Source organism: Podarcis pityusensis (genome assembly GCF_964106645.2).
Source record: "Podarcis pityusensis genome assembly, chromosome: 12".
Classification (NCBI taxonomy): domain Eukaryota; kingdom Metazoa; phylum Chordata; class Lepidosauria; order Squamata; family Lacertidae; genus Podarcis; species Podarcis pityusensis.
The window spans coordinates 463,326-602,615 of NC_138037.1; the positions used below are offsets into that span (position 1 = coordinate 463,326).

A 139,290-nucleotide genomic window follows, 5' to 3' on the forward strand; every position below is an offset into this window, starting at 1 on the left:
AGGGGCCTCCCCCCGACCTTGGCCTTCGAGCTCCGGGGACGCCGCTTCCTCGACTTGCTTCGGAGCCCGGACAGCGCCTCGTGGGGAGCCCGCCTTCCTCCCGGGCACCGCTCGGGCTGGGACTCGGTCGGGGGACCCCCACCCAGGGACTCCGGTTGGGGGACGCCCCCTCTCAAGCGCAGAAGCACCTCCTTGAAGGGGGGGGGTCTCCGAGGGAGCGGCACTCCCAGGACGCGCTGTCCGCTCCACGCCGATCTCTGCGCCCTCGCCCGCCTCCCCGCGTCTCCACGTTCCCGATAGGTTCCGGGGCTGCGCGCCCGCAGGAGCTGCTCCCGCGCAGCCCCGCTTCCCCCTCTCCCCCAGCCGCCTCTCTCTCTCCACCCTCCCCGGTCCGTCCGTCCGTCGCGGCGCTGGGCGCCTCCATTGGCTGCGCGGCGCGCTCTGGCTCCGCCTCGGCCGGGCTCTCCCTCCGCCGCCGCCGAGCCGCCGCGCATCTCTCGCCCGGCCTCGCCGCCGCCGCCGCCGCCGCCGCCGCGCTCGGAGCCTCGCCTGCGCGGACCAGAAGGCGGAGACGCGCCCCCGGGGCCACGCAGCAAGCCAGCCCGAGAGACCAGCGGGCGCCCGCCGCCCCCCCCCCTCGCCTGCCGTCCCTCCTCCGGTCCCTCCCGCCGCTGCCTTCGCCTTTGCCTAAATAAGGGCGCTCCTGCTGCTGCTGCCTCCGCCGCCGCCGCCGAGCGAAGCCGGGCCCGTCCCGTCGAGCAGGAGAGGCGCGCGGGGCGCCGGGCCGGACGGCGGCTTCCCTCGGCCCCGGCGGGGCTCCCGGGCCAGCCGCTGTCGGGGCGCCCCATGGGGCTGGGCGCCGCCCGGAGACGCCCCCTGCCCGCCGCCTCCGCCGCCTAAGCCCCGACACCTGCGGGAGAGCAGCGCCCGGCCGCGCCGACGCCGCCCCGGAGCCGGACTGCGCGTCGGCAGCGCGGAAGGGCCCACGTCGCCCCAGCGCGCCCCTTCGAGCCCCGGGCGCGGCTTGGGGGGCAGCAGAGGCCGGAGAGCGCCCTCCCCTCCCCGCCGGGCGGCTGGCGGCTTGACGGGCCCCAGCGCTGGGCCGCCCCTCGCACTCCGCGGACGGCCCCGGCTGCGCGTGGGGCGGGGGAGGCCGGGCACCCCCATGGGCTGACAGCATGCCTGTCCGGCGCGGGCACGTGGCCCCCCAGAACACCTTCCTCGACACCATCATCCGCAAGTTCGAGGGGCAGAGTAAGTAGGGGTGGAGGGGGTCTTGTCCCGGAGCGGAACTGGGGGCTGCTCGGTTGGGCGGGGGTGAAGAGAGGCCTGGGGTGGTCAAGGGGGAGGTCAGTGCTCCCGCATTATGGGGGTCATGTGGGGCGCTCCAGGCAGGTCTGTGGCGGCCCTGTGTGTTGGGTGCTCTGGAGTCAGAAGTGGGTCGTACACTTGTTTACTGTTGCATTTATTTATTTTGCACGTCTGTCCCACTGTCCCCCACTCTGTGTTCTCCACACAACAACCCTGCGAGGTGGGCCAGGCTGACGGGAGGGGGCTGGTGGGAGGGGGCTGGTGGTGCGCATCACTGTGAAGGGGTGCTTGCAGGTGCAGGCTGGGCCCCCGCTCCCTTGTGCCCCCAAACTGCCCAGGGAATGGGGTCCTTGCGACTGGGGGTGTCCACCTGCCCTGGGGACGTGGGCAGCTCCATGTTTGCAGCAGGACGCTTGCCAGCTGGGGGACTGGGGGGCCTCTGCTTGGCCACCTGGACTGGCGAGGGACCGGTCGCCCCTCTTGGAGTGGGGCCTGCCTGCCTTGCAGTCGCTCCTGGGCTCAGGCCTAGTGGTCTGCTCTCCTTCCCAGGACCCCCTCCCTTCTGGGGTGGTGGGTGCATGTCCCTGGGCCCCAGGGCAGGAGGAGGAAGAGGCAGCTTCCCACTGTGGGGACCCACCAAGAGCGCACCCTATTGGGGAGCAAGTGCCGGCCTCCAGAGCGCCACTGCAGGCGCCCAGATTTCCATCTCTGGCCACGGGGATTTTGCACAGCAGCAGCGTGGAGCATATGGCAGAGTGTGGGCGTTTGTGTAGTGTTCGGGTGCCTGGATGTGTGCATGCCTCATGGTGTTTGTGTATCTGGAAAGGGGTTGTGTGCACGTGCAGGCGCACACACGCAGTTGTGCAGTGTTGATAACCTGGTGTGTGTCTTTGTGTCTGCTGGTGGGGAGCCGCTGGGCTGATGCCAAGGGAGTGGAAGGGGGCCACTGAGCGGCCAAACCCTTTCCCCTGCCTTCCCTCTGCTGGCTCTCTTAAGGAGGACAGAGCTTGGGGGGGGGGGCGGTAAAAGATGGAGGTGATCCTGTGACCTCTCAGAATGCTCTGTCTCTCTCTGTGTGGCTATTTTCATGGTGTTCTGAAACCTTGAGCCGTCTGGCTTGTGAAGAATCACCAACACTTTCTGGTCCTCCCCAGAGTTAAGGCAACTCGGAACATTTCAGGGTGAAGAAAACTATGTGAGACTCGCCTCTCCTTTTGCACCCATCATCCTGAGCTGAGCAGGGTGAAAGAGACCAGTGGCCTGGGCTGGAGGGGCCTGCATTGGGGGTAGGCTCAGAGGTGCTTTTTTCCTTGGGGGAGGAAGAAGAAGAAAGCAATTCCATTGTGCAAGCAAAACCCCTTGTACTGACGGAGTTGGATCCTACCCGCCCATCCACATTTTGCTCGGTGCTTGTTTTTCTATTTGTGCCCAACAATAAAATAGCACCTAGATCTGCCATTCCCTTAAGAAATGAGAGAGAGTCTCCTCCTGGGCCTGGGAGGGTCTTCCTCCCCTCCCCCCACCTGTGCCCAGGGCAGGACTTCCCCACATCTCAACCCTCCTGGCAGATGCCTGGCTGCCTGCTCTTTGCAAACCTCCAGAGGAGGTTCTTTGGCTTCCCTGGACAGCCTTGCTTCCCTCCCTCTCCCCTGGTAATTTAACCTCCGTGTGGCATCTCTGCAAAGGCTGCTGCAGTCTGTTTTCTTTCTTGGGGGCCAGCTGCCGCCACTGCCGCCGCTGTTGCTGCCGTCCTCCTCTTCGTCTTCCTTACAAGCGGTGGTGGCAGCGGAGGGCGGCCTGCCCTCCTCCTCCGCTTAGGCCTCAGCTGCCTTTCAAGGCCAAGGCAGACAAATTGGAGAGGATTCAGGGAGGGAGAGATAAGGCGCTGGAAAGCACGTTGCGTGAGGGGAGGTTAAAAGTTGGGGCACTGGGGCCTTGAGCAACCAGGAGCCTGATAACCATCTCCGAATACTTTGGGTTGTGGAAAAGCTGGATAAACATCGCAATGTGGAAGGCAAAAGCTGGCCTGGGACATCAAAGGGGGGATTTTGAGATTTGCAGGCGGGGGAGGCAGATTAACTTGGCTGCACTGAATGAAAATGGCAAAGGGCAGATGGAAATTAAAGCTAGCAAATTTTGGGGTTCAAGGGTTGTGGCTACTCCCTTCCTCAAGTCGGGCTGGAGTTCCACGGGGTCTCAGGCATATAGCCTGTTTTCAGCCCTAGAGCATGTGAAGAAGAGGGATCTCTCGAACATTTGCAGAGTATCCTTCTGCAAGGAGCTTGCCCCTCTTTCTTGCAAAACCCTGGGCTGGAGAGGAATGTCTTCCCAGCTGGAGCTGCTAAGCAGCCTGGGCTTTGGCTGAGCTCTGAGGCTTGATCCCTGGGTTCTGCGGAGAGAGAGACAGGGCCACGGCCAGCTTGCACAGGATCTAGGACCGAGCCACCAGGGCCACCTGGATCCTTTTGGGAAGGCTCAGCCTCGCAGCAGAAGGAGATGCTCAGGAAGCCTGTCTCTCCTGCCCAGTGGGCTCTGCTGGGTGGCAGATGGTCTGGGAGAGCCAGAATCGTGCTTCAGCTTGGAGGCTGTGGCAAGTTTCCCACACCTGTTTCTCTGCAGACAAGATGGCTATGATTCTGGCCTGCCTCCGCTCTCTCCAGGGCAGCCACCTGCGCCTGGAGCGCTGCCCGTCCCGGCTGCCAGTTGGGAGAGGCGGCTCCTTTGCTGGCGGAGCTGGGCTTGTTAATGCCCCATTTAGGGAGGGCTGGCTGCCAGGTGGCCTGCGATCTGTGGTCACTTGGCCTGCAGTCAAGCAGGCTAACCTGGAGCAGAGATGGGTTTGCAGCTGGCCGGCTACCACCTGTCCTCTTTCATCATTACTCAAGAATATAACATGAGCTGCAAGAGTCTGGCTTCTTTGCAACGGTATATTTGAATTATGCAAACAGGATTTCCTGCGCTAACTTACTAACTTGGGGCCAGAAGCTTTGGTGTACCAGAGTGGGCTTCCCCTGGAACAAAGATGCCGGGAGGCTGCCCCCAGGGAGGAGGAGGAGGAGGAGGAGGAGGAGGAGGAGACAAACCCTTCGAGAAACAAGACACAAAAAAGCAGGACAGTCAGGAGCCATGCTGTATTTCTGCAGCTACAAAAACAATTCCACACCCTCACCTCGGACACTGTTTTTCATCCAGAGAGCAAACACAGTGGTTGCAGACTTCAGAACGTACTGAGGCGGCAGTGGAAGGGACAGTGTACAGAACAATTCCTGCCACTCCCCAGAGAAGGAAGAGATGTGTAGTGGTGATAGGTGACTATTTACTGAGGGGGACAGAGGCAGCAGCGTGCAGAGGAATGACTCGTGGTTTCAGTTGTCTCTACACGAATGCACAGAGTATAGGAAACAAGCAAGACGAACTGGAGCTTTTAGTATAGGATGGCACATATGACCTGTTAGGCATTACTGAAACCTGATGGGATGAGACTCATGACTGGGATGTAGAAACTGAGGGGTTATGACCTGTGCAAAATGAATAGACCAAACAGGAAGGGGGGAGTAGCAGCATTATATGTAAAGGATGTATGTATACATTTGTGAAGAAATCCATGACCTGGAGCATGGAAAGCAGAATGAGAGTATAAGGGTTAAAATTGTAGGAGAGAGAAGCAACAGTGACCTTACTGTGAGGGTCTCCTATAGATCTCCAAGCCAGACTGAAGACTTGGATGATGCTTTCCAAGAGCAGATTAGCACACATTCGAAAAGGAGATATATAGTCGTGGTGGGAGACTTCAACTTCTCTGATATCTGTTGGAACTCAAACTCTGCCAAGAATGTAAGGCCTGACAAATTCCTCCATTGCCTCGCTGACAGTTTCATTTCCCAGAAGGTGGAAGAAGTAACAAGGGGATCATCTGTCTTGGACCTGGTCCTCACCAACAGGGAGGAACTGATAGATGAAGTGGAAGGACAGGGAAACTTGGGAGGAAGTGATCATGTCCTCCTGGGTTTCAGAATACAGAGGAAAGAAAGATTGATCAAGTGGTAAGTCCTCTGGAGAAGATGGGTGACAGAAGGCAGAATTATTCAACTCCTACTTTGCCTCTATCTTCACTCAAAAGGAAACCAATGCCCAACCTGGTGATAACAGAATAAACAATGCAAGGAGGGAATTGCAACCCAAGATAGGAAAAGGGGTGGTAAGGGAACAACTAGCTACTTTAAATGAATTCATATCTCCACAGCCTGATGAGCCAAGGGTACTAAAGGAGCTTGTGGGTGTAATCTCAGAGCCCTTGTCTATTATCTTTGAGAATTATTGGAGAGGTCCCTACAGATTGGAGGCGGGCAAATGTTGTCCCCATCCGGTAAACATTGACCGTGAGCTTGACATTGGTACCAGGAAAGATCCTAGAACAGATAATTCAACAGTCAGTCTGTGAGTACTTAGAAAAGGATGCTGTGATTCCTAAGACCCAGCATGGGCTTCTCAAAAGTATGTCATGACAAGACAAGCCTCATTTTTTAATGGAGTTACAAGCTTGATGGATCAGGGGAATGCTGTGGACAGAGTGTATCTTGAATTCAGTAAGGCTTTTGTCAAAGTCCCCCATGATATTCTCATGAGGAAGCTGGTAAAATGTGAGTTGAATGAAGTAAGGTAACTGTTAGGTGGATTTGTAGCAGGTTGACTGATTGAACCCAAAGAGGACTCATGAATGGTTCTTTGTCATCCTGGAAAATAGTGACAAGTGGGTTGCCGCAGATTCTGTCCTGGGCAAGTGGTTGTTTAACATTCTTATAAACGACTTGGATGAAGGAATTGAGGGGATGCTGAACAAATTTGCAGAAGACACCAAACTGGTAGGAGTAGGTAATGCTGCAGAAGACAGAATCAGAATTCAAAATGACTGTCACAGACTGGAGAACTGGGCACAAGCTAACAAAATGAATTTCAATAGGGACAAATGTAAGGTTCTGTCTTTAGGCAGGAAGAACCACATGCAGAAATATAGGATGAGGGAAACCTGGCTTACTAGCAGTACATGTGAAAGTCCCCAGTGCCATGGGCATAGCGGGGGGCGGGTAGCTGCCCCCCCCCAGATCAAGTAAAACAATAGAAATACTTAATTAACTGACCAGTCGTGTCGTTCTGTCCCCCCTAACAAAAATCCTGGCCAAGCCCATGCAAATGCTTCGCCCCTTCTTCATAAGGGAGTCCCTCCCCCCCCCCCCGGTCATTTCAGTGGCCTTTTCTGAAACTTTTCCAACTCTACAAACATCCTTCTGGAGGTGAGGCCACCAGAACTGTCCACAGTATTTCAAATGTGGTTGCACCGTAGATTTTTTATAAGGGCATTATGATAGTGGCTGTTATATTTTCTATTTATTTCCTAACATTCCCTAGCATGGAGGTTGCCCTTCTTGTGGCTGCCACATGATGGGTCCCTTTAAAAGGTGACAATGACCTTTCTCTGCCTGGAGGGATTGTTTTGGGAGAGATCTGGGCTGGATTTCTTTTGGGATTGTTTTGCTGGTTTTGTTGTTTGCGAGTTTGCTTGTGTCCGTGAGGATAGCTCTTAATTTGTGCAGGTGAGGTTGGGGGTGTCAGGAAGCAGGTGGGAGCAAACGGAGGGGGGCCCTTTGTGGATGAGTGCCAGTGATCTAAGAGCTGCCACATGGAAGGTGAAGCAAGCTTGTCTTCTGTTCCAAGGGGAGGACCCGAAAGAGCGGATTCGAGTTGCAAGAAAGGAGCTTCCAATTAAACGTTAATTTAAGGTGGTGGAGTCTCCTCTGCTGGAGGTTGGATCTGTCAGGAATGCTTTAGCTGCAACTCCTGCAGGGGGTGGGACTAGATGGCACCTTGGGAAGAGGGCACACAGTTGTGCCAATGGGGGAGGAGCAGCCTTGGCAGTGGGCGAAGAGGAGGCTGCAGTCTGTGGAAGGGACGACTTCCATTTCAGATAATAGCGGGCGCCTTAGGAGAAGGTGTCTGTCGTGTGTGCAAAGAATACGGAGCATTGCATGGCACAGATTAGTCATCCCTGAACTCATTTTTAATTGGCCTTTTCTCGAGTCAGGCAGCCTGGGTCATCAGCCTGCCAGCTGAGCGGATCTGGGGTGCTTTTTGTTGTATGTGCAGTGGGCCGAACACAGGAGATGAGAGCCAGTGTGAGAGCCAGGGAGTGCAGCATAGTGGTTACAGCGCCAAGGTAATCCCCTGCTCCCTTGGGGCCCTGCCTCTCAGCCTGACCTACCCTGCAGGGCTGTTGTTGTGGAGATTAGAAGAGAAGAGGGAGAACCATGTGCACGACCCTGAGCTCCTTGGAGAAAAAAGGGGGTGTAAATAATAATAATAATAATAATAATAATAATAATAAATTTTATTTATACCCCGCCCTCCCCAGTCAAGACCGGGCTCAGGGCGGCTAACACCAAATATAAAACAAATTGATTGAAATACAACTTAAAAACAAGATTAAAATACACTGAAACATTAAAATGCAGCCTTATTTCAGCAGAAACTCAAAAACGTGTTTGGGGATAAATGTAATAAACACATAAATAGCTTGTCCAGTGTGATTTGAAATAAGAGGCCATACTCCTCTGTTTGGACCTTGAGTGTAAGTGGTGCCCAGTGTGCCCCCTCTGCCCCCCCCCCCGGCTACGCTGCTGCTGGGAGCCCTTGCTGCAAGTTGCTGTGTAGACCGTGGCTGAGCCAAGGGGGCCCAGAAGGGCTGTGGTGGAGAGGGGGCGGCTTCCTGGGAGTGCTTCATGCCCCCCCCCCGTGGAGTCTGTTCCTCCTCTCCTTGTTGGCATAGCGGGGGGGGGGGGGGGGCTTCCCTCCCTCAGAAGCATTAGCTGCAGCAAAATGGAAGGCCCCATTCTGAAAAGGTTAGGGGGCTGTTCCAGGTGCAGTTCCTGCCGTTAGAGATGATGGTCTCAGGGTCTGGGGCCCTTCATTTGGGAAAAGGCGGTCCTTGAGGTATTGCGGTCCTGAGCCAGAATTAGGCCCAGAAACTAAGGGGCCCAGGCAGGATCAGTGTAATTGGTGCTATTGGGCCAAGATCGGTGTAATATGCTCAAACTGTCTTGTCCCATTGAACAACCTGGCCACTGAATTCTGCACCAGCTGAAGTTTCTGGACCGCCTTCAAAGGCAGCCCCACATATAAGGTGTTGCAGTATTCTAACCTAGAAGTTACCAGAGCATAGACAACAGTAGGATGGATGGCAGCTAACAGATTGAGGTTGAATCCTGACAAGACAGAAGTACTGTTTTCGGGGGACAGGCGGGCGGGTGTGGAGGACTCCCTGGTCCTGAATGGGGCAACTGTGCCCCTGAAGGACCAGGTGCGCAGCCTGGGAGTCATTTTGGACTCACAGCTGTCCATGGAGGCGCAGGTCAATTCTGTGTCCAGGGCAGCTCCATCTGGTACACAGGATGAGACCCTCCCTGCCTGCAGACTGTCTCTCCAGAGTGGTGCATGCTCTGGTTACCTCTCGCTTGGACTACTGCAATGCACTCTCTGTGGGGCTCCCTTTGAAGGTGACCTGGAAACTACAACTAATCCAGAATGTGGCAGCTAGACTGGGGACTGGGAGCGGAGGCCGAGACCACATAACACTGGTCTTGAAAGACCTACATTGGCTCCCAGTATGTTTCCACGCACAGTATGTTTCCACGTTGACCTTTAAAGACCTAAACAGCCTCGGTCCAGTATACCTGAAGGAGCGTCTCCACCCCCATCGTTCAGCCTGGACATTGAGGTCCAGCTCCAAGGGCCTTCTGGCGGTTCCCTCCCTGTGAGAAGTGAAGTTATAGGGAACCAGGTAGAGGGCCTTCTCGGTGGTGGCACCCGCCCTGTGGAACACCCTCCCACTAGATGTCAAAGAGAAAAACAACTACCAGACTTTTAGAAGACAACTGAAGGCAGCCCTGTTTAGGGAAGCTTTTAATGTTTGACTGACTATTGTATTTTAATATTTTGTTGGAAGCCGCCCAGAGTGGCTGGGGATACCCAGCCAGATGGGTGGGGTATGTATGTATGTATGTATGTATAAATAAAAAAAAATTATTATTTTTTATTATTTATAGTTAGTCTGTCCCTGTCCAGAGAGGGGCGCAGCTGGGCCACCAGCCGAAGCTGATTCCTTGTCTCTTTTCCCCCCTGCAGGCCGCAAATTCATCATCGCCAATGCCCGGGTGGAGAACTGCGCCATCATCTATTGCAACGATGGCTTCTGCGACCTTTGCGGCTACACTCGCGCCGAGGTCATGCAGAAGCCCTGCACCTGCGACTTCCTCTATGGGCCGCGCACGCAGAAGACCTCAGTGGCGCAGATTGCGCAGGCCCTCCTGGGCTCCGAAGAGCGCAAGGTGGAGATCTGCTTCTACCGGAAAGACGGTAGGGACCCTGCTTGGGGGGGGGGGGAGAGGGGGCCGAGGGGTGAATCTGTTCCCCCCCACAGCCCTCCGCCGCCACCTGTGCCTCCTTAACGTGCCCACTTCCTCTTGTCAAGGAACATTAGATTCTGCATTAATGTTTCCCCAGCGCAGAGGAGCCTCGCTTTGCAACCCTGATGAATTATGCAGAAGGACGCTGTGTTTGCTGATTTCTGCATAATGTAGCCTGCCTTGGAAGCCATGGCGGGGGCACGGGGGCTGCATGGGGGCCACGCAAGCGCCTTCTCTTGACCACAGGGCAGTCCTGCCCCGTCACTCTGATTTCGGAGATTCTCCCAAGTGCTTTGCAGCCTTGAAGTCCTCTGTGCAAAACAAGCAAGCTGCAGATCCAGAGAGGCTAATGTTGTGCGGCAGATGCGAATCCTGTGCTTGCTTGGCGTCACGGCAGGTGCATTGAGGGTCCTTGGCCTGGTATATTTCGCAGCCTGTTCCTCACCATGTTTTAGGTGTGTGCATGAAGTCTGTATGCAGTAAACTCGCAACTCATGTGCATCAACATGTGAGATTTCAGCTGGAAAAAGTAAGTGGGGGCAGGCGTCCAGGGGCTCTGTCTGCAATCCCACCGGCCATTGTGCCCACCTTGGGGGAGTATTGCAAGGGGCAGGGAGAGTGTGTTTTGAATATATGTGATTTTGGCTTTACGCGCAACCCCCAGAACACAAGCCCCGCAGAAGTTGAGAGTTGGCCGTACATAAAAGCATTTGTTTTTCTGCCAGGTGCCTTGCTCTGGCTTGGCTAAAATAAAAAAGGGGCATTTTGAAAGGGTGGGGGCAATGGTGTTGCCTTTGGGACTTTGACACTCTTGCCCACCCCCTCTGCCCTGGGCCCTTTTCGTTCAGGTTTTTGTTGAATTATTATTTATTAATTAAATGTGCATACTGCCCCATACCTGTAGATCTCAGGGCAATGTGACAGTACTAAGAAAGCACAATGCATAATAAAAATAAAAGCTAAGGCTAGCCACTGAGTTTGGGGGGGGGGTGGAGACGGGAGAGACTCTGCCTCTCGGCTTCTTGGGCGATTTGTGTGCAGGGAGGCTGGCGGGACTGCAGAGAGGATCTCAGGGCATCAGCAAAGCCTCAGCGCCTTTCCAGAGCCTGCCCTCTGAGGAGTGACAGGAAAAACAGCCAGAGTCTCTGTGGCCCAGTAAATGTGCAAAGGCATTTGCTCGGCAGAGATAGGAGATACAAAATTCCTGGGACTTGGCATGCGACCAGAACTCATCAAGGAGGGAGGCCCTGTCCCTGGTGCCCCGTCAGTCTCCTTCCCAGCTAGGAAAAAATATTTCAAATTCTTCTGTGTCGGCATTTGGGGCAGCTCAGAGCTCAGGCTCCGCGTGCCTGGCTTCCTGGGCGGACTGTGGGGAGGCCGGCTGGGAAGGGCCCCTTATTGCCTGCCTGCCAGGGACCTCAGAGGGGGTGCTCTTCCCTCTTGGAGCAGCCCTGGAGGGCCAGGTGGGCCAAGCGTCTGGCTTGGGACGTCCTGGGGGAATTTAGCATTTGGGAAGCGGAACGGCCTGTTCAGCCTCTGGTCCTGTGGGAGGCTCAGAACATCTAGAACGCAGAATAAATCACGTAGGAAGCCCAATGGCCTGGGATCTTTGTCCGGGTTAATACCAGCCATGGTGGTAAATGGGTTTTCTCCATGTTAGATGCCCAAATGACGCCTGTAGTCAGGGAGTCGCTTGCAAGACAGAGCAGTCGGCTTTGGAGATAATAATAGAGGAGTCGCCTGCAGGATCAGGCCAACGGCCCATCCAGTTCAGCGTATTGTGCTCAGTGGCCAACCTAAAGTTATTAGGGGTGCTAAATTCCAGCGCCCGGTGCTCCCTCACGACAGCTGTGCCCGCCCATCAGTGGGGAAACCCAGCCTGGAAAAGGGATCCCTCGTGTCAAAGCTCCCCCCCCCCATCCTCTGGCTTAATGGAATGGCTTGTTGAATGTTTTGGCAGTCCCCGTGGAGACGCCAGGGGCATCCGCGGCCCCCGCCTAGGCGTCCACAGCCCTCCCAGGAAGCAGGCGGCCGCGAGGTTTATGTCTATTTGTGCCTGTGGGGACGGGGGCATCCATCACAGGCAAGCAGGCTCTTGAGTGGAGAGGCCTGGAGGCGGGGGGGGCACGTCGCTTGGGCAGATCTTGGCCCTCGCCTGGCAGGCGGGCAGCAAACTGGCTGGGGCCTGGAAGCTGCCTTGGCCGGGGTCTCATCCAGAGCAGGTGCTTATGCACCAGAGACGGCTGCCTGTTCTGCCATTGATGCTGCTTGGTGGTGGCTCTCTAGGGTTTCAGCGGGGCTGGGGGGGCTCTTTCCCACCTCCCCTGGAGATGGGAGCCTGAAGGTGCTCTGGCCCTTGGGTGCTGGTGGCCCTGCTGCCCTGAGGAGGGAGTTGCCCACAGGAGGGAAGTGGTTTCCCATAATGAGCATCTGGTTGGCCATCAGGAGAGCAGGATCTTGGACTCGGTGGGCCACTGGTCTGATCCAGCAGCCAGGCTCTTCGGATGCTCTTATGGAGCCTCCAGGCCAAAGGCAGTCTATCTGTGTCCCTAGGTTGCTTGGGGCATTTGGCTGCCGCAAGAACGGAGGCTGGACTAGATAGGCTCTCTTGGGCTGCATCCTGCGTAGCAGTTGCTGGAAGCCACCGGAGGGGAGAGCTGCTCTCGTGTTCAGGTCCCGCTCGTGGTTTCCCACATGTGTCTGGCAGTGTTACAAACTCAGGTGTATAAGCCAAGCGCCAAGTGACTCCTTAAAGCAGGGTTACAGTCACCAAAATGGAATGTCCACTTGCCATTTTGGGGCAAGATGGCTCTGAAGTCTTACTTTTCAACCAATGGGCTGACTGTGATGGATTATCCGTTAAACATCTGGCTAGATCAGAGGACCACCTTGAGCTCAGTTAAGAACTTTGAGAACTTAAAGAAGAAAAGTCCCTTGATCCAAGAACAGTCCACATCTATATCGGCCTGTTCCGACTGTTTTCTGAATGGTGACCATTCATAGTGTAGGGATATTCTTCACAACTGTGAGCAGGGTGGAAGCAAAGACAACAATTAACTATAACATTCTTCACTGCTCCTGCTGCACAGAAAAAACATTTTGGTTCCTGAAATATGATCTGATTGTGCAGATTAAATATAACGGATAGAATTCTACAGGATGTGGTCTTAGTGAGTGAAAACAGTCCAGATACAAGGGTCCTCAGGTGGCAAATATGTTTGGCCCCATCCTGGCACATGGGCATCTTCACTTGGTCGCAAGTGGCCAATAAAGGTAAAGGGGCCCCTGACCATTAGGTCCAGTCGTGGCCGACTCTGGGGTTGCGGCGCTCATCTCACTTTATTGGCTGAGGGAGCCGGTGTACAGCTTCCGAGTCATGTGGCCAGCATGACTAAGCCGCTTCTGGCGAACCAGAGCAGCACATGGAAACGCCGTTTACCTTCCCGCCGGAGTGGTACCTATTTATCTACTTGCACTTTGACGTGCTTTGGAACTGCTAGGTGGGCAGGAGCAGGGACCGAACAACGGGAGCTCACCCCGTCACGGGGATTCGAACCACCAACCTTCTGATCGGCAGGTCCTAGGCTCTGTGGTTTAGACCACAGGACCACCCGCGTCCCTAAGTGGCCAATAGCCAGGTGCAAAATGTCGCTTGTAAAATGTGAACACAGCTGGGGGGCCACTGTGAGAACAGGAGGCTGGATGAGGTCAGACTCTTCTTACATTCCGACGTTCTTCCAGCCTCCGTCCAGCCTGGCCCCCTGCCCTTCAGCACATGCCTGCACACTCTGCGTGTGGCTCCTGCTTCCTGCTTTTCCGCTGCTGCAGCAGTTTCTCCCCCCCCCCACCAAAAAACCAGCCTGGCTCAACTGCTGCTTTTGTTTACATCTTCCCCCAGGGGAGCCACATCTCATCCCAAGCTGCAGCTTCTGCAGTATGGAAGCCAGAGTCCCAGGCAGGGCGGGGGGGGGGGCTGGGCTGTGCATGTGTCCTCAGCATCTCAAACGCCCCAAGACAGATCCAGGCAGGCTCCTCTCCCTGCCTGCTCCCTTTTTCAGCTGACAATCCCCCCCCCCATCCTGGCTTTACCTCTCCCCCCCCTCCGCCATGCACACACTTTGCTCCCCGTATTCAGGCTGTTGCAAAAGCTGTGCAGAAACCAGGCAGCCTCCGCCTCCTCTCCATCCCCTTAGCCCAAACCCTGGTCCTTGCCCTGGGGGCCATTCCTTGCCAGGGCCACGCCCCAAATCATTTTGCTGCCCCCTCTCCCCCCACCAGCCAAGGGGCACCTAATACTCCAAGGCTGGTAAAATTATTTTAACACTTGGTACGGAAAACCCCCCAGTCAAAATGCAGCAGCGAAACGTTTGATAGCCAGCCATGGGCATCCCTTTCATGACACCCCAAATCTGCTGCCTGAGGCAGCTGCCCCCCTCTGCCTGAGGTCAGGGCTGGCCCCATCTCTGGCCGGGACTGCAGCAGCCGGCTCCGGTCTGATCTTCTGGTTCCCCAAGGCCCACGTTCCAAATTCCCCAGGCGCAGTTTGCTGCTGGTGCCGGTCCAACTGTGGCAACATGCAGATTTCTGGACCCCAGGCTGGAGACCATAATTCAAAAACCTCTGCCTTAGTCCATAGTTCATTCCATATCCATCTGTTTTTCCTTCTTGCATGCTGGGAGGTTGAGCAAGCGGCACTCAAGCAATGAGAGTAGAATTGGAGCACTGGAAGGGACCTCGAGGGTCATCTAGTCCAACCCTCTGGCAAACAGATAATCCGCTGCAGCAACAGGGTTTGCAGCAGAGCTTGGGTGGCCACCCATTAGGGATCCTTCCGCTGCAATTCCTGCACTGGAGGGGGCTGGACTTGATGAGCCCTGGGGGTCCCTTCAGACCCTACAGTTCTCTGCTTCTGTGTCCTAAAGGTTCTCCCTCCTTTTCTCCCCCCCCCCCAGCCAAGTGCTGAACTCTGCAAGCCTCTCCGCTTCTGCTGCTGCTCCTCTTTTCCAGAGTAACTTGTCTGGGGAGAGGCTGGGGGGGGGGAGAGGCTGGGGGGGGGGGGACAGCAGCTGTTTTATAGGACTCTAACCGTCATTCTGGTCGGAGACCTGCCTGGTTAATTATTTTGCAAATCGATAAGTGTATTTTTAGGCATAATGGCAATAACAATTTTAGAAAGCGCTATGCGGCGGAAAACGTCTCCAAAGCCTTGTTTGCCTCAGCAGGCGGAGTATCCGCAGCTTCAGAGGGGAGGGGGTGCCCTTCAGGACCCACCCCAAGGTCACTCTTGCCACAGAAAATGAATTTGCCCTGGGGAGGGAGAGGGAAAGGTACTCTGCGTGTGCTCAGAGGCACTCTCCTTCTCTTTGCTGCTCCTCCATCAGGATCCTTCCAGGCTGACCCCAGGCATTGATGGGGGGGGGGGGACAATGGAGCCAATGGAGTCAGTGGGGCACGGGGGGTTGAAGAAAGGGGTCAACCAGTTGGGATCCGGATGGGTGGGATAATTAATAATAATAATAATAATAATAATAATAATAATAATATTCCAGGCAGGTTTGCCTTCTAAACCCTGCAGCTCCTTGGCAGTGCCAGCCGTGTGGGGCTGAGCAGGAGCGCCAGGCGCAGGGAGCGCCCAAGTTCCGCCTGGGCTGCCCCCCCCCCCCCCGGCCCCTGCACCAGGTGTCTCTTCTCTCCCTCCGGCTCACGTCAGCCAGCCCAGTTCCGGCAAGGCGGGTAAACAAAGCCGGAGCCGCCAGCGCTGTCTCCCAGCTGCCTCTCCCTCCGCCCCCCCCTTGCAAGATGGCCTGCGCTGGGGGGGGGGAGATGCTCCCTCTTCCTTCCTCTCGGGCTTTATAAACGACCAGGATGGGGAGGCAGAGCAGAGTTTTCCTGGTGAGGAACTCTCCAAAGCCCTTTTCTCCTCCTCCATGAATGTGTCTCCTCCTCTCTTAAAGCCATCTAGCATGGTGGCCATCCCTGCCTCCTGAGGCAGTGAGTTCCACAGGTTAACTCTGTGCTGCGTGAAGAAGGACTTTCTTCCCTCTGCCCTAAATTTTCCAACAAAGGGAAAGGAAGGATGCCTTGCCTGCTCTGGGGAGAGTCCCCTTCTCTCTCAAGGGAAGGCCATGGCTGTGGGACAGAGTCCCGGGTTCAGTTCCCCCTGTCATCTCCAGGTAGGGGTGGGAGAATCTCCTCTGCCTGGAATCCTGGAGAGCCATTGCTGCCAGGAGACAAGGCTGAGCTGGAGACACTCTCTGTAAGGCGGCTTCCTAAGATCCTGCCCCCCCCAGCCCCCCAGGAATCAGGACGTCCCTTTACGGTCTGCCACAGTGTGTCACAGTGCTGAGCTGGGGAAGAATATCTGGGTTTGTTGGGTTCAAAGATGGGGTGCAGAAGGGGATTTGGGAGGAGCATCTGGGTCCTGTTCTTTGAGCTTTGGGACCAGAGAGAAGGTCCAGCTGTTTGGGGGCAGGAGCAGCAAACTCCTCAAGGAGCCGCAGCCGGGCAATGAACCTGGGCAGGGCGGAGGGGGGGTGGCTGGCTTGGAAGAGAGGCTGCCGGGGCCTCCTCTCCCCCCCCCTTCCTTGAGGGGAACAGAAGGCAGGAGCTCTTCCCTTCTCCCCCAGGAGGCAGGGATGGAAGGAGGGGAGACAAGGCAGGGATAAGGCTAGCAAGAGCTGCTAGTCAGGGTCTCTGCCCCACCCTCCAAAGTCTGGGAGCTGCAGGAGGGGAGAGGACTCTGGTTCAAATCTTCTTGAGGGCTTCCCTTTGGGGCATCTGGGTGGCTGCTGTGAAAGCAGGAGGCTGGACCAGAAGGGCCCCTATGGTAAGGTTGCCAGACGTCCCCGTTTCCTGGATTTACAAATCAGTCCCCTGACAAAATCCTATCATTCCTAATGAAGTTGAAAAATATCCCTGGATTCCTTGGGAAATATCTGGTAACCTTACCCTATGGGCCTGATCCAGCAGGACTCGCCTTATGTTCTGTACTCCTCCCCACCCCTGGCAGGGCCCTGCCCCCCTCTCCTCCTCTCCCCAAAGATGCCAGCCTTTCGTTCTTCTTGATCTGGAGAGCCCTGCCAGGTCGGCCATCAGAAATGTCTACACAACTGGGGGCCGATTTGCGCCAGGAGAGGACCCCATCCCTCTCCCACTTCCCCAGCTCTGCCCCCTTTGACCTCCCCTCCTTCCTGCTTATAGGGACACAGGTGGCGCTGCGGTCTAAACTGGGCTGGCAGATCAGAAGGTTGGCAGTTCGAATCCCCGCGATGTGTTGAGCTCCCGTTGCTCGGTCCCTGCTCCTGCCCACCTGGCAGTTCGGAAGCACCTCAAAGTGCAAGTAGATAAATAGGTACCACTCTGGCGGGAAGGTAAATAGTGTTTCTGTGCATGGCTCTGGTTCTCCAGAAGCGGCTTAGTCCTGCTGGCCACATGACCCGGAAGCTGTACGCCGACTCCCTTGGCCAATAAAGCGAGATGAGCACCGCAGCCCCAGAGTCATCCGCAACCGGACCTAATGGTCAGGGGTCCCTTTACCTTTTTACCTTCCTGCTTTGCTCCTGCTGTGAGTGTCAGAGTGTGTCCACCTCTCCATTGTCTGGCTGGAGCCAGCCTTGCTTATCTCTGCCCTTTTGGTTGGTTAGTTGTTTCTTTAATTTATTACTTTATTGAATTTATATACCGCCCTTTACTTGGAGGTCTCAGGGTGGTTCACAGAATAAAATCAAAATCTAAAACCACAAAATACGCAATCAAAATAAAAACAACAGCCCAATAGCCCCCCCTGAACCCCCCACATTTTAAAGGGGCAGAGGATGTTATCTCTCCCGATGCAATTTCCCCTGCTTGCAGGGTGCCAGACAGATGGATCCCGCGGCCCCAGAGGGACAAGCACCTCCCTCCACTCATTAACTGCATTCATGATTTTAAAGAAGAAAACTTTCCTTGGGAAACAGAAGCTCTCTGGCAACCCACCCAGAATCAAGAGAATTCCCAAACTGGTTCGTGTGCCTTGCAGGGGGTTGGAGCAGCAGAACCCTGGAGGTCCCTTCCAACTCCACAATTCTGTCATTCAATCTGCCCCCCCCCCCAAAAAAAAGATTGAGCATGGGGTGCCCTCACCCCCCCCCCCATATTCAGGCCTCTGTATGAACACGAACACCCCCCATGCTGGAATAAAGAAGGCAGAAGCAGTTTGCATTGATCCAGGAAACTTTGCAAAAGGCTGGCTGGGGGGCCTGTTCTCTTCTCGCCCCCCCCCCCAAGGAGTCTGGCTCTGCTCAGCCAAGTCTCAGCTGCTCATTTATTCATTAGAGGCTGCAAGTGCCAATCTCCGCGGCTGAACGTGCTGCTGCCCCAAAAGCATTCCGGTGCATTAAAGCATTACTTCGAAATCCATTACAACAGATTTTGCATTAAAATGAAAATGGAAGGGGACCTCTGGTCCCTTGGCTAAGAAAGGCGGGGGGGGGGGGGCAGACCCAGCCTCTCCCGTCTTCCAGAAAGTGAGTTTGAGGGGCTTGCAGTGCATTCAAATAGCACCCTCCTCCTCCTCCTCCTCACATCATCTCCCGCTTCGCTTGCTGGCAAAGGGGCTAATTAGGAGTTAATTGCGAGAGGGTGCCAAGCCCGAAATGTCTGACGGTGGCAGCTGTGGTGGTTGGGCTGCAGGAGGAGCAGGATCCTGCCTTGGGGGGGAAGGGGCAGAGAATGGAAAATACTGCTGTCTCTCTCTGGGGATGGGTGCTGTTCTTGGATGTGTGGGGGGGGGCACTTTTGCCCTGGCCTTCTCAGCTAATACAACCGAGGCCCTCAGTGTGCAAAGAATTCTCTTGTGGGAGGGGAGAGACCCCACCAGCCCAGGCACCCTTGCCACCCGTGGCATTTTGCAGCGCTGCGCTACTTTCAAGCCCTTTGAAAAGGGGGGGGGGAGCATTTATCTCCAGGCTATTCCTGGCTACTGATAGCAGGGGTCAAAGGGCAGCTGGTCAGAGCTCTGCCATGTGGGAGGGGGCAAGGAGGGCACAGGAGCCCCTCCCTCAGTGCGGCCATTCTCTTGTGGTCCAGAGCCCCTTCCAGTCGCCTTCTCCAGGAGGAGACCAGCTCTTCCCCTCCGCAGAGGCCAGGACTCGAATTCGGCTCCCTCACATCCAGTTCAAGGTCTGCCGGGGGCATGGCTGGTGGGTTGGCTGCTGCTGGGTGTTTGGGGCGGGAGGGGAGCACTTGGTGCTTCCTTTGGGACTGCTTGTGAGCCCCCCAGACCCGCTTGCCCCCGAGTTCCTTCCAGGCTTGTGCCGGAGCGGCCTTGGCTGAGTGCTCCTCCTCCTCCTCCTCCTTGAAGGGCTTTTGGCAGCCAGGCCCCACTGCTGACAGCTGTGTATGCTTTGTGTCTCCGGAGCAGCCGGCCGCCGCGTCTGGGCTGCGTCAGGGCTGGGGAGGCCGGCAGGAGGAGGGAGGCGGCCTCGCCAGGGCGGGAGGGCGCTGGCAGCTGAGATTTAGCGGGGGCGGAGAGCCACTTTTTGGGGGGTGCCAACAGGCCCAGCTGTTGTGGAAGCACCATAGGCGGCGGCATCTTTGGGGTCTATGTCTACAGCACAAGACTGCCTGCACGGACTGGCAGCCAGGAGCCTCCAGGGCTCAGGAAGGGAGACATGGCCCAGCCGTTGGAGACCGGAACTGAGACCTTCTGCATGCAGCGCAGGTGCTCTGGAGCTGAGCTGCCATGCGCACGCATTCAGGGGTTGCCAGTTTCCAAAGGTGGGGAGCGGAGGCCTCCAGAGGGGTTCCCACCCGGGTTGGGAGGAGAGGGCTATGGATGGCTCCCAGCCAGGACAACTCTGCTCTGCCCCCCCCCCCCCCAGAGGCAGATATGCTTCTGAATCAGTGCTAGAAACTCAGAGAGATCAGCTCTGCCCCAAATGGCCCCTTCAGCCAAGGTTGCAGTCGCCCAGAGAGAATGGAAAGTTGCCATTTTGCGGGCAAGAGGCCTCTGAAGTCTTATTTTTCAAACGATGGACTGACTGGCATTGATTCTCAGTTAAGCATCAAGGATCACCTTGAGCTCAGTTAAGAACGCTGAGAACTTCAAAAAGAAAAATTCTGTGATCAGGAATTAGATATGTTGGTCTCTTCCTGCCCTGCCTATTTTTCTGAATGGTGACACAGACCATTCATAACGTAGGAATATTCTCCACAACTGTGAGCAGGGCAGGGCGGTGCGGGAGGCGAAGATGAGCGTCAGCAATTATCTACAGCATTGTTCTCGGCTCCTGCTCAGGCTGCGCAGAAAAAGCCATTTTGGTTCCAGAAATTCATTCCGATTGTGCAGATAACTGATCGAATACTACAGAATGGAGCTTTGCTGAGTGAAAGCAGCCCAGATCCCGTGATCCTCAGGCAGGCACCTCCAGGTGGTGGAGATGTCAGGCCCCATCCTGGCACCAGGACAGCTTCTCTTGGTTGCAAGGGGCCAATAGCCACTAATTTCAAACACTCTTCTGAATCACAGTTGCTGGAAGCCCTGGGAGGAGAGAGAGCTCAGGGGCTCAGATCTTGCTTGCAGGTTCCCTGTTGGGGCATCTGTATGGCTGCTGTGAGAAGAGGAGGCTGGTCTAGAGGGGCCTCTGGCCTGATCCAGCCAGCTCTTCTTCTGCATAACCTGATAGCTGTGCTGTGCAAATGTTAATGGAGAAATCTGAGGGCTCCCTTGGACAAAAAACAAGGAGACCAGCCAGGAAGACCAGAGCAAAACAGCAGCCAGTAGGCTTGGTCTTTATTGGAGCCTGTCACGACAGGACTCCCACCTGCCACCAGGTGGAACAAGATGGAAGCCTGAACAAAAGAACCCCCAAACTTTTATTAGCTGCTAATCCGCATGTTATGGGACGCGGGTGGCGCTGTGGGTTAAATCACAGAGCCTAGGACTTGCCAATCAGAAGGTCAGCGGTTTGAATCCCCGCGACGGGGTGAGCTCCCATTGCTCGGTCCCTGCTCCTGCCAGCCTAGCAGTTCGAAAGCATGTCAAAGTGCAAGTAGATAAATAGGTACTGCTCCGGCGGGAAGGTAAACGGCGTTTCCGTGCGCTGCTCTGGTTCGCCAGAGTCATGCTGGCCACATGACCCGGAAGCTGCACGCCGGCTCCCACGGCCAGTAAAGCAAGATGAGTGCCGCAACCCCAGAGTCGGCCACGACTGGACCTAATGGTCAGGGGTCCCTTTTCCTTTAATCCCCATGTTACCCCCCCCCCCAAACTACATCACTAATATATCATGGTTACATCATGAAAGGGGAGGTCTGGTGGCAGTAATCTGAGCATCCTGGACCCTGCCCCATGCTTCCCCTTGCCCTCCACCAAACACCCATCAAGTGTAACAAACAAGATATTTACATTTCCCTGTTTCCCAGCCAAGTTAATCCCACCATTTTGTCTTCATCTGGGTTTGTTATTTCTGGAATGGCTACCTGTCTTGACACAAGCTGACACAAGTTTTAATCTTTTAAAATCTATTGCTATCGAAACGTTCTTCCTACTGATAATCTTATAGTGTAATCTTTCTTTTTTGCAAACGGCTTTGAGGCTTTTCTTAAACATTCAAGCAGCGTGTAAATTTAATGAAGTGAAATAATGATTAGCGAAGAGGGTGCTGGGAGGAGCCCTTTGTGCTGGGGACTCAGTTCTGGCATGGGAAACTGCCAACCCTTAAAAGGGACAAGGTCCCCTGTCTGCGAGGGGGGGGAGCTTCAGTGGTGCCTCTTAGCTGAAGAGAGAGGGGCATCTGAGTGTTGGGGTGGGGCAAGGGGTGTGTGTGAAGGAGGTGCTGTGCCAGCGGCTTGTGACCCCCCCCCCCAAGCACAAGGAGGGCCTGGCCGAGGGAGGGGCCTTCTGCACTCAGCACCAGCCTGGAGGACCTGCACTTTGTCAGCCCCCCTCCCTGCCTCACCTTCTGACCTCCCCCCCCCCCAGTCCTCCAGAGCAGCTGGCTCACTTCTCCAACAGGGATATTTATAGTGTCAAGAGGGCCTGTGATAGGGAGGGGGGGCAGCACTCTTTTTCTGGCACCCGGGGGGGGGAGCAGCAGCACTCTGGGGTGTGATGGAGAGGAGCAGGAGCTGGGGGGTTGGCAGCTGGGAGGGGACACAGCCCCTGCCCCCTCCCCTGCCCCATTTTGAGAGGCTCTCTTTGGTCCCCCTCCCCATGCTCCGCTAGCCTGTAGACTTCATGGAATGATAGAAATGTAGAGCTGGGACCCCCAGGGGTCCTCTAGTCCACCCTCCTGCGATGCAGGCATCTCGGCCCAAGCATCCAGGACAGATGGCCAGCCAACCTCTGCTTCAAAACCTCCAAGGATAGAGAGGCTACCACCTTAAGGAGTCCACTTCACCATGGAACGGCTCTTGCCATCAGAAAGTTCTTCCTGATGTTTGGTTGGAATCTCCTTCCTTTAACTTGAAGCCATTGGTTTGAGTCCTATTCTCTGGAGCAGGAGAAAACCAGCTTGCCCCATCTTCCACGTTCAGCCCTTCAGATATTTGAAGATGGCTATTATGTCTTCTGAGGGACACAGGTGGCACTGTGGGTTAAACCACAGAGCCTAGGACTCGCCAATCAGAAGGTCAGCGGTTCGAATCCCCGCAACGGGGTGAGCTCCCGTTGCTCTGTCCCAGCTCCTGCCAACCTAGCAGTTCCAAAGCATGTCAAAGTGCAAGTAGATAAATAGGTGCCGCTCCGGTGGGAAGGTAAACGGCATTTCCATGCGCTGCTCTGGTTCGCCAGAAGCGGCTTAGTCATGCTGGCCACATGACCCGGAAGCTGTACACCGGCTCCCTGGGCCTATAGAGCAAGATGAGTGCTGCAACCCCAGAGTCGGTCACGACTGGATCTAATGGTCAGGGGTCCCTTTACCTTTATTGTGTCTTCTCTCCATCTTCCTTTCTCCAAGTTAAACATCCCCAGCTCCTTCAACCATTCCTCATCAGGCTTGGTTTCCAGACCTTTGATCGTCTTGGTCACCCTCCTCTGCCCACCTTCCAGCTGGTCAACATCCTTCTTCAATTGTGGCACCCAGGACTCCTGGTGTGGCCTGACCAAGGCAGAATAGAGCAGGAATATTACTTTCCTTGATCTGGACACTATATTGCTGTTGATGCAGCCTAGAATAGCGTCTGCTTTTTTTGCTGCTGCATCATACTATGGACTCCTGTTCATCTTGGTCCACTGAGACCCCTAGACCCTCTTCACACGCCCTCCTGGCAAGCCCTGTATGGCAAGACCACCCTGCCCAGGCCCACCCATCGAGTGCCCTCTTCCCCACAGAGGGACCTGCCTGTTGTCTGCTGGGAGGGATGGCTTAGTTGGTAGATCCTGAGACCCTTCATCTCAAGGTCCTGAGCCCCACTGTCACCAAGAGGATTCCTGCTTTGCAGGGAGTTGGACTAGATCAGGCATCTCCAACCTTCAGCCCTCCAGATGTTTTGGACTACAATTCCCATCATCCCTGACCAGTGGTCCTGTTAGCTAGGGATCATGGGAGTTGTAGGCCAAAACATCTGGAGGGCCGCAGGTTGGGGGTGCCTGGACTAGATGACCCTCCGGGTCCCTTCCAACTATACAGTTCTGTGAAGCCCCCTGAACAGGGCCAGAAGGCGCCAGCTCCTTCCCACTGTGGCTTCCTGGGCTTAGCGCCAAGAGTTGCTCAGCCTTCCCATCTTTCTTGCAGAAGGGAATGCAGGAACTTCTTAAGTAGCATATGTTAATTGCTTTCTGGGAGACGGAGCAAAAGACACAAGGAGCTGTGCTGTCTGCAATTGATGCTCCTCAGAAGCCTGGTCACTTGGGGCGCCCCCTGGTGGCACAGGCAGGACTCTTGCAGGGGTGGCCAGTGTGTGTGTCTTGCGCCTCTTCCAGGGGCCTGGGATGCTCAAAGAAGTGACTGCTGGTTTCTACTTATCCACAGCTCACTTCAAAGGTCCACACTTATTGTCTCTCAGATAACAGAAGGCAGCCAGATAAGCTGATATGAGATGGGCAGCAGGGCGGGGAGTGGGGACTGACGACAGACTTGCAGCCTGAATGGAGGCTTGGAGGCTGGAAGAATCGGGGGAAGCTCAGAACTCAAGATGACAAGAAATGTTAAAAAGAATGGAACATGTTTATTATGTATTTGCAAAGGTAAACAGGCTAATACATTGGCAAGATTTTAAGAACACTTGTAATTTTAGAAGTAGCACAGGAAATTTGAGGTGAAATAATAATAATTTGGAGTAGAAATGATATGCAGTTGAAAAGAAAATTTAAGGAAGGCGGGGGGAGTCCCAGGATTTGCAGAATCCCATTTTATTGATTTGATACTGTTTTTGTGTATTTTTTTCTTTTTTGTGGTTGTTGTTTGTTTTTGTTGAAAATTTAATTATTATTTTTTTTAAAAGAAGGTTGGAAGAATCAGGGCAGAATCTAAAGTCCTCCTTTATGCTGCACAGAGTAAAACAATGGATTCGACCAAGGGATGGAGGCGGCGGCTGTGAGGGGCTCCTCTCTGGCCGGAAGAAGCTTTGCTTCCAAATACCAGCTGCTGCTGGAAACCACTGGAGGGGAGAGTTGCTGCCGGACCCCGATCCTGCATGTGGGGCTCCCAAATGGGCATCTGCTTGGGCCCAGGCCTGATTCTGCAGGCTTTCTTGGGGGCTTAATTTGTCACACAATGCATGGTGAAATTATGGATTCAATGACAGGAGAGGAGATTCTGACGCAACATTAGGAAGAATTGTCGGAGAGCAAGAGCTCTTAGACGTGGAACAGATCCCCTTGGGAGGTGGTAGACTCTCCTCTACTGGAGGTTTTTAAATGGAGGTGGGGGAATGGAGGCTGGGCACTCACCTGCCCCTTCCGAGTAGACCTGGTGGCTCGGCTATGGGGGCAAGCACTGATTCTGAATACCTGTTGGTGGCCGTCTCAGGAGGGGATTGTTGCTCTTATGCTCGGATCCTGTTGGTTGGCTCCTGCGAGAAGAGGATGCTGGACCAGATGGGCCTGGGCCTGATCCAGCAGCCAGGCTCTTCTTACGCTCAGGAAGGAAGGTCAACTGAGACTGGCTGGATAACCTACTTGTTTTTCGCTCTTGAGATTGGCTCTGGATTTCTGGCTGCAGCCAAAGCCTTGAGGTGATGGAGGGAGCTCCCTGGTCAGCTACCAGTTCCCAGTGGCCACCAGATAAGCTCAGTCCTAGGGAGGTGGGAGAGTCGCCCAGGGAGGCTGCCTGCCTACCGCTCAGCTGTTGTTTCCACTGCTGGGCTGCGTTTGCAGTTCTCATTCTGACTCCAGGCTGCCCGCTGCTGATGTTTGGAGCTGCTGCTGGGCTCCATGGCAAGGCCAGGAGGGGCAGAAATACTGGCAGGCGAGCAGGACCTTGGAGCGCCCCCCAGGCCCTCCTCACCTGGACTCCCTGCTGTGGCGAAGGCAGCATCCTCCTGTTTTCTCCCTTCCTCTCTCCTCTGGCTTGTTTGTTGTGAGCACTTCTGACATTTTGCCCTGGGTGGCTCTCAGGGGACCCGGCGCTCCTTCCAAGTCCTAAAATACCACCAGCCTCTGCGCCCTTTGAGGTGGAGCAGAGGGACAGAGGGCGGCTTGGAGAGAGAAGCCGGGAGCCTCTGGGCCCAGACTTCAGAGGGGGAGGAGGAGGAGGAGGGAGCCCAGAACCCGGCAGGTTCCAGGTGCTTCCCTGGATGTGAGCCAAGAGGAGACCTGGCGGCAGAGAAAGGCTCCCAGGTGGGAGAGGGATGCAAGCAAGTGTCTCTTCCACCCACCCAGATAGGGGCAAGAAAGGGGGGGGCAGGAAGGAACGCTGCTCCTTCAGCCTCTGCAAGATCCACAATTCAGTGAACGTAGAATGGATTCAATATCACAAAGGGACAGTTTAGACTTAATGCCTATGAATGGAGTACATGTAAAGGTACATGTTGTTGTTGTTGTTGTTGTTGAGTCGTTTAGTCGTGTCCGCCTCTTCGTGACCCCCTGGACCAGAACACGCCAGGCCCTCCTGTCTTCCACTGCCTCCCGCAGTTTGGTCAGACTCATGTTTGTAGCTTCGAGAACACTGTCCAACCATCTGGTCCTCTGTCATCCCCTTCTCCTTGTGCCCTCCATCTTTCCCAACATCAGGGTCTTTTCCAGGGAGTCTTCTCTTCTCATGAGAAGTCTTGGAGCCTCAGCTTCAGGGTCTGTCCTTCCAGGGAGCACTCAGGGCTGATTTCCTTCCGAATGGATCGGTTTGATCTTCTTGCAGTCCATGGGACTCTCAAGGGTCTCCTCCAGCACCAGAATTCAAAAGCATCAATTCTTCGGCGATCAGCCTTCTTTATAGTCCAGCTCTCACTTCCATACATCACTACTGGGGAAACCATAGCTTGAACTATACAGACATTTGTTGGCAAGGTGATGTCTCTGCTTTATCACAAAGCATTTATGGCAAAGTCAACCCATCATTTGAGTCCATCTGCATGAGTGGAGATGCATTCAGAAGCAGGAAGCCCAAGGTGTTGGGGCCCAGATGATGCCCTGGGCAGAGTGGCAGGCTGGCATCCCCAGAGAAGACCAGAGATTGTGGCCCCAGAGGAGGCGGGGGGAGCCTTCCAGGTCATCCGGAACTACAACTCCCATCATCCCTGGCAACTGCCCCCCCCCCCCCCGTTCTACTCTGTGACTGTTGCTGCCCTTGGCAAATTAGAGAAATTCATGGGGGGGGGGCAGCCTTGTAGGCCATTGGAAGAGCAGGCCAAGACTGCCTGTGTTGAGTGAGCGCTGAAGAAGGCTGAGAATGGCTCCTGGCCAGCGTGGCTGCCCTCTGCCTGCACCCTCTGAGGCAGCACTGCTGCTGAATCCCAGTTTCTGGAAACTTCAGGAGAGGAGAGTTGCTCTGGGGCTCCGATCCTGCTTCTGGGTTTCCCATTTGGGCATCTGGTTGGCCAAAGTGAGAACAGGGGGCTGGATCTGGTGGGAGCCCCTTTGGCCTCATCCAGCAGGCTCTTCGGATGCTCTTCAACATCTGGCGGACCAAACCTCCCCACGGCCTGCTTTGTGGGGTACTTTTTGTAAACTCTATGGGGTTGCCTTTTCCTAAAATAAACATTTCTCAAGTCTGCTGCCTGGTTAATGGTGAAGGGGGGAAGAACTTTTCTGATGATTAAAAGTTTTCAGCCAGTTGACCAAACCAATTAGTTGATGAAACTGTGATTAGCTGTGATTTTCTGGACTAGATGACCCTTGAAGTCCCCCCTCTGACTCCCAAATTCAGGGCTGCAGCAATTCTGCTTTTCTCTGCCCTGAGCTCTCAGGGCTGCCAATGGCAACACTAAGGCAGGGGCGCCACCTTGTGGCCATAGTGCAGAACTGCACCACTGCAGTGCAGGACGGGTTTTCTATGCTATCCGTGGCTACCAGTCGGCTCACTCGCGGGATCATCACTACCTAGATTGAGGTTGAACCCTGGCAAGGCAGAAGTACTGTTTTGGGGGGACAGGAGGCGGGCGGGTGTGGGGGACTCCCTGGTCCTGAATGGGGCAACTGTGCCCCTGAAGGACCAGGTGCGCAGCCTGGGAGTCATTTTGGACTCACAGCTGTCCATGGAGGCACAGGTTAAATTCGTGTCCAGGGTGGCTGTCTGCCAGCTCCATCTGGTACGCAGGATGAGACCCTCCCTGCCCCTGGACTGTCTCACCAGAGTGGTGCATGCTCTGGTTATCTCTCGCTTGGACTACTGCCATGCACTCTACGTGGGGCTACCTTTGAAGGTGACCCGGAAACTGCAATTAATCCAGAATGCAGCAGCCAGACTGGTGACTGGGAGCGGTCTCTGGGACCACATAACACCATTCCTGAAAGACCTACATTGGCTCCCAGTATGTTTCCGAGCACAATTCAAAGTGTTGGTGCTGACCTTTAAAGCCCTAAACAGCCTCGGCCCAGGATACCTGAAGGAGCGTCTCCACCCCCATCGTTCAGCCTGGACACTGAGGTCCAGCTCTGAGGGTCTTCTGGCGGTTCCCTCATTGCGAGAAGCCAAGTTACAGGGAACTAGGCAGAAGGCCTTCTCGGTGGTGGCACCCTCCCTGTGGAACGCCCTCCCACCAGATGTCAAGGAAGTAAATAACTATGGTATCTGACTTTTAGAAGACATCTGAAGGCAGCCCTGTTTAGGGAAGTTTTTAATGCCTAATGTTTTATTGTATTTTTAATATTTTGTTGGAAGCCGCCCAGAGTGGCTGGAGAAACCCAGCCAGATAGGCATGGTATAAATAATAAATGATGATGATGATTGTGATGATTGGGCTTGCACGTTCCTATGATCCTTGTGAGCGAAGCTGTGGGGAGTCTCATACTCCCAGCAGGGTCACCCAAGGCGGTAAGGTCAAAGGGGAGGTCAACGACAAAGAATGACCCAAGAAGTCGACTACATGGAACTGGCGGAAATGACTGGCAGAATCCGAGACCAGGGAGAAGAGTCGGTGAAAGAAGACTGGAAGAAATTTAAGGACTATTTACAGAAATATTGCAAAATTAAGGAACTTTAGAAGGATGTTGGATAGAAACTAAGAGGTTTTAGCTGTAATGCTTTAAGAGACATGGAAAAAAAGGTTAACAATTGGGTAAAAGATTAATGGTAAGGATTTGCTGAACCAACAAATTGAATTGGAATACAAAGAAGGGAGGTATGAGGAGGTCCGGGGAAATAAGAGTAAGGAAGATAGGTTATGGAACATTATTGTGTTTTTAACTGTTTTATTTTGTATGTTTTTTTTCTTCTTATTTTTTACTGTTTTTGTTATATCTTAAAACTTTATACTTTTTCTTTATTCTGTACTTTCATGTATCTTTAATAAATATCATTTATAAAAATAAAAAAAAAGAATGACCCAAGAAGTCCTCAGCGGCAGAACAGGCAGATGATAAGAAGTGATATGTTACAACCGCTGTGAAGGTCGTTGTGATACTCATGCCATCAGAACAGAGCCTTACTGCGAAGACTGTGTGTTAGTCAGAGTGCCCTGATCTCCACACATAAAGCAAATTCACGCACAGGCATCTTCCAGAAATCTATTTATTATTTTCATCGCCACAATCCTACACATTGTTGAAGGGAAACTCCCTGCTGGGGTAGAAATCTTAGACTTCAAACTCTGCTGTGGACTTTTCATGTGAAAAGTTACTTTTTAAATATACCAGGAAAGGTTCCCACTTCTCCTTGACAGAGTCTTGATTTGTGTTTCTTTTCGGTGCCCTCAGTTTTGGCCTCTCCGTCTTCCATGATTTCCACCAGCCCTTCTCCCTTTGAGGGGATTCTCTCATCTCTCCCCTTCTGCACAGATTCCCTGCTGCTGTGGTTACATGCATAAATAGAGTGTGCGCTTTCTTTGGGATTTCACTGCCCGGTATCCCCAGCAGGAAGGCTTCTGACCTCTTGGGAAAAGCCACTTAATTTCCCCCCTTCATTTGATTATATATCATGTCCCAATAGGCCATGAGCGATGGCCACCAACTCTGATGCTTTTAAAAGAGCATTGGGCAAACCCATGGAAAAGACGGCTGCACTGCGTTTTTAATATTCTGTTGGGAGATAATATTATTATATTGCCTGGGGTTGGTTTGGATGACCCTTGGGGTCCCTTCCAGCTCTGCACTTCTGACTCTGGGGCTGAGCTGCTCTGCCTGGCCTCCTCCGATCTGCCGTCTCCTTGGGTGGGGAGGGGGGGTTGGGCTCGGAGTGTCTTTAAGCAGATTCCCAGAAGATTGCAAGATTCCAAATCCCTTGAAAATGAGGTCAGTACAACTGTCCTCCCCCCCCCCCGCCTGCCATGCCTGTGGAGGCCTCTGCCCTCCCCTGGGGGGGCAGGATTGAGCCCTGCATTCTCCCACTCCCACAGAAGAAGAACCCCACCTTTCCTTTCCGCTTGGGACCACGTTTTGCGGCAGGAATGTCGCAAGTCTGCTGCCACGTAAGGGGCAGGGGAGGGTATCTGGGCAGCAAGACCTGGGCTTTGAAGAGGGCCTGGCACCCCCTCTGCCCGCTTCCCCCAGCCGCTGGGTGACGAGAGTGTGAGATAATCCCCCTGCAGCCAGCGGAGGAGTGGGGAGGGGGCTCCCTGTGCCCAGAACCTCACGCCTGCCTGCGGGATTAGTGCTGCAGCTGTTAAGAGCTGTGCCTGGATTAGGGCTTGCCCAGCCCACTCGCTGGGTTCCTGGCGCTGCCACCCCGCGGGCACATTCCTCGCGTCTGATGCTGCCAAGTCGGTGGTGGCCCCTCTTCCCCCCGCAGTGAGGTTTGGTGCCAGGAGCGGACGGCATTCCATAGAGTTTGTGGGTATCAGCTTGGAATTGCAGACAGACAGGCCGTCATCCGACCTCTGCTAAAGGACCTCCAGCGAATCACAGAATCACCGGCTTTTAGGGTTGGAAGGGGCCTTCGGGGGTCATCTAGCCCAACCCCCTGAAATGCAGAAATCACAGCAAAAGCTCTCCTTTCTGGTCACTCAGGTCCTCCCCTCCAGAGCAATGCAAAGCAAGTTTTCTCCCTCTTCCTCTACACAAGACATGAGAAGCTGCCAGCATCAGTCAGGGGGATCCAGAAATAAGGATCATCAGTCAGTTATTTCCCTTTAGAAGCAAAATTAAAGAAAATGGACAGACTCCCCTCCTCAAACAGCTCCCTCTTAAACTGGAGATTTAATAATATTCTCTGCAATTAATTTCCAATGTGTTCAAAATAGTTCTTTGTTTTCTGTATTTCCTCTCCCTTATCCTCTAGTAGCTGGCTGCTTTTATTGCTCCTTTAAAAAAAATTTAAAAATGGTTTCATTACATTTCAAGCAATTACTATAAATATTTAAATTTTAATCCTTTTTTTAAAAAAAAATATGACACATGTCTATTTGGGAGGGTGTTTGGATTGTGGCAATTGATTCTTGTTGTTTTAATAGATTTTGTGGGGTTTTGTGGATTCTTAATCACTTGTCAAGCACCCTGTGACAAAGGGCTGATTGCAGATGAATAATCTGGATAAATAGGTAAATTGGAAGAAAGGGGAAAGTTGCATTTAAAGCCCACCCACCCGAGAATTTGGGAACCTGAATTTGTCTAATCCCCTTTTCAAGCCTTCCAGGTTGGTGACCGTTAGGGCTGGGCAATATATCAATATATCATCTAAAACCAGCTTGAAGTCCATATCATGATATCAGTCTCTTAATGGCCTCTCCAAGGCAGTGCTAGAAGCTGAGATATAAAAGCTAGGAGCCAAACGGCACCTTAAACTTGGGTTTCGGTTGCTACAACTGAATGCCCAGGCACCCTGCCAATCAGTTGATTCACCAAGCAGTGCAACACCCATAGATGCGTTTCTTTGGGTGCCATGCTGCCCCCCAAGCCAGCCGACTGGCACGGCGGCATCACCGGCCAGTCAGATGGAGATGGTAGTCGCCAAACGTGGCAAGCAGACATCGCGGCTTCCTCACAAAAGGCTGCTTGCCTGTTGCAAAATCAATGTGACTGGCGCCCAGTTACCGTATTTTTCGCTCCATAAGACGCACCCTTTTCTTCCTAAAAAGTAAGGGGAAATGTCTGTGCATCGTATGGAGCGAATGTGTGGTCCCTGGAGCCGAACTGCTCAGGGGCAAAAAGCAGATTGTGCGCTTTTTGGGGGGAAAGAGGGAAGGGGGTGTTGAAACAAAGCTGCTGATCGTTTGCCGATCGGGGAGAGAGATAAGGGATGCTAGAGATAAAGGAGGCTGCCTGGGAGGGGGCCACAGTGGTGCAAAAATGTGGTTACAGAGCACGGATCCACATGGATCCTTAGGATTTTTGCATTGGGTCACCCCAAATTCACCATCAGATCACATGTCTGTGGCCACAGCATGAACCACAAAAATCATACATCCACTGTTTCATTCAGAGTATTTTTTTTTTCTTGTTTTCCTCCTCTAAAAACTAGGTGCGTCTTATGGTCAGGTGCGTCTTATGGGGCGAAAGATATGAGTAGTTCTGAATGTTGCTCCAGGGACATAAGGGACCGGGGGGGGGGATGCCAAGGATGCCAGGGGGTCCTAAGGATGCCTCTGCTTCTCGTGTCAAGGGAGAGGGAGAAGAGCTGCTCTCTCTTTGCTTTCTCGGTGCTGAGAGCATTTTACAAACTTCCCTCCTCTTGCCTCTTCCTTCCTGAAACCTAACGCCCCCTTTCTCTTCTGCTCCTTTGCCCCCCCCCCCCCAGGGAGCTGCTTCCTGTGCCTGGTGGACGTGGTCCCCGTCAAGAATGAGGATGGCTCCGTCATCATGTTCATCCTCAACTTTGAGGTGGTGATGGAGAGGGACCTTCTGACCAGCCCAGTCAAGAACACCAACCACTGGGTCTCCCCAGCCGCCTGGCTGCCCACAGGTAGGGGGGCCCCTATGTGTGGGTGGGGGTCACCCTCCTGCAACCCCCATCCCACCCCGGAAGGCTCTAAGGCAACCCACACACAGGTGGAACATGGGGTGGCCTCAGGGCCAGACGGAGGTTTGATGAGGCCCTAAGCTACTGAAGGGAATGGGGCCCTTTCTATGTCCACCTGTCCTTTGTCAACAACAAATTGCCGCTGTTTTTTGTGTCGAACATATGCTGTATGGCAGAGATAGGCAACCTAAGGCCTGGGGGCCAGATCTTGCCCAATCGCCTTCTCAATCCAGCCCATGGACAGTCCAGGAATCAGCGTGTTTTTACATGAGTAGAATGTGTCCTTTTATTTAAAATGCATCTCTGGGTTATTTGTGGGGCATAGGAATTCATTCATTCCCCCCCCCCAAAAAAAAATATAGTCCTGCCCACCACATGGTCTGAGGGATGGTGGACTGGCCCACGGCTGAAAAAATTGCTGACCCTTGCTATATGGTAATTTATGGACCTAATAGGTATCTAAAGCCATTTGCACATCAGAAAATATGTATTTTATCAAAGCAATTGTTGAACTGAAATACAATTAAGAAGAAGTATATTAATAGTGAAATACAATTAAGAAGAAGTATATTAATTGTGAAATAATTACCAGTGATATTTTAGGGAGCAGGCTAGCAGGTGTGGCCCCTGACTTACATCGTAGGAGCCCACACAACACAAAGCACGGTTGCTGCATGTAGGTTTTATTTTATTTGTTTTTTATCTTATTTTTTGAAAATGCACATTCAGTGTTTTTTTCCCTTTAATTTTTTTTGGGGGCCCCCAAGAGAGCGGGGCCCTAAGCTAGAGCTTGTGGAGCTTATACGTCAATCCAGCCCTGGGTGGTCTGGAGGAGCCACCCCCCCCCACTGGGGCTCCTGCCCACCCTGGGCTGCCCAATTCCTCCAGGGATGCTGTCTCAACCTGCCTGCCCCCTTCCTCGCCCTCGGCTTCAGAGGGGCTGCCCGCCCTTGGCGGCTTCTGTGCTGGAAAGTGACATTTATTTGGTCAGGTGAAAAAAAAGCAGAGGTGGAGCCAGTGTGGTGTAGTGGTTAAGAGCGGTAGACTCGTAATCTGGGGAACCGGGTTCGCGTCTCCGCTCCTCCACATGCAGCTGCTGGGTGACCCTGGGCTCGTCACACTTCTTTGAAGTCTCTCAGCCCCACTCACCTCACAGAGTGTTCGTTGCGGGGGAGGAAGGGAAAGGAGAATGTCAGCCGCTTTGAGACTCCTTCGGGTAGTGATAAAGTGGGATATCAAATCCAAACTCCTCCTTTTCATCTTCTTCTTCTTCTTCTTCATCTTCTTCTTCTTCTTCTGGGGAGGGGAAGGGTTAGTGACTTCACAGCACCGGCCAATCCGTCCTGTGCCCAGCTGGTTCCTCCTGCAAATGGGCAGAGCTGGTTTCTCTGGAGTTTGGTCCTGGGGAGGTGGCAGTGAGGGGGCTTCTTCCAGAGCAGGCTTTCGCCTTCATGCATCTGAGGATGGGGGGGGGGGCGAGTCCGAGGCACATTCCTACCTGGATGTAAATCAGCAGGGAGCAGAGGTAGCAGGGCAGCAGTTGAAGAAGGAGCCAAAAGGGTTTTCTTGTGTGTGTGTGTTTCTTTGTGGCTGATTAGCTGTTCTCCCTGTGCAAAGGTCAGAGGGGGCAGGGTTTCTGTTGAGGCAGGTGATTAGCTGTGGGAGGAGCTTATCAGAGCTTGCAGGGCAGCAGTTGAAGAAGGAGCCAAAAGGGTTTTCTTGTGTGTGTGTGTTTCTTTGTGGCTGATTAGCGGCGCGCGCAGTTTGATCCATCTTTTAGATTTAGGGGCGCTAGTCTCAAACGTTTGTTGGGGGAGACCTAGGTTTTTTTTGTGGGGGGAGTTATTTGTCCTGTCTTCACGCTTTTTATGATGGAGGACCGCTGTAGCCACCCCAACGATGTTCTCAAGATGGAGGGGGAGGGAACAGCTGCAGTCGCCTGCGGTTCCTGCGCAATGTTTGCCATCTTGCCAAAGGTTGCAGGCAGCTTTACCTGCAGCAATTGCATGTTGATTGCCCTCTTAAAAGACAAAGTCCAGCAACTGGAGGAACGTGTAGCTACTCTCCAAAGAATTAGAGAGCTGGAGCTCTTCTTGGAAGCAACAGAGCACACCGTCTCCACCAAGGAGGAGACAGGGGACTCCCCTGAGAAGGAGGCTAGTTCACCAACACAGGAGCCAGATATATGGAGAAACGTGACTCAAAGAAGTAGGAGGCCCAGGGTTCGTTCTGATAGTTTAGAAATACACAATCGCTTTGAGGTCCTCTCCCCTAGCATGGAAGACGAAGAGCAGACTCCATTTGAGGATCTCTCCCTCATTACAGTCGATCAGGTATATGAAGACGAGCAGCAAAGTCAGTCCTCAGGGAATGTGCAGGCGACCTTGGAACGGACAGCTCATGGAAGAACCCCGACCAAACCTAAGAGGAGGCGTGTAGTGGTGATAGGGGATTCCCTACTGAGGGGAACAGAAGCAGTGATCTGTGGGCCTGACAAGATGTCTCGGGAAGTGTGCTGTCTCCCCGGGGCTAAGATCCAAGATGTAACTGAACGACTGCAAGGAATCATAAAACCCACTGACAAATACCCCTTCCTCTTGGTTCATGTGGGAACCAATGACACTGCAAGCAATAGCCTCCAGAAGATCAAAAGAGACTACGAGGCTCTGGGCAGGAAATTGAAGCAATTAAATGCACAAATTGTCATCTCATCTGTCCTCCCAGTTGAACGACGTGGCCCAGGGAGAGAGGGGAAAATAGTGGAAGTGAACAGCTGGCTTCGCAAATGGTGTAAACAGGAACGGTTTGGATTCTTAGATCATGGACTGCAGTTTCTTGAAGATGGACTTCTGGCAAGCGATGGGCTGCACCTCACAACGGTTGGGAGAAATGTTTTTGCCAAAAATCTCAGCAACCTCATCAGGAGGGCTTTAAACTGACTAATGTGGGGGAGGGAGACAGTGCTCCTGAAGGTAGGAGTCTATCAATTGATGAAGATGATCATCCAAATGTCATAGACCAAATGGAGCAAACAGCACGCAGACCTAGTGGTGGGAGGAAAAAATCCTTAAATAAGAGACATGGGGGAATGATTAATGGACTTCAATGTCTGTACACTAATGTGCAAAGCATGGGAAATAAACAAGATGAGCTTGAGCTCTTGGTACAGCAAACTAAATATGACATAATAGGCATCACTGAAACCTGGTGGGATAAGTCCCACGATTGGAATGTAATAATGGGGGGATACAATCTATTTCGGAGAAACAGACCAGACAAGAAAGGAGGGGGAGTGGCGTTATATGTCAGGGATGTGTATACCTGTGAAGAGATCCAAGATTTAGAACCTCAAAGCCAAAGTGAGAGCATTTGGGTCAAAATTAAGGGAGAGAAGAATAACAGAGACCTCATTGTGGGAGTTTACTATAGATCCCCAAGCCAAACGGAGGACATAGATGATGCCTTCCTGGAACAGATGGCCAAGCATGCAAAAGGAAGGGAGACAGTAGTAATGGGGGACTTCAATTACCCGGATATTTGTTGGATGTCAAACTCAGCCAAGAGCATAAGGTCAAACAGATTCCTCACTGGCCTTGCAGACAACTTCATTGCCCAGAAAGTGGGAGAAGCAACAAGAGGAACAGCCATTTTAGATCTGGTCCTAACCAATGTGGATGAGCTGGTTAGTGGGGTAGAAGTGGAAGGATCATTAGGCGCGAATGATCATGCTCTTCTGAAGTTTACTATACAGCGGAAAGGAGCAGCCAAGCATACTAGGACTCAATTTCTTGACTTTAAGAAAGCTGACTTCATAAAACTTAGGGAAGTGCTGGGTGAGATCCCATGGACAGTAATACTAAAAGGAAAGGGAGTTCATGATGGCTGGGAGTTTGTTAAGAGGGAGATACTAAAAGCACAACGTCAGGCAATACCAATGAGACGGAAACATGGAAGGTGCCTAAAGAAGCCAGGGTGGCTATCTAAAGAACTTTTAACTGAGTTAAGATTAAAAAAGGATGTGTACAAAAAATGGAAAAGGGGGGAAACCACCAAAGAGGAATTCAAACAAATAGCCAGCACGTGTAGACACAAAGTCAGAAAAGCTAAAGCACAGAATGAACTCAGGCTTGCTAGAGAGGTTAAAAGCAACAAAAAAGGCTTTTATGGGTATGTTCGTAGCAAAAGGAAGAACAAAGAAACAGTGGGGTCACTCAGAGGAGAAGATGGTGAAATGCAAACAGGGGACACAGAAAGGGCTGAACTCCTCAATGCCTTCTTTGCCTCAGTCTTCTCCGATAAAGAAAACAATGCCCGACCTGAAGAATTTGGAGCAAATGATTCAGCAAAGGAAACACAGCCCAGAATAACTAAGGAGATAGTACAAGAATACTTGGCTAGTTTAGATGTATTCAAGTCTCCAGGGCCAGATGAACTGCATCCAAGAGTATTAAAAGAACTGGCAGATGTGATCTCAGAACCACTGGCAGTCATCTTTGAGAATTCCTGGAGAACAGGCAAAGTCCCGGCAGACTGGAGGAGGGCAAATGTTGTCCCTATTTTCAAAAAGGGGAAAAGAGAGGACCCAAATAATTACCGCCCAGTCAGTCTGACATCAATACCAGGGAAGATTCTGGAGCAGATCATTAAGAAAACAGTCTGTGAGCACCTAGAAAGGAATGCTGTGATCACCAATAGTCAGCATGGATTTCTGAAAAATAAGTCATGTCAGACTAACCTGATCTCGTTTTTTGACAGAATTACAAGCCTGGTAGATGAAGGGAACTCAGTGGATATAGCCTACCTTGATTTCAGTAAGGCATTTGACAAGGTGCCCCATGATATTCTTGTAAAGAAGCTGGTAAAATGCGGTCTTGACTATGCTACCACTCAGTGGATTTGTAACTGGCTGACTGACCGAACCCAAAGGGTGCTCATCAATGGTTCCTCTTCATCCTGGAGAAGAGTGACTAGTGGGGTGCCACAGGGTTCTGTCTTGGGCCCAGTCTTATTCAACATCTTTATCAACGACTTGGATGATGGACTCAAGGGCATCCTGATCAAATTTGCAGATGACACCAAACTGGGAGGGGTGGCTAACACCCCAGAGGACAGGATCACACTTCAAAACGACCTTGACAGATTAGAGAACTGGGCCAAAACAAACAAGATGAATTTGAACAGGGAGAAATGTAAAGTATTGCACTTGGGCAAAAAAAATGAGAGGCACAAATACAAGATGGGTGACACCTGGCTTGAGAGCAGTACATGTGAAAAGGATCTAGGAGTCTTGGTTGACCACAAACTTGACATGAGCCAACAGTGTGACGCGGCAGCTAAAAAAGCCAATGCAATTCTGGGCTGCATCAATAGGAGTATAGCATCTAGATCAAGGGAAGTAATAGTGCCACTGTATTCTGCTCTGGTCAGACCTCACCTGGAGTACTGTGTCCAGTTCTGGGCACCACAGTTCAAGAAGGACACTGACAAACTGGAACGTGTCCAGAGGAGGGCAACCAAAATGGTCAAAGGCCTGGAAACGATGCCTTATGAGGAACGGCTAAGGGAGCTGGGCATGTTTAGCCTGGAGAAGAGGAGGTTAAGGGGTGATATGATAGCCATGTTCAAATATATAAAAGGATGTCACATAGAGGAGGGAGAAAGGTTGTTTTCTGCTGCTCCAGAGAAGCGGACACGGAGCAATGGATCCAAACTACAAGAAAGAAGATTCCACCTAAACATTAGGAAGAACTTCCTGACAGTAAGAGCTGTTGGACAGTGGAATTTGCTGCCAAGGAGTGTGGTGGAGTCTCCTTCTTTGGAGGTCTTTAAGCAGAGGCTTGACAACCATATGTCAGGAGTGCTCTGATGGTGTTTCCTGCTTGGCAGGGGGTTGGACTCGATGGCCCTTGTGGTCTCTTCCAACTCTATGATTCTATGATTCTATGATTCTATGATCTGAAAAGCAGCCCTGAGAGCTAGAACTGGTTCACAAAGAGCAAATTTCTTTATTTCTTTTTAAAATATTTTTATTCATTTTTATCATTGCACATTTGCACTCAAACAATTTATATAATCATTTCATGAGATTCTCTGAATCTCGTGACTCCCCCTCCCCCCATCCCCTATATGGGTCCTTGTAACAGAAATCTACATGTCCGTATGTTCTCCACAATTTTCATTTCCCAAATTATTCATAATCTTCGTCACTTTACAAGTGCTTCTTAGAGTCCAACTAAACTTTTGATTTGCTTACAATGGTCTCCTAAGTAAATTACACCCCCCCCCCCCATTATTTTCAAGTCCTTCTTGATTCCTGCGTCTCCCGGTCAGTTTTGCCGTTTCGGCCAAGTCCAGCCGCTAGGCTTGCCATTATTTCTTCCTTCCATCTCTGAGCTAGTAGCATCCATGCAGCTGTTGTCGCAGACGTAAACAGTCTTTTCTGGTCTTTTGGAATCTCTGTACCTATAATTCCTAATAGGAAAGCTTCTGGTTTTTAAACAAATGTTTACTTTTTTTACTTTTTTTACATATAAATTTTTATTAGCTTTTTAACATATCATTTTCAACAGTAATTAAACATACTTTTACATCTTATTCAATTTTTTTGAATTCCATCAATCCTATCTGAAAATTTTCCAATCTAGTCTCTTAGTATGCATTTCTTATTTTCCCTGTTACATTTCAAACTCATAACCAATATCTCTATCTTTTCCTACTTTGAAACGTTTCATGTATTTCTCCTTCCAAAACTTCTTGTAGTCCTACTAGCGTAATTTGTGGATTACAGTTGCTCTTCAAATAATTTCGTCTGCCATTCTTCTTTCATCAGAATTTCTTCTTGTTTCCATTTCTGGGCTAGCAATACTCTTGCCGCAGTTGTTGCATATAAAAACAAATTAACATTTTGCCTATTAATGTCCTGACCTATAATACGAAGTAAAAATGCTTCTGGTTTTTTAAAAAATGTATATTTCAACATCTTATTCATCTCATTATATATCATTCCCCAGAAGCTCTTTACTTTTTTACATTCCCACCACATATGATAAAATGTTCTCTTTTTTCTTTACATTTCCAACATTTATTATTTGTCTCATATAATGTTAACTTTCTTTTTTCATTTCATTATATATCATTTCCCAAAATGATTTTGTTACCTTACACGTCCACCACATATGATAGAAATCTCAGAACCCTACAGAGGACAAAGAGCGTTCAGTGGTGAGGACTAGAATCTAGAATGGTTGAGTCGAAGGGACCCCCAGAGAACATCTAGTCCAACCCAGGGCAAGACCTGAATCCCAGCCGAAGTATCTCTTGATGGGGAATTTCTCAGGCGCCCTCTGGGAGGTGTTGCAATGGGGCCTCATCCAGGGTGAGTTGGGAGGGGGCCTCCCTTTCTCCCTGGGAGGGGGCAGCCCCTAACACCTTCCTCCAACTTTTAACCCTTTCCAGGTCGGGGCAAGTCCTTCCGCCTGAAGCTCCCGGCGCTGCTGGCGCTGGCGGGCAGCAAGCAGTCTCTCCCGCAGGATGACCCAGACGAGGCGGTGGTGGTGGTGGACTTCTGCAAGCAGAGCAGCGAGTCGGTGGCACTGGACGAGGTCACCTCCTCGCTGGACAACAACTGCCTGGGGTGCGGGGAGCCAGAGGACCGGCAGGCGCTGATGGAGCGCCAGGGGGGCGGGGCCTCGGAGCCGCCCGTCACCCACTCCTCCCCCCGGGCCGAGAAGACCCGCCTCAACCTGGATGCCTCCTTCTCCAACTGCAGCCTGACTCGCACCCGCTCCCGGGAGAGCTTCTACAGCGTGCGCAGAGCCTCCTCCGTGGACGACATCGAGGCCATGAAGGGCGAGGGGGAGAAGGGCCGCGGGCACAGCCGCCACGCCAGCACAGGTAGGGAGAAGAGGGGCTGGGGGGCTCAGGGTCTTCCCTGCCCTTCGGTCCCACAGCAGAGTCAGGGCGCTCCAGTCTCTCCGACTATGTGGGTCCTTCGGCACACTCGGCATGGAATCTCCCTAGCGCAAATTAAAGCGCTCACAATAGGTTCCACATGCACAATCCACAATCCGGTGCCAAATCCAGGCAGCCCTGGGGGACCCAAAAAAATTGTCGTGGGTGCTCAGCACCCATCTGCGGGGCCTTGGGCATTGCTTCCCGTCCGAGGCCTCGGGGGGCCTTGGAAGCAGCGCCTGAGGCCTCGCAGGGCCCCCACTTCCAGGGGCCACAAGGTCACGTGACATCAGCATCACTGGGCACGCATGATCTGGGGCCCAAGTTGGCGCCCCAACGCAATCAATAGATTTAATTAGATATATATACTTTAATGGACAAGTAGTAGAATCCTAGAGCTGTAGCGTTGGAAAGGACTAAAAGGGTAATCTAATCCCCCCCCCTGCAAGGCAGGAATTTAGATTGATGATGATAATGATAATAATGATAATAATGATAATAATAATAATAATAATTTTATTATTTATATCCCACCCATCTGGCTGGGATTCCCCAGCCACTCTGGGCAGCTCCCAAAAGAACACTAAAAACAGAATACAACTTCAAACATTAAAAACCTCCCTAAACAGGGCTGCCTTCAGATGTCTTCTAAAAGTCAGAGAGTTGTTTATTTCCTTGACATCTGATGGGAGGGTGTTCCACAGGGCGGGTGCCACCACCGAGAAGGCCCCTGCCTGGTTCCCTGTATCCTCACTTCTCGCAGGGAGGGAACTGCCAGAAGGCCCTTGGAGCTGGACCTCAGTGTCCGGGTAGAACAATGGGGGTGGAGACGCCCCTTCAGATTTAATGCACCAACAGTTGTTTGTGCTTTCGCTAGCAGTGCATGGCACAAAAAGTAAATTGCAAAGAGTTGAAGATGTTTTTCTCAAATGTTGCCAAGGGCCAAGAAAGGCATTGTGGGCCAAGGGTTGGAGCACCCCGGCACAGTTAACCCCTGGAACTCCCTGCCACAGGAGCTGGGGTGGCTTTGAAGGAGGGTTGGGCAGAGGAGGAGAGGGCTGCTGGCGGCTCCTGTCCAGGATTGTTAGACCCTGAATGGCAGTTTCTGTAAACTGCAGGAGGGGAGAGTGTCGCTCTTGTGCTCAAATCCTGCTTGTGGGTTTCCCATGGGGGCAACTGAGTGACCCCTCTGAGAGCAGGAGGCTGCACTCGGTGGGTCCCCTTGGGCCTGATCCAGCCCCTTCTAGTCCGTCTCCCTGGAGGCTCAGCTGAGCCTGGGACTCGGATCTGAGGCTCCACTGTGTGTTGGGGGGCAGAGAGGGGTCCCGAGGGACGGAGAAGGAGGCCGGCAAGCTCTCTGGGGGTATCCCACCTGGCCTCTGTGTCCCCGGCAGGCGCCATGAACAACGTCCGCAGCCACCTGCTGAACTCCACCTCCGACTCGGACCTGATCCGCTACCGGGCCATCAGCAAGATCCCCCAGATCACCCTCAACTTTGTGGACTTCAAGGCGGAGGCCTTCCTGACCTCGCCCTCCAACGAGAAGGAGATCATTGCCTCCAGCAAGCTCAAGGATCGCACCCACAACGTCACTGAGAAAGTCACCCAGGTAGGCTGGCCGAGCGGGACCTGGAGGTGGTGGTCAGGTGTGGGCAGAGACACCCAGGGGTGACCTGGCATGGGCTGGCAGAGGTGCCCAGAGGCCCCAGCCGCTGTCTCTGAGAAGGGACAGGGACCCTTCCAGCTATTTATTCCATTTGATTTTGATTTAATAGTTCTGCATTGCAGGCAGTTGGACTTGATGGCCCTTTCGGGGGGTCTCTCTATGATTTTTGATTCTGTAGCTAAGTTAGGGTCCCATAGAGGCTGCGGAGGAAGAGATGAAGGCATCGTTAGTCTTTATTACGTTTTATCTTGATTTAATATTGCTGCACTCCTGGGGGCTGCCCTAGATGACGCTTGGGATCCCTTCCGACTCTGCTAGTCGACGATTCTAGGATTTGTATTCTGCTTTTCCAGCAACAAACGTCGAGCTCGCAATAATCACAACAGCAAAGGGCTGGGGGAATGTAAGCACCGGAATGTCAAAGGCAGTAAAACAAAGCAAACAGCTGCAACAAATTATTAATCAAAACAATTAATGCAGATAAGTAAAATCATAATTCAAAATGAATGCGGGCCCTGCCTGCGCTGAGGTCTCCATGGCACCTCAGTGGATTGGGCCCCTGCGTCCCAAGCGTTGACACTTCCCTCGGGCTCAAAGTAATCCTTGGGGGTCTGGAAGGGAGATGGGAGGCCCTCTGCATATGTTTGTGTATCCTCTATGAGAAAAGGCATTCCAAGCCCTGAAGGGTTTCTCTCCCAGGTTCTGCTCTTCCTTTCTGCCTCTGTGTTAACCTGTGGAACTCCCTGCCACATGAGGCAGCGATGGCCACCAACTGGACGACTTGGAAAAGAGCATTCACTAAATCCATGGGGGGGGGCTATGGGGGGCTCCTACCCAGGAGGGGAGAGTTGCTCTTGTGCGTGAATCCTGCGGCCAGATTCCCGGCGGGAACATCTGGTTGGCCACTGTGAAAACAGGACTAGATGGACCCCCTTTGCCTTCAGCCAGGCTCATTTGATGTTCTTGTGGAACCTCCAGACCCAGAGGCAGTCTATCTCTAGACCATGGATAGGCAAACTAAGGCCCAGGGGACAGATCCGGCCCAATCGCCTTCTAAATATGGCCCATGGACGGTCCGGGAATCAGCGTGTTTTTATATGAGTAGAATGTGTACTTTTATTTAAAATGCATCTCTGGGTTATTTGTGGGGCATAGGAATTCATTCATTTCCCCCCCCCCAAAAAAAAATATAGTCTGGCCCCCCACACGGTCTGAGGGACAGTGGACCGGCCCCCGGCTGAAAAAGTTTGCCAACCCCTGATCTAGACTGAGGTTCTTAGTCTTTTGACCACAGTGAGAACAGGATCCTGGACTGGGTGAGCCACTGGCCTGATCCGGCAGGCTGGGAAATAGGAAGGGGGGACAAAATGCCCCTCTGCTTCTCCCCCCCCCCCCGTTTTTCCTGACTTCTGCAAGCCCACCTGCCCCTCCCTCTGCATCCTTCTCTTCTGCTGCCGTCTTGGGGGTGTCAGAGTTGGCTTGGCTACAGGCGGGGGTGTTGTGTGTGAGTGTGATGAGGGGGTCCTCCCCCCTTCCTGCAGTGGGGGTCTCTGCTCCCCCCCAAAAAAATCTCTGGGTGCCTCTGCTGCCCTTGCAGCTCATGCTCTGGCAGTCTGGATCAGGGACGATGTGGAGAGCAGCTGGGAGACAAAGTCTGGAGAAGAGGAGAGATGAGAGCCACCTTCAAATATCTGGAGGGCGGAGCTCGCCTCTTTTCTGCTGCCCTTTCCAGAGGGCGGGATCTGAACCCATGGCTCCAAGGTGCAAGAAAAGAGATTCCGACTCAACGTCAGGAAGGACTTTCTGACAGCAAGAGCCATTCGACGGAAGAGCAGACTCCCTCAGAAGGGGGCAGACTCTCCTCCATTTGAGATGGCCAGGAAAAGGTCCAGTGGCTAATAATAATAATAGTAATAATAATTTATTTATACCCCCCCCCACTGTGGGCAGCTCCCAACAGATTGAAAACAGAATAAAACATCAGACATTGAAAACTTCCCTAAACAGGGCTGCCTTCAGATGTCTTCTCAAAGTCAGGTAGTTGTTTATTTCTTTGATATCTGATGGGAGGGCGTTCCACAGGGCAGGCACCACCACCGAGAAGGCCCTCTACCTGGTTCTCTGTAACCTCACTTCTCACAGTGAGGGAACCACCAGAAAGCCCTCGGAGCTGGACCTCAGTGTCTGGGCAGAACGATGGGGGTGGAGATGCTCCTTCAGGTCCACTGGGCCAATCTCTCACGGATGCTGTAGTTGGGATTCCTGCCTTGCAGAGGGTTGGACTAGATGACCCTGGGGTTCCCTTCCAACTCTACAGTTCTGTGATTTCCTTCCTGCCTCTCTCTGGTTAAGGGAGCTGGGTGTGGCGGAATTGGGGAGAGCCCGGTGGAGCCCCCACGCCTGCCTCTTCCTTGCGCCACTGCCGTCCACCCCACCCTCCTGCATGAGTTTTTGCAGACCTTCTGCCAGGGGTGAGCTCATCGCACGCTCCTTTTGCCCAGGGGTGAGATGTCTCCTGTCCCAGGTTCAAAGCCAGGGCTCGGCCTGGGTGTCTGCTTCCCGGGCCGAGAACACAGGGGTGTCTCTGGGCCACGTGCAGAGTGCCTCTCTTGCCGCTGCTTTTCCGTGGGATGAGGGAAATTAGAGTGTCCTTCGAGAAAGTGCACTTCTCTCCTTCCAGGAAATTGATGGAGGGAAGATCTGCAGCCAGAGAGGGGGAACCATATTAAAATACTTGGCAGGATTTATAGATGTTTTCTCCCTCCGTCTCGCTTGCAAGAACCTTCCCCGTAAAATATGACCCTCCCTCTCCCCGCACGTCCTTCGCGCGGCTGCCAGGCTCCTCGTGAGAATCTCCAGGCCTCAAGGAGGGCGGAAGGAGGGACAGCAGGTCTTGCTGCTCTTCTGCCATCTTAGTGGAGAGACGGGGAGCTCAATCTGAAATAAAAGGAATCGCTTGAAGCAAGTGACCCAGAGAGCCGGACCGAGCTTTGCTCAAGCTTGTCTGCAGAAGGGGCTCCTCCTCCTCTGGACTGTGAATCGGCGCACGGATCCTGGCTGGATCGGAGGTGCTAGGAAGCAGATGGGGGCAGTTTCTGCTCTGGGGGGGTGGGGTGGGGAATTTAGTCCCATTCAGACTCAAAGTTTCGTTGTTGTTTAGTCATTTAGTCACGTCCGCCTCTTCGTGACCCCCTGGACCAGAGCACGCCAGGCACTCCTGTCTTCCACTGCCTCCCGCAGTTTGGTCAGACTCATGCTGGTAGCTTCAAGAACACTGTCCCACCATCTCGCCCTCTGTCGTCCCCTTCTCCTTGTGCCCTCCATCTTTCCCAACATCAGGGTCTTTTCCAGTGAGTCTTCTCTTCTCATGTGGTGGCCAAAGTATTGGAGCCTCAGCTTCAGGATCTGTCCTTCCAGTGAGGACTCAGGGCTGATTTCCTTCCGAATGAAGAGCTTTGATCTTCTTGCAGTCCATGGGACTCTCCAGAGTCTCCTCCAGCACCAGAATTCAAAAGCATCAATTCTTCGGCGATCAGCCTTCTTTATGGTCCAGCTCTCACTTCCATACATTACTACTGGGAAAACCATAGCTTTAACTATACGGACATTTGTCGGAAGGTGATGTCTCTGCTTTTTAAGATGCTGTCTAGGTTTGGACTCAAAGTTATGATCCTCTTTTCCATTCTTACCTGAAGATGCCGTAATATTAGAGGCTACCGTCCACACACTTACTCTGCGCAGATACTGGTGGTTAGGGAAACTTCTTTCTAAACTAAAAAAAAATAATAAAAAAATGTCCTGTAGCACCTTATAGACCAACTAAGTTCTGGGTATGTGCTTTTGTGTGCATGCACACTTTTTCGGATACACGGAAGCAGAAGTCCCCAGACCCTTATATATAGTGGGAGAGTGGGGGGGGGGTATTACTTAGAAGGGTAGCAGGAGATGGGCAATTGGCTCAATGGGTCTGGTCAACCTGTTAATGACTGCAATTAGTCCTGAATTTAATGAGACAACTGCTTAGCAGAGTTTCTCTTTCTTTCTCTCCTGGAAGTGGTGAAGGTGTTTTAAAGATGGCTCACCAAACTGCAAAGTCTCAGTCAAAAGGTTTTATTCCCAGACCAGCATTAAGGTTGCAAAAGAAATGGGTTGACTGTTAACATGAGCCAAGACTATCAAACAAAAGCCTTATCTCCTCTAGCACATTGTGAATCACAGCAACAGACCTCACAGGCAAGACTCTTCAGACAGACATTTTGCTATGGGGCGTCTGCAAACAGAGTGGTCTTCTTTTTATTAGCACTTCCAGCTGACACCAATTATGGTCACAGTGCCACTCCCAAATGTAAAGGAAAAAACTCTGGAACCTTTCAGAAACTTCAACTTGTTTCTTTGCAGAATGATTCCCTAACACAGGGGTCTGCAACCTGCGGCCCATGGGCCGGATGCGGCCCACAAAGACCGTTTTATTGGCCCCTGAGCTGCCCCCGAACTGAGCCAGCCGATTAGTGAGTCCTCCGCATGCTGCGCTAAACCGGGGCAGCACGGGGACTCGCCGAGCAGGGCCGAAAATCGCGTCTGCCCACACACAGATACCGGAAATCGCTTCTGTGCATGCTCAGACGCCGAAAATCGCTTCCGCACAGGTGCGACTTTCGGCATCTGGGCATGCGCACAAGTGATTTCTGGCGCTGCGGACATGCGCAGACACAATTTCCAGTGTCGTGCCGTGCCGGTCCGGCCCACGGACGATCTCCGTGGGAGTGATCCAGCCCACGGCCGGTAAGCCTTGCCCACCCCTGCCCTAAGACATAAGGAGTCAAACCCAAGATCTTGCATGCAAAGGAGGCGCTCTAACCACTGATCTACGGGCCCCTAGAGCTTATGTTGCCCTCATTCTGCCTGCCATTTGAAACCCTTTTTATTTTTTATTTTTTTTAATAATTTTTATTAAAGTTTTAGACAATAAAAAAAGAGGGGGAAAAACCATGCACAATACATATAACAACAACACACACAAAAAGCAACACAAAATTCAACAATAAAAAACAAAGAAAACATAACAATTAAAAACAAACTCTCTTTTCCATTTCCATTTTTAAATTACTTACTTTCTGGACTTTAATACCTCATACCTCCCTCTTTTGTATTCCAATCCAAATTATTTGTCCAGCAGTTTCTTTTCCACTTTTTAAATCCCAAACTTTAATTTAATAAAATATTAAAATATATAACTTCAACTTCTTTAAACCTAATCCTTGGTCTTAGTATCATATAACATTAAAATTTTCCCTCTTAATATCAAATTTCCATTTCTTTAAACATCTTTAATCTTAATCTTTAATCTTAGTCTATCATTAACTTTAACCTGTACAGCTGGAAACCACTTATTTTCAATCCAACATCACTCTAACATTCTTTAATTTTACAGTGTTTCTGAAGATAGTCTTTGAATTTCTTCCAATCTTCCTCCACCGACTCTTCTCCCTGGTCCCGGATTCTACCAGTCATTTCCGCCAATTCCATATAGTCCATAAGTTTCATCTGCCATTCCTCCAGCATGGGAAGTTCTTGTGTCTTCCAATACTTTGCGATGAGTATTCTTGCTGCTGTTGTTGCATACATAAAGAAAGTTCTATCCTTTTTTAACACCATTTGGCCCACTATGCCCAGGAGAAAGGCCTCTGGTTTCTTGGGGAAGGTATACTTAAATACCTTTTTTAATTCATTATATATCATTTCCCAGAAAGCCTTAATCCATTTGAAACCCTTTTTAATGCTGGAACCTGGCCTGGGACCTAGGGCAGGGAATGAATAAATACAATAATAGTTGTAATTAATCAACAATGAAAACGCTTAGGGGAAAGTTGCTCACCTCACACTCTAATTATTATTATTATTATTATTATTATTATTATTATTATTATTATTATTTTATACCCCACCCATCTGGCTGGATTGCCCCAACCACTTCCACACTGATAAGAGGAGGAAGAAGATGCCCCCCCCCAAAAAAATAGAGCTGTGAGTGAGAGGATGCAAAATCCCATCAGAAGCTCCATCGCCATCTCTCTTCCTCACCCCCCCTTGCTGCCCCCTTCCTCTGGCCCTTCCCAGGGTCCTGGCTCCCTCCCCCCGCAGAACTTGTCCAGACAGAATGAGGCCACTTCCTTGCGCCCTGTGGTGGGGAGGGGCTGTGGTGCGCTTGCCAAAGTGTGTGTCCGCCGCCCCCCCCTCGCGGCAGCCAGCGATGGGTCCATCAAGAGCGGTGTGCACATTGGCCTGATGAGGCTGGCATCCAGCCAGCGCCTGGCGGGCTCAGCTCCCCTGAGTACCTGCCCTCAGGATGGGCAGAGAGAAAGAAACAAGCTGGTAATTAAAGCATCTCCCCTCCGAAGAAAGATTGGCACATCTGGGGAAAGGTGATTAAGGGGGATTTGATGGAGGGGTTTTCAGATTAGGCCTGGCATAGAGGAAGCAGAGAGAAGCGTTTCCCTCCCTCTCTCCAAAGTCCTGAACATCCTGTGAAGCTGAATGCCAGGAGATCCAGGACAGAGGAAAGGAAGACGTACTGTATTTTTTGCTCTATAAGACACACCAGACCACAAGACGCACCTTGTTTTTGGAGGAGGAAAACAAGAAAAAAAATATTCTGAATCCCAGAAGCCAGAACAGCAAGAGGGATCGCTGCGCAGCGAAAGCAGCAATCCCTCTTGCTGTTCTGGCTTCTGGGATAGCTGCACAGCCTGCATTCGCTCCACAAGACACACACACATTTCCCCTTACTTTTTAGGAGGGAAAAAGTGAGTCTTATAGAGCAAAAAATACGGTACTTCATGCAACACAGAGTTAAACCGTGGAACTCCCCCCCCCCCACACACACACAGTTGCTGGAAGCCACAGGAAGGGAGATGATGGTCCTGTGTTCAAATCCTGCTTGAGGGTGGTCCACAATGGGCACCTGCTTGGCATCGGTGACAAGAGAAGGCTGGACTGGGCAGGCCATTGGCCCTCCTTAGGCTCTTATGGAGCCTCCAGGCCCCTGCCCCCGGAGGCACGCCTGGCCCCGAGGCTCTTCCCTGATTCTGAAGGGTCTCCGGCCTGGTTCCGGGTGGGGGGCGGCTGAGATGGGAAAGGCACCATGTCATTCCTTGTGGCTGCAATGCCTGCGCTGCAGGGGGTTGGACTAGATGGCCTTTGGGGTGCCCCTTCTGAGTCTACGGTTCTACAACGAGAAGGTTCACTGGAGGTTTTTAAGCAGAGGTTGGGTGGCCAGAGCTTTGTCAGGAATTATTCATCTGTGGCCCGTGACTCCTGCATTGCAGGGGGCTGGTCTAGATGGCCTTTGGGGTGTCCTATGATTTTGTGCCGCTTCAGGGTGGAGCAGTGGCAATGAGGACAGCAAGTTGTAGGGGAGAGGGAAGGGGAGAGGGGCTTAACAAGCCCCCTCCTGTCTCCCCAGCTCCAGGGCGTCTCTCCAGGCTCCTAATCCCCTCCAGACAGCCTTTGCCTCCCTCTGTCCTTGCTTAATCGAAGTGCATATGGTGGGTGGGTGGGAGCGGGGGGGGGCATCCCGGGGCCTGACATGCAGAAGGTTCCCCCCCCCAAGAGCCCCCACTGGCATCTCCAGACTTCAGGGAAGGCTGGGAAAGTCCAGTTTCTGACTCCCCCTAAGAGCCCCTGAACACCGGCCGAGTTGTTTGAAACAGGAACAAGGAGGGCTGGAACCTTCCTTTATTTCTTTGGCGGCTGCAGAGCCCCTGCTCCGCGGGACGAAGGGGGCAGCTTCAGCCCCCCCCCCGCCCGGCGTCTCCGGAGAGGGTGGAGGCAGAGCGACGCCCGACCCAGGGGAGAACGGCGGGCAGCTGCCGGCCCGTGTGCGGACAATGCAACTTGGTGCTCTGAGGCTGCTTCCTCCGACGGGGCTGCGCTATGGTCCAGCTGGGGCTGAGGCGAGCCTGGCCCCAGATGTGGGGCTGCTGGTGCGCGCCCCCTGGGGATGTGGCGAGGCCGTGCGGATGATGGATGGATGGTCTTCTTCCTGCCTCCCTTTGTCAGGAGAAGACCCCGAAGGGCTGGAGCGAAGCCCCTCTTCCGTGGGGCGGGGGCTGCTTGCGCACGCGCCCTCTCCGACTTTATGGCCCCATAAGTCCCGGCTGGCTGGAGGGCGGGCGGAGAGCGAGCGAGGGAGAGTTGGGGGCTGGGGGGGTCTCCGCCAAGCAGCCGCATCGGAAGCCCGCAGCGCCTCTGTCTCCCGGCGCGCTCCAAGGTGACCCCCGTGCCGCAAGGTGCGCCCCCCCCCGGCCAGGGACTGGACCGCGCAGCGGGAGCGGGGAAGGATCTCGGGGGCCGGAGGTGCCTCTGGAGAATAGGGGAGGGCGGTGTGCTCCTGCCTTGTGCCTCAGTTTCCCCGGCCGCACTCGGGGGAGGAGGAGAACCCCGGGAGCCAGTCAGGGCTGCGGAGCGGACTGATTCAGGAGCCGGGGGATAAAGAGGAGGGATGGGGAGGGTATACATTCAGGAGCCCCCTCCCCAGCACAGATCTCCCCCGTTTGGGGGTGGGGAGTGGGGCTGGGTGCGCGCTCGCTCTCGCTCCGTCTCCCTCTCCAAATGCTCATTGCCGCCAGAGCAGATGGACTCTCCCCTCCTTGGAGCAGAGGTGGGGGTGAGGATGCTCTGAGAGCGAGGAGGAGCCGGGGGCGGGGGGGGGAGGCTGGCAGCGAGTGGGCGGAGGCCAGCCGGGGCCACCCCGTGGGTGGGCCAAGGAGGGAGGGAGGGAGGGAGCGAGAAAGACCCTGGCATCTGTTCCCATCTGCCCAGCCTCCGCTGGTGAGGTGCCTGGCTGCCTCCCTCTCGCCCTCCTCGCCACCCCCCACGGCGGCGGGGGGGCACTGCGCCGGCGGCCAGGGCCCCCCCTGAGCCCCCTGCCCTGAGCCAGGATCGTCGCTGCAGCGGGCATGTCTCAGGGCAGGAAGGACAGCGGCGTCGGGCAGCCGGAGGGCAAGAACGCCCGAGTGCGCCGGGCGGTGCGCATCTCCAGCCTGGTGGCGCAGGAGGTAGGGGGCTGTGGGGGGCGGGCAGCCCGCCAGGGGGCTTTCCAGAGGGGAGGGGCTCTGGTTCTTCCGAGGGTGGGGTAGGGCGGGGAGAGCACTCTGCATGCGCTCAGAGGCTGGGGGGAGGTGTGGGGCTCATGAAGTTCTGTCGAGTTCTGGGTTGGGAGGGAGGGGAGCCCCTTGTGCTGTTCTGTGCCCCAACCCCTGCACTTGGGGGGGGCACCCAGAACTAGGCTCTTCAGGGTACCAGGAGCGAATTCTGCCGGGTCTTCTGCAGACACCCTGGCCCTGGCCTGCCCTTTCCTGACCTTGTTTCCTGATCTGCATCCAACTGTTGCTCCCAAATATTTACGTGACACCAGCTGGACACTCAGTGATGCCTGACCCAGCCGGCCGATGCCACAGGGAGCCATAGATCCCTATGCGCATGGAGGGGGCTGGGTGAGGGGACCCCTGCTGCCCCCCCAGGCAGAAGAAGTGCTTTGGGGGTTGCAGAGGAAAGGGGGAGTGAAGAGTTTGGGGGTTCAGGATGAAGGCTTTCTGGGGAGGGGGCAGCTGGGCAGGTCATTCTCTGGAGCAGAGAGTCTTATTACTACCTCATCATTACTGATTGGTATTATTTATTATTGCCTTGTTATTATTCGTGCCTAATTAGTGGACATGCCATGAGGGTGGGGAGGGGGCTTCAAATACCGTTCCCCCCATGAAAAACAGAGAAGGGACGTTGGCGCTGTTTTGTTGCAGAGGTGAGGCACGTATTCCGAGACCATCCCTGATTCTTTGCGTGCTGTTCAGCTACATCCTACTCAGTGTAGGTGCATTGAAACCAATGGGCCTCTCTTCATCATGGTCATTAATTCAAATGGGTCTACTCTGAGCAGAGATTTGCTGAATGTCGCCTTTAGCGTCAGTGCGTGCAGACTGGAAGGGGAAGCTGAGAGAATGTGCATTAAAGTTCCTTTTAGCCCCCCATGGCTGGCGATGGATCCCCCACACACATCACCATGCAGTCCAAAAGTGTTGCTAAACCAATTTTTTTTTGGGGGGGGGGAGTCTTGGTTCCCCTCCTCCTTAGTGTCTCTCTTCCTTTCCCTGATGTAGCCCTTCCAGCCACCCGGCTCTTTGGATCTCCGCTTGCAATCAGAACCTGCCCCCCGGTTCTCCAGAGTCCCCCCCCCTTCGATTAATGGGCAGCTCCAGCAGACTGTGCCTTGTGCCGGGGGCTACGATCTTGCAGGGAGGCCAACATTCATCTTTTGGACATGACCAAGCAGCTGGTTTGGTGGGGAACGGCGGGAGCAATTACTGGGGAGGGGGCTGAAAAAAGTGCCCCCTCCCACCTTCGCTCTATCTGTATTGTGATACATTTTGTGGAGGGAGGGAGACTGATGGTGTTAGGACTACTTGATGCTTATGCTGCTCCTAATACAGCTCTGTTAAGCTTTAGATCACAGGGGGTTGGACTAGATGGCCCTTGGGGGTCCTTTCCAAACCTACAATTCTAAGATTTTTTAAAAATAAAAAATATGTATTTAATTTGTGTGCTGCCAGTAGTCTCGGCATTTTGCTGTGGGGGTTTGATGGTAGCCGCCCTCCACCTGGTGGCTTCCAGATGTTTTGGGCAACAGTTTCCGCCCATCCCGGCCAGGTCCACATCTGGAGCACAGCTGTTGCAAGTGGCAGCCCCAGACGTCTGGAGAGGCAGGACACTTGTCCTTGCGGTTTGGGGACCCTTTGACTGGGAGCCACTTCGGAACTAACTGGTTTGGGAACATCGTAATAGCAAAAAATCGCCGTGAAAATGTCTGCTCAGAATTAGGGGCGCAGGAAGCTGCCTTCTCCCGAGTCCGGCTCTGGGGCCAGTCCACTTCAGCATTCCCTACACTGACCGGCAGCAATGGCTCTCCTGGGTTTTGGACAGGGGTCTGTCTCCCAGCCCTACCTGGGTTGAACCAGGGCCCTTCTGCATGCCAAGCAGGTGTTCTGACACGGAGCTCTGGCCCTTCAGCTCTTTCCAGAGATTTCTTTGCTTGCTTGCTTGTGACCCAGAAACTACAACTAATCCAGAATGTGGCAGCCAGATTGGTGCCTGGGGGCGGCCGCCGAGACCACACAACACCGTTCCTGAAAGACCTACACTGGCTCCCAGGACGTTTCCGAGCACAACTCAAAGTGTTGGTGCTGACCTTTAAAGCCCCAAACGGCCTCAAAGGCCCAGTATCCCTGAAGGAGCGTCTCCACCCCCATCTCTCAGCCCGGACACTGAGGTCCAGCTCCGAGGGTCTTCTGGCGGTTCCCTCACTGCGAGAAGGCAAGTTACAGGGAACCAGGCAGAGGGCCTTCTCAGTAGTGGCGCCCGCCTTGTGAAACGCCCTCCCGTCAGATGTCAAAGAGAACAACAACTACCAGACTTTTAGAAGACATCTGAAGGCAGCCCTGTTCAGGGAAGCTTTTAATGTTTGATGTATTACCGTACAGTGGTACCTTGGGTTACATATGCTTTAGGTTACATATGCTTCAGGTTAAAGACTCCGCTAACCCAGAAATAGTACCTCGGGTTAAGAACTTTGCTTCAGGATGAGAACAGAAATTGTGCTCTGGCGGCGCAGCGGCAGCAGGAGGCCCCATTAGCTAAAGTGGTGCTTCAGGTCAAGAACAGTTTCAGGTTAAGAACGGACCTCCGGAACGAATGAAGTAGTTAACCCGAGCTATCACTGTATTTTAATATTTTGTTGGAAGCCGCCCAGAGTGGCTGGGGAAGCCCAGCCAGATGGGCGGGGTACAAATAATAAATTATTATTATTATTATTATTAGTTGTTGTTGTTGGGGTCCCAGCTGGACCCGCTGCTCTTATGGTCATCTCTCCTCCCTTGGAGGTTTCCAAGCAGAGCCTGGGATGCTTTCGTTGCGATTCCTGCCTTGTGGGAGCTCGGACTCGGTGGCCCTTGGCATCCCTTCCATTTCCAGGGGTCTCTCAGTGGAGTCTCCTTCGCGGGAGAGCTTTAAGCAGAGGGCCATTGGCCACCTGTCAGGGATTTGCCAACTGCGATTCCTGCCTTGCTGGGTCTAGATGGCCGCTTGGGGTCCCTCCCAAGTCTATGGTTCTGTCTTTCTGCAAGGTGTGGGGAGGGTCTGGGTCTGCTCCCATGTGGACTCTGCCCCCTAGGCCAGGAGCAGGACAGAGGGGCTGGTGAGAAGGGACGGTGTTGCCCCCAGCCCTCTGTCTCCCACCTTGAAGTTGGAACCAGTTCAAGCTCTCTGAGGTTTGCATGTGTCCAGGCAAACCTCTTCAAGATGCCCCCCACTCAGGATTTGGCACATTGCACAAGGCAAAGACCGCCCCCCCCCCCGGTCCAAAAAGGGCTCCCAGAGAAGCAATTTCATTTCCTTTTTAAAAAAATAATATGTCCAGTTCCTGTGTCTCCCACTTTGTTCTGCAAGGAGTTCAAGGAGGTCTCTCCCCCCCCCCCCCATTTAAATCTCCACAATTTATTATGGGTGTTATTTATTAAATTTTCACCTGGAGTTTTCAGGGTGCTCCACAGCACAAAAACACAGAATGAAACCACAAAGGACACGATAAAAACAAGAACAAAACAAACCCATACAGTAATTTCCCCCCTCCCACAAAGACATTGAAAAGGACATAGACTGTTGATCAGCCAAAGGTCTGGCTGAAGAGGAACATTTTCGCACAGAAACCCTGTGGGGTAGGCTAAAATAATAATAATAATAATAATAATAATAATAATAATAATAATAATGGTCTGAGAGGCAGTGACTGGCTCCAGGTCACACCCAGGGATCTTCATGGCTGAGAGGCGGAATTCGAACCCTGGTCTCCCAGGACCTAGTCCATGACTCTAACCCCTATTTTTTTTTTTTATAATGATATTTATTAAAGTTTCAAAAAATACATGAAAATACAAAATAAAGAAAAAAGTATAAAGTTTTGAGATATAACAAAAAAGTAGAAAATAAGGAAAAACATACAAAATAAAACAGTTAAAAACACAATAATTTTCCATAACCTATCTTCCTTGCTCTTATTTCCCCGGACCTCCTCGTACCTCCCTTTTTTGTATTCCAGTTCAGTTTGTTAGTTCAGCAAATCCTTACCATTAAGCTTTTACCCAATTGTAAACCTTTTTTCATATCTCTTAAAGCATTACAGCTAAAAACCTCTTAGTTTCTATCCAACATCCTTCTAAGATTACTTAATTTTACAATATTTCTGTAAATAGTCTTTAAATTTCTTCCAGTCTTCTTTCACCGACTCTTCTCCCTGGTCTTGGATTCTGCCAGTCATTTCCGCCAATTCCATATAGTCCATCACCTTCATCTGCCATTCTTCCAAAGTGGGTAGATCTTGTGTCTTCCAATACTTTGCAATAAGTATTCTTGCTGCTGTTGCAGCATACATGAAAAAGGTTCTGTCCTTCTTTGGCACCAGTTGGCCGACAATGCCCAAAAGACCCTAACCCCTACACCACACTGTCTCTCTCGCTGGTTTCCTCAGAGCTCAGCCCTCGGCCTCCCCTCTGTTCTCTCGCTCCAATCAAGGTGCTTCTTCTCCCCTGGGGAGCCCTGCGGCCAAAGTCCTCCTTGGGGGGCGCTGGGAGTGTGGGGTGCTGCCCCCCAGCCTAGCCAGGTAGCCCTCCAGCCCCTTAGGAAACACCCCATCTGTCACCCGCAGGCTCTGGGTTCGAGAAAGGCTCCAGCACGCCCCCTGCTGCTGCTTTGCCTGAACTGTGAATCCTGGAAGGAAAGGCGCAAGCAGAAGGAAGCACTTTGCACGGCCGGCCCGTCTTCCAGGATTTTGCCCAGTCCTTTTTTAAAGCCAGCCAGCTTGGTCGCCATCACTGTCTCCTGTGGCAAGGAGTTCCGTAGTTTAACTCTGTGTCCTGGGATGGGCAGGCAGAGGCAGTCCTCTGTTCCCTTTCTCCACCAACCATTGCCTCATTGGGGTGCAGGTCTAGGCTTTCTCAATGTTGCCATAAATCCACTCTGCCCGCACTCAGAGGCACTCTCTTCTTCCCGAGTCAAGCCCTTGCATGGAAAGCGGGTTCCGGAGCTGAGCCCTGTGCCACCCCCAACGTTACGAAGAGGGCAAAGGCCCCACTTGACCAGCCCTGTGAGGCCAGGGGCGCAGGATGGGGGGCAAGAAATGGGGGGCAGCTTGGGGTGGGAGGGGACTCTGGGAAAGACCACGCTGTGCCCCTGCACTTGCCCTGCCTCCCCCCATCTTCCCTTCCTTCCTATGTCCAGCTGTGGGGCAATTCAACAGAGAGGCAGTGTCGCCTAGTGGTTAGAGCACTAGGCTCAAGTCCCCACTCAGCCATGGGTGACCTTGGCGGGGGCAGTCGCTGCCTCACGGCCTAGCCTACCTCGCAGGGTTGTTGTAAGGATAAGGGAGGAAGCAGGAACACACTGGCCACCTTGAGCTCCCTGCAGGGACCCCCAGGGGCTATCTAGTCCAACCCCCTTGTGAAATGTAAGAAATAAAGTTGTGCTGTGCCCACAGCAGACAAGGAGCAACAGAAGCAGGCAGTAAGAGGGCAGAGGATGCCAGGGGGCTTGTTCAGAGGAGCCCCCCCCCCCAGTGTGGGTCATTTTGACTGCCCTCAGTTTCCAAACCAGGCCAAGTGAAGTGTGTGTGTGTGTGTGTGTGTGTGTGTGTGTGTATAATCAGGTGCTAAAGGTCAGGTACAGACTGTGGGTTTTTCCTGGGGGGGACTCTGGGGTACTCATACCCCTAGATATTTTATGAATCTAAGTTTGGGCTCACTGAGGGGCAGTATTTCAATATGAGTAGGAAAAAGAGAGCACCTCTCAACATTTTTTAAAGAAGCAATGCAGTGGAAGTGAACGATGCCCTGGGGGGGGAATCCCACGGAGAATGGCCCCTGCCAGGCCACCACCCAGGGGTCAGTGGAACCCCCAAGAAGGACCCAGCCCCACTGATCAAGAGGGTCTGTCAGGAAGGCTTGAGCACAGCCAAATGGTCTGGTGAGCTGCCGATAGGCCTGCCTGTTCAGGAAGCAGGTGAATGAGCGCCCTGGAGTCCGCCACGGAAGTCCGTTCCCCTGGCGCAAGCCGTGCCAAGGACCCCCCTAAACCCCCCTGGGCAAGGCAGCCGCCCTCAATCTCCACTTCTGTAAAATGGGAAGAGGAGCCCCGTGTCGCCAGGGGGAGCCTGACCAAGGCTGCAGGTTCAAGGGGTACAAGAGGATGGCTGCCATTCCAATCCCCATATTCTCAGGGAGGGCTAGATCGGGTTAGTGCCAATTTTGCGCCACCCACAAGTGCGTTTTGCAACTCCTGCATTCCTCCATCTTCCTGCCATCTCCCTGGCTCAGGCACTCAGGAAATCAGCCGTAGAGTTGTAGAGGGGCTGGCAAGGATCATCTAGCCCAGCCCCCCAGACAGAGAGACGCCTTCCCAGGGCGCCCCTTCGACTGTCCAAAGGCTCCCCGCCCCCCCATCAAGATATTCCTAATTAATTGATCAGGAATTCTGCAGCAAGAATGCCCAACGGTGCCCTGGGGTCTGGAAATGTGCATTTTTAATCAAATACAGCTGGCGCTTTTTCCCAGGCTGCTGAATCCTGTCGAATGGCAGCTCCCCCTGTCAGGGATTCTTCAGCTGCAATTCCTGCGCTGCAGGGGTTGGGATGGATGAGCCCTGGGGGGCCCTTCCAACTCGACAAACCTGTGCTTCTTTGATTGTATTGGGGGGGAGACTCTGGAGTGGGCAACCTGAGTCTGCGGGGGGGGGGGTGTCTCTAAGCCATGGAGAAAGAGACCTGGTGAACTGGACTCTGCCAGGTTGTTTGGGGGGGGGGGTAAGGGGGTGTCCTGCAAACCTTCCGTGAGTGAGTTTGATTCAGAGAACTTGCTTTCAAGGAACATGCCCCCCCCCAAATACATCCAGCCATAGCCAAGCCCCCTGCTAAGACGCCTGGAGGTGCTAACCCCTCTTTGAGCTGCCTTCCAGTCTGGAGGGGGCTCTGGAGGGACCCCCCCCCAAAAAAAGGCCATTTCCAAAAATGAGTTAGGTGGAAGACCTGGGGAAAGAGATGCAACACACACACACACACAGTCATGGCTCCCCCCCCTCCCTTTGTCTCCCTTGTGGGGAGGAGAGATTGCTCCTTCCTCCCCCCTCACCCCCCCCCCCACATTCCCCCTGTCCAGCTTTGCCTCGCTTTCCCAGCAAAGGCCAATATTTTGTCCCAATTTGGTGCCCAAAGGAGGCCAGTTAATTTTAGCGCATCTCTCCTCAGCCTGGCTGGCCCCCTCCCCCTTGGACCTCTGCCCCCCTCCCTCGCTAAAAATGGAACTGGAGCAGACAGGGAACATTTTGCCAGCCCTTGAAGAGGCAGCTCAGCCCAGGAAAGGGCCCCCCCCCACCAACAGGGGCCCCCAGGTTCATCCTACAAGTGGGCCCCACACCCCTGAGAAAAGATCTGGGTGACCCCCCCCCGCCTGAAACCCTGGAAAGCCAAGGGGGCCTCGCTCCACACCCCATGCCTGCCCCCCATGTTCCTACATCCTTTTAGACCAGCGGTTCTCCACCTGTGGGTCCCCAGATGTTGTTGGACTACAACTCCCATCATCCCTGAGCTCTGGCCTTGCTAGCTAGGGGTGATGGGAGTTGCAGTTCAACAACATTTGGGACCCACAGGTTGAGAAAGGCTGTTTTAGACTGACTGGAGGGGGGGCACCATATCACTGAATGTGCCAAGCCCACCCCCTCCCTCATAAGACCACATTTTGTGGACACCCCATGAAACTGAACGTGAGAAAATTCAGCACCAATTAAAGAAAGCCCTTCTTCCGTCTGAGTTTTAACTATGGAACTCCCTGCCACAGGAGGCAGTGAGGGCCACCAACCTGCATGAATTGGAAAGAGGGTTCAAGAAGATTCCTGCATTGCAGGGGGTTGGGCTGGATGACCTTTGGGGTCCTTCCCAACGCTATAATTCCATGATTTTGAGTTCATGGACGAGGAGGCAGCTTTCAAGGCCTGCTAGCCAGGATGGCCCTTCTCTGCTTCTAGATGGTGGTGGCTGGAAACCGCAGGAGGGGAGAGCATGGCTCTCATGCTTGGATCCTGCTCGGAGGCTTCTCAAAAGGCCGCTGTGAGAACAGGATGCCGGACTAAAAGGACCCACTGCTGACCCCATCCAGCTGGTTCTTCAGGGGTACAGTCATACCTCGGGTTACAGACGCTTCAGGTTGTGTTTTTTGGGGTTGCGGACTGCCGAAACCCGGAAGTACTGGAACAGGTTACTTCCGGGTTTCAGCAATTGCGCATGCGCAGAAGCGCCAAATCGCAACCCGAGCGTCCACTGTACTTAGGCTCTTATGGAAACCGCAGGAGGGGAGGCTTGTTCTTGTGGCTGCTTCCTGGACGGGGCATCTAGTTGGCCTCTGCAAGAACAGGATGATGGGCTTGGGGAGCCATTAAGAACCTCGGAAGAACCACCGGTGAGCCATTGAGAACATCGGGGAGAGGTTTCAGGCCGCAAGAGCTGTTCCAGTGCAGGGTGGACGGGGTGGACGCTCCTTCCTTGCGGTTTTTGAGCAGAGGCTGGATGGCCATGGGCCCTGGACGCCTTGCAGGGGGTTGGTCTGGATGACCCCTGGGGTCCCTTCCAACTCTATGGTTCTGTAAGAGTCTGTTGCCTTGAGCCCAGGGCCCAGCTGTGAGACTGAGCCAGCCGGGCTCTCCTTAGTCTTACCTGCCCCCTCTGTGGCTCTCAGCCAGCCTCTTGGAGGGCCGGGATGAGGGGAAGGTGGCTCTGGGGGTCGGATCCTGCTTGTGGGTTTCTTCGTAATGGGCCAGCCCTGAAGAGGAGGCAGGACCAGATGGGCCAGTTTCACCATTTCGTTCCTCGCACACTCAGGAACACTTATTTATTCATGGGAGGCTTTCGAAAGTGCCCTCTTGGAAAAGTATCACGTCCGCATCAGACGATTTGAACGCAATCCCATTGGATTTGGAATATAAGCCGTGGGTTTTCGAAAGAACTAATGACAGCGAAGTTCAGATAATAAAAGCATATGTGCTGTAAGGCAGCTCGTAAAAAGAAGTTTAAAATAAACATCAGGAAAGGAGGTCTGGGAAGTCAAGAAGAAGGAACATTGTACACGACAATGTTTTGGAATCTTTTTGGAGATTTGATAAAAATGATAGGTCTAGAAAGCAACCCACGGGGTCCGCAGCGTGGCAGGGGGGCTGAGACCCACAGGACCCCCCCTCGGCCGAGCCCACAGGCCAGTCTCCCCCAGCCAGGCACTGCCAGGGGGGCCTAATGGTTAGAGCGCTGGGCGGGGACCTGGGAGAGGAGGGTTCGAATCCCCCCGGGGTGACCTTGGAGTCAGTTGTCATCTCTTAGGGATGTTGTGAGGGTGGAATGGGGAGGAGGGGAGCCATGTGCCCCCCCCCCCGGAGATCCTTTGAAGATAAAGGCGATATATAAAGATAAATAACAACAACAACAAGGCACCCTTCCACATCCTCCTTCTTGGCACCTGCCGCCCCTCCTGCCTCAGTTTCCCTGCTGGTGAAAGCAGACCTGAGCATGCGGAAGCAGGAACCACGATGTTCCACCCATCCGTTCCTCTATTTGTTGTTGTTTAGTCGTGTCCGCCACTTCGTGGCCCCCTGGACCAGAGCACGCCAGGCACTTCTGTCCTCCACTGCCTCCCCCAGTTTGGTCAAACTCATGCTGGTAGCTTCGAGAACACTGTCCCACCATCTCGTCCTCTGTCGTCCCCTTCTCCTTGTGCCCTCCATCTTTCCCAACATCAGGGTCTTTTCCAGGGAGTCTTCTCTTCTCATGAGGTGGCCAAAGTCTTGGAGCCTCAGCTTCAGGATCTGTCCTTCCAGTGAGCACTCAGGGCTGATTTCCTTCAGAATGGAGAGGTTTGATCTTGCAGTCCATGGGACTCTCCAGAGTCTCCTCCAGTGCCATAATTCAAAAGCATCAATTCTTTGGCGATCAGCCTTCTTTATGGTCCAGCTCTCACTTCCATACATCACTACTGGGAAAAGCATGGCTTTAACTGTACGGACCTTTGTTGGCAAGGTGATGTCTCTGCTTTTTAAGATGCTATCCTCTATTTATTATTTGCTTATTAAAACCATTTAGGGGTCACTTTCTGTCCAAGGATTCCAAAGTGTTTTGCAGAATAAAGTAACAACACTAAACTGTTAACTACGTATAAACTCAAGTGTTAAAATATCAGGGGAAAATGGGAAGCGAGCCCATCTCAGTCAGAGAAGGAAAACTCTGACCCTGAACCTCCACTGTCCTGGGGGGAGAAGAGAAGGCTCACAAGAAAGCCCTACAGAAATCCAGAGTCCCACGTCTGGCTCGGCGTTCCTTTGGGCCACATCAGTGAGGCTGAGAAAGGGGGTCTTGTCATCTGGGCAGCCGGGAACCCCCATGCACACGGCCCAGCCTTGCGCCCAGGGAGGTCACTCTTGGCTGCTCACACAGCGGTTTGGCTTCACCCCTGGAAGCGCACTCCATTGTCTCTGGAGGCAGATGGATCATAGAATGGTAGAGTTGGATGGGACCCCTGGTGGCCATCCAGTCCAACCCTCTCAGTGCAGGAATCTCATTGAAAGCCTCCATGACAGGCTGCCATTCAACCTCCAACCTTCCATCCCACCGTTGAGCAGCAATTCCTGCCATCAAGTCCTTCCTGAGGTTGAGTCAGAATGCCAACAACAACAACAATGTTCTTAAAATATACATGAAAGCTAAAGATGCAGCAACAAGCATGTGCAAAGTGCAAAGTGCCTTTGGGGTGGAGAAGTTTCTCTGTACATCCTGCCTGCCAGGTAGGCCAGCTGCAGATCCTGTTTCTGGTGGGAAGAGCAGTTTGACTCCCTTGGGAAGGGGGAGATGGTGTGTCTGTCTGTCTGATTCTTTAGCTGCAGTTCCTGCATTGGGGGGGACACACGACTAGATGGCCCCTGGGGGAACCTTCCCAGTCAACAGTTATATCATTTGATCCGTCTCTCTTTCCAGAAGGTGGTGGAGTCTCCTTCATTAGGTCAGTTGGGATTCTTCCGCTGCGATTCCTGCCCTTCAGGGGGTTGGGCTAGATGACCCCCAGGTCCCCTTCCCACAACTCTTATGATTCTATAGTTAGGAGGGACTTTCCCCCCAGGAGGTGGGGAGGCAAATTCCTTCCCCTGCAGGATATACCTTGACTCGCTTGCTTGAGCGATCAAACGGCATCACATTTCTGCAGGGGGGGGGCTCTTTGTGGCCTGCTCAGCTCCTGAAAGCCCTGCTGAAAAATCTTTTTTGTGTGCCCCCCCCCTAGCATTAGAACTCTTTCACACACACGCCAGCCTGTCTGGTACCAAAATAACTGTGCGCAAACACACGCAAGGTGGGTGGGGAGCGAGGCTTGGCATGTCTTGCCTGGCGGGGAGGGCTTTCTCCTGCCCCGCCAAGGGGGCCTGTTTTGGGGAAGAGGGAGAGGATGCCCACGCAGCTGCCAGGGCTGCCACCCTCCTCCTCCTCTCCCCCAGGGGCCAGGCTTCTCCGGTGCCTTGGCAGTGCCAGGGGGGCATCTACCAACCCGTCCGCCCTGGCGAAGGGTTAACGGCTGGGGAGGCTGACCAGCCTGGCTCCTTCTGGCGCTGGGAGACAGAGAGCAGGGCAGGCTGGGTAAAATTTCCGCCCCAATAATTTTCCAGCCTGCCTCTCTCTCTCGCTGCCGCCTTGCCCGCCTCCCCAACATCCGAGCCTGGCAGCCGCTCTGGGTGGCTGCTCTGCCCGCTCCCTGCACCCCCTCCGCAAGGGGCTCCCCCTCCACCTCAGGCCGGCAGCATGCCCAGCGCCCCAGGCACCAGAGGGTCGCCCGCCCCCTGCCCTCTGGGTGCCCCCCACCGGGCATGCAGCTGGGGCTGAGCGCCATGCGGGCGGCAGCGCCTTCGCAAGAGGATGCTAGCTTCCCTCCTGCAGCTGCTCCAGGATTTCTCGGGCACCCCTGCCGCTGCCACCGCTGCCCCCCAGCCCGGAGCGCCCCCCATGCCTGGAGCTTCCCTGTGTGGCACCTGCCTGTGCCTGGACAGCGGCAGCGGCGCCCATGCCAGAGCCAGGGCCCAGGATGGCGAGCAGGGAGACAAGGTAGGCGCTTTCCCCCGGGGGGTGGGAGGAGGGGAGGGTCTCCATTTGTCCTCCGTGGGGCAGAAGTGGGAGGGTGGGGTCCGCTCTCTGATTTATTTATGGAAGGAATAGGTGCTGGGGGGCTGAGTTATCGCTAAACTGGGATGAATGGGGCAGGACTTCTTCAGGCAGCAAATAGTTAAACGGTGGAACTCCCTCCCACAAGAGGGGTGGGTGGCTTTGGAGCCATAGAGTTGGAAGGGACCCCTGAGGGTCCTCTAGTCCACCCCCTGCAAGGCAGGAATCTCAAGTAAAGCATACAGATTAGAGGGTTGGATGGATCCAGCCAGGATGGCGTCTGCATCCCAGCTGCTGGAAGGGGAGAGGGCTCTGGGCTTGGATCCTGCTTGCTGTTTTCCCATTGGGGCATCTGGTGGGCCCCTGGGAGGGCATGAGGCTGGGCTGAATGGTCCCCCACTGGCCTGATCCAGCAGGCTCATAGCTGTCATCTTTTCCCTTTTCTTGCGAGGAATCCTATTCAGAATAAGGGAATTTCCCTTTGAAACAGGGAAACGTTGACAGCTATGAGCAGTCTCTTTTGTAGTTCTTACGGCTGCATAGAGGGATGCTCACTCTTTATATGCTCAGAGGCACTCTTGGCTGCGGTGTGGACTCAGCTTTGGGGCTGAGCTAGGGGAGAGTGAGCTGGCCAGACGCCAAGGGATCCGAGTTCGAAAGCCGCTTGGAGCTGCTGTTCAGGAAGGTGGATTTGCGAGGGTCCCCCAACATCCCACTGCGCCTCTCAGGGTTCGCTGGGGAGAGGGGCTTGGGTGTGGGCCTGAGGATGAAAGGGAGCAGAGTGACACACACACACACACACACACCCCCGCCTCCAGCCCTTCCTCGTTCCTGGTGGTTGGGGGGGCGGGGGGGGCACCCGCTCTGGCGCTTCGTGGAGCAGAGGGTCAGGTGGGGCAAAGCTGTTTGGCTGCACATCCTTCCTCCGGGGAGCTTTGAGCTTACGTAAGTCTTCCGAGGTTGCACCGTCACGTGGGAAAGGCGCTCTGTGTGTGCTCAGAGGCACTTGCTTGATTTTTTTTTGTTATTTTTAAAATGTCGCTGTGGTTTAGGTCTCTGCTGTGGCCCTGAGGACATCTCTGGGCTGGGATCCCATCCTGATGGGGGTGCAGGTGCTGCCTTGTGGGTGGGGAGGGGGCTTCAGGTGGGGGGGGAGGCAGCGGAGGAGAACAGACCAGCACCCAGCCGCTGATGGGCTGGAGAGACACCTGGGGTCTTAGCAGTTCCCCACCAGAGAGGTTAGGGGGCTTCTGGGCTGCTTTGATGTCTCCCTGAACAAGGGCTTCTCCCTGCTCCTAGCAGAGTGGGGGGCGCTGTTGTGCTTGATGGATTGCACTGCAGAGAGAGGAGGACACTCTGCCTGTGCTCAGAGGCACTCTTGCTGTGTCCCATGTTCCAGCTCTGACTGGGAGCATTGCAAGGAGGGTGTCTTTGGGGTGTCTTGGGCTCACCTGAAGTGACAGAGCAATGCAGGGAAAAGGTCTCCCCAGAGCAGGAATTGTGGAGGGGCTCCTTGCAAGAACCCAGCCAGTCTCCACATGCCAGTGACCCAGTTTGAACTGGGTGGCAAGTTGTCTGCCCATTTCGTGAGCCAAAGCCCGGCCAGGGAGTGGGGGAGTGCAGTGGCGGAACCGATTTTTGAATTTTGGGCAGCGACCCCAAAGGCTCCTGCTCATGATTTCCAGTGGGTCTACTCTGAGTAGGACACCCACCCATGTCAAGGCAGCCATACTGAATTTGTAGGTTCCCCTGAGGATGTGCAGAGTGCTTTGTTGTCACCATGTTGTGACCAGAGCCAAATTCAACCTTGCCCCCCCCCCCAGAGGGTGGTGCTCAGCACCCTTTAGCTAAGCAGCATGATCTGGAGTCTTTTGTGGGGAGTCTGCCAGGGTCAGGGGAGGTGCCCCTGGGGGGTGGCAGCTTGAGGGGCGGGGGGCAAAAGGCTCGTTTTCAGGACGCTCCATTCCTGGGACTTTTGGCAGAGGGGCCAGAGGTGGCTGTGCAGCTGCTGCCCCCCTCCAGCTGCTGACACCCCCCCCCCGCACCTTCAGAGCCAGGAGGAATTAGCTGCCCGTCTGGAGGGCACCCTGGCATGGGATGGCCAGGAAGGTTATAAATAGAAGGTGCTCCTGGGGCAGCCGGCTGGGGAATCGGAGGCAGCAGCAGCAGCAGCAGGGAAGGGGGGCGCAGCAAAGCATGCTGGGAACAAATAGCTCAGGGTCTCCCTGGGTGGGGGGGCAAGCAGCTGGCTCTCCCCCCCCCCCCCGTTTGTGGTGTGTGTCTCCCCACCTTAGCCTGAGACAGCTGGCAGGAGGAGGAGGAAAGAGGCGCTGAATCTGCCAGCGATGCTTCAGCTCCCGGGTTGGACTAGATGGCCCTTAGGGGTCCCTTGCAAAGCCTGCCATTCCTTGAATGGGGACTGAGGCCCACGGCTGCATCGCCCACGGAGACTGGGTGTGGGGACCCCCCTCCTTTTTCCACAGAGGCCATCCTGGGGTGAGGAGAAGGAGGCAGAAGGGATGGCAAAATCGTAGAGCTTTGAGGGAACCCCAGGGGCCATCCAGCCCAACCCCCGGGCAGAGCAGGAATCTCAGCTCAAGGATCCCTGGCATGAGGCTGCCCAACCAACCAAGCCATGGTCGCTTTACTGAGCTGGTGACTTTTCTCCTTCAGCTTCTCAGTGTGTGTGGCAGGGGGGTGCTGTTCCGGCCTCCCGGGGCCTGATCCATCACTACTGCGGTCCCTCCCCTGCAGCCAGGCCACGGCCTCTGTCACATCTTATCGGGAGAGCAGGGCCTGATGGGAGAATCACAGAACTGTAGGGTTGGAAGGGTCCCCCAAAGGTCATCCAGTCCAACCCCCTGCGGCGCATGAATGGCAACCGAAGCGTTCCTGACGGATGGGCATGGAAGCTGACTCTGCTGGGGTCACTGGGGGGCACCTTTCCGGGGGGTGTGATTCTGCCTCTCTCTCTGATGGCCCCCGTGTCCCTTCCCTCCATCCCCAGGTCCTGTCTCTGGGCGCTGACGTCCTCCCGGAGTACAAGCTGCAGGCGCCCCGCATCCACAAGTGGACCATCCTGCACTACAGCCCCTTCAAGGCGGTCTGGGATTGGCTGATCCTGCTGCTGGTCATCTACACGGCCATCTTCACGCCCTACTCGGCCGCCTTCCTGCTGCACGACCGGGAGGAGCAGGCGCGGCGCTTCTGCGGCTACTCCTGCAGCCCCCTCAACGTGGTCGACCTCATCGTGGACATCATGTTCATCATCGACATCCTCATCAACTTCCGCACCACCTACGTCAACTGCAACGAGGAGGTGGTCAGCCACCCGGCCAAGATCGCCATCCACTACTTCAAGGGCTGGTTCCTCATCGACATGGTGGCCGCCATCCCCTTCGACCTGCTCATCTTCGGCTCCGGCTCCGAAGAGGTAGAGTCGCAAAAAGCCCGGCGTTTCGGTGCTGCTCCTGTTTGCAAGGGCCCTTTGAGCGGCCGCCAGGTCACGGAATGTCCCCAAACACTCTTCCTGCTCCGGGGCAAGGCGAGGGCAACAGAAAGCGGAGGGTTTGGTTTTTGTGAAAAGGATGGGCAGTGCCTTCGGTGGCTGCAGGACAGGCAGGAATTCAACAGATGCAGACTTTCCCTATTGTGTAGACATCCAACTGTCAGATCTCTGTCATGGAAAGGTCCTGAACTCTTGTGTACATAGAAAGTTTGGAAGTGGGGGCTGCAGAGGGTGGCGGGCAGATGGCAGGTAGCCCCTCCAGGTAGCTGTGGATGGAGAAGGAGAGAAGGACAAGTCCCAGGCTCAGTCCCCAATGGCTTCAGGGTTCATGGCAGATGCAGTGTAAACTATGGAACTCTCTGCCACTGGAGACAGGGATGGCCACCAGTGTGGATGGCTTTAAAAAAGGATTGGACAAATTCATGGAGGAGGAGAGGGTCGTCAATGGCTACCAGCCATCATGGCTGGAGGCCCCAATGCTTCTGAATCCTAGTTGCTGGAAACCACCGGAGGGAAGAGGGCTCTGGGGCTCAGATCCTGCTTGTGGGTTTCTGGCTGACCGCTGTGAGAACAGGGTGCTGGACCTGATGGGCAGTTGGCCGGATCCAGCAGGCTCTTCTCAGGTTCTTATTATCTCCGCCCGGGGCTGGGGGGGTCTCCCCTGCCTAAACCCTGGAGAGGCATTGCTGGCGGTCAGTGCAGGCGACCCGGAGCAGCCGGATGGGCTGTGTGGTAGGGTGCAGTTTTGAGACACGTCCTTCAGTCCTGGTGTTCCGCGTTTGAAACTGACTGGGCGCCAGTCGCATTTTGCGACAGGGAACCGGCCTTTTGCGAGAGATGTCTGGTCACCGGGTTTGGCCACTGACATCTCCACCTGGCCGGCAGATGCTGCTGCTGTGCCGTGGCCGTCAGCTGGCTTGTGGGGTCTCAGGGCACCAAACGCCTCTTTGGCTGCTGCGCTGCCCCATGGTCAGCTAATCCGTGGGGCGTCTAGGCATTCAGTTGTGGGGAACAAAAAGGGTTATGGTGCCGTTTGGCTATGCGGTTTCCTATCTCAGCTTCCCTGCCCAGGAGGCAGGGAAGTGGCGGCCACAGGAGCCTAAGGAAGGGGTGGCTGGAGGGGGTGTCTGTCCTTTTCACCCCCTGCCATCTCAGCTCAACCCGTCTCCCCCGTCCCCGTCTCTGTGGGGAGTTCAAGGCCTCCATCGGCCAGGACCGGGAGGGATTTTGCTTCGGATGCGAGGCTGCAATCTTGGCACCCCAAAGAACGTCTCTTGCCCCCTCCCCACGGTTCCTGCACATGCTCACAGGGCAGCTAGAGAGGCAGGAGCCGGTGAGGAAACTGGGTCTGGCCCCCAGGGAGGCCCCCCCATCCTGTGCGCCAGGTGCATGGGGGGGGGAGGCGGAGGAGAATTTGTGAGGCTCAGGTGCGCCAGCCGAGATGGCGGCTGCCTCAGAGGAGCAGCTGGGGGGGCACCCGTCTGCTCCTGGCTGCGGAGAGCAGGCTGGGAGGTGGGGGGGGGTCTCTGGACCCAGGGAGAAGCGCACCTGGGGGGTCTGCTCTTTCCGCTCCTGGGGGGGGGGAGACTCAGAGCAGCCGGGGCTGTGAGTCCTCCGAACGGGGCTGGATCACATTTGGACCCAGGGTGGGTCACCATCCAGGATTCCCCGTGGAGCATCCCGTTGGCCACAGAGAGAACAGGACCCTGGACTAGGTGGGCCATTAAAGGGTAAAGGTAAAGGGACCCCTGACCATTAGGTCCAGTCGTGGCCGACTCTGGGGTTGTGGCACTCATCTCTCTTTACTGGCCGAGGGAGCCGGCATACAGCCTCCGGGTCGTGTGGCCAGCATGACTAAGCCGCTTCTGGCGAACCAGAGCAGCGCACGGAAATGCCGTTTACCTTCCCACCAGAGCAGTACCTATAGATCTACTTGCACTTTGATGTGCTTCCGAACTGCTAGGTTGGCAGGAGCTGGGACCGAGCAACGGGAGCTCACCCCGTCACGGGGATTTGAACCGCTGACCTTCTGATCGGCAAGCCCAGGAGGCTCAGTGGTTTAGACCAAAGCGCCACCTGCGTCCCTAGGTGGGACATTGGAGTGGGCTAAATGGAGCCTCCATGGACAGAGTCAGTCTACCTGAGGATAGTAGCCACCAAGAGTGGGAGACGGCTGTTGCTCTGCCATCCCGCTTGGGCCTCCCCTTGGCTGGCCACTGTGGGGGGCAGGAGGCTGGACTGGTGGGCCCCCTTGGGCCTGATCCTGCTGCTGCTCTTCTGAGGTTCTTATGGGAGCTCATGACTCTGAGGGAGCAAGTGAAGAGGAAGAAATGGACGGGTGGGAGATGGGGAGCCCCTTTCGCCCCGAAGTCTCCTAAGGGAAGTTTGCAAGATCCGTTGGGCATCTTGGAATAAGAAGAGGGATGGGGAGTGGCAGTTATTTATACAGTCAAACCTCGGTTTTCACACGTCTCAGCTGCCGAACGTTTTGGAAGCTGAATGCTGAAAAACCGGAAGTGAATGCTTCTGTTTTCGAACGTGCCTCAGAAGTTGAACGGCTTCCTAGGCGTGTTTCTTATTTTTCCCCATTGAACTTGCTGACAGCCCTTTGAACCCTGGTTTTCGAACGTTTCGGAAGTCAAACAAACCTCTGGAACAGATTATCTTTGAAAACTGAGGTTCCACTGTATATTGCTTTCTGGACCCCCAAGAAACCGGCATATGAAAGCAACCCAATTTGCAACAGAGTACAGTACAGTGGTACCTCGGGTTAAGTACTTAATTCATTCCGGAGGTCCGTTCTTAACCTGAAACTGTTCTTAACCTGAAGCACCACTTTAGCTAATGGGGCCTCCTGCTGCCACCATGCAATTTCTGTTCTCATCCTGAAGCAAGTTTCTTAATCTGAAGCACTATTTCTGGGTTAGTGGAGTCTGTAACCTGAAGCGTCTGTAACCTGAAGCGTCTGTAACCCGAGGTACCACTGTATTAAGGAATCAGCAAACCAAAATTTCTAAGGCAGTGGAATCAAAGCCCATGTGTGGGTTTTTTTGCAGGGGAGGGGGGTCCAAAGGGGCATTTTGCCCCACAGGATCTGAATCCTGCATTCGGTCAGGCAGAGAGCTTGATGCAGATCGTCCCCCTTGTGTCTCTTCTCACTCACATAACTGTCGGGTTAGAAGGGGCCCCCAAAGGCCATCTATTCCAACCCCCTGCAACACAGGGATCACAGTGACATCGTTTGACGGTTCTGTGACACGTAACCCAATTTGGAGTGGCGGTGGGGGGTTGTTGTTGCTCGTGCCCTCACAGCCCCTCTCCTCCCCCCCCCAGACCACCACCCTGATTGGGCTGCTGAAGACGGCGCGGCTGCTGCGCCTGGTGCGAGTGGCGCGCAAGCTGGACCGCTACTCGGAGTACGGGGCGGCCGTCCTCTTCCTGCTGATGTGCACCTTTGCCCTGATTGCGCACTGGCTGGCCTGCATCTGGTACGCCATTGGCAACATGGAGGACAAGACCATCGGCTGGCTCCACTCGCTGGGCAGCCAGATCGGCAAGCCCTACAACGAGAGCACCCCCCACAAGGGGCCCACCATCAAGGACAAGTACATCACCGCCCTCTACTTCACCTTCAGCAGCCTCACCAGCGTGGGCTTCGGGAACGTCTCCCCCAACACCAACCCCGAGAAGATCTTCTCCATCTGCGTCATGCTCATCGGATGTGAGTGTGGGGCGCGAGGGCCGTGGGGCAGGGCGGGGGCAGGCGATGGAGGCCAGGCGCAGTTTGGCTCGGCCATTCTCCACCCCCCAAACACACTCAGGGCATCCCGTCCCCCCACTCTGCCGCTAGATGGGCTCCCCGGCAGAGGACGCCCAGTCATTGGGATTGTCAAGTGGCAGAGAGTTCCAGAGGTTCCCTGCCATTCTGGGCCAGAAAGCACCTCTGCAAGCAGCCTCTGCTCAGACACACAAGGCTGGTGGACTGAGAGAAGCTCTTTGAGGGAGGAGATTGAAATTATTATTATTATTAATTTGACTTCTACACCACCCTATACCTGGAAGTCTCAGGGCGGGTCACAACAAGACCACAACATATAAAATCAACTCAAGAGCAATAACCCAATAACACCCCCCCCCCAAAAAAGCCACATTTTAAAAGGGTATGGGATGTCAATAAGATCAACCAAAGGCCTGGTTAAAAAGGACGGCTTTTGCCTGGCGCCTAAAGGTGTGTAATGAAGGCGCCAGGCAAACTTCCCTGGGGATAGCATTCCGCAGACAGGGAGTCACTGCAGAGAAGGCCCCGTTCTTGTGTTGCCACCCTCCGGACCTGGTCCTTGAGGTATTGAGGGAGGGGCAGATGATGTTTCAGGAGAGGCTGAAGGCCTTGCTGGGCAGGTATTTCCACCTTGCATGTGGGAAGAGTTGGGGTGGAGACAGACCCTCACGCAGTGCCCCCTCTTCTCTGCAGCCCTGATGTACGCCAGCATCTTTGGGAACGTGTCGGCCATCATCCAGCGCCTCTACTCGGGAACGGCCCGCTACCACACCCAGATGCTCCGGGTGCGAGAGTTCATCCGCTTCCACCAGATCCCCAACCCGCTTCGCCAGCGCCTGGAGGAGTACTTCCAGCACGCCTGGTCCTACACCAACGGCATCGACATGAACGCGGTGAGTGGGCCGGGCCTCTCCATGCGCAGCGCCAGCTGGGGGCGGGGAGAGCATTGGGATCGTGAGAGCAGCCAAGTTTCCTTGCTCCCTACGACCTGCGAGATCACCTTGCCCCACATGCGCCCCCTTGAACGCTTCGATCAGTGGAGTGGGCACGGCTGTGAGTGCCACAAAACACCCGTTTTCCGCATTTGTATGCTTTCAGTTGTTTAGTGTGGCAGCACCTGCCCTTGGGAACTCCCTGCCTCTTGACCCCAAGCAGGCGCCTTCCCTGTGTTCTTTTTGGCACTTGCTAAAAACATTCTTGCTTCAACAAACCTGTAGGGATGCTTAGAAAGGTGGTGAGAGTTTTAACCTGTCTTAGTATTTTAACTTTTTGTATGTTTTAAACTATGGTTGTCTGCTTTCTTGATTTTATTATCTTTTTTTGCAAACCACCTTGTGGGGTTTTTTATTTTATTTTTACAATCAAGAGGTATATCAATTTTACTAAATAAGTAAAACAGTAAATATTTGGGGCGAGCACTTATTTATTTCTAAAAATGTTTGTACACCTCTGTGTCACTGAAATTATATCAAAGTGGTTTGCAATGAATTTATTTTTTTTAACTATACAATAAAAAGTTATGAGCAGGCATTGGTCAGCTGCTGGGGAAGAATGCCTTCTTAACTGCCTGCATACGTCTGGCAGAATAGAAAAAGTTTCAGCAGGAGTTTAAAATTGGCACAGAAGGCGCCTGCTGGATCTCCAGTGGCAGGGAGTCCCACAGGACTGAAGGCTCCATTTCAAATGAGCCTCACCGATTTGGGGAATGCCCAGCAATGCTCCTGTGGATGATCTCAGTGATATTAGAAGGGTCCAGGCAGTTCTTGAGGTTCCCTGGACCCAAGTTGGAACAGAACAGCGGATGTTTGGCCTGGCTGGGCCGGGCCTGGACATATGTGTGTTTGTCTTTTGCCTGGTACAGAGGTCCAATAGGCCCCATTTTCTTTGCCTCTAGCCCCACCCACCACCGTCACACAGCTCCCAGAATGCTTCCCACGATCAAATGAGGACCTCAGCTGGCAAAGGTCCCTCCCTCTCCAACACCGTCCTGGAGCCCAGGGTTGTTTTTGCGGAGAGGCTCCTTCCTCTGCTGATTCGAACCCGCCTCTCTCTCCCCCTGCAGGTGCTGAAAGGATTCCCCGAGTGCCTGCAGGCGGACATCTGCCTGCACCTGAACCGCAGCCTCCTGCAGAACTGCCGCCCTTTCAAGGGAGCCACCAAGGGGTGCCTGCGGGCGCTGGCCATGAAGTTCAAGACCACCCACGCCCCCCCGGGAGACACGCTGGTCCACGCCGGAGACGTCCTCACCGCCCTCTACTTCATCTCCCGAGGCTCCATTGAGATCCTGCGGGGGGACGTGGTCGTGGCCATCCTAGGTGAGGGGGCGCAGAGGGGGTCCTATGGCAGATATTAATGTCACGCAGCAATCGGATGAAGGAAAACCGACTCCGCTTGGAATAAAATATGCTCCCAAAGCTTTGCTTACGGAACTTTCTTCAAACAGACACAGAAACAAAGGGTGCTACAAGCTACATGCTTCTCCAGGCATAGGCTCAACTTACAAATATAAAACTACTTCAAACACACCAGGAATTGCAGGTCTGTCTCACCCCTGGAGCTGCTTTCTCTTCAGGCGGGGGTGGGGGTTGGACTAGATGACCCTTGGCGTCCCTTCCAACTCTACAATTGTATTCAAGACTCATTTGCTTGCCTTTCTTCTATGGTGGCTTGAGAACAAAGACAACTCCCTCAAAATGGAGATTTGTAACTGAATACCCCTCCCAGGTGATCTGAGGTTAAACACCTCCTGCAAGAGCTAGCAGAGGTACATCAACAATTGATTATCAACTTGTTAGGCACCATGCAAGCTCCAATGGAAATTCCCATGTTCCCTTCAGCAATACACATACAGAGCTATTTTCCATTTCAATGTTCAATTAAACAGTTATACTTAACATGACAGGAGAGATTGGAAGGCTCAAGGAGCAGAAGACCCACTGAATTTTGCTGCGTTTTATCTGGTTTATCGTGAGTCAGAATGCCCCCACCTCATGTTTCCAGCAGGATTTTTCAGGCCCTCATTAAGTCAGAACGTGAGGGGCTCATAGAATCAGAGGGGAGGAAGGGACCCCCAAGGATCATCTGGTCCAGCCCCTGCAATGCAGGAATGAGAGCCAAGAAACCCCTGGCCTCCAGCTTGAAACCTCCAAGGAAGAAGAGTGAAGCATCTTCTGAGGTCGCCTGTTCCACGGTCAAACGACTCTCCCCATCTGAAAGATCTTTCCCATGAAGAATTCTTTACAATTCTGTGATTTGGCAATTCTTTGGATCTCCAGGCAGGGCTCAAAGAAAAGGCAGTCTCTGAATCCCTGTGTGTATCTGAAGAAGTGTGCTTGCACACGAAAGCTCATACCAAGAACTAACTTAGTTGGTCTTAAAGGTGCTACTGGAAGGATTTTTTTTATTCTGAATCCCTGGAGAGCCATGGCTGCCGGTCAGTGAAGACCACACTGAGCGAAACAGACCAGCAGCTTCTGACTCCCCGGTGATGATGATGATGGTGGTGGTGATGAGGATGATTTTATTATTTTATTTTTATTATTTATACCCCTCCCATCTGGCTGGGTTTCCCCAGCCACTCTGGGCAGCTCCCAACAGAATTAATGATGATAATAATAATAATAATAATAAAAAGCGAGAAAATATTGGACATTAAAAACTTCCCTAAACAGGGTTGCCTTCAGATGTCTTCTAAAAGTCAGATACAGTGGACGCTCGGGTCGCGATTCAGCGCTTCTGCACACGCGCAACCACCAAAACCCGGAAGTAACCTGTTCTGGTACTTCCGGGTTCGGTGCGGTGTGCAACCTGAAATCATGCAACCCAAAGCGTCTTTACCCTGAGGTATGACTGTAGTTGTTTATTTCCTTGGCATCTGATGAGAGGGCGTTGCACAGGGCGGGCGCCACCACTGAGAAGGCCCTCTGCCTGAAGAAAGGTTGCAATGATAGAAGTTTAAGGAAGGATGCCTGGCGTGGGGAAGGCGGACAGAGAGACTGTTTTCTCCCCCTCTTGTAACACTCAAACTCCTGGGCATCCAAGGAAGATGAAAGCTGGAATATTCAGGACAGATCCTGCAGCCTCTTCTGATGCTCTTCTGCAAGGGGTCGGGCACCTGAGCAGAGCTTGCTTCCGGGAGAAGCCTTGGCAGAAGACTCTCCTGGCGGGTCTCTCTGCCCGGTTTCCTCCAGAGGAAACCAGGCCTCCCGGTGACCTCTCCTTCCTCTGGCTCCTGCTTCCAAGGTGGCCGGAGCCCAGGAGGAAGAAGCCGCCCTCAAATAAATCGGGCCTCCTGTTCGCCCTGCAGAGACGAAATCCGGCTTAATGAGTCTCTGCTGTTCCTTCTGAGACGCAGCTGCCTCACCTGGGACCGAAGCAGAGCATCCCAGGATATTTATAGGCAGCTCTTCTCGGCTCCCTGAACCCGCCTTGCTCAAAGCTGCCCATTTCTCCCCACCTCGTTCCTGCCCCCCTGCGACCTTCCTGAGACTCAGCACCACCCAGAACTGCCTGCCGCCCTCAGCATCTAGGCTGCTACGAATAGCTTTGCTGGCAAGGAGGGAGGTCCCTGCTGCCTGGTGGAGATCGCCAGACACACGCCCCACTCCTCAGTCTGCTGTCACTTTGCAGAGGGTTGGACTGGATGACCCCTGGGGTCCCTTCCAACTGTACAATCCTAGGATTTCGTGACTTGCTGGGCCAACTCCCCGACCCCAAACAGCTCCTTTCCTGCACGAGCCATGTGGTCGCCAGGGCACAGGAAGGTTGGGACTGTGGCCCCAGCCAGTAACAGCAGCAAGAAAGCTTGCCAGGAGCAGTGACGGGCAGAGAAGGGGCCCAAACGCAGCTGCCCCAGAACTGTAGAATTGGAAGGGACCCCCAGGGGGTTCTCCAGACCAACTCCCTCCAATGCTCAGTGACCCTCAGGGTCCCTTCCAGCCCCACAAGAAGCCTCTGCAATGCTGGAATCCCAAGCAAAGCTGCCACAACTAATGACCATCCGATCTCTGCTTAAAAACCTCCAATGGATCATAAAATTATAGGAGGGGACCCTCAGGGGTCATCTATCCCAACCCCCTGCAATGCAGGAATCTCAGCTCAAGCACCTCTGGGAGAGGGACATCCAACCTCTGCTCCAAAGCCTCCAACTAAGGAGAGGAACGTTTTCGCCTGGAGCCTGAAGATTTATAATGAAGGCACCAGGCAAGCCTCCCTGGGGAGAGCATTCCACAAAGAGGGAGCCACTGCAGAGAAGGCCCTGTTCTTGTGTTGCCACCCTGCGGACTTCACAAGGAGGAGACACATGAAGAAGGGCCACAGAATGTGATCTCAGGGTCTGGGTAGGTTAATATGGGAAGAGGCGGTCCTTGAGGTATTGCGGTCCTGAGCCATTTAAGGCTTTATACGGGGAGTCAGCAAGGTATATCTTGCCTGGGCCGGATCATTCCCACAGAGATCCCGAGGCACAATTTTTGGCGTCTGCGCAGACACAATTGTCAGCGCCGCGGAAGCGAGTCGCCGCGCTGCGCTGGTTTAGCGCAGCACGCAAGTGGGCAGCTCAGTTTGGGGACAGCTTGTGGGCCGGTCAAACGACCTCCGTGGGCCGCTTCTGGCCCATAGGCCTTAGGTTGCTGACCCCTGGCTTTATTTTTATTTTTTCTGACCCCTGGCTTTATAGGTCAAAACCAGCACTTTGAATTGGGCCCAAAAACTAATCGGTAGCCAGTGCAGTTGGACCAGGATCGGTGTAACATGCTCAAAGTGTCTTGCTCCGCTGAGCAACCTGTCCACTGAATTCTGCACCTGCTGAAGTTTCCGAACCGTCTTCAGAGGCAGCCCTACGTAGAATGCATTGCAGTAATCTAACCTTGAGGATACCAGAGCATAGAGAACAGTGGTTAGGCTCTCCCTGTCCAGATAGGGGCATAGCTGGGCCACCAGCCGAAGGTGATGGAAGGCACTCTGGGCCACTGAGGAGCCACTGAAGCTGAGCCTGGGATCATGGCCACAGAGGGAGAAGCGGGTGGAGGAGGGGCAGAGGGGGTTTTCTGGAGGAACAGCAGAGCCAGCTCTGGGTGCGAGAGGATGACGAGGAGGGCAATCTCCTGTGTGGCCTTCTATGCGCCTCTCCCGGCTGCGCAAGGGCTCAGTTCCCCCCCCCTTCTCTTCCTCCCTCCCAGGGAAGAACGACATCTTTGGGGAGCCCCTCAACCTGTACGCCCGGCCCGGCAAGTCCAACGCAGACGTGCGCGCCCTGACCTACTGCGACCTGCACAAGATTCACCGCGAGGACCTCCTGGAGGTGCTGGACATGTACCCCGAGTTCTCTGACCACTTCTGGTCCAACCTAGAGATCACCTTCAACCTGCGCGACGTGAGTTGTCGCCTCTGGGAGACCCGAGGGGGGTGGGCTTCTGTGGCCGGCCAGCTCAGGGCCAGAAAGGTGGGGGTCCTGGGAGACACCCCCCCGGTACGCTTCTCACGGCCACCCCTTCTCTTCCAGACCAACATGATTCCGGGGTCGCCCAGCAGCGACGAGATGAACGGCGGCTTCAACCGCCTGCGGCGCCGCAAGCTCTCCTTCCGCCGCCGCACCGAGAAAGGTAAGTAGGTGGGGGTTGGATTGGATGACCTCAAGGGGTCTCCCAACACCCGCTGTGCTCCCTTTCCCATGGGTGCTCCTGTAGCGGCTACTTCTGGGTCTCTCAGCTGGGAGGAGCTTTCTCCCCCTCCTCATTTAAACCCCACAACGACCCTGCGAGGTAGGCGAGGCTGAGAGGAGGCTGCGACTGGCCCCCAGGTAGGTGGATCTGAACCCTGGCCTTCCCCAGGTCCTGGTGCCTAACACTCTAACCACTGCACTGCACTGCCACTCACTGGATCTGGCCGGCCAATATCCTTTTCTCCTTCTCCGCACAGATGAGGAGATTCCGGGGGAAGGCAAAGGCCAGCCCAAAGTGCTGGACGTCGGCCAGAACTGCCAAGCTCCGGGGGCTCCCCGCAGACCCCCCAAATGGGACCCCTGCCTCAGCAGCTCCGTGGCGTCCAGCCCGCCCTCCAGTGACGAGGAGGAGACCCCCGTCCCCGTCTCCAGCGCCCCAGAGCTGTCGCCTTTCCACCCCACGGACCTTGCCGGCCAGCCCCCCTCCCCTGCAGCCGCGGACCCCAAACGCAGCGACGTCTGCAATCCACTCTCAGGTAGGACAGGGTCAGAGCCGGAGCCGCGTGATCTTGCGCCCCTGGCAGAACGGTCCAGATTGCGCCCCTTCCTCCAACCCCCCCATTCAGTTCACCCTCTTTTAAAAACCTTTTCTTATGAGGCAATAATCAATATTTATATTTATGGACATATTTTTAGCTGATTTTGCACACACACACACCCCATCGCCTGCACCCCTGGCGGGGGCCCACCTCACCACCCCCATCTACAGCCCTGGACAGGATGAAGCCAGGGGGGCAGGGCAAGTCCTGTTGCCACAACCCCCAAATTAGCAGCCTAGAGGTTGTGATTCCCACCTGCCTTCTCCTAGTCTGAGATGGTCAAAGCAGCTGGCTTGTTTCCCTGGCAGAGCCCCTCCCCCCCAACTTCCTAATCCCAGGAACTCGTGAGACCAATGCAGCCCACATTTCCCAGGCAGTTTCCGTATGAGTTACTCTGAGTGTAAAGAGGTGCTCCCTGAATCTCTCCCAGATCCCTGAGGAGGGTGCTGGTCTCTCACAGCTCTGGTCCTAAATTCCCAGTAGCATTGATACAGGTGTCCTAAAACCCTGAGGCTGGCAATCCCACACACCTCATGGATTTTATTCGGTAGGAGAGGAAATTCAAAGTACCGTATTTTTCGCTCCATAAGACGCACCTAGTTTTTAGAGGAGGAAAAGAAGGAAAAAAATATTCTGAAAGAAACAATGGATGTATGATTTTTGTGGTTCATGCTGTGGCCACAGACCTGTGATCTGATGGTGAATTTGGGGTGACCCAATGCAAACATCCTGAGGGTCCATGTGGATCCATGCTTTGTAACCACATTTTTGCGCCATTGCGGCCCCAGGCAACAGTGGGTGCGTGATTTTCTTGGTACAGGCTTTAGCCATGGACATGCTATGTGATCTGATGGTGAATTTGGGGTGACCCAATGCAAAAATCCTTAGGATCCATGGGCTTTTACCTCCCCACTCCTAGGGTCCCTTATCTCTCTTCTGATCCCACCGATCAGCTGCTTCCTTTCAACACTCCCTTCCCTCTTGTTTGCCTTAGTGTCTTTTCCTTAGCTGGAGCAGTTTTTTGCTCCTCCTTTTCTTCTAATTTCTCTCCTTATTGCTTTAGTCTTCCTGTCTCCTCTCTTTGCAAGTTTGCTGTCCTTACCTCCCCCCTCCCAGGCAGCCTCCTTTATCTCTAGCATCCCTTATCTCTCTCCTGATCAGCGGCTTTGTTTCAACACCCCCCTTCCTCTTTCAAAAAAAAAAAAAGAGCATGATCTGCTTTTTGCCCCTGGGCAATTCGGCTCCAGGGACCACACATTCGCTCCATAAGATGCACAGACATTTCCCCTTACTTTTTAGGAAGAAAAAAGTGCATCTTATGGAGTGAAAAAATACAAAAATACGGTATTGGTTTTGCAGAGCTAAAAATATACCACCCTTCACAGCATTTAAACTGGAAGTAAGGAACTAAGGCTGTGTAATCTTAGCCAGAGCTAGACATAGACATAAATAAGGCATGAAAAATATAATGTTTACTTACCTGAAAGTCTTGCACAGGATTCAGCAGAGAGCAATAAGTTACTAAAAATACATGGTTGAGATAAAAGATGGTGCCTGTGCTTGGGAGATCAGACCTTGCATCTGATCCCAGGCTACATGACGACAAATAGAGTGTTCTTCAGGCGGAAGTACAAAAGGTTAAGAGCCCTTGTCTTTTCCCTGCCTGTGCAAACAAAGGATGTCACTTCACAGAACGCCCTCTAGGAATTAAAGGACTCTCTGGGTCTTAACCCCTTCATGTGCCTGTTTAGCAAACATAATTGTCAATTATTTTTCCAGTATAAACCCAATTACACAAATTAGTTCCAAATTAATGCACAATTAATGCACAAGCGCCGAAAACTGGAAGTAACCTGTTCTGGTACTTCCGGGTTCTGTGCGGTGTGCAACCTGAAATCACACAACCCGAAGCGTCTGTAACCTGAGGTATGACTCTACAGAGGAAAAGCCGGAAGAAGGTCAAAGCAGAACACAAAATAATACCAGAGCACCGCAACTCTCAAACCAAACTGTAAAATTTCTGGCTGGAGATGTTAGTTGCCAAACCTGACGACTAGACATCTCCACTTCCTTGCAAACAGCCGGTTGCCTGGCGCCAAATGCGCCCGGCGCCCGGCTAGTTTTGAACGCTGTTGGTGGCCCCCCTGCCTGGGATTCTTCCGATGACTCTTTGGGATCCTTCCAGTCCCGCCACTCTCTGGCTTCTCTCCCTCCTCCTCTCCGCAGGGGCCTTTTCAGGCGTGTCCAATATCTTCAGCTTCTGGGGAGAGAGCCGTGGGCACCAGTACCAAGAGCTGCCCCGCTGCCCCGCCCCTGCCCACACCGCCCTCAACATCCCGCTGGGCAGCAGCGTCCCCCTCGGCCGGAGGCAGCGCTGCGAGCTGGAGGCTCGCCTGGACCTGCTCCAGAAGCAGCTCAACAGGTATTGGAGGGGGGGCAGGGGGGGCACCCATCAGGGCTCCCTCGGGGGAGGGGCAGAGGTTTCCCCCTGCCACTGTGGGCAGCTCCCAACAGATTAAAAACAGAAGAAAACATCAAACATTAAAAGCTTCCCTAACAGGGCTGCCTTCAGATGTCTTCTAAAAGTCATATAGTCGTTAATCTCCTTGACATCTGGTGGGAGGGAGTTCCACAGGGAGGGCGCCACCACCAAGAAGGCCCTCTGCCTGGTTCCCTGTAACCTCACATCTCGCAGGGAGGAAACCGCCAGGAGGCCTTCAGAGCTGGACCTCAGTGTCCGGGCTGAACAATGGGGATGGAGACGCTCCTTCAGGTCTACTGGGCTGAGGCCATTTAGGGCTTTCAAGTTCAGCACCAACACTTTGAATTGTGCTCAGAAACTTCTTGGGAGCCAATATAGGTCTTTCAGGACCGGTGTTATGTGGCGTCCGCAACCGCTTCCAGTCACCAGAACCTGGTGTGCCTTAAAAATAGAAGAGCAAAGAGCTTGAAGACGGGGGGGCACGTAGCAGCACCCATAAAGGAGGTGATGATGATGATGAATGAGGAAGTAGGAGAGATTGGGGAGATGGAGATCCAAGAGGCTGGGTTCTATAGCCTCTCTCTGTAAAGTTTGAAATAAAAAAGGACAGTAAGAAACTTTTCCTTGTCTTTATACTTTCCTGGGCAACCAGCTGGGAGCCGCTGACAGCTGTGGTTCCAGCCCTGCGAAGGGGTTAGACTAGATGTCCCTTGGGGGTCCCTTCCAACTCTACAGTTCTGTGTTTCTCTTCTCCCTCCAGGCTGGAGAGCCGCCTCACTGCGGACGTGTCGGCCATCCTGCAGCTTCTCCAGCGCCAGGCTGTGCTGGTGCCTCCTGCCTACAGCGCTGTCTCCTCTCCGCTGCCTCCAGTGGCCCCGGGCCCCGGGCCGGCCCCAGGGGAGCCCCCCCTGCCCATCAGCCCCACCCGGCCTCAGGCGCTCCACACCCCAGCTCAGGTGAGGGGAGGGAGGCAGCCAGGCAGGCAAAAGACTGGTATTTGCAGCCTGACCAGCTCCAGGGATTTGGGCAAGGCTGGAGCAAGCAGAGGCATGTCTGCCTCCAACGCTGGTCAGGGAGGAGGGGAGATGATGTCACGCAAAGCCCTCTCTACCAGTTGCCTTTCTATGGTCTCAGGCTCTGCCTAAGCCATACAGCTCAAATGACTTAGGACTCAGCTAGTCAAAAAAGTGTTTTTAATGCGTTATACATGCAACACCAGATGGCGCTGTAGAGCACAAAACCTTTCTATGCAATTTCACATAGCTTTTTTTTTTCCTTTTGTTATAACTGTAGCCTTATTAGACTCTACCGATTGGTGGGCTCTGCATTGCTCCTGGACGGGAGGAAGGAAGTCAAATGACACCGAGGGTTGCTTCAGAGAAAGAGTTCTTTATTCCTGCTCTCCGGAGCAGCAGAAAGGCACTTGTGTGGTCAGTCCACAGCAAGTCCAAAGAAATGAGAGATTTCATGCAGTATATATATCCTCCAGGCACCCTCTCCCCCTTCCCCAGGAATCCAACCACGTCAGCTTATACACGCAGGTTGACATCACAGATGTTCCTGCTCCGGTACTTTTAACCATAAAAGGGTGTTCCTTCCTGTACTCTTGACCATATAAGGGTATTTCTGTTCCTATGCTCTTATCTTGGAGAAAGAGGTCACCAACTCCAAGAACACACTCTGGCGCTGTTCCTGGACTAGGTCTGTGCGTCAGAGTGTGGTAAGGTAAGACTCAGACATGTCATCCCTATTCCACTGGAACAGCCAAGGTCACCCTTTGCCGTGACTGATAAAGGAGAGAGCTTTGTTTATACAGCTGTCTTCTTGTTATGCATTTGCTCAACAGCTCGAGTTAATGCATTTTATAAATGTTCTTTTGAGAAAGAAGAAAAAGGGGGGTTTTGAGTCAGTTTCAAACTAACTGCGCTGAAACCCATTCCTTCATAACAATTAGTTATTTATAGCGGGGTTTTCCTGTGTGTAGATCCAGCCGAAGCCGCTTCTCGTGGGAACTAGCAAGAAGATGCATTACTTAGGTTAGGCTTCTAATCTCCCACAGGGGAACAAGATGCTGGACTAGGCGGGATCCTGGTCGGATCCAGCAGGCTCTCCTCACGTTCTGAAGTGGATTCCCCAGGAATTTGCAGTGCAGCTGTTGGCTCCAAAAAGACACCAAAATATGTTGGGGGGGGGATTTTAGGATAAACTATGGTTAGAAAAAAGTGAATGGAGATAAAAATTGAATTAAGTGCAGGATGATCACATCTTATGTGGGACTTTGGTTCCAGGGGTCTTGTGTATGTGCCCCCAACCCCTTGGAGCCCCCCTGACAGCTATTGGGGGAGGGGGAGAGAGGATCCTCCTACCCCCAGGGGTCCCTCCTCCTCCTCCTCTTCCTCCTGGACTGACTCTGTCTCCTCTTTTTCTCTCCCCCCCCCCTTCAGGTTTCCCATTTCCCAGGACCCTGCGTGGACTCAGCCCAGCCCCGGGACGTGGTGCTGCTGGTGGACCCGCTGCCCCCCGCCCCCCCTCGGCGCCTTTCGCTTCCAGGGCAGCTGCCCGCCCCCCCTCGGCCGCCGGCCCCTCCGGACCTCTCCGCGGACTTGCACAGACACTGCTCGGACCCCGGCAGTTAATGGACTTTGCAGAGGCGGCCCCAGCGGAGGGCCTTTTTGGGAGTTGGAAGCGGCCCCCCACCCGTCACGGTCTGAGAGGGGGGCGCACCATGAGCCTCAAGGATGGTGGTGATTGGCTGCCCAGGGGGCGTGGCCAGAGGAGGGGCAGCCCCCCCACCCACTGTGATGTTAGCTGGCCTAACAGGGGTGGGCCAGTCGCCGTGGTGACCGCCAGGCGATTGGCTGGTGCGGACGGCGGCGAGCGGACTGGTTGCTTGCAGGAGTAGCGGTTGTAATAATGACTCATAACAACTATTATTAATAATACTGATAAGGGTTAGAATCCCCTCCCTTGTGATCCCCAAACATATCAGACCAGCAGGACATGCAGAGCCACCCGTGGGTCCAAGGAGGGGTCGGGGGGGAAGCGGGGGGGCACCCAAGGGGTCCAGGGAGAAGGTGGGGCTGCATTGGGGGGCCAGGAGAGGGAGGCTCCCCCTGTTTGGCCCAGGTGGGTCCTTCTGGGGTCTCTCTTAGCTTAGAAGCACAGAACAGGAGGGTCATCTAATAATAATAATAATAAAATTTTATTTATATCCCGCCCTCCCCAGCCAAAGCCGGGCTCAGAGCGGCTAACAACAATAAAAGTAACACAGCATTCTAAAATCAATTCATTTTAAAATCAATTCAAAATCAAATTAATGGCAACCATTGGGCTAGAGTTCTGTGAGGATTACAGGAGAGAGAGGGTCAGGCTGTGCCTTGGCCAAAGGCCAGGTGGAACAGCTCTGTCTTGCAGGCCCTGCAGAAAGATGTCAAGTCCTGCAGGGCCCTAGTCTCTTCTGACAGAGCGTTCCACCAGATCGGAGCCACAGCCGAAAAGGCCCTGGCTCTGGTTGAGGCCAGCCTAACCTCCCTGTGGCCCAGGACCTCCAAGATGCTTTTGTTTGAAGACCGTAAGGTCCTCTGTGGGACATACCAGGAGAGGCGGTCCCCTAGGTACGAGGGTCCTAGGCTGCATAGGGCTTTAAAGGTTAAAACCAGCACCTTGAACCTCATCCTGTACCCCACCGGGAGCCAGTGCAGCTAGTATAGCACCAGGTGAATGTGATCTCGCAGCGAGGACCCCATAAGGAGTCTCACTGCAGCATTCTGCACCTGCTGGAGTTTCTGGGTCAGTCTCAAGGGCAGCCCCACGTAGAGCGAGTTACAATAATCCAGTCTGGAGGTGACCGTCCCGTGGATCACAGTGGCAAGATCAGGGCGAGAGAGGTAAGGAGCCAACTGCTAGTCCAACCCCTTGCAATAATGGGGAGGGGGTCTGCCCCACTCCCAGCCCCCATCTGCCTCTGTGGGTGCCCACTCATAGCCATTGACCCTTGGTGTGGGGGAACGACACCTAGAGCCAGCCCTCTGGAGGCGGGGGGGGGCATGAAGCCCCACTTCAGATGCCAGCCCTTCCCATTGACCCCAGTCTCTCCAGTCATCCCGGTGGGTCCATCTTCTGTGGGGGGCGATGGGGAGAAGTGCCACAGCAGGCAGGTTTTGGGCTGTGGGCTCTCACCAGCCTCTCTCCCAGTGCAGTGTGGGGCTGCAGGGGGGCCCACAGAGCTAGGAAGGAGATGAGGTGGGGGGGCAGGAGAGAGGGAGAGGCTGGGGGAGGACCTGGAAGAGAAAGTGACCCCCCCACCTGACAGGTGTCAAAGGAAAGTGAGTAGTCCTCCCCCCATAGGCTCCCCACCAGAGGTGAGATCCCCACAGGAGAAGCTTAAGCTGTGGGGCAGCCCCTCTCTAAAGGCAAGTGGGGGCTTGTGCACAGTTCCCAGGTTTGGTTGTCTGAAAGGGCTTCTCCCCGCCCCCGCCCCCCCCCCCGGCTGAATTCCTCTCCCTCCCCCCTGATCTTCCTGTCCTTTCATTTCACTGCATATAGGGAGCAGGGCTGCATCTCATCTGAGTGACCCCTACTTTTCTCTCTGCCCCCCCATAAGATCCACAGCCCCCAGAAATAGGAGTTGGGGCAAGGAGGTTGTGCTGGCTGCATCTCCCGCTTGACTCCAACGAGAGGGGGAAGCATTGGTTAAACTCTTCCCCCACAAACAAGACACTTTCTTCCAAAGAGGGGCAAGGGCGTTTCTTTTTCCATCAGTGGGGGGCCCATTTCCTTGAACGCCACGGGTGCTCCCAAGGGCCTTGCGCCCTCCTGCCCTCCTGGACCCTCCTGTCTACATGCACGTGACACCCCCATCTCCCCCCCCCCACCTGCATGCTGTACTCAGCATTAGGAAACGATGCCCAATAAACTTCAAGTTGGATGCCTGCCCTGCCACGCTTTCTGTGTGTTTGATCCACCTGCATAGGGAGGGGGCAGGGGGGGCTTGGGATTTGGCAGCCTCAAAGAGGAGGCAGCCCTTGCGTTCTGCAAATGGCACTGGGGTTGGGGGGGGGGGGGTAGGACCAGCCATGAAATGCAAACTCCAAGTGCTTCCTTTGAGACCAGATTTGTTTCATGCTAAGCAGGAATGCAAGGGACGCAGGTGGCGCTGGGGGTTAAACCACAGAGCCTAGGGTTTGCTGATCAGAAGGTCTGTGGTAAGCTGTATGCCGGCTCCCCAGGAACGCTAGGAAAGGGTTAAAAGATAATTTGTGGAGGGAGGGGCTAGGGAGGGCTAACAGCCCAATGCTCTGCCCTCCATCCTGGAAAAAGTGACAAATTGGGGTATGTGTGAAAGTTCTGTCCTGGGTCCATTGTTTTTCAACGTCTTTATAAATTATTTGGATGGAGGAATTGAGGAGATGCTCAACAAATTTGCCAAAAAAAGGGTGAATGCTTTTCTCTGCTGCATCAACAGAGGTCTTGTGTGTGGGTCAAGCGAGGTCATAGTCCATCCCTGCCTCTTCTGCCCTGGTCAGAACACGCCTGGAATCCTGTGTCCAGTTCTGGGCACCACAATTTAAGAAGGATGTTGACAAGCTGGAAGGTGGGTGAGGGAGGGCAACCAAGATGATGAAGGGTCTGGAAACTAAGCCTGATGAGGAACGCTTGAAGGAGCTGAGGATGTTTAGGTTGGAAAAGAGGAGACTGAGAGGAGACATGAGAGCCACCTTCCCATATCTCAAGGGCTGCCACATGGCAGATGGAGCAAGCTTGTTTTCTGCTCCAGAGGGTAGGACTCGAACCCATGGCTTCAAGTTACACCTCCTCCCTCGAGGGTTTTTAAGCAGAGGTTGGATTCCTTTCACGCAGATTCCTGCTTTCCAGGGAGTTGGGATAGCAATAAGTAACCAAACAAAACCATGTGTTACAAAGAGAACGCCAGCAACATCTTTGCAACACAATGACCATGTACATACGCAATAGAGAATCTTTATAGAGTTCCTTCAAACCATAAATTCCTTCAAACCAGTAAATTCCTTCAAACGGGGGGTTGGGCTAGATGATCCTTGGGGTCTCTTCCAGCTCTACAATTCCACTCCCACAAAAGGTGTGACAGACGCCCCCTCAGAAGGCTTTGCCTGAAGGGGCCAAGGGCTTTGCACCAAAGTGTGTCACTTGTCACGTATTTGATGGGTTGCATTTATATCTCGCTTTTCCTCCAAGGAGCATACCTAGTTTTCCTCCTCCCCATCTTATCCCACAACAACTCCATGAAAGAGGCAAGGCTGAGGCCTTACTGGCCCCCAAGGCCACCCACTGATCTTCATGGCTGAGCGGGAGGATTTGAACCTTGCCCTCCCAGGTCCTGGCCTGACTCTCCAACCACTACACCCCATAAAATTGCATTTGCCCTTTGGGTGACCATTCGCTTGGTTTGGAGAGGTCTCTTGGGAGCTCCCCACAGACCCTCGTAGTTTTGCACCCCACCCCGAATAGTTTGGCATTGTCAGGAAACCCCCGCCTTAAAAGGGGGTCCCCATATCAGGGGTGAATCGACTCTGAAATAAATGGACCTTCAGCTTCAGGGCTCCAGAAGCAACTTGAGTCCATGTTTCTCAACAATTTGGGATCAGGAAGACCCAGCTGGAGTCACACAACTCAAACCGAGAGTTTGAGAGTCAGTTCAAGCTTCAGGGGCCCCCTACCTACAGCACAGCCTCTCCTGTGCTCCTTAAGGTCCACAAATAACAACAGTTTGGAGGTCCCAAGTCACAAGGTGATTAGGTTGGTCTCAACCAGAGCCAGGGCCTTTTCAGTACTGGCCCCGACTTGGTGGAACGCTCTATCCCAAGAGACTAGGGCCCTGCGAGACAGAGCTGTTCCGCCTGGCCTTTGGTTTGGACTCAGTCTGACCCTTATGTTTCCCTCCCCTTATGGTTTTGATCTATGGGCTACTATTAAAATGAGGCTGAATTTTAAACTGCATTTTAACTTGTATTTTAAATTGGTTCCCCCACACCCCCCATTATGTTTTTACTGTAATTTTATTGGTGTTAGCCGCCCTGAGCCCAGCTCTGGCCGGGGAGGGTGGGGTATAAATAAAATTTATTATTATTATTATTATTATTATTATTATTATTATTATTAAAATGTAGATCAGCCACTGCCCCATAGGGATTATTCTGGGAGATTATTGAGCGCCCCCTGGAGTCTGATGTAGGGACTGCCCAAATGGATTGCAAGACTCTCTTCTGAGAGTTAAAATCCATCGTCTGCTTGGGAAAGACTCTGAGGTGGACTCTTCTGCGAACTTGGCAAACAGGAGAAGGAGGAGACAGGAAAGGGATTTCGCTCCCCCCTTCCAGATGTGTGAAGCTGGTGAAGAAAACCACTGGAGTCACCGTGAGACTTTTAATTAAATAGTTATCAGGATGGATCCAAGAAGTTAAACCGTGGGACTCCCTGCGGCAGGAGACTGGGGGGGGGCTGGATGGCTTTAAAAGGGGGTCAGACCAATTCATGGAGGGCTCTGCTCTGCCCTCCACACTCAGAGGCAGCAACGCTTCTGAACAGCAGTCGCCGGGAGCCACAAGAGGGTGAGGGTCTTGAGTTCGAAACCTGCTAGTGGGCTTCCTATTGACCTGGTTGGCCACTGGGAGAACAAAATGCAGGACCAGATGGGCCACGGGCCTCATCCAGCAGATGCTCTTCTCGTGCTCTTAGTCAACTAGCTATTTTATGACCTTTACATATAACTAAGTGGACATTTGGAGCAGGAAAACTCACTTGAGTCCAGCGCCCAGTGCTCTGGGGAGCCCCACAAGCTGGGCCTGTGGGCATCAGGCCCTCCTCCCTGCTGTGTCCCCAGAGGACAGTGCTCAGTGGTAGACCCTCTCGGCACATGGAGGTTCTACTTAGCTCCTGTGAGTAATAGCTGCTGGCACACCTGCCCCCCTCCTCCTCTCTAGCAGTTTGCTCAAGCCACTGACACACACGGTATTGCCAACTGTTAATGGAAAATCCGAGGGCTCCCTTGGACAAAAACAAAGACACCAACCAGGATTACTTGGAGCAAAACAGCAGCCTGTAGGCTTGGCCTTTATTGAACTCTTGCAACAGGGTGCTCCCCTCACTTGCAGGAGAGAGGAAGGACCCAGAAAAATGGTGTGCAAGGCCTTATAAAGACTTTTGAAATTCCCATCCTGTAGGTCAAGCCCACCCCCAGAAACATCATACATACATCACAGAAAGGAGGGATTGAGGGAGGAGTTGTGGTGGTAACCTGAGTGTCCTGTCACCTGGCTGGTTCCCCCTTTCCCCCTCCCCATGAATACTTTCCAGGTGACAGAGGGGAGTTTGCAGTTTCCTGCCCCCAGAGGGAAGAGCTGATTATTGTCCTTTGTTCCAGTCCCTGCTGAATCCACTCCCATATGCAAGTTCTTTGTGGTCTTGATGGTCTTCTGTCTAGGACCATCAGGGTTGGCATAGCAACTGGGCAGGGCTCCTGTGTATGTGCTGGGATGGTGAAGGGATTATGGCTGCCCTGTATCAAACCTTCCCCATTTTGTAGTCCTTCCTTCACAGAGTAAATAAAAGTGGAACTGTGCAGATCTGATGTATGGTTGATTTTCTATGAATTTATAGCAGAAGGGTAGCGCGTGTAGTGTGTGAGTGTGAGTGTGTGTGAAGTTTGTACAAACTGAATTATTGGGGGGGAGGTTCCTGCTACACCACGTCCCGTGGCAGCAAAATCCATGGCATGGGTGCATCTGGTCAGGGCCTGTGAGGACAAGGTGCCTGGCTAGATGAGCCTGATCCAGCACATGCCCTTCCTGCATCCTTCTCATCTGGAGAAGTCCCTCCTGCTGGCTGTCTTTACTCTCAAACAGGTGTGTGGTGGGGGAGGATGACACACACCCCCCAAAAAAATCTGCTAATATGAAACTGATTATGTGACCCAGGAAATCAGTTGCCTCATGTTGGAGGGGCAGCCCCCCTCCTTCACCCAGGTGTCCCCTGCCTGGGTCTGAGGTGCACAGGAAGCCTGAAGTTGGGGGGGTGGATCTGGGAGGTGGGCTTTGGTGCAAGCCAGGAGTGCCGAGGAGGAGAGGTCAATGTCTGGGGTTGGGGTTTGAGGGGTGGAGAGGAAAGAGATGGGGCCAATCCTGCCTGGGGCTGGGCTACACCTGCCAGTAGGTGCCATTGTAGCTGAAGGGCTCCTGGGAGACGCAGGGCATGGGGTCGGCCGGGGTCCAGCGCTGGACATGCACCCCAGACCTGCCCCCAGGCTCAGAGGGGCGCACGATGACGGTGCGAAGCGAGGCCACAGAGGGGTCTTCGTCAAAGAAGTTGAAGGGTCGCAGGTAGAAGCCCACCACGTTGCCCGGCGTGGACGTGTTGGGGATGTCCTCCGAGTGGGGGATGTGGAGGAAGCCCACCGTCACCCAGGCCACCAGGTCCTGCCGGAGGGAGAATAATAATCATAATAATTTATTATTTATACCCTGCCCATCTGGCTGGGCTTCCCCAGACACTCTGGGCGGCTTCCAAGAAAATATTAGAATACAGTAATGCATCAAACATTAAAAGCTTCCCTAAACAGGGCTGCCTTCAGATGTCTTCTAAAAAATAGGATCTGGTAACTTCTGTTTCAGTGTATCTGAAGAAGTGTGCTTGCACACGAAAGCTTATACCAAGAACTAACTTAGTTGGTCTTTAAGGTGCTACAGGAAGGAATTTTTCTATTTCGACTATGGCAGACCAACACGGCTACCCATCTGTAACTAAAAAATAGTTGTTCATCTGGTGGGAGGGTGTTCCACAGGGCGGGTGCCACCACCGAGAAGGCCCTCTGCCTGGTTCCCTGTAACTTGGCTTCTCGCAGTGAGGGAACCGTCAGAAGACCCTCAGAGCTGGACGGGGGGGGGGGGGGTGGAGACGCTTGTTCAAGTATACTGGACCGAGGCCATTTAGGACCATTTAGAGCATGAATCTGCCTGCCCTGGCCTGGATCTCCGTGTGTGCTCCGCCCAAAACCCCAAGTGAGCCGCCCTGCTGCTCCTCTTCCTGCCCCCCACGCCCAGGCCGCCCTCACCTGGTTCTCCAGGCTCTCGTCGTTCTTGAGGAAGTTCTCAAAGCTGACCGTGGGGCTCCAGGGGTCGTTCTGGATGTAGAGGCTGCTGCTGGTGTCCTCGTTGTCGTGATGCTGGGTCACTGCTACGGGGTACCTGCCGGAGGGACACGACCCCTCAGTCCCGGGGCATGGGTGCTTCTGAGCCCACCCCATCAAAGAGAGGCCAACCCACACCCAGGCGCCCAACACCTCCTGCCCGCTGGATCAGGGGTCAGCAAACTTTTCCAGCAGGGGGCTGGTCCACTGTTCCTCAGATCTTGTGGGGGGCTGGACTATACTGGGGGGGGGGGGAGGAATTCCTATCCCCCACAAATAACCCAGAGGTGCATTTTAAATGCAAGGACACATTCTACTCATGTAAAAACACGCTGATTCCTGGACCATCCGTGCGCCGGATCAAGGAGGCTCCCTTCTCCCCATCTCCTTCCTTGGAGGATTTGAAGCAGATATTTAATCAGGGATCCTTGAGCTCATGGAGGAGAGATCTAGTGCTGGCTCCTCTGCCCTCCACACTCAGAGGCAGAGACGATTCTGAAGGCCAGGAGGGGAGAGAGGCTCTCTGCAGGTTCCCCATTGGGGTATCTGGCCGGTGACAGTGAGAACAGGGGGCTGGAGCGGATGGGCCCCCCATGGCCTCATCCTGCAGGCTCTCCTTAGGTTCTTAAACCCACAGGCAAGCAGCAAGCTTCAAGGAAATGTAACCCTGAATTTTTGGGGGGATCAGACCACGCTGGATTTGGGGGTGTTAACCTGGAAGCCCCCACTTGCTGTGTTAATTACTCAGTTTGGGGGGGGAGTACAAAATGCAGAATTTCCGGTCCAAATGGGCACAAAATGAACACAAACCTTTGGCACCAGTTTGGAGGAGATCCAAACTTTTGGGGTTACAGGTTAATAATAATAATAATAATAATAATAATTTTTTATTTATACCCCGCCCTCATCGGCCAGAGCCGGCTCAGGGTGGCTAACACCAATAAAATTACAATAAAACATAATCCTGAATAGCTCCCGTGGTTAGAGAGAGGGCTGATAATTCCAAGGTTGCAGGTTCCATCCTGATGTGGGACACCTGCCTATTCCTGCCTTGCTGGGGGTTGGACTAGTTGACCCTCGGGGTCCCTTCCAACGCTAGAGTTCCATGATTCCATGAAGCAGGAGCCCAGCGCCAGAGCAGCACCGTCCCCGCGGGGCTGTCCAGCAGCGGCTCCTCGCGAGCAATTCCTGCCTCCCACCTGCCACCAGTTTCCAGCCTTCTTTCTGGCCAGACCCCGACGGCAAGGGAGGGAAACCGTCCCGTCCACTCCGGAGACTCTCCAGGCGTGGGCGACCCGCCGCTCCCTTCGGCTGGGAAGTGGGGTGGGGGCTGCCCTCCCGCTCGGCGTCCCAGCTCACCTGCCTGCCCCGCCCGCCCGCCCTACCTGCCGGGCTCACCTGCTCCAGGTGATGCCGCGCTCCTCCTGCCAGCCGCGGGGCAGGACGCGGTCGGCGTGCGAGCTGAGCTGCAGGCGGTAGCTGCGTCGGTGGCCCCAGCGGTTGGGCTTCGCCGGGTTGCCGAAGAGCAGGTAGCGGGGCAGCGGCTTGCCGAAGGGCAAGGCGGCCTGGCGCTCGCGGAGCCGCGGCTGAGGCTCCAGGCGCGGCTGCACCAGCGGCTGGCTCGGCTCCCAGGGCAGAGAGATGTTCTCCAGAGCCACGTCCAGCGTCTCGAAGCTGTTCTCCAGGCCTGCAGAGGGGAGAGCAGGGGGGACGGGGGTCAGGAGAACCGGCAGGGGAGGGGTGCGGGGGGGGGCTCGCTAAGGCCAAGGAGGGCGCCTGGCACGGCAAAGGGGGCCAGCCCCAGGGTTCCTCCTCTGCCCCGAGGGGCATGCAGTTTGCAGCGGGCCAGGAGAGCCGGCGGGGGCAGCTCCAGCAGCAGGAGGGAGGAAAAGGTTCCCCTCTCACAACAAGGGTTCCCCAAGGGGGAAGCGGGAATCCTTGGGGGCGTTGCAGGTGCAAACGACCGGGCTTGGAAAAGCTGCAGTCGCTGAATGAAGCGCACCAATTTTGTTGAGTTAGTTAAACTAATCCGTTTTTATCGGAGTTTGCGCAAATGTGCAATGAATTGTCCCTGTTTGAATTTTATTCCGTTGTGCCTTGCAGGGGGTTGGACTAGATGACCGTCGGGGTCCCTTCCAACTCTATCATTCCCTGATTCTATGCTTATCTTCCTGAGATGGTTGCGCAGGTCAATATTCTGAATATAATGCTTTTTGTAGGGTAGGGGGCATGGGGAGTAAGTTGATGGCACCAAGCGGGCGGCCCCCAAATGGTAAGTGCTGCCCTACAAATTCAAGAAGCGGAGTTGGGGGGCGGGGAGACGCCTCTGCTCTGTTCTACAGACCTTGCGATGGAGCCTCCAGAGTGACTGGGAGGCGGGGGGGGGGGCAGCTCGCTCTGGCGCTTGGAGGCAGAGGCTGGGACCTCCCCCTTGCCTGCCTGCCTTCGAGCTCCTCTGCCGGGGGTCAAGGACGGGGCTTGGCCGCAGAGCCCCCTCCCCTCCCCGCTTGGCCTTCGAGAGTCCGGCGTTATCTCCCGGGGTTGCCTGAGGACAGAACGAGGCGCCTCTTGCCCCCTGAGACTCTGGACCTGGGCGAGGGGCGAGGAGAGCGGCTTGCGAGAACATCACAGCCGCCCCCTCCCTTTCCCCGACGGGGGGGGGGGGCGCCTGGCTCTTCTTCAGACGTGACCCTGATGGCAAGGGATGCTCGACAGCAGAACGGACACCCTTGGGAGGCGGCGGGCTCTCCTTCGTGGGAGACTACCTGCGGAGGGTTCTGTGATTCCTGCATTGCAGGGGGTCGGACTACATGACCCTGGGGGTCCCTTCCGCCTCTACGATGCTATAAAAGCAGCCACAGCTGCAAACAGGCGCAATTCCTCGGAGCTCGGCCGGTTCCGTAACTGGAAAGGGGAAGGGGGGCGACTGAGGATGGACTGGGCTTAGGGCCTCCCCGACTCCCCCCGCGCCCCTTCCCGCGAGCGAGCGAGCGAGGGCCCCACCTGCGACGTCCAGGTCGACCTTGTAGTGCACCAGGTGCGTGTGGATGTTGCCCAGCAGGTGTTCGTGCAGGCGGTTCCCGTAGCGGAGCCCCTCGGGCGTGTAGAAGGAGGCGTGCACGTAGCCCGTGGCGTGCACCTTGCTCTCCAGCACCCCGTTGGGGTAGAGCAGGAAGTCCCAGATGTAGTCGTAGTTGTAGACGGTGGAGGTGGTGCGCAGGACCAGCGCGGCGCCCTCGAGGCCCGCGTAGAAGTGGGAGCCGCCGCGGAAGTCGCTGTCGAAGTGGCGGCGCAGAGGGACCCCCGTGGGCAGCTCGAAGACGCAGAGGGCGCGCGGGAAGCGCACAGGGCCCGGGGCGTCGTACAGGTGGTGGGCGTCCAGGAAGGTGGCCCCCTCGGGGCAGTCGACGCCGGGCGCCAGCTCGTGCGTCACGGAGCCCATGCCCCAGCCCACGTCGATGTACTTGGTCTGCATGGCGGCCGGCGTGTTCCCCCCGTAGATGGCGATGGCTTCCTGCACGCTCACCTCGTAGGCCACGCGCTCCCCGTTGAAGCGCACGTCGAAGAGCTGCAGCCCCGTGGACGTGCGCAGGCGGAAGGCCAGGCTCCAGCCGCTGTACTCCACCAGGTTGCCTTCCACCCAGTAGCGGCGGCCCTGCGGCTCGCACACCTTGGCGCCGTGCGCGTCCGTCGGGGGCCCCGCCGAGAAGCTCCCCCGCGGCACGAAGGTGGAGAAGAGGCTCTCGTCCGGGTGCGGCGGCAGAGGCACGACGGGCACGGCGCCCGAGGCGTGGAGCTGGGCCAGCTCCTCGGCGCTGCTGAAGTAGCGCCCGTTGTACCACAGCTTCTGCACCTGCCAGAGGCTCGGGTCGAGCTCCCGGTGGTCGAGCAGGACCTCCAGCCCCACCGGGTGCAGGAAGAAGCCCTCCACGAAGCGCTGGAGCACCAGCCAGGTGCGGCGCTCGCCCGAGGCCAGGCCCCGCGGGGCCACCTCCGTCAGGGTCAGGCACCGGTCGCCGCAGTTCCCGAAGCCGAAGCCCGAGGCGTCCAGCAGGAACTGCTGCAGCGGAGCCAAGCTCTCCGCCAGCCGCTGCGAGAGCAGCCCGAACTCCAGCTGCGACATCGGCCGCGCCGCGAAGGGCGCCGGCTTCCCCCAGGGCCGGTAGGAGGTGGGCGCGGGCAGGGGCCACACCACGTACTCGGTGACATTGGGCTGCGCCTCGGCCCCGAAGAAGACCACGGCTCTGGCCCGGCGTCGGGGGCGGCGCCCCCCGGACTCCAGGTACTGCAAGGCGCGCCCTTTCTTCGGGGTCAAGAGCTCCACCAGGAACAGGCTGTTCTGGGCCAGGGAGGGGGCTGGATCCGCCTGGAGGCCCAGCTCGGGCCGGCCCAGCAGAAAGTCGCGGACGGCCCGCAGCTCCGCCGGAGTCAAGTCGGAGAAGATGGAGACCCCCTCGTGGCGCTGCGGGGGTTGGCCGGAGGCGGCCGCGGCCAGGAGGCCGAAGACGGCCAAAGCAGAGGACCACATCTCGCCCTGCGGGAGAAAGAGGGAGGCGTCAGAAAGGGGGGAGGCGTCACGCAAGTGGGGTCGGGGCAGGATCCGGGGCCCAGTCTTTCTCCAGAGTCTGACTCCGGAGTGTGGTGTAGTGGTTCAGAGCGGTAGCCTCGTAATCTGGGGAACCGGGTTCGCGTCTCGGCTCCTCCACCTGCAGCTGCTGGGTGACCTTGGGCCAGTCACACTTCTCTGAAGTCTCTCAGCCCCACTCCCCTCACAGAGTGCTTGTTGTGGGGGAGAAAGGGAAAGGAGAATGTGAGCCGCTTTGAGACTCCTTAAGGGGAGTGAAAGGCGGGATATCAAATCCAAACTCTTCTTCTTCTTTTTAGTCTTGGCGACACTGAGTGGCAGCCGCAGCTCTCGGGGTCTCAAGTGTGGGAGATGGCAGTCAAGTCCAGCAAGGATGTTCTTGCTACTTAGCAGAGACTCAGACCACAGAAAATGTAATTGGTAGAGTCGGGTACAGGAAAAGGGAGAGCCAGCTCGCATCCTAGCCGGCTAAATAGACGGCTCCACAACCTTCTTCAATTCTGCTGCTAAGGGGGGGAGGGATGTTTACCGCTACTCAGCCCACAAATGTGGGTGCCTGGAGGGATAAATCGAATTTGTATATCGTCTCCTACCTATTAAAACCTGCCCCGCATCAAGCAAGGGTCTTGCTCATCCCAAGTTGGAGATGCCCTTGCCGAGTGAACCCGGGATCTTCTTTCCGCGTGGAAGGCAGGGCCCTGTCCCACGCGAAGTCCTCAAGAGCCAGCAGAAAACTCTGGTTTTAATCCGATCCAGTTTGGACATGGAAACCTCCCTACAAGTAGCTATCGTACGAATGGGTGGTTTTTTGGCGCGCGGGGGGGGGGGAGCAGCGCCCACAAAGGGAGGGCTAGAGAGTCTTTAACCCTTCCCTGCCTTGCATGCTGCCACCCCAAGTCTGGATCAGCCCCACCCCCGCTACTTGCGGTGGGAGAAATTCTCCCACTGGTGGCACCGCGAAGCAGAGCTGAGCAGTTCGGACAGGCGCTTTGCTCGACAGGGAAGCTCAGCTTTGGGGCCGCCCCGACGGAACCGAGCGCAAGGCTTTGCAAGACCTCCTCTCCCGCTTTGCTGAATGTGAACTGCCTGGCAGCGCCGCCTGATCAGAGCTGAGCCGCTGCGGCCGGAATCTCCCGGGGTAAAAGTCTGTGGACTTCAATCTGCTGTAAAGCGCAGAACGAGGGTTTTGTTTTCATCTTTTAGACAACTTATCTGAATTCAGATATTGCAACATCTCGCTTGTTTTCTTGCTTTACTTTGATAGCGGGTGAAACGGAGTTCTTGGGGAGGGTCGTAATGGGAAGAGGAGGCCTGGAGGGGCTCAGGGAATCATAGAGTCGGAAGGGACCCCAAGGGCCATCTAGCTCACCCCCCGGCCACGCAATGCCTCGCCTCTCCCTCTTCCAGCCTCGTAGAGCGGCTGCCAAGAATCCGCTCTGACGGCAGGGTCGCCACTTTGCAACGGGCCACGAGATATTTTTGGAGGGCCTGCCTGGCAATTCGCTTTTTGCGGAACCCTCTGAAGTGCTATAGAAATAACAAATATATCCAGGAAGGGGTGTCCCCCCCCCCCCCGAGCACGTGCAGAGTGCATTTTTCTAAGCCCTGAGTAATAGCTGGAAGTCTTTGAACCAGAAAGCGTGGCTCCGAAGCAAGTGGGATCCCCAGACCATGTCCCCCTCAGATGCCTCCAGGGTCAGAGCAGCAGCGGGGGGAGAGAAACGGGGTGACAGCAGAGGGAGGACAAAGGTGGGAGGGGGAGCCCAGTTGGGTATTGGGAGGGCCTGCAAATCCCAGTGTTAACAGGGCAGCACTAGCATATTAGAGAAAACCTGTCTGCTTGCATCTCAGGAATGAGCCCCCTCTGGGACAGAAAACCACAAACTCCCGTGCCATGTGGGGCATCGCGGGCTTGGCAGGAGGGAAGGTGCCCTCGTTCCTGGTCTCCTTCCTGAGGAAACCAGGCAAATGCCCTCCCTGGAGCTTTGACCCTCCTTGCCCCTCTGTGCTGCCCCGGGGGGGCACCTCTGGAGCTGGGGTGCAGCCCTGGCTCTGAGTTGGATCCCTGGCGCCCCCTCCCTAGAGGTGCCCCTTACCTGTCCAGCTCCTGGGCTCTGCTCTCCTCTCAGGGCTGCTTAGGCTGGGTGCTCCTGCGGGCAGCCCTGAGTTATCATACCTGGGAGGGGCGGGGAGGGCTGGCCGAGAGAGGCAGCGACTGGCTGCTGCTGGGCAGTGGGTGGGGCTGAGTAGCAGGTGCCTGGAGGTCGGGGGGGGGGCTGCTTCCAGAGCTCCTGGGAGCTGGCAGGGTGCAGGGCGGGCACCCAGGCATGGCAAAAGGTCAGAGAGCCAGGGCGGGCACCCAGGCCTGGCAAAAAGGCTGCTTAAAAGTTCTTTTCAATGCCTCCTGTGATCCAGGGCTCAGGATCCACCCTGGAAAAATGTTTTGGACCTGAAAGGGGGGCGAGGAGAAAAAGGAGAGCCCCCCCCCCCCGCGAGGGTGGGTCAGCAGCGGCAGCAGCAAGAGGGTTGCCTCCCAGGGCAGCTGGGTCTCCTCTCTTCCATGGTTTGGATCTTGCCCAGGACGGTGGAGGGTCCCCTTCCTCAGGGGGCTCCTAGGAAAGGGCAGACCCCAGGGATTAAGAGCATCATAGGGTCATAGAACCGAAGGGTCATCTAGTCCAACCCCCTGCAGTGCAGGAATTGCAACTCAAGAATCCCTGGCAGGGACGTCACTTCTTCCTTCGCGGTCGGAGGAGGAGAAGGCAAGATGATCCCGCCGGTGGAGGCTTCCCCGCAAGTTCGGCAGGTATTCTGCACTGCTCATTGGGATAGTCTGTGGAAAGAAAAGATAGGACTATTTGAAGCCTATTGCTGAGGAGGAAAGGAGAACAGAAGCAGAGGAGGAGAAGAAGCGTCAGGAAAAGGAACGAACTGCAAAAGCACTGGCAGAAGCTGACGATGATTCAGTGCTGAAATAAACCTGCTGATCTTGGTCTTCACCTTTTAATACCCCATGTATAAAATGTATGAAGTAGTTGATCTCAAGTGTCAAATGTCAAATACAAACTTATTTACATCAATAAACAGTTGCTGGGGGGGGGGGGGGAAAGAATCCCTGGCAGAGGCCCACTCAACCTGTGCTTTAAAATCTCCAGGGAAGGAGAGCCCGCAACCTCCCAAAGGAGACTGTTCCACTGCCCAAAAGCTCTGACTGTCAGAAACTTCTTCCTGATGTTCAGTCAGAATCTCCTCTCTTGCAACTTGCTCCCTCCTCCATGGGACATCCCTTAAGATATTGGAAGGTGGCTCCCAGATCTCCTCACAGCCTCCTCTTTTCCAGGCTAGACATCCCCAGCTCCTTCAACTGCTCCTCATAAGGCTTAGTTTCTAAACCCCTGATCATCTCGGTCACCTTCCTCTGCCCACATTCCAGCTTGTCAACATCCTCCTTAAATTGTGCCTCCCACAACTGGACATAGGACTCCAGGTGGGGTCTGACCAAGGCAGAAGAGAGCGGGACTATTAGTTCCCTTGATCTGGAGACTAACATTCACCTTTTTTGCTGCTGGATCACACGGTGGACTCATGTGAAGCTTGTGGTCCACCAAGACCCCTAAGTCCTTTCCCCACGCAGACTGAGTGCGGTGGCAGACTGAGATGCAAGCCCCCTGACTTGTTCAGAGTGGGGTGGATTCTCACAAAAGCAGGCTATCCCCTCCGGTGGTCTGGATTTTGTCTTGGAGACAGACCACCATATGGAAGGAGTCAACGCAGCAGCTCTGCATTTCCCCCCTTTTGCCTGGACTTCCACTTTTGGGGGCTGAACTTCCACAGGGATACAACCTTACTCCTGCCACCAACCTGACCCCAGTACCAGATCCAAAAAAGAAAAAACTAGCACTTTTTCAGGCGCCACATCATACCCCTTCCACATTGGTAAGAAACTGATGTTTCAGGGAGGCAGCAGCTACACTTTGGAACTGCCTGCCACTTGACATCAGGCAGCGGTCTTCGCTGGACTCTTTTTACCACATGCGAAATTTCAATGCAAAGGAAACACAAGGCAAATTGTGGGAATCATCAGTGGAAGAGACTGAGAAGGAAGTAGAATCATAGAATCATAGAATCATAGAGTTGGAAGAGACCACAAGGGCCATCGAGTCCAACCCCCTGCCAAGCAGGAAACACCATCAGAGCACTCCTGACATATGGTTGTCAAGCCTCTGCTTAAAGACCTCCAAAGAAGGAGACTCCACCACACTCCTTGGCAGCAAATTCCACTGTCGAACAGCTCTTACTGTCAGGAAGTTCTTCCTAATGTTTAGGTGGAATCTTCTTTCTTGTCGTTTGGATCCATTGCTCCGTGTCCGCTTCTCTGGAGCAGCAGAAAACAACCTTTCTCCCTCCTCTATGTGACATCCTTTTATATATTTGAACATGGCTATCATATCACCCCTTAACCTCCTCTTCTCCAGGCTAAACATGCCCAGCTCCCTTAGCCGTTCCTCATAAGGCATCGTTTCCAGGCCTTTGACCATTTTGGTTGCCCTCCTCTGGACACGTTCCAGTTTGTCAGTGTCCTTCTTGAATGTGGTGCCCAGAACTGGACACAGTACTCCAGGTGAGGTCTGACCAGAGCAGAATACAGTGGCACTATTACTTCCCTTGATCTAGATGCTATACTCCTATTGATGCAGCCCAGAATTGCATTGGCTTTTTTAGCTGCCGCGTCACACTGTTGGCTCATGTCAAGTTTGTGGTCAACCAAGACTCCTAGATCCTTTTCACATGTACTGCTCTCAAGCCAGGTGTCCCCCATCTTGTATTTGTGCCTCTCATTTTTTTTGCCCAAGTGCAATACTTTACATTTCTCCCTGTTAAAAATCATCTTGTTTGTTTTGGCCCAGTTCTCTAATCTGTCAAGGTCGTTTTGAAGTGTGCTCCTGTCCTCTGGGGTGTTAGCCACCCCTCCCAATTTGGTGTCGTCTGCAAATTTGATCAGGATGCCCTTGAGTCCATCATCCAAGTCGTTGATAAAGATGTTGAATAAGACCGGGCCCAAGACAGAACCCTGTGGCACCCCACTAGTCACTCTTCTCCAGGATGAAGAGGAACCATTGATGAGCACCCTTTGGGTTCGGTCAGTCAGCCAGTTACAAATCCACTGAGTGGTAGCATAGTCAAGACCGCATTTTACCAGCTTCTTTACAAGAATATCATGAGGCACCTTGTCAAATGACTTGCTGAAATCAAGGTAGGCTAAATCCACTGCGTTCCCTTCATCTACCAGGCTTGTAATTCTGTCAAAAAACGAGATCAGGTTAGTCTGACATGACTTATTTTTCAGAAATCCATGCTGACTATTGGTGATCACAGCATTCCTTTCTAGGTGCTCACAGACTGTTTGCTTAATGATCTGCTCCAGAATCTTCCCTGGTATTGATGTCAGACTGACTGGGCGGTAATTATTTGGGTCCTCTCTTTTCCCCTTTTTGAAAATAGGGACAACATTTGCCCTCCTCCAGTCTGCCGGGACTTTGCCTGTTCTCCAGGAATTCTCAAAGATGACTGCCAGTGGTTCTGAGATCACATCTGCCAGTTCTTTTAATACTCTTGGATGCAGTTCATCTGGCTCTGGAGACCTGAATACATCTAAACTAGCCAAGTATTCTTGTACTATCTCCTTAGTTATTCTGGGCTGTGTTTCCTCTGCTGAATCATTTGCTCCAAATTCTTCAGGTCGGGCATTGTTTTCTTTATCGGAGAAGACTGAGGCAAAGAAGGCATTGAGGAGTTCAGCCCTTTCTGTGTCCCCTGTTTGCATTTCACCATCTTCTCCTCTGAGTGACCCCACTGTTTCTTTGTTCTTCCTTTTGCTACGGACATACCCATAAAAGCCTTTTTTGTTGCTTTTAACCTCTCTAGCAAGCCTGAGTTCATTCTGTGCTTTAGCTTTTCTGACTTTGTGTCTACACGTGCTGGCTATTTGTTTGAATTCCTCTTTGGTGGTTTCCCCCCTTTTCCATTTTTTGTACACATCCTTTTTTAATCTTAACTCAGTTAAAAGTTCTTTAGATAGCCACCCTGGCTTCTTTAGGCACCTTCCATGTTTCCGTCTCATTGGTATTGCCTGACTTTGTGTTTTTACTATCTCCCTCTTAACAAACTCCCAGCCATCATGAACTCCCTTTCCTTTTAGTATTACTGTCCATGGGATCTCACCCAGCACTTCCCTAAGTTTTATGAAGTCGGCTTTCTTAAAGTCAAGAAATTGAGTCCTAGTATGCTTGGCTGCTCCTTTCCGCTGTATAGTAAACTTCAGAAGAGCATGATCACTCGCGCCTAATGATCCTTCCACTTCTACCCCACTAACCAGGTCATCAACATTGGTTAGGACCAGATCTAAAATGGCTGTTCCTCTTGTTGCTTCTCCCACTTTCTGGACAATGAAGTTGTCTGCAAGGCCAGTGAGGAATCTGTTTGACGTTATGCTCTTGGCTGAGTTTGACATCCAACAAATATCCGGGTAATTGAAGTCCCCCATTACTACTATCTCCCTTCCTTTTGCATGCTTGGCCATCTGTTCCAGGAAGGCATCATCTATGTCCTCCGTTTGGCTTGGGGATCTATAGTAAACTCCCACACTGTTATTCTTCTCTCCCTTAATTTTGACCCAAATGCTCTCACTTTGGCTTTGAGGTTCTAAATCTTGGATCTCTTCACAGGTATACACATCCCTGACATATAACGCCACTCCTCCTCCTTTCTTGTCTGGTCTGTTTCTCTGAAATAGATTGTATCCCTCCATTATTACATTCCAATCGTGGGACTTATCCCACCAGGTTTCAGTGATGCCTATTATGTCGTATTTAGTTTGCTGTACCAAGAGCTCAAGCTCATCTTGTTTATTTCCCATGCTTTGCGCATTAGTGTACAGACATTGAAGTCCTTTAATCATTCCCCCGTGTCTCTTATTTAAGGATTTTTTCCTCCCACCACTAGGTCTGCGTGCTGTTTGCTCCATTTGGTCTATGACATTTGGATGATCATCTTCATCAATTGATAGACTCCTACCTTCAGGAGCACTGTCTCCCTCCCCCACATTGGTCAGTTTAAAGCCCTCCTGATGAGGTTTCTGAGATTTTTGGCAAAAACATTTCTCCCAACCGTTGTGAGGTGCAGCCCATCGCTTGCCAGAAGTCCATCTTCAAGAAACTGCAGTCCGTGATCTAAGAATCCAAACCGTTCCTGTTTACACCATTTGCGAAGCCAGCTGTTCACTTCCACTATTTTTCCCTCTCTCCCTGGGCCACGTCGTTCAACTGGGAGGACAGATGAGATGACAATTTGTGCATTTAATTGCTTCAACTTCCTGCCCAGAGCCTCGTAGTCTCTTTTGATCTTCTGGAGGCTATTGCTTGCAGTGTCATTGGTTCCCACATGAACCAAGAGGAAGGGGTATTTGTCAGTGGGTTTTATGATTCCTTGCAGTCGTTCAGTTACATCTTGGATCTTAGCCCCGGGGAGACAGCACACTTCCCGAGACATCTTGTCAGGCCCACAGATCACTGCTTCTGTTCCCCTCAGTAGGGAATCCCCTATCACCACTACACGCCTCCTCTTAGGTTTGGTCGGGGTTCTTCCGTGAGCTGTGGCTTCTCCTTCCTTGTAGGTTTTTAAGCAGAGGTTGGCTGGCCACCGGTCAGGGATGCTTGGGCTGAGATGCCTGCACTGCAAAGGGGTGGACTAGACGACTCCACAGTCTGTGATTCTGTTAACAGTGACGTGTCATTTGCAGACCACAAACAGCAGGGAAGACCGGTTGTGTTTGATGGCGTGGTGTTTATTCTGCACAAATAGTATTGCCACGGGACGCGGGTGGCGCTGTGGGTTAAACCACAGAGCCTAGGACTTGCCGATCAGAAGGTCGGCGGTTCAAATCCCAGCAACGGGGTGAGCTCCAGTTGCTCAGTCCCTGCTCCTGCCAACCTAGCAGTTCAAAAGCATGTCAAGGTGCAAGTAGATCAATAGGTACCACTCCGGCGGGAAGGTACACGGTGTTTCCATGTACTGCTCTGGTTCGCCAGAAGCGGCTTAGTCATGTTGGCCACATGACCCGGAAGCTGTACGCCGGCTCCCTCAGCCAATAAAGCGAGATGAGCGCCGCAACCCCAGAGTCGTCCACGACTGGACCTAATGGTCAGGGGTCCCTTTACCTTTAAGCAGGAACGCTAGGAAAGGGTTAAAAGAGAATTTGTGGAGGGAGGGTCTAGGGAGGGCTAACAGCCCAATGCTCTGCCCTCCATCCTGGAAAAAGTGACAAATTGGGGGGGGTGAAAGTTCTGTCCTGGGTCCATTGTTGTTCAACGTCTTTATAAATGATTTGGATGAAGGAATTGAGGAGATGCTCATCAAATTTGCCAAAAAAAGGTGAATGCTTTTCTCTGCTGCATCAACAGAGGTCTTGTGTGTGGGTAGGACTCGAACCCATGGCTTCAAGTTACAAGAAAGGAGATTCCGACTCAACACCAGTTCAACACCAGTAAGAACGGTCTCCCTTGGCAGGGGGTGGGCCCTCCTCCCTCGAGGGTTTTTAAGCAGAGGTTGGATTCCTTTCACGCAGATTCCTGCTTTCCAGGGAGTTGGGACAGCAATAAGTAACCAAACAAACCCCTGTGTTGCAAAGAGAACGCCAGCAACGTCTATGCAACACAATGACCATGTACATACGCAATAGAGAATCTTTATAGAATTCCTTCAAACCATAAATTCCTTCAAACCAGTAAATTCCTTCAAATGGGGGGTTGGGCTAGATGATTCTTGGGGTCCCTTCCAGCTCTACAATTCCACTCCCACAAAAGGTGTGACAGACGCCCCCTCAGAAGGCTTTGCCTGAAGGGGCCAAGGGCTTTGCGCCAAAGTGCGTCACTTGTCACGTATTTGATTGATGGGTTGCATTTATATCTCGCTTTTCCTCCAAGGAGCATACCTAGTTTTCCTCCTCCCCATCTTATCCCACAACAACTCCATGAAATAGGCAAGGCTGAGGCCTTACTGGCCCCCAAGGCCACCCACTGATCTTCATGGCTGAGCGGGAGGATTTGAACCTTGCCCTCCCAGGTCCTGGCCTGACTCTCCAACCACTACACCCCATAAAATTGCATTTGCCCTTTGGGTGACCATTCGCTCGGTTTGGAGAGGTCTCTTGGGAGCTCCCCACAGACGCTCTTAGTTTTGCACCCCACCCCGAATAGTTTGGCATTGTCAGGAAACCCCCGCCTTAAAAGGGGGTCCCCATATCAGGGGTGAATCGACTCTGAAATAAATGGACCTTCAGCTTCAGGGCTCCAGAAGCAACTTGAGTCCACGTTTCTCAACAATTTGGGGTCAGGAAGACCCAGTTGGAGTCACACAACTCAAACCGAGAGTTTGCGAGTCAGTTCAAGCGTCAGGGGCCCCGTACCTACAGGACTGCCAGTTTGGAGGTCCCAGGTCGCAAGGAGGTTAGATTGGTCTCAAAAGGGCCAGGGCCTTTTCAGTACTGGCCCCGACTTGGTGGAACGCTCTCCCACAAGAGACTAGGGCCCTGCAGGACTTGACATCTTTCCACAGGGCCTGCAAGACGGAGCTGTTCCACCTGGCCTTTGGTTTGGACTCAGTCTGACCCTTATTTTTCCCTCCCCTTATGGTTTTGATCTATGGGCTACTATTAAAATGAGGCTGAATTTTAAACTGCATTTTAACTTGTATTTTAAATTGGTCCCCCCCCCCCATTATGTTTTTACTGTAATTTTATTGGTGTTAGCCGCCCTGAGCCCAGCTCTGGCCGGGGAGGGTGGGGTATAAATAAAATTTATTATTATTATTATTATTATTATTATTATTATTATTAAATGTAGGTCAGCCACTGCCCCATAGGGATTCTTCTGGGAGATTATTGAGCGCCCCCTGGAGTCTGATGTAGGGACTGCCCAGATGGATTGCAAGACTCTCTTCTGAGAGTTAAAATCCATCGTCTGCTTGGGAAAGACTCTGAGGTGGACTCTTCTGCGAACTTGGCAAACAGGAGAAGGAGGAGACAGGAAAGGGATTTCGCTCCCCCCTTCCAGATGTGTGAAGCTGGTGAAGAAAACCACTGGAGTCACCGTGAGACTTTTAATTAAATAGTTATCAGGATGGATCCAAGAAGTTAAACCGTGGGACTCCCTGCGGCAGGAGACTGTGGGGGCTGGATGGCTTTAAAAAGGGGTCAGACCAATTCATGGAGGGCTCTGCTCTGCCCTCCACACTCAGAGGCAGCAATGCTTCTGAACAGCAGTCGCCGGATGCCACAAGAGGGGAGAGGGTCTTGAGTTCGAAACCTGCTAGTGGGCTTCCCTTTGGGGGCACCTGGTCGGCCACTGGGAGAACTGGGTGCAGGACCAGATGGGCCACGGGCCTCTTCCAGCAGATGCTCTTCTCATGTTCTTAGTCAACTAGTTATTTTATAACCTTTACATATAACTAAGTGGACATTTGGAGCAGGAAAACTCACTTGAGTCCAGCGTCCAGTGCTTTGGGGAGCCTCACAAGCTGGGCCTGTGGGCATCAGGCCCTCCTCCCTGCTGTGTCCCCAGAGGACAGTGCTCAGTGGTAGACCCTCTCGGCACATGGAGGTTCTACTTAGCTCCTGTGAGTAATAACTGCTGGCACACCTGCTGCCGAGGAGGAGAGGTCAGTGTCTGGGGTTGGGGTTTGAGGGGTGGAGAGGAAGAAGATGGGGCCAATCCTGCCTGGGGCTGGGCTACACCTGCCAGTAGGTGCCATTGTAGCTGAAGGGCTCCTGGGAGACGCAGGGCATGGGGTCGGCCGGGGTCCAGCGCTGGACATGCACCCCAGACCTGCCCCCAGGCTCAGAGGGGCGCACGATGACGGTGCGAAGCGAGGCCACAGAGGGGTCTTCGTCAAAGAAGTTGAAGGGTCGCAGGTAGAAGCCCACCACGTTGCCCGGCGTGGACGTGTTGGGGATGTCCTCCGAGTGGGGGATGTGGAGGAAGCCCACCGTCACCCAGGCCACCAGGTCCTGCCGGAGGGAGAATAATAATCGTAATAATTTATTATTTATACCCTGCCCATCTGGCTGGGCTTCCCCAGACACTCTGGGCGGCTTCCAACAAAATATTAGAATACAGTAATGCCTCAAACATTAAAAACCTCCCTGAACAGGGCTGCCTTCAGATGTCTTCTAAAAGTTTGGTGGTTATTTTTCTCTTTGACATCTGACAGGAGGGCGTTACACAAGGCGGGCGCCACCACCGAGAAGCCCCTCTGCCTGGTTCCCCATAGCTTTGCTTCTCGCAGGGAGGGAACCGCCAGAAGGCCCTCAGCGATGGACTTCAGTGTCCGGGCAGAACGATGGGGGTGGAGATGCTCCTTCAGGTATACTGGACCGAGGCCGTTGAGGGCTTTCAAGGTCAGCACCAACACTTTGAATTGTGCTCGGAAACGTCCTGGGAGCATCACGGAGCATGAATCTGCCTGCCCTTGCCTGGATCTCCGTGTGTGCTCCCCCCAAACCCCCAAGTGAGCCGCCCTGCTGCTCCTCTTCCTGCCCCCCACGCCCAGGCCGCCCTCACCTGGTTCTCCAGGCTCTCGTCGTTCTTGAGGAAGTTCTCAAAGCTGACCGTGGGGCTCCAGGGGTCGTTCTGGATGTAGAGGCTGCTGCTGGTGTCCTCGTTGTCGTGATGCTGGGTCACTGCTAAGGGGTACCTGCCGGAGGGACACGACCCCTCAGTCCCGGGGCATGGCTGCCCCTCAGCCTACCCCATCAAAGAGAGGCCAACCCACACCCAGGCGCCCAACACCTCCTGCCCGCTGGATCAGGGGTCAGCAAACTTTTCCAGCAGGGGGCCTGTCCACTGTTCCTCAGATCTTGTGGGGGGCTGGACTATACTGGGGGGGGGGGGAGGAATTCCTATGCCCCACAAATAACCCAGAGGTGCATTTTAAATGCAAGGACACATTCTACTCATGTAAAAACACGCTGATTCCTGGACCATCCGTGCGCCGGATCAAGGAGGCTCCCTTCTCCCCATCTGTTCCACAGGGGGGCAGGCTCCCTCGAAAGTGGGGGGGCTCTCCTTCCTTGGAGGATTTGTTTGTTTTGTTTTTTAATCATATTTATTAAAATTTCCAATAATAACAGAATAAAGAAGATAGAAAAGATAAAGAAAAAAAAGAAAGAAAAGAGACCAATTTTGAACCCTTATTTTCATAACCTTCTTTCTGGGACTCCCTCCTTCCCCTCCCGACTGTATTCCCCTTTCCCTACGTTGGTTCCACAAGTTCTCATTCCCAATTTAACCTAATATGTTATGCCTAATAGCCAATTTAAATTACAATCTTAACATCACTCCTCACCTTTAACAAAATAGAACAAAGATTTTTTTCCCCAAAATCTACCCCGTTTCCTTCCACGAATTCCCCTTTTCTTTTTTTTTCCAAAACTTGTTAAATCAAAATACCAAAGTTATATATAAAAAAAAAAATTTAAAAGATAGAAAATAGAAGAAGGTTCCAGAAGTTGATTACATAGCCTTTGGATTCTAGAATTCCCCCTCCCTTCCCCGGTTTAGATTCCCTATGTCCATCAGTCTGTATGTTGTCGGCCTGGAGGTCTCAAGTCCACAGCCAAACTTTCTCAGTTCATCTTGCCGGTTTTCTTTAAATTTACTTGTTTTGATAATGTTTAATTTCAAAAGTCCAGTCTAATCGAGGCCTTTAATTTCCCTTGATCATTGTTACTCCTCCCATTGTTCTTGCTGTGGCGTAGTTGGTCCTTTACTCTTTTGTTTCTTACTTTCTCAGGTTTCTGTCTTGTTCAGCTGCAAAACCATTCTTATTCTGAAATCTAGTATCTCTACAGAGGTTTGTTATTCAGGAGCTTACTTAAATAGAAAGATTCTATTGTGTTGTCACCTCTGTAGACAAAACAAATATTTCAGTTTTGCTACTTTCCCAGGAGCTAAGACCAGTAGTACACATCCCAGAGTAGTTTTCCATATACGCCGCTTGTAATGTCCCAAAGCCCCTCTAGAGGGATTGCAATAACTTTGTGTCCTCTCATCCAAAAGTCAAATTGTTGTTTCTTTTTCCACCCGACATTTTGTATCCATATTTATATCCAATTGTATCAAAATTAACCAGCAAAATACTTGTAGCAAAGTCCTCTTTATATTCTCAAGATTTGACAGCAACTTTGACAGCTGTCAAACTCTCCATCTCTCTCCGCCAGGTTCTCTGAATCGCCCCGGTTCCCGGGGGGGGGGGGGGGTTGCCTTTTCCCTCTCACCCTCGACTCTCCTCCAGCACAATTCTTGTAATGATTCCATCGTGGAATTTGGTATTTTTAGTCAGCAATAAACTTCTGAATTGATCTTGGTTTCTCAGTCCTTGTTTTAGCATGTTTACAATCAGGGAGGGGACTGACTTCCTTTTTAGATCCCCCCCGCTCGTGCCGAATCCGAAAAAAAAAAATTCCTTTTTTTTTTTTCCTCCTTTTGTACCCGGTTACCCAATTACTCACGGGTTTTTGTTAAATGTCCGAATTTCAAATGGAAGAAGCCAGCGCTCTCCGACGAATGGCATGCGGCTGCACTCGGCAGGGGAAGCGATAGACTCAAAGTACCACGCCACTCCCAGGCACCCGATCCGTAGCCTTTAAAAAGGCTCCTTCACGAGTCGGGAGGGCGCTGACGGTACCAGCCGAGTCCCCATGTCCACGGGCCCCGTGCCCGTGGTTTTTAAGGGTCCCCGCGTCGCCGGCGCGGTAGGACCCAGCCCCTGCCGAGCCGACTCCCTCCGGAGCTCGGAGGGAGTCCGCCATTCGGCGATGGCGCCAACCCGGAAGTCTTCCTTGGAGGATTTGAAGCAGATATTTAATCAGGGATCCTTGAGCTCATGGAGGAGAGATCTAGTGCTGGCTCCTCTGCCCTCCACACTCAGAGGCAGAGACGATTCTGAAGGCCAGGAGGGGAGAGAGGCTCTCTGCAGGTTCCCCATTGGGGTATCTGGCCGGTGACAGTGAGAACAGGGGGCTGGAGCGGATGGGCCCCCCATGGCCTCATCCAGCAGGCTCTCCTTAGGTTCTTAAACCCACAGGCAAGCAGCAAGCTTCAAGGAAATGTAACTCTGAATTTTTGGGGGGATCAGACCACGCTGGATTTGGGGGTGTTAACCTGGAAGCCCCCACTTGCTGTGTTAATTACTCAGTTTGGGGGGGGAGTACAAAATGCAGAATTTCCGGTCCAAATGGGCACAAAATGAACACAAACCTTTGGCACCAGTTTGGAGGAGATCCAAACTTTTGGGGTTACAGGTTAATAATAATAATAATAATAATAATTTATTTATACCCCGCCCTCATCGACCAGAGCTGGCTCAGGGTGGCTAAGACCAATAAAATTACAATAAAACATAATCCTGAATAGCTCCCTTGGTTAGAGAGAGGGCTGATAATTCCAAGGTTGCAGGTTCCATCCTGATGTGGGACACCTGCCTATTCCTGCCTTGCTGGGGGTTGGACTAGTTGACCCTCGGGGTCCCTTCCAACGCTAGAGTTCCATGATTCCATGAAGCAGGAGCCCAGCGCCAGAGCAGCACCGTCCCCACGGGGCTGTCCAGCAGCTGCTCCTCGCGAGCAATTCCTGCCTCCCACCTGCCACCCGTTTCCAGCCTTCTTTCTGGCCAGACCCCGACGGCAAGGGAGTGAAACCGTCCCGTCCACTCCGGAGACTCTCCAGGCGTGGGCGACCCGCCGCTCCCTTCGGCTGGGAAGTGGGGTGGGGGCTGCCCTCCCGCTCGGCGTCCCAGCTCACCTGCCTGCCTGCCGGGCTCACCTGCTCCAGGTGATGCCGCGCTCCTCCTGCCAGCCGCGGGGCAGGACGCGGTCGGCGTGCGAGCTGAGCTGCAGGCGGTAGCTGCGCCGGTGGCCCCAGCGGTTGGGCTTCGCCGGGTTGCCGAAGAGCAGGTAGCGGGGCAGCGGCTTGCCGAAGGGGAAGGCGGCCTGGCGCTCGCGGAGCCGCGGCTGAGGCTCCAGGCGCGGCTGCACCAGCGGCTGGCTCGGCTCCCAGGGCAGAGAGATGTTCTCCAGAGCCACGTCCAGCGTCTCGAAGCTGTTCTCCAGGCCTGCAGGGGGAGAGCAGGGGGGACGGGGGTCAGGAGAACCGGCAGGGGAGGGGTGCGGGGGGGCTCGCTAAGGCCAAGGAGGGCGCCTGGCACGGCAAAGGGGGCCAGCCCCAGGGTTCCTCCTCTGCCCCGAGGGGCATGCAATTTGTGTGGGATGTAAACACAGGAGCAGTCAATGACAACATTCCTAGAGTGTACATGTTAGAACATGAGGAGGGATGTCAGTCCAGCAAGCAGGTAAACTTCCTGGGGATTAAGCAACCCCCCCTTCCCTCAGAGTTCACAGTGACCCAAGGCAGTGAAGAATTGTTTTGTATTTTGAGATTTTTGAGATTTTGATTTAAAAATTTTGAGAAATTTTGAAATTTTGAAGAATTTTCAAATTTTGGATTTTAAGATGGCTAGAGCAGCTTTTGATAGTGATACAAAGCTAGGAATGCCTGTGCTGAATGAACACAATTTCATACACTGGAAGCAGCGCTTGATAGCATGTTTAGATTATAAGCACATTTTGGAAGCTTTAAGCCCTCAACCTACGGGATCATCTGAGGAAGCTTTAGCCAAGATAAGTGCTTGGAAACGCATGAACAGCGAAGCTAGACACATAATTTTGAGTGGACTTCGTGATGAGCAGCTATCATTAATAAATAGTACAGATGATGCATCTCAAATCTTAAGAGATATTGAGCGCGTGTATGGAGAATCTAGCATAAACTGCTTCAGAAACTTGGTGTGTAAATTAACCAGATTGAGGATGAATTCAAAAGAGGAATTCACAGAGCACATCAACAAGTTTACTGAAGAAGTGTGCTTGCACACGAAAGCTCATACCAAGAACTAACTTAGTTGGTCTTAAAGGTGCTACTGGAAGGATTTTTTTTATTTTGACTATGGCAGACCAACACGGCTACCTATCTGTAAAAGTTTACTGATATTATTCAAAGAATTGATCTGACTCCCAAAGCTTTTGATGAAGATACAAAGATAGCATTTTTGTTATCATCACTTGGACCACGCTTTAGCGCATTTGTAAGTTTGATGGCTCATAGACAAGGTCTGACTTTTAAAGACTTGATTGGTTATTTAAAAGAAGAATGCAGAGATAGAGCTGAATCTCCAGTGAGAAATGCTAAAATCAAGGACAGCAGTTATGCATCTAGGCAATTTACAAAGTCCAAAGAGATGCCCAAGAAGGTGATTTGCTTCAATTGTAACAAAGAAGGACACATTGCAAAGAATTGCAGGGCTCCTAAAGCAAAGAAACCCCACCCCTTTCAGCCAAAAGGGGAAAAGAAGGGGAAATGTGAATGCACGTGGCTACTGCAAGAAAGGAATTTAGCTGTCCAGAATCGTGAAAATAAACGTAATAAATGGATTTTAGATTCAGGTGCCACTTCGCATTTTTCATATAAAAAGGACTATTTTAATGAGATTAATGAGATAAATGATGAAGAAGGATCTGAAATTGAGATTGCAGATGGCAACATTGTTAAAGCAAAAGGTGCAGGTTCCATGAGTCTGAAATGCAATATAAACAATGAATGCATTGAGAACACAATCTCTAGAGTTTTGTATGTTCCAGAGCTGAGCTGCAATTTAATCAGCGTGTCCACTTTGGACAAGAAAGGTTTCCAGATCACATTTGGAAATGAAGAATGTAAAGTGACTAGAAATGGCAAAGTGTTTGCTCAAGCAAAGCTAATAAATGGTGTATATGAGCTTGATCTTTCAGAGAACCAGTCTGCAAAAGTGGCACATTCCAGCCAGAAGGATGAGGCAGATCTGTACCTGTGGCACAGAAGGCTTGGACACAGGGACACCAACGTCATTCTGGATCTACAGAAAAGAGATCTTGCAAGAGGTTTGCAGGTAAAGCAGAGCAACAAAGCTCCAGCAAAGTGCATAAGCTGTATTACTGAGAAGGCTGTAAAACCTTCATTTCCACGTTGTGCAGAACAAAGAAGCAACAAAGTGCTTGACATAGTGCACACTGACATATGTGGACCCATGAATGTTCCCTCACTGGGAAAGAATAGATATATTTTAATATTTCTGGATGACTTTTCAAGATTTTGTGTTGTATATTTCCTCAAAGAGAAGAGTGAAACAGTGGAGAAGCTCCAGGAATACATTGCCATGGTCAAGAATAAATTCCAGAGAGCTCCAGCTGTGTTAATGAGCGACAATGGAGGTGAGTACTGCTCAAATGAAATGCAGGCTCTCCTGGCCAAGGAAGGAATTGCACACATAACCACAATTCCTTACACACCACAGCAGAATGCCATAGCTGAAAGAAAGTTTAGGTCCATTATAGACATGACAAGGTGCATGCTAAAGGATGCATGTTTGCCACAGAAGCTGTGGGCCGAAGGAGTATACACGTCGGTCTATTTGCAGAATAGACTGCCAACTAAAGGAGCAGAGCGCACACCATTTGAACTTTGGCATGGGAAAGCTCCCAATCTGTCGCACATATGTGTGTTTGGAAGTCCGTGTTACTTCCACGTGCCCAAGGAACACAGACACAAGCTTGACTCCAGGGCAAAAGCAGGTATCCTTGTGGGATATGCTTCTGGAGGCAAAGGATACAGAATTATGGGCTTACAAACTGGTAAGACAAATGCATACCATGCGGTTTATGTTGATGAATATGGAAAAGTAGACACTAAGAACACTGTTGTGGATTCTTCAGATGAGTCAGAAAGGACTCAAGAGTTTGTATATTTCCCTTTTGAGACCCCACAAAGTACTAATCTGCCTTCGAGTGTTACAGCGCCCCCTACAGGCGACGCACGAGAAGACGCAGAGGACCAGAACCCTGGCGGCACCAGAGACGAAGATGAGGACTCAGATGGGGACATGCCTGCGTTGGAGGAGGATGAGGAAGCTGATGCGGTCGCACAACCAGAGGTCAGGATCTCATCCAGAACCAACAGAGGTGTCCCACCATTACGGTTGTCCTACTTTGCAGGGTCGGCGTTTCCACAGGAACCTTCCACTTGGGAAGAGATACAGGAGATGCCAGCTGCAGAAGCCAGTCTCTGGAGGAAGGCCGCGCAGGAGGAGATGGATGCACTGCATCAGAACAAGACCTGGACACTCACTGAGCTGCCTCCTGGTAAGAAGGCCATTGGCAGTAAATGGGTTTTCAAGGTTAAGAAGGGGTCAGAAGGAGAAGTGCAACGCTACAAAGCTAGACTTGTAGCACAGGGATTTTCACAGCGTTTTGGTGAAGACTATGATGAAGTTTTTGCACCAACTGTGAGGTACAGCAGTGTAAGAATGCTTTTAAGCATTGCAGCCTCCAAGAAAATGAGAGTAAAACACATAGACATTGCTACCGCTTTTCTACATGGGCAGATTTCTGAGGAAATTTATATGAAACAGCCCAAAGGTTTTGTGAAACCACATGAGGCACATTTAGTGTGCAAACTCCAGAAAGGACTTTATGGACTTAAGCAGGCTGCTAGAGCCTGGAACCAGAAGTTGCATAAAATGCTGACGCAACTTGGGTACAAGGAAGGTGACGCTGACAAGTGCTTGTACAGTAAGTCAAATAATGGACAATTCTCATATATCTTGGCTTTTGTTGATGACCTGATTATTGCCACAGCAAGTGAGAAAGACTATACACAAATAGTAAAACACCTTAGCAAAGAGGTGGAGGTCAAGGAGCTAGGAGATGTCCAGTACTACCTCGGGATCCAGGTGGAAAGAGAAGAGGACGGTTCATTTCTTCTCAGCCAAAGACAGAAGATCCACGAGCTAATTGAGCACATGCAGATGCAAGACGCACATCCAGTTGCTACACCGATGGCTACTGACTTCCTGAAGAATCAGCAGGATTCGAAGCAGTTGCCAGACAACAATGACTACAGGTCGGCGGTTGGTAAACTTTTGTATTTAGTTACCACATGTAGACCTGACTTAGCTAATGCTGTGGGGATTCTTAGCAGAAAAGTGAATTCTCCCACTGAGCATGATTGGGCAGGTGTAAAGAGGGTGGTGCGATATTTGAAGGGTACCATGAATTGTAAATTAAGGTTACCAGCCGTCAGAGACCCTAAGTTGGTTGGGTATACTGATGCGGATTGGGCTGGGGATAATGCTGACTATAAATCAACGAGTGGTCATGTTTTTATGTTTGGGAATGGACCTGTTGCATGGGGCAGTTATAAACAGAGCTGTGTAGCATTATCTTCCACAGAATCAGAATACGTTGCAGCAACAGAAGCCTGCAGAGAGATCGCCTGGCTTGATCAACTCATAAAGGACTTTGGGTTGGTGAGAAAAGGGCCTGTCAGCTTGCTAGAGGACAATCAAAGTTGCCTGAAGCTGACGCAGAGTGAGAAGTTCCTGGCCAGAACAAAACACATTGGGGTTAAATACCACTACATACGCCAGATGATCCAGGATGGACTTGTGGAGCTATCCTACTGCAGCACCCAAGAGATGACTGCTGACATCCTGACGAAACCCCTACCAAGAGAGAGTTTCCAGAATCTACGTGTCAAGCTGGGACTCTGGGTGGTTGAATAAAGTTGTTTATGTTTTGTGTATGTTGTATTGCCTGAGAAGGGGTATGTGGGATGTAAACACAGGAGCAGTCAATGACAACATTCCTAGAGTGTACATGTTAGAACATGGGGAGGGATGTCTGTCCAGCAAGCAGGTAAACTTCCTGGGGACGGACTTCCTCCGCATGTGACCAGAGGTGGGTGTGGCCTCACCTGTGCAGGTAATGACAAAAGCACAGGGCAGGCAGCCATCTCTCTCTCTCTGCCATTTTCCTTCGATGAGGAAACATCTAAGGATGCCCTCTTGGCTCCCAGCCAAGAGAGGAGATAAGGACTATCTTGCTACAAGATAGATTCTGAATGTATGTAACCCTTTTAAGCTGTCTGCCTTCTGGGATCATATTGTGAACAGAACGTGAGTAAACTCTTTTATACTTTTATAAAGACTGTGTCGTGTCTTGTATTTTAAGAGGGAACAAAAGGGGAAATTACCAGAGTAATTATTATAGAGGTTCTAGCGAACCTGTGCACACGTTACCGTTGCGAACTTAAAGGGGAATGTTTATAAACTCTGCTGATATTTTGGGAACTTGTTAGCACAAGTTGGATAAGGATATAATTAGTCAATATATCCTCTCCTGCACCCCAGAACATTCCCACACTTCAGACGTGACCCTGATGGCAAGGGATGCTCGACAGCAGAACGGACACCCTTGGGAGGCGGCGGGCTCTCCTTCGTGGGAGACTACCTGCGGAGGGTTCTGTGATTCCTGCATTGCAGGGGGTCGGACTACATGACCCTGGGGGTCCCTTCCGCCTCTACGATGCTATAAAAGCAGCCACAGCTGCAAACAGGCGCAATTCCTCGGAACTCGGCCGGTTCCGTAACTGGAAAGGGGAAGGGGGCGACTGAGGATGGACTGGGCTTAGGGCCTCCCCGACTCCCCCCGCGCCCCTTCCCGCGAGCGAGCGAGCGAGGGCCCCACCTGCGACGTCCAGGTCGACCTTGTAGTGCACCAGGTGCGTGTGGATGTTGCCCAGCAGGTGTTCGTGCAGGCGGTTCCCGTAGCGGAGCCCCTCGGGCGTGTAGAAGGAGGCGTGCACGTAGCCCGTGGCGTGCACCTTGGTCTCCAGCACCCCGTTGGGGTAGAGCAGGAAGTCCCAGATGTAGTCGTAGTTGTAGACGGTGGAGATGGTGCGCAGGACCAGCGCGGCGCCCTCGAGGCCCGCGTAGAAGTGGGAGCCGCCGCGGAAGTCGCTGTCGAAGTGGCGGCGCAGAGGGACCCCCGTGGGCAGCTCAAAGACGCAGAGGGCGCGCGGGAAGCGCACGGGGCCCGGGGCGTCGTACAAGTGGTAGGCGTCCAGGAAGGTGGCCCCCTCGGGGCAGTCGATGCCGGGCGCCAGCTCATGCGTCACGGAGCCCATGCCCCAGCCCACGTCGATGTACTTGGTCTGCATGGCGGCCGGCGTGTTCCCCCCGTAGATGGCGATGGCTTCCTGCACGCTCACCTCGTAGGCCACGAGCTCCCCGTTGAAGCGCACGTCGAAGAGCTGCAGCCCCGTGGACGTGCGCAGGCGGAAGGCCAGGCTCCAGCCGCTGTACTCCACCAGGTTGTCTTCCACCCAGTAGCGGCGGCCCTGCGGCTCGCACACCTTGGCGCCGTGCGCGTCCGTCGGGGGCCCCGCTGAGAAGCGCCCCCGCGGCACGAAGGTGGAGAAGAGGCTCTCGTCCGGGTGCGGCGGCAGAGGCACGACGGGCACGGCGCCCGAGGCGTGGAGCTGGGCCAGCTCCTCAGCACTGCTGAAGTAGCGCCCGTTGTACCACAGCTTCTGCACCTGCCAGAGGCTCGGGTCGAGCTCCCGGTGGTCGAGCAGGACCTCCAGCCCCACCGGGTGCAGGAAGAAGCCCTCCACGAAGCGCTGGAGCATCAGCCAGGTGCGGCGCTCGCCCGAGGCCAGGCCCCGCGGGGCCACCTCCGTCAGGGTCAGGCACCGGTCGCCGCAGTTCCCGAAGCCGAAGCCCGAGGCGTCCAGCAGGAACTGCTGCAGCGGAGCCAAGCTCTCTGCTAGCCGCTGCGAGAGCAGCCCGAACTCCAGCTGCGACATCGGCCGCGCCGCGAAGGGCGCCGGCTTCCCCCAGGGCCGGTAGGAGGTGGGCGCGGGCAGGGGCCACACCACGTACTCGGTGACATTGGGCTGCGCCTCGGCCCCGAAGAAGACCACGGCTCTGGCCTGGCGTCGGGGGCGGCGCTCCCCGGACTCCAGGTACTGCAAGGCGTGCCCTTTCTTCGGGGTCAAGAGCTCCACCAGGAACAGGCTGTTCTTGGCCAGGGAGGGGGCTGGATCCGCCTGGAGGCCCAGCTCGGGCCGGCTCAGCAGAAAGTCGCGGACGGCCCGCAGCTCCGCCGGAGTCAAGTCGGAGAAGATGGAGACCCCCTCGTGGCGCTGCGGGGGTTGGCCGGAGGCGGCCGCGGCCAGGAGGCCGAAGACGGCCAAAGCAGAGGACCACATCTCGCCCTGCGGGAGAAAGAGGGAGGCGTCAGAAAGGGGGGTCGGGGCAGGATCCGGGGCCCCAGTCTTTCTCCAGAGTCTGACTCTGGAGTGTGGTCTAGTGGTTAAGAGCGGTAGCCTCGTAATCTGGGGAACCGGGTTCGCTTCCCCGCTCCTCCACCTGCAGCTGCTGGGTGACCTTGGGCCAGTCACACTTCTCTGAAGTCTCTCAGCCCCACTCCCCTCACAGAGTGTTTGTTGTGGGGGAGGAAGGGAAAGGAGAATGTGAGCCGCTTTGAGACTCCTTAAGGGGAGTGAAAGGCGGGATATCAAATCCAAACTCTTCTTCTTCTTTTTAGTCTTGGCGACACTGAGTGGCAGCCGCAGCTCTCGGGGTCTCAAGTGTGGGAGATGGCAGTCAAGTCCAGCAAGGATGTTCTTGCTACTTAGCAGAGACTCAGACCACAGAAAATGTAATTGGTAGAGTCGGGTACAGGAAAAGGGAGAGCCAGCTCGCATCCTAGCCGGCTAAATAGACGGCTCCACAACCTTCTTCAATTCTGCTGCTAAGGGGGGGGGGATGTTTACCGCTACTCAGCCCACAAATGTGGGTGCCTGGAGGGATAAATCGAATTAGTATATCGTCCCCTACCTATTAAAACCTGCCCCGCATCAAGCAAGGGTCTTGCTCATCCCAAGTTGGAGATGCCCTTGCCAAGTGAACCCGGGATCTTCTTTCCGCGTGGAAGGCAGGGCCCTGTCCCACGTGAAGTCCTCAAGAGCCAGCAGAAAACTCTGGTTTTAATTAAGGGTGAAGTTTCCGATCCAGTTTGGACATGGAAACCTCCCTACAAGTAGCTATCGTACGAATGGGGGTTTTTGGCGGGGGGGCGGGGAGCAGCGCCCACAGAGGGTGGGCTAGAGAGTCTTTAACCCTTCAGACTTCCGGGGTGGCGCCATCGGTAATGGCGGACTCCCTCTGATCCGGAGGGACTGGCTCCACAGAAAACGGGTCTTTCCCGCTACGGCGAAGCGGGGACCCTTTCAAAAATCACAGGCAGATGAAGCCTGTGACCATGGGACTCGGCGGGCACCTTTAGCGCCCACCCCAACCCACAAAGGAACCCACTAACGGGCTCCGAAGCGAAGAGGGGTAAGTGGCGCGGTGCTGAGAGTCAACTGCTTCTTCCGTGGAGCGAAGCCGCACAGCCGTTGCCGGAGATTGCTGTCTTTTTCCTGGGACAATTTGGCTACTAAAACAATTACCCGTGAGTAGCTTAATTTTGGACAATTGGACTTTAAATAATGACCTGCGAGTAGAAAGGAAAATTGGACTAAGAAATTCTTCTCAATTTGGCACTGAAACGGGAAGGTCTAAACAGGAAGTCAGCCTTCCGTTTCTTTTAGATAGATTAAAGCAAAGACATGGCAAACTAGAGTTCAGAAAATCGATTAACTTTCATCATTTAAAATTGTTGAACCCCCTTCGGAAGCAGGAGAAGAGGGGGGATTTTTTCCGGACTGTTTAAACCTGCAGAAGAGAGTGTAAAGAAAAGTAATTTTCCACCGTCTTGAACCTGGGAGCGGGGTGTCAAGACTGACGTTTTTGGGAAGCTCATTGACTATAGACAAACGTCTTTGACAGACAGTTAAAAGAAGAGAAACATAGTGATTCCATTGTTCTCCTTCACATTTTAAAGGAACAAATATTGACAAAATATCTGAAAAAGGAAACTTTGTTGTTAGATCTGCCTTTAAAAGAAAAGAACAAATAGAAGTTCTTCCCCTAGAGGGAGCCTGTGAAACTGTTACTAAATCCGAATCGGGGAGCTCTGCAGCTGCAAAAGATTACGATCGTGGGAACAGACTTCTGACCTTGCATAACAATGTATTCAGAAGCTCTGGCGCGTGCTTTCTGCAAAACAAGGGCCCTATTGGAACAGTTACATGAGAAGACGGACTTGATGACTGTTGCGATCAGAAATTTTGGACAGGTAGTGGGTAACTATATAGAACCCACCCAGGAATCAAATCAGGAGTGTGCTCTGACAGATCAGATGAGGGAAGAGGATGTTGCTGGACCTCGGGTGCCAGAGATGGAGGGAGCTGTGGCCCAGCAGGATCTGACAAATGAACTTGGAAAAAGCCAGATTTGGAGAGATAGAGTTTTGTTTGGTTTGGAAATGGGGGGTTGGATAGACCCCCCCCTATGCAGGGATGTTTGGACTTTTCAAGTCTGGCAATGGGCCGTGAGATGTTTGGGGTTGTGGGGGCTCTTAATTCTGGAGGGACTTTGAAACATGTTTTTAAATACCACATGGAGTTTAGTGTGGACTATGGAAAAGGGGCTGATTTGTCGAGAAGGGTCAAAAACACTGTCAAGTTGGAGTTTCCACGAGTGAAAGGAGTAGGAGACAAAGTAAAGTACAGATATAAATATGAAGAAGAGTTGCGGAAGGGACATGGAAGAGACTTAAGGGCCTCGGACATAAGATTACCAGGTTAATGAGCTAGATTGATGGGATAGAAAGGACTGACAAAACCCGGGACCAGGAGGAAGAGATGCTGGATGAAGATTGGAAGAAAGTTTTTTTTAAAAAATCTTATTAGGATTGTTTTATAAAATTGATGAATGTTAGAAAAATGTTGGAACGAAATTATTTGGCTTTAGCAAAAATGTTAAAAGAATTATGTAAGAATATGTTATGGTTATGAGAAATTGGTATAAATAAGATCTAAGTTTTAAGTTTTAGGGTCTTTTATAGTAAGATAAGGTTAAAATAGATTAAGGTAATTTAATGACAGAATACCATGAAAAATGGAAAGGATTTGCTGTGATAATTAACAACTAGGATACAAAAAAGGGAGGAGTGAGGAGGTCGATGAAATAAGGCAATGACAGCTAAGGATTCAGGAATATTGGATTTGTTTTTTTAAAAAAATTTGTGGCTTATTTTTGCTTTTTGATTGTGTTGTGTTACGTGTTTTGTTGTTATTTTTTGATTTTGATTTTTATCAATTTGTATTGTTTGATTGTGGTTTGTTTTTCTTTTGTTTTTTCTCTTTCTTTTTCTTTTCGTTCTTCCTGTAATTTTAAAATTCTTAATAAATATCATTTTTTTTAAAAAAAGAGAGAGAGAGTCTTTAACCCTTCCCTGCCCTGCATGCTGCCATCCCAAGTCTGGATCAGCCCCACCCCCGCTACTTGCGGTGGGAGAAATTCTCCCACTGGTGGCACCGCGAAGCAGAGCTGAGCAGTTCAGCCAGGGAAGCTCAGCTTTGGGCCGCCCCGACGGAGCCGAGCGCAAGGCTTTGCAAGACCTCCTCTCCCGCTTTGCTGAAGGTGAACTGCCTGGCAGCGCCGCCTGATCAGAGCTGAGCCGCTGCGGCCGGAATCTTTACTTTGACAGCGGGTGAAACGGAGTTCTTGGGGAGGGTCGTAATGGGAAGAGGAGGCCTGGAGGGGCTCAGGGAATCATAGAGTCGGAAGGGACCCCAAGGGCCATCTAGCTCACCCCCCGGCCACGCAATGCCTCGCCTCTCCCTCTTCCAGCCTCGTAGAGCGGCTGCCAAGAATCCGCTCTGACGGCAGGGTCGCCACTTTGCAACGGGCCACGAGATATTTTTGGAGGGCCTGCCTGGCTCTTCGCTTTTTGCGGAACCCTCTGAAGTGCTATAGAAATAACAAATATATCCAGGAAGGGGTCCCCCCCCCCAGCACGTGTAGAGTGCCTTTTCCTCAGCCCTGAGTAATAGCTGCAAGTCTTTGAAACCAGAAAACCTGTCTGCTTGCATCTCAGGAAAGAGCCCCCTCTGGGACAGAAAACCACAAACTCCCGTGCCATGTGGGGCATCGCGGGCTTGGCAGGAGGGAAGGTGCCCTCGTTCCCTGGTCTCCTTCCTGAGGAAACCAGGCAAATGCCCTCCCTGGAGCTTTGACCCTCCTTGCCCCTCTGTGCTGCCCCGGGGGGGCACTTCTGGAGCTGGGGTGCAGCCCTGGCTCTGAGTTGGATCCCTGGCGCCCCCTCCCTAGAGGTGCCCCTTACCTGTCCAGCTCCTGGGCTCTGCTCTCCTCTCAGGGCTGCTTAGGCTGGGTGCTCCTGCGGGCAGCCCTGAGTTATCATACCTGGGAGGGGCGGGGAAGGCTGGCCGAGAGAGGCAGCGATTGGCTGCTGCTGGGCAGTGGGTGGGGCTGAGTAGCAGGTGCCTGGAGGCGGGGGGGGGCTGCTCCCAGAGCTCCTGGGAGCTGGCAGGGTGCAGGGCGGGCACCCAGGCATGGCAAAAGGTCAGAGAGCCAGGGCGGGCACCCAGGCCTGGCAAAAAGGCTGCTTAAAAGTTCTTTTCAATGCCTCCTGTGATCCAGGGCTCAGGATCCACCCTGGAAAAATGTTTTGGACCTGAAAGGGGGGCGAGGAGAAAAAGGAGAGCCCCCCCCCCCCGCGAGGGTGGGTCAGCAGCGGCAGCAGCAAGAGGGTTGCCTCCCAGGGCAGCTGGGTCTCCTCTCTTCCATGGTTTGGATCTTGCCCAGGACGGTGGAGGGTCCCCTTCCTCAGGGGGCTCCTAGGAAAGGGCAGACCCCAGGGAATAAGAGCATCATAGGGTCATAGAACCAAAGGGTCATCTAGTCCAACCCCCTGCAGTGCAGGAATCGGAACTCAAGAATCCCTGGCAGGGACGTCACTTCTTCCTTCGCGGTCGGAGGAGGAGACGGCAAGATGATCCCGCCGGTGGAGGTTTCCCCGCAAGTTCGGCAGGTATTCTGCACTGCTCATTGGGATAGTCTGTGGAAAGAAAAGATAGGACTATTTGAAGCCTATTGCTGAGAAGGAAAGGAGAACAGAAGCAGAGGAGGAGAAGAAGCGTCAGGAAAAGGAACGAACTGCAAAAGCTCTGGCAGAAGCTAAGGACGATTCAGTGCTGAAATAAATCTGCTTGATCTTCATCTTCACCTTTTAATATCCAATGTATGAAATTTTGAAGTAGTTGATCTCGAGTGTCAAACACAAACTTATTTACATCAATAAACAGTTGCTGGGGGGGGGGGGGGGAGAATCCCTGGCAGAGGCCCACTCAACCTGTGCTTTAAAATCTCCAGGGAAGGAGAGCCCACAACCTCCCAAAGGAGACTGTTCCACTGCCCAAAAGCTCTGACTGTCAGAAAGTTCTTCCTGATGTTTAGTCAGAATCTCCTCTCTTGCAACTTGCTCCCTCCTCCATGGGGCATCCCTTAAGATATTGGAAGGTGGCTCCCATATCTCCTCACAGCCTCCTCTTTTCCAGGCTAGACATCCCCAGCTCCTTCAAGTGCTCCTCATAAGGCTTAGTTTCTAGACCCTTGATCATCTTGCTTGCCCTCCTCTGCCCACATTCCAGCTTGTCAACATCCTCCTTAAATTGTGGCTCCCAGAACAGGACATAGGACTCCAGGTGGGGTCTGACCAAGGCCGAAGAGAGCCAGACTATGACTTCCCTTGCTCTGGAGACTAACATTCACCTTTTTTGCTGCTGGATCACACAGTGGACTCATGTGAAGCTTGTGGTCCACCAAGACCCCTAAGTCCTTTCCCCACGCAGACTGAGTGCGGTGGCAGACTGAGATGCAAGCCCCCTGACTTGTTCAGAGTGGGGTGGATTCTCACAAAAGCAGGCTGCCCCCTCCGGTGGTCTGGATTTTGTCTTGGAGACAGACCACCATACGGAAGGAGTCAACGCAGCAGCTCTGCATTTCCCCCCTTTTGCCTGGACTTCCACTTTTGGAGGCTGAACTTCCACAGGGATACAACCTTACTCCTGCCACCAACCTGACCCCAGTACCAGATCCAAAAAAGAAAAAACTAGCACTTTTTCAGGCGCCACATTATACCCCTTCCACACTGGTAAGAAACTGATGTTTCAGGGAGGCAGCAGCTACACTTTGGAACTGCCTGCCACTTGACATCAGGCAGCGGTCTTCGCTGGACTCTTTTTGCCACCTGCTAAAAAGACATTTGCTTAGACAAGCCTGCCCAGACATGTACAAATGCTGGCGCATGTTTCAATCTGTTTATTTACCCCCGTCTGGCTTATTTACCACCATAAACAAGACAGGCCAAATGCCCTCTGCATGGAAAACGAGGGTCATTTCTCTGATTTGTAAGAAAGGAAAGATCCACAAAAATTTCAGCCAATCAGCTTGTTAGACATCACCTCAAAGCTATACGCATGATATCTCCTTCAAAAATTATCTGACTTGTTGCAAAACAATAACATTAATTATGAAGAACACATTGAATTCAAAGGAGGAAGCAGTGCCATTGTTTAATGTTTTACCCCAAACCATATGATAAGGAAATATACTAAGAATAATACACTAAGAATAATTTTTATGTAGCCTTTGTTGATCTTTATCCTGCATTCGATATCAATTAAAGCAGACTGTGGAAGAAATGTTAAATTGCCAACATTGATTGCAGACTTCTGCAACTGATCCAAGAACTGTACAGCAATACAGAAATGAGGGTCAGAGTAGGTTTCAATGGTGGGACGACTGATGCTTTTAAAATGTCACAAGGAGCCAAGCGAGTTTGTATTCTGGCTCCTGCTCTTTTTAACTTCTACATTAATGGTTTAATGCCATATTTACCCAACACAAACTCTCCCTCTCCAGTAATTAAAAGAGGGGGAAATATCTCCTTAATGATATATACTGATGATTTAGCGCTCCTCTCTCATTCCCAATTGGGCCTCAGAAATCTCTGGGATTTCTACAGCACAGGAAACCTATCCATAGGTTTCTGGCAAACACAGACCTAGTTATAAATGGTGATTAGATCAGGCAAGGGGGGGGGGGGGTCCAGGCGATCTCACAGGTAAATGGTCCTGAGTTGTTTAGAGTGTTTTAACTACAAGTAATACCTTGAACTTGGTCTGCTAAGCAGATCAGCAACCAGGGCAGATCTGTGAGCAGCGAAGGTGTTAAATGCTGACAAGGTCTCGCTCCTGTCAGCAATTGTGCTGCAGCATTCTGCACTGACTGCAGCTTCTGGCTCAGGCACGAGGGCAGCCCCACGGAGAGCGCATTGCAGTAATCCAGCAATTGCAGCCAACTTATGCATGGCTGAGGAATGGATGCTTTTGAATTATGGTGCTGGAGGAGACTCTTGGGAGTCCCATGAGCTGCAAGAAGATCCAACCTCTCCATTCTGAAGGAAATCAGCCCTGAGTGCTCACTGGAAGGACAGATCCTGAAGCTGAGGCTCCAAGACTTTGGCCACCTCAGAAGAGAAGACTCCCTGGAAAAGACCCTGATGTTGGGAAAGATGGAGGGCACAAGGAGAAGGGGACGGCAGAGGACGAGATGGTGGGACAGTGTTCTCGAAGCTATCAACATGAGTTTGACCAAAGTGCGGGAGACAGTGGAAGACAGGAGGGCCTGGCGTGCTCTGGTCCAGGGGGTCACGAAGAGGCGGACGTGACTAAATGACTAAACAATAACAGCAATACATGGGCAGGCGCTCCCAGTCCAGGAATGGCCGTAGCTGTTGAACCAAAGGCCCTTCTAGCCGCAGACGCCACCTGAGCCTCCAGGGACAGAGCTGCAGCCCCTGTGTTGCAGTGGGGTTGGACTAGATGACCCTCGGGGTCCCTTCCAACTCTACTCTTCTGTGATTCCCCTTCAAAGTCAAAGCAAAAGGGATGGCCTGCAAAATATTGAAGGCTTGGTTTTCTCTCCTACTCACCAGAAGGCATCACTTGTGAAAACATGACAGGGCAAAAGAGAGAGCCTTTTGCATCAGTCTCTCTGCCAGTCCCTGCTTAGGGAACAGGAGTCTGAGAGTAGCAATGAATGGACTGTCCTCCCAAGAGAGGGACGTAGAAAGTGGCGTCCCCAACAGATCAGGATTGGGACCTGTGCTTTTCAATCTGCCTGTAAATTACGGTACCTAGAATGAGAGGTGAGCAGCCAGATTTGCTGAGGATTTACTGCACTTTTATTAAATATGACACAGGGATAGACGGTTTGGGATGCAATGCAGGCACTGTTAGGGCGAGGAGAATTTCAAGGACAATAGAACAGCAGCTATTGTCGTAAGTTAATGGATGTTCTGGAACATGGAAGGCTTCCAAAGTACTCTTTGCACCAGCTTCTAGGAAGAATAGGTCACTTTCTAGAAGAATTTAAGCCTGTAACGAGGAAATATGTCAGGGGGCCGCGTTTTCCCTTCCCCTCTGCACTGGTCGCCTGAGCGGCTGTTTCCATTTCAATCAGAGACTTTATTTCTTTGTCTCACTCTTCCTTGCCGCTGAGTTACATTGTCATAGCCTTGCCCCTCTCTGTTCATTTCAGCCCAAAGGATACACAAGGCAAATTGTGGGAATCATCAGTGGAAGAGACTGAGAAGGAAGTGGCTTCTCCTTCCTTGTAGGTTTTTAAGCAGAGGTTGGCTGGCCACCGGTCATGGATGCTTGGGCTGAGATGCCTGCACTGCAAGGGGGTGGCCTAGAGGACTCCACAGTCTGTAATTCTGTTAACAGTGACGTGTCATTTGCAGACCACAAACAGGAGAAGCAGCAACAGCAGGGAAGACCGGTTGTGTTTGATAGCGTGGTGTTTATTCTGCACAAATAGTATTGCCACGGGACGCGGGTGGCGCTGTGGGTTAAACCACAGAGCCTAGGACTTGCCGATCAGAAGGTCGGCGGTTCGAATCCCCGCGACGGGGTGAGCTCCCATTGCTCAGTCCCTGCTCCTGCCCACCTAGCAGTTCAAAAGCATGTCAAGGTGCAAGTAGATCAATAGGTACCGCTCCGGCGGGAAGGTAAACGGCGTTTCCGTGCGCTGCTCTGGTTCGCCAGAAGCAGCTTAGTCCTGCTGGCTACATGACCCGGAAGCTGTACGCCGGCTCCCTCGGCCAATAAAGCGAGATGAGCGCCGCAACCCCAGAGTCGTCCACGACTGGACCTAACGGTCATGGGTCCCTTTACCTAGTATTGCCACACACAGTCTTCAGTGCATAGCAAGGGTCTCTGAGACCCTGGGCAGGGAGCGGATGTGGCTTGGAAGACAGTTGGTGTTTTCATCCACGCCTTCCTGTCAAAGAAAGAGGAAAATACTTGAGGTAAAACACTGGATGCGCAGGTAAGCATCGTCAAGAAGAATTTGCGCTTCTTGGATCCTGGTCTCCACTTCCTTGAGGAAGGACTTCTGGCAAGAGATGGGCCACACCTCACAGCAGCTGGCAAGAAGGTGTTTGCCCAGAGAATCTGATCAGGAGAGCTTTAAAAGATGAATTTGAGCTTACAGAGAGGGAACTTAGATTGAAACCAATGCAAGAAGTAAGGACCCAATTACAGATTGATTACAGTACCATCAAATATATGATATGTTTAAATGAGATTTTAAAAATGGGTTTCTGGATCAAAGCTCACAGTTTGAAAGAGAATTATTAAGGAATAAGGATAAACTATGGTCAAAAATGTATAATTTATTATTACGATGGGAAACAAAAGACGAGTTAGTCAAAGTTTCAGTAACCTACTGGGCAATGGATATAGGACATAACATAGACCTAAACCTCTGGGGGAAACTCTGGAAGAACTATTTGAAATTTACCAAATGTTATAGTTTGAAAGAGAATTATATGCAAATGATGCCTAGATGGTATTTAACTCTGAGTAGGTTGGTTAAGATGTACAAAGTAGGATCAGATCTGTGTTGGAAATGCAGAGAAATGGAAGGAACATTTCTTCACATGTGGTGGACATGTAAAAAGGTTAAAGACTATTGGGAAATCTACAATGAGTTTTAAAAAACTCCCCCCCCCCAAAAAAAACCCTGAGGCCTTTTTGTTAGGAATAGTACAGTCTGAAGTTTCCAGTTGTCAGAAAAAAATATTTATGTACACAACCATGGCAGCTCGAATTTTGCTAGCCCAAAGATGGAAAATGAGTGAGATTGATAGAATTTGAGGAAGCAGCAGGTTTTACTTATAGAATAAGAGAGCACGAAGAATCTTTATTCAGAGAAGTGGATTATTATTTTTGCTGAATATTTAGAAAACAACTGTGTAAAATTGAAAACACTAGTAGCATTTAGATAAATTCAGCAGTATGGTAAATATTTGAAGGATGTAAAATGGAGAAACAGATTGCGTATAGCAAAATATGCAGGAATGATAAGTAAAATGAACCATGAAAGGGGAAGGAGGGACATCAATTGTTACATAGTATTATGTAAAAAAAAATATTTATTTATTTATTTGATACTGGAAAATTAATAAAAATTGTTATAAAAATAAAATAAACTAGAACTTGAGGGAGAGGGAGGCAATATTACAAATGACAGAAGAATACCAGGCACTGGAGATAATGGTTTCACTGATGCACAGGAAACTGAAGTGGTGCACTAGAAACCCCCTAAAGGGCAGGAAACTCCTGGAAGGAAGCAGCAGGAGGGAACAACTCACGGTTTCAGTTGTCTCTACACGAATGCACAGAGTATGGGAAACAAGCAAGACGAATTGGAGCTCTTAATACAAGATGGCAAATATGACCTCGTAGGGATTACTGAAACCTGGTGGGATGAGACCCATGACTGGAATGTAGGAATTGAGGGGTATGACCTGTTCAAAAGGAACAGACCAAACTGGAAGGGAGGAGTAGTAGCATTATGTATAAAGGATTTGTACACTTGTGAATAAATCCATGACCCGGAGCATGGAAAGCAGATGGAGAGTATATGGTTAAACTTGTAGGAGAGAGATACAACAGTGACCTTACTGTGAGGGTCTCCTATAGACCTCCAAGCCAGACTGAAGACTTGGAAGATGCCTTCCAATAGAAGATTCCCACACATTAGAAAAAGATACAGTAGTCATGGGAGACTTCAACAACCCCAGTATCTGTTGGGACTTAAACTCTGCCATGAGCAGAGTTCCTCTGACAAATTCCTCCACTGCCTCGCTGACCATTTCATTTCCCAGAAGGTGGAAGAACCAACAAGGGGATCATCCATCTTGGACCTTTTCCTCACCAACAGGGAGGAAATGATCGACAAAGTGGAAGTACTGGGAAACTTGGGAGGAAGTGATCCTGTTCTCCTGGGTTTCAGAATACAAAGAAGAAGAAGAAGAAGAAGAAGAAGAAGAAGAAGAAGAAGAAGAAGAAGAAGAAGAAGAGGAGGAGGAGGAGGAGGAGGAGGAGGAGGAGGAGGAGGAGTTTGGATTTGATATCCCACCTTTCACTCCCTTTAAGGAGTCTCAAAGCGGCTAACATTCTCCTTTCCCTTCCTCTCCAACAAACACTCTGTGAGGTGAGTGAGGCTGAGAGACTTCAGAGAAGCGTGACTGGCCCAAGGTCACCCAGCAGCTGCATGTGGAGGAGCGGAGACGCGAACCCGGTTCCCCAGATTACAAGATTACTCCTCTTAACCGCTACACTGGCTCTCCACGGGGAAACTGAGTGTAGTCAGACACACACTCTGGACTTTTAAGAAGGCCAATTTCATAAAACTTAAGGAGCTACTGGGTGAGATCTCATGGTCAGAAATACTCAAAAGAGAAGGGAGTCCAAGGTGGATGGGAGTTCATAAATGATAGATGTTAATAAGCTGGATGGGACTTAATGAATTATGGAGGGAGGGAGGAAGCTGCAGCCCAAGATAGGAAAATAAGTTAATTCAAATCTCCAGGGCCTGGTGAGCTACACCCAAGGGTACTGAAGGAGCCTGCAGAAGATTCGGGCTTGGAAAACCTGCAGTCAGTCCTGAGTTCCCAAAGCAGTCATGATCCCTCAAAAGAGAAAGTTGAGCAGAGACAGAATCTCTGCCTTGCTTCCCTTTTACCCCTTCCCATCTTGACTGACGTACCTGAGTTTGCTCCAGCTGAGCAGCTGTGCGTCTCCACTCATCCAGCTGAGGGACCACAACGTCCCCACCCCTGGTCCTAAGAAGCCCCGTGATTTCCCCTGGTGATCTAGTGAGCTGGGCTGCCTTCCCTCGCCTGTCTCAGCCTCCTCCTAGAGCGCCCTTCCTCAGAGCCCTCCATATTTGTGGAGATGATGACACCACCTCTGGTTCTGGTGATGCGCCCCCCTCCTCTGGTCCTCCTGAACAGTTGGCTGCCTCTTCAACCTCCTCCGGTGTCCCTTGAGCGCCCCCTAAGTCCCCGACCTCCCCTTCTCCATCCTCAGCTTGTCCCAATGTGTACCAGTCAGGGCTGCACTCTCCTCAATATGATGCCGTGAGCCCCTCTGTGTCCTATGAACAGCTTGCATTGCGACGAACAAGGTGGGGGGGCTACCTAGCCAACACCTCGGAAGCGCTGGCCTCCTGAGCTTGCGTGTTGCGCTGCCGCTGAAAGGACTTGACAACAGCATTCCTCCAGAGCAAAGGAGCTTGCGCCACTCACTGCGCATTGCATGCACACACCGCCACTGATTTCTATGCAATGGTACCTCCGTTTTCAAACAGCTTAGTTCCCAAACAACTCGGAACCCGAATGCTGCAAACCCAGAAATAGGTGCTCCAGTTTTTGAACTTTGACTCGGGCTCCCGAGCTTCCATTTTCACTGTTGCACAGTTAATTTGAGTCCCCCGCACAGCAATTAAGGTTTTTCTCCTCCCGTTTAACACTTAAGTAGCAAATTTAAGCCACATCGTAATTAAAGCCTTCCGTTTCTGATTGCAGTGTTCTGAGGTGATATTTGGTGCTTTTGTTTTTGCTGTTTTTTGTGGTTTTGTTTGTGTGGCTTCTTCATTTTTGTGTCAGTGGCTTGTTTTTCGTTTTATGATTGATTGATTGATTGATTGATTGATTGATTGATTGTGTGACTGCGGAAATGGTTTTAGAATGCTTTGGTTTTAGAACAGACTTCCGAAATGGATTAAGTTTGAGAACCAAGGTGCCACTGTACATTTCTCTCCATTAGACAACCTATACTGGACTCCCAACGTCATAATAAGGCAAGGAAACCCCACTTTCTGAAACACAGAAATTCACAAAAAATAGTCAAATGGTACCAAAAGGTCATGGAAATGTAGACTCAGGGCATGAATAGGAACAAGAGTAATTCTCAAGATGTACCACCACATACTGGGGATCCCCAAACCCCAATTGCCCAAGCAGGTGTTACCATCAGACAGAAAACTCATCCTCAGAGGGGAAGGAGATCCAGGAAGAGCAAATCAATAATAATAATAATAATAATAATAATAATAATAATAATAATACAGTAATAATAATTTATTATTTATACCCTGCCCATCTGGCTGGGCTTCCCCAGCCACTCTGGGCAGCTTCCAACAAAATATTAAAATACCGTAATACATTAAACATTAAAAGCTTCCCTAAACAGGGCTGCCTTCAGATGTCTTCTAAAAGTCTGGTAGTTGTTGTTCTCTTTGACATCTGGTGGGAGGGCGTTCCACAGGGTGGGCGCCACTACCGAGAAGGCCCTCTGCCTGGTTCCCTGTAACTTGGCTTCTCGCAGGGAGGGAACCGCCAGAAGGTCCTCAGCGCTGGACCTCAGTGTCCGGGTAGAACGATGGGGGTGGAGATGCTCCTTCAGGTATACAGGACCGAGGCCGTTTAGGGCTTTAAAGGTCAGCACCAACACTTTGAGTTGTGCTCGGAAACGTACTGGGAGCCAATGTACATCTTTCAGGACTGGTGTTATGTGGTCTCGGCGGCCGCTCCCAGTCACCAGTCTAGCTGCCGCATTCTGGATTAGTTGTAGTTTCCAGGTCACCTTCAAAGGTAGCCCCACGTAGAGCACATGGCAGTAGTCCAAGCGGGAGATAACTAGAGCATGCACCACTCTGGCGAGGCAGTCTGCGGGCAGGGAGGGTCTCATCCTGTGTACCAGATGTAGCTGGTAGACAGCTGCCCTGGACACAGAATTAACCTGCGCCTCCATGGACAGCTGTGAGTCCAAAATGACTCCCAGGCTGCACACCTGGTCCTTCAGGGGCACAGTTACCCCATTCAGGACCAGGGAGTCCTCCACACCTGCCCGCCCCCTGTCCCCCAAAAACAGTACTTCTGTCTTGTCAGGATTCATCCTCAATCAACTGTGTTAACCAAGTTTTGAGGACAAAAGGACATGCAAATCCTTTCTTCTGCCAGGGTGAGACAGATGTTGTAACAAACAGGGCCATGTCTGGATCTCAGATTTCTGCCAGACACCTCACCTTTTCTGTGACATACCTATGATGTTTTGATGACACTGTGTGAAATATATTATGGGAAAGTGTGGGAACTTTAAAAAAAACATGTAAACTTTTGTTCGGAGTTCTTCTTCCTTGTTCTTGCTTACGAGTTGGAACTGTTGTTCGGCTTCTTCAACCTGGCTGAGGTCTCTTGCTTGAACCCGACCGATTCTGAACCTGCAGGGCTAGACCCTGACAAAGTTGGGAGATGGCTTAAGTAGCGTACCCCAAGATTTTGTCCTTAACAGCATACATGTAAAACCGTAAGCCGAGGTCTTGGCTTTGGAAAAATGCAAGGGGTGTGTGTCTCTGAGGTAAATACACACACCTTGACCTCCTCGTCTGTGGAGCCAGTTGTGGAAAGCGCTCTGTGCATGCTCAAAGTTCCTCCACTCTCTCATTATCACTGCCCACCATCCTAGGCTGAGCCCTGCCATGAAAAACAGGTTCTGGGACTGACAAGCAGAAGAACATGAAAAGAGCCTGCAGGATCAGGACCGTGGTCTATCCAGTCCAGCATCCTGTTCTCACGGGGGGCCCACCAGGTGCCCCAATAGGACTCGAACTCAAGACCCTCTCATCTCTTGTGGCTTCCAGTGACTGCCATTCAGAAGCACAATCCTCTTTTAAAGCCATCGAGATTGGTAGTCGTCCCTGCTTCCTGTGGCAGGGAGTTCCTAGGAACTCATTCCAAGGAAACCAAACTCTGGGCAAGACTTGGAGCTTCTCATTACTTGGAGATTGGGGGGCACACAACAATATTGTGGCTTCTTTAATAGAGGATTTATAAAGGGACAGACAGAAGACAGTACTAGAGAGATTTGCACACACATACATATATAAAATTAGTATCTTAGCAATACAGGAAACCTCAGCTGTCTACAGTTTTATACCTGCTCTGACTGTGCGGAGGGAGTCTTTTCACAAGATGCACGGACTGCGTTGGGCTAAGGGGGGGGGTCTGAGGGACATAGGAGCATCTTCTGGGAGCCGCGATTAAGGGATGTGTGTCAAAACCACTGAACTTCCAGGAGGAGGGAAGGGGAGAGTCCTGCTGCCCCCCTTGCTCCTCAGATCTTAAGCTGCTGTGATGGCGCTGGGTGCACATCGTACGTGTGTGTGTGTGTGTGTGTGTGTGTGTGTGTGTGTGTGTTGCGGGAGAGCGTTTTGTCAAAACACCATCAATAAAACACGCCCGCCACTTATACTGTCTCCGCATTACAACCTCCTTATCTCCTCTTCCCAGCATCCAAAGAATGCCGTTTAATCATTCTGTGAACGTCCCCAGTGATAAATTAATAAAGCCCATTCGGAGATCTGGATCTGAGCTTGGATTATCAGAGCAGATTGGAGCAGGATGGGGCTGAAGGAGAAAAAGTGCGTCTGATTTTGGGAGTTCGTCTGACTCAGCTGAGATCTCTGGGTTGACAGAATGCCATTATTGCCGGCTCATGAAGTCGGGAGGGGGCCTCTAAAGGTCATCTGGTCCAACTCCTCAAAACACAGGGGACCCACAGCCACTGAAGCATCCTTGAGGGGGGGGGCGCGCGCACACACACACACACACACACACACCAGGAATTGAAGGAAGATTCAAGGAGAACCTTTCCTGGATGGGCAGGATAAATGAGGTGAATACAAAGACTCTACACAACGTTACATATTTCTTTCTAGCCAATCACATATAAACTGATTTAATGCATGATTGCAAAGTAATAAACTTTATCTCTGTACCTTTTTAAAAAAGCAATGTTCTAACCCTGCACTGAACAAAGAAGGGCTGGATGTTCCAAACGCAATTGCCACACTTCCAGGTTAATTGCCGTGTCAACGATCTGCAAAATCTAGTGACAATAACCCCTGGAACATGAAGCAATTGGAGGCCGGATTTGGCCAGGAAAACAAGGCTGCGTTTCACATACTGTAATGCAGTATGTGAGAAAAATCTTTCAGTATCTCCAGGTCAAAAGCCATTTACAAGAGAAGGAAAGGAGTTGTTTTTGCACACTGGCAAAGAAGATGTTTATTTAAGTGTACCCATTTTACAGAAAAGGGTTGTTTAAAACACAGGTGGTTATCTAAGAATAAACAGCAAAGAGGATTTCAGTTAAAAAATTCCAGCAATTCTTTAGATCCCTGTTTTCCCAGGGCCAAAAAACAGCTGCGGAAGTCTCCCCCCTGCATTTTGGGGGTGTCCTGCAAGGCTAATAGCTCCTGGGCAACCTGACGACCGAGTTATAAGGAGCAGGAAGTTGTGTATTTCTTGAGACAGCTATCTGGGGCTTTTTGGAAAGGGAAGATCAGCCTCAAAACCTGCAATTGGAAGTGGAAGAGCAATCTCTGTGTCTGGCCTTTTCCTCCTGCCATTTGCCCCCCCCCAACCCCCCACCCCAAAATCCACTTTCCCTCTTTTACGGTTTGCCCCACAGAGATGAGGAAAGCAGGTTTGGGGTGAACCTGAGAGGACAAGCAGGAAGGGCAAAGCGGCCCCTGCCCCACGGCCACTTCTCTGCCTCGGCTTCCAAGGCCATTTCTCGGGTTGTTGTTTTTTAAAACCACCCCACCCCAGAACAAACTGTCCAGGGCAAGGAAAACGCAGCTGCCCCATAACTCAAAGCCCTGACGTTCATCCAGACTGAAGCCTCAAACCCTCAGCTCAGGCCCCTCGGCCACTTTGTGGGTCTTGTGGCAGCCAAACCCTCGTGGGGAAGAAATCCTTGGCAGCAGAAAGCCTGAAGGCTGCCCTGGCACCCGATGCGGGCGCCCCCTTGCCCGGGGAGATCCAGGAGCAGGTTGACGGGGGCAGAGAGGGGACCCCAGCTCCTCCTTCAGAAATAGCTCCTCCTGTCCTTCTCCTCGGCGGCGTCGCTGACAAAGACGAGGTTGTGGCAGCCGCCCAGCGGCTGTGGGGGGGAGGGCAGGGAGCTCGAGGACCCCAGGAACGTCTTCAGCCGGGGGGCATTTGCCGGGCGCTGCCCCACGTCCTGCAAGGCACAAGAGGAATGGGGCTCAGGGGGCGGGACAGGCAGCGCCCCACATCTCCTGTCAAGGATCCCACCTGCGCAGCCAGAGGGACAGGCTGACCTCTGGACTAAACTAAGGATTTGGGTGTGTGTGGAGGGGGGACACATTTTGGACCCTCCAGGGGAACTTGACTTCCTTCGACGCCAACCTGCAACATGGCCCACAGGCAGTGATGTGGGCGGCATCCCTCTGTCTCGAGGGACAAGGGAGTGTACCTCTGGGGGTGGAACAGCGGCATGAGCAGCCCCAGAGTGAACTCTCTGGGATGCAAGCCTGGGCAGGGGGCTTGGGGGTCCTGGCCTGCCCAGGTTGCAAGGCCCCCCTCTTGCCAGGCTGACGGGGTCCCAAGGAAAGCAGAGCAAGGCGTTTGGCACCAGCTGGGCTGCAGGAGTTGCTGGAAGACTGTCTCGCCAGACTGGTGCACGCTCTGGTTATCTCCCGCTTGGACTACTGCCATGCGCTCTACGTGGGGCTACCTTTGAAGGTGACCCAGAAACTGCAATTAATCCAGAATTCGGCAGCTAGACTGGTGACTGGGAATGGCCGCCGGGACCACATAACACCGGTCTTGAAAGACCTACATTGGCTCCCAGTACGTTTCTGAGCACAATTCAAAGTGTTGGTGCTGACCTTTAAAGCCCTGAACGGCCTCAAAGGCCCAGTAGACCTGAAGGAGCATCTCCACCCCCATCGTTCTGCCTGGACACTGAGGTCCAGCTCCGAGGGCCTTCTGGCAGTTCCCTCCCTGCAAGAAGTGAGGTTACAGGGAACCAGGCAGAGGGCCTTCTCGGTAGTGGCGCCCGCCCTGTGCAACACCCTCCCATCAGATGTCAAGGAAATCAGCAGCTAGCTTATCTTTAAAAGACATTTGAAGGCAGCCCTCTTCAGGGAAGTTTTTAATATTTAATGCTGTATTATTTTTCAACACTTGATTGGGAACCACCCAGAGTGGCTGGGGAAACTCAGTCAGATGGGCGGGGTATAAATATATTATTATTATTATTATTATTACTATTACTATTATTATTATTACTACAAGGCGCCACCCAACCGTCTTCGGGACTTCACTCTGCCTTTGTGGAGGGTTCACCCCTCAGCCTTTTCTTCTCCTGAAGATGTCCCACAGGACAGTGGAGGTTTAGGGTCAGAGTTTTCCTCCTCCTGGATGGGCTCCCTTCCCAGATTGATGAGCCCCACCTGCCCCCCACTTGCAGAAACCACCTTCTTGAGCCTTGGGCCACCTCTTGGCCTCATGGGCCCCATCCGCTGGAGCCTGTCTTCACACGCAGGCAAAGTCCCAAACTGCCTTTGGGTCTGAGACCCATCAGCTGCCCTCACCTGGTTCAGCCATTCTGGGAGTGTCACCTGCCGGAAGCTTCCGGGAGCCACAGGTGTCAACAGAGTGCAGGAGGGAGGTGGGCAAACTGCCCCAGAATCAGCACAGTGTGCCCCCCATCAGAGGCATGACCCCACTCCGAACACCCCATTCGCCCCAGGGATGATGGTGGTGGAAATTGGGGTCCAGCCATCAGAGGACCAGGGGGTCCCCATCCTTAGCCTGGACCATCCCATGTGTTCAAATAATAATAATAATTTATTTTATTTGTCCACTGTGGGAGCGGGGCCAGGACAGGAGAGTGCTAGAGTCCTGTCTAGTCAAGTTGCATGGGATCGATTCCAACCTGTTACCTCCGAGGCTGCAGACAGGCTGCTTGGACGAGTGAAACCAACCACCTGTCTCCCTGATCCTTGCCCATCCTGGCTAATAAAAGCAAGCTGGAAGGGCTGGACGATGGGCTCTGCAGGGTGGTGAATGCTTCCCTCTGTGAGGGAAGTTTTTAAATGACTGATGTGGGTGGCGCTGTGGGTTAAACCACAGAGCCTAGGACTTGCCAATCAGAAGGTCGGTGGTTCGAATCCCCGCGACAGAGTGAGCTCCCGTTGCTCGGTCCCTGCTCCTGCCCACCTAGCAGTTCAAAAGCATGTCAAGGTGCAAGTAGATCAATAGGTACCGCTCCGGCGGGAAGGTAAACGGCGTTTCCGTGCGCTGCTCTGGTTCGCCAGAAGCAGCTTAGTCCTGCTGGCTACATGACCCGGAAGCTGTACGCCGGCTCCCTCGGCCAATAAAGCGAGATGAGCGCCGCAACCCCAGAGTCGGCCATGACTGGACCTAATGGTCAGGGGTCCCTTTACCTTTAATCTCCTGTTGGAAGCCGCCCAGAGTGGCTGGGAAAACCCGGACAGATGGGTGGAGTTTAAGTATTATTATTATTATTATTATTATTATTATTATTATTAATACCCCATCCATCTGGCTGGGTTTCCCAGTCACTCTGGGTGGCTCCCTACAGAACATTAAGAACAGAATAAAACATCAAACATTAAAAGCCTCCCTAAACAGGGCAGCCTTCAGATGTCTTCTAAAAGTTTGGTAGTTTATTTCCTTTACATCTGATTGGGGGGGGGGTGTTCCACAGGGTGGGTGCCACCACCGAGAAGGCCCTCAGCCTGATTTCCTGTAACCTCACTTTTTGCAGGGAGGGAACCGCCAGAAGGCCTTTGGGAGATGGACCCTGGTGTCTGGGATGGAGATGCTCCTTCAGGTCTACTGGGCCCTTGAGGCCGTTGAGGGCTTTCAAGGTCAGCACCAACACTTTGAACTGCGCTCCCTTCAAAATGAAGGGAGGGGGTCTTGGACTGGCTCCTGGCTGCCCCATCCTTGCTTGACCAGCTTCTCCAGTGCTCACCCCCCCCCTTAGCAGTGGGCACCCTGCCCCTCTCGGGCACAGGGGTGGACATGCGGGGAGGGGAGTGTTCCTGCCTTGCCCCCTTCTTTGCCCTTCTTGTGAAAACCAAGGCAGGGAAGACCGCCAGGTGCCCCTTGGCTGAGTTACAGAAGACAGACCCCCCCGACCCCCCCAGCCAATGCTCACCGGGCCCCAGAGGGACAGGCGGTCCCCTCTCCTCATCTCGGCCTCCTCCAGGGTCCACGGAGGCCTCACGCGGGGCAGGCTCAAGGTGGAGGAGGCGTGCAGGGGGAGCTGCGGGGCGTCAGGGGTCTCCTTGAGGTCCTCCTTGGGGGGCCGGGTGCTTCTGTGGGGAGGGGAGAAAGAGAGAGGGAGGGAGGGCAGCCCAGGGGAGGGAGGAGAGGTCCAAGGAGGAGGAAGAGGAAGAGGAAGAGGAAGAGGAGCCCCATGTCCTCCAGAGTAAGGCTCCTGGCCAGCTCAGCCTCCCCCAATTGTTTGCTAGGCAAGAAGGGGGTCTTTCTTTCCATCCCCCCAAAAAAGAGACACTTTGCTTCTTTTTCTTTCTTTGGCGATCCCTCGTAGCCGAGTAAGATGGTTCTATAAAACTGGAGAAATCGAGAGATATATAGCCGCACCGGCAGCATATCTCTTCTTTCTCATATCCAAAAATGCAAGAAGGGCCTTTACATTCGCCAGAAGCTCGGGCTCTGCCCTCACCGGTCCTGGAAGGAGCCTTTAAAAAAGTCCCACATGCTCAGAGACTTTGCGCCTGTTCATTGGGGGAGATAGGAAGCCCAGAGCACTTGTTCTTTAGATGCCCCTTTTATGAAGAGGCATGTAGTGAGACCATTGATCTCCTGCTGGTGAGGCTCGCTGACCTCCCAGAAAAGCAAAAAATTGACCTTTTCCTGTTAGGCAAAGATCAGAAGACGACCCGGATGGTCGCCAGATTCTGTGTACAGATCTGTAGGCACAGACCATCCCCCGACCCAAACTAGTTCGTTAAGAAAATCCCCAAACTCGGTTCCATGGGTGACTCTGGGTCATCTCTCTGCGGTAGCTTATCTTAAAGTTTTAAGTGTCTATACGCTTATTTCATTTATAAATTTTAAATTTATTGTTGTACATTGTTTTAAATGTTTGTTTTCCTTCTGGGATTGTACCCCCAAGTGTGTTTTATCAGCAGTAATATGACCATAATAAATTATCTATCTATCAACATGGTTTGAACAATGAGTTCGTAAGTGACTGTGGAGGCCAATTCTGGATCCACACATCTTTCCACGGGGGGGGGGGGGCATTGGTTTCCAGGCGGGCACCCTGATGCTGTGTTTAGTCTCCCCTCATGGGCCAAGGGTAGGGGCCAGCAATGTCCCCCCAAAAGCCCCCACCCTCCCCAAGGCAAGGAGGCCAGTTGTGTTCTTCTGCACGAGGAGAAAGAACATGCAATGAAGGAATCGGAGCGACGAGGAGAGTTAAGAGCACAAGACGATGGGGTGGTAAAAGCTTTCTGGAAAATGATATATAATGAGTTGGAAAAAAATGTTTAAGATGATTTTTGTCCCCAAACCAGAGGCTTTTTTGTTAGGCATTATAGGTGCGGAACTACCAAAAGAAAATAAAAGACTGCTTATGTATGCAATGACAGCAGCAAGGATGCTCTTAGCACAGAGATGGAAAGAAGGAGAAAGACCGAGCAGAGAAGATGGAATATGCAGGAATGGCGAGACTGAAGGGAGAGATCAGAACCCAGGAAGACCAAGTATTCTTAAAAGGACTGGAATAACTTTCTAACATATTTGAGAGACCACTGTAAACAGTTGAAACCATTGGCAGGAATACACTGACGCTTGTAATGTAACATGGATTTTGGATACTGTGATTATATAACAGACAGATTGCACTCAGCAAAAGATGCAGGAATAAAATTTAGAATTGGAACCCAGGGAGGGAAGGAAGGAGGTTTCAAGGTTCGAAAGAACCCCTTTTTAATGTGTGAAAGGTTATGGTGTATAACCTTCATGTAAAACTAATAAAAATTTATTTTTTTTAAAAAAAGAGCATAAGACAAGCCTGGCTTCAGGATCAGGCCCATCCGGTCCAGCCTCCTCTTCTCACAAGGGCCAACCAGATGCCAGATCCTGCGGCTTCCAGGGAGAGCAAGAGGCAAACTGGTCTGTAGCCAGATAGCGGGATTTTTCCGGGGGAGACTCACACCCCCCTTACCTGGAAAGAGACCCAGCGATGAGCAGCAGCAGGAGGAGACC

General features: G+C 52.9%; 4 protein-coding genes and 1 pseudogene across 5 annotated transcripts in view; 2 read left to right on the forward strand and 3 right to left on the reverse strand.

Moving 5' to 3' along the window:
- Positions 1–938: 938 nt before the first annotated feature.
- KCNH2 (potassium voltage-gated channel subfamily H member 2) lies at positions 939–85,085 on the forward strand. The gene is made up of 15 exons (XM_080975401.1): positions 939–1,254; positions 9,487–9,717; positions 32,015–32,179; positions 39,692–40,129; positions 41,581–41,795; positions 66,131–66,556; positions 69,965–70,352; positions 71,103–71,302; positions 72,472–72,724; positions 76,589–76,782; positions 76,912–77,011; positions 77,328–77,606; positions 79,896–80,091; positions 80,912–81,107; positions 82,596–85,085. Exons 1-15 carry the CDS (start codon positions 1,179–1,181, stop codon positions 82,785–82,787), a joined length of 3,549 nt encoding a protein of 1,182 aa, XP_080831527.1. The 5' UTR covers positions 939–1,178; the 3' UTR covers positions 82,788–85,085.
- Positions 85,086–88,207: 3,122 nt separating this feature from the next.
- On the reverse strand, positions 88,208–97,071 carry LOC308459786 (diamine oxidase [copper-containing]-like). The gene is made up of 5 exons (XM_080975475.1): positions 96,992–97,071; positions 93,314–94,844; positions 91,709–91,997; positions 90,236–90,368; positions 88,208–89,600 (listed from the first exon to the last, which is right to left on the reverse strand). The coding sequence occupies exons 2-5, from the start codon at positions 94,836–94,838 to the stop codon at positions 89,322–89,324; spliced, it is 2,226 nt and encodes a 741-aa protein (XP_080831601.1). The 5' UTR covers positions 94,839–94,844; positions 96,992–97,071; the 3' UTR covers positions 88,208–89,321.
- Positions 97,072–97,636: 565 nt separating this feature from the next.
- On the forward strand, positions 97,637–97,913 carry LOC308459847 (ATP synthase subunit e, mitochondrial pseudogene; annotated as a pseudogene). The gene has a single exon. The product of its transcript is annotated as an ATP synthase subunit e, mitochondrial pseudogene (transcript).
- A 5,462-nt stretch (positions 97,914–103,375) lies between these two features.
- Positions 103,376–121,193, reverse strand: LOC308459785 (diamine oxidase [copper-containing]-like). The gene is made up of 5 exons (XM_080975474.1): positions 121,114–121,193; positions 115,564–117,094; positions 109,772–110,060; positions 106,511–106,643; positions 103,376–105,957 (listed from the first exon to the last, which is right to left on the reverse strand). Exons 2-5 carry the CDS (start codon positions 117,086–117,088, stop codon positions 105,679–105,681), a joined length of 2,226 nt encoding a protein of 741 aa, XP_080831600.1. The 5' UTR covers positions 117,089–117,094; positions 121,114–121,193; the 3' UTR covers positions 103,376–105,678.
- Positions 121,194–133,246: 12,053 nt separating this feature from the next.
- The window catches only part of LOC308459823 (mucin-13-like), an 18,924-nt gene continuing 12,880 nt past the window's right edge, over positions 133,247–139,290 (reverse strand). The window contains exons 10-12 of the mRNA XM_080975549.1: positions 139,250–139,290; positions 137,210–137,369; positions 133,247–134,236 (exon numbers count right to left, since the gene is read on the reverse strand). The exon at positions 139,250–139,290 is cut by the window's right edge and continues 38 nt beyond it. Coding sequence (XP_080831675.1) covers positions 134,081–134,236; positions 137,210–137,369; positions 139,250–139,290 — 357 coding nt within the window. The 3' untranslated portion in view covers positions 133,247–134,080. The remainder of the gene's footprint in view (positions 134,237–137,209; positions 137,370–139,249) is intronic.

What these genes read in the sequence shown, in the direction of transcription:
- KCNH2 (XM_080975401.1), top strand. Translation starts at nt 1,179, where the DNA reads ATGCCTGTCCGGCGCGGGCACGTGGCCCCCCAGAACACCTTCCTCGAC. An exon ending in AGCCGCCTGGCTGCCCACAG is followed by an intron (nt 32,180 to 39,691) that starts GTAGGGGGGCCC and finishes AACCCTTTCCAG; the next exon opens with GTCGGGGCAAGTCCTTCCGC. An exon ending in TCACTGAGAAAGTCACCCAG is followed by an intron (nt 41,796 to 66,130) that starts GTAGGCTGGCCG and finishes CTCCATCCCCAG; the next exon opens with GTCCTGTCTCTGGGCGCTGA.
- LOC308459786 (XM_080975475.1), bottom strand. Translation starts at nt 94,838, where the DNA reads ATGTGGTCCTCTGCTTTGGCCGTCTTCGGCCTCCTGGCCGCGGCCGCC. An exon ending in GGTCGACCTGGACGTCGCAG is followed by an intron (nt 91,998 to 93,313) that starts GTGGGGCCCTCG and finishes TCCCCTCTGCAG; the next exon opens with GCCTGGAGAACAGCTTCGAG. An exon ending in ACGAGAGCCTGGAGAACCAG is followed by an intron (nt 89,601 to 90,235) that starts GTGAGGGCGGCC and finishes TCCCTCCGGCAG; the next exon opens with GACCTGGTGGCCTGGGTGAC.
- LOC308459785 (XM_080975474.1), bottom strand. Translation starts at nt 117,088, where the DNA reads ATGTGGTCCTCTGCTTTGGCCGTCTTCGGCCTCCTGGCCGCGGCCGCC. An exon ending in GGTCGACCTGGACGTCGCAG is followed by an intron (nt 110,061 to 115,563) that starts GTGGGGCCCTCG and finishes CTCCCCCTGCAG; the next exon opens with GCCTGGAGAACAGCTTCGAG. An exon ending in ACGAGAGCCTGGAGAACCAG is followed by an intron (nt 105,958 to 106,510) that starts GTGAGGGCGGCC and finishes TCCCTCCGGCAG; the next exon opens with GACCTGGTGGCCTGGGTGAC.